This window comes from Haliotis asinina, chromosome 9 (assembly GCF_037392515.1).
Source record: "Haliotis asinina isolate JCU_RB_2024 chromosome 9, JCU_Hal_asi_v2, whole genome shotgun sequence".
Lineage (NCBI taxonomy): Eukaryota > Metazoa > Mollusca > Gastropoda > Lepetellida > Haliotidae > Haliotis > Haliotis asinina.
The window spans coordinates 55,917,634-56,030,668 of record NC_090288.1 but is presented as its reverse complement, the minus strand read 5'-3'; the positions used below and the strand labels follow the sequence as shown (position 1 = coordinate 56,030,668).

At 38.7% G+C, this 113,035-nt stretch overlaps 4 protein-coding genes across 6 annotated transcripts in view; 1 reads left to right on the top strand and 3 right to left on the bottom strand.

Moving 5' to 3' along the window:
- The window catches only part of LOC137296111 (N-acyl-phosphatidylethanolamine-hydrolyzing phospholipase D-like), a 15,084-nt gene extending 2,733 nt beyond the window's left edge, over window positions 1-12,351 (bottom strand). Inside the window, exons 1-5 of the mRNA XM_067827794.1 lie at window positions 12,268-12,351; window positions 4,777-5,011; window positions 2,510-3,007; window positions 663-811; window positions 330-444 (exon numbers count right to left, since the gene is read on the bottom strand). Coding sequence (XP_067683895.1) covers window positions 330-444; window positions 663-811; window positions 2,510-3,007; window positions 4,777-4,989 — 975 coding nt within the window. The 5' untranslated portion in view covers window positions 4,990-5,011; window positions 12,268-12,351. The remainder of the gene's footprint in view (window positions 1-329; window positions 445-662; window positions 812-2,509; window positions 3,008-4,776; window positions 5,012-12,267) is intronic.
- A 7,941-nt stretch (window positions 12,352-20,292) lies between these two features.
- Window positions 20,293-27,476, bottom strand: LOC137296047 (N-acyl-phosphatidylethanolamine-hydrolyzing phospholipase D-like). Its single transcript, XM_067827691.1, has 6 exons — window positions 27,315-27,476; window positions 26,495-26,731; window positions 22,979-23,467; window positions 22,603-22,751; window positions 21,807-21,924; window positions 20,293-21,381 (listed from the first exon to the last, which is right to left on the bottom strand). Exons 2-6 carry the CDS (start codon window positions 26,720-26,722, stop codon window positions 21,277-21,279), a joined length of 1,089 nt encoding a protein of 362 aa, XP_067683792.1. The 5' UTR covers window positions 26,723-26,731; window positions 27,315-27,476; the 3' UTR covers window positions 20,293-21,276.
- Window positions 27,477-28,926: 1,450 nt separating this feature from the next.
- On the top strand, window positions 28,927-38,508 carry LOC137296909 (mitochondrial-processing peptidase subunit beta-like). The gene is made up of 14 exons (XM_067828803.1): window positions 28,927-29,049; window positions 30,125-30,277; window positions 30,442-30,528; window positions 31,287-31,416; window positions 32,278-32,369; window positions 32,705-32,811; window positions 33,145-33,224; window positions 34,287-34,399; window positions 35,434-35,672; window positions 36,406-36,471; window positions 36,710-36,826; window positions 37,398-37,455; window positions 37,697-37,772; window positions 38,158-38,508. The coding sequence occupies exons 1-14, from the start codon at window positions 28,987-28,989 to the stop codon at window positions 38,220-38,222; spliced, it is 1,446 nt and encodes a 481-aa protein (XP_067684904.1). The 5' UTR covers window positions 28,927-28,986; the 3' UTR covers window positions 38,223-38,508.
- Window positions 38,509-40,746: 2,238 nt separating this feature from the next.
- On the bottom strand, window positions 40,747-112,695 carry LOC137295667 (cadherin EGF LAG seven-pass G-type receptor 1-like). Of its 3 annotated transcripts, none has more exons than XM_067827137.1 (36): window positions 108,471-112,695; window positions 76,111-76,475; window positions 75,042-75,216; window positions 74,644-74,769; window positions 74,117-74,354; window positions 64,977-65,181; window positions 64,295-64,407; window positions 63,666-63,916; window positions 63,144-63,218; window positions 62,503-62,672; window positions 62,122-62,268; window positions 61,337-61,450; window positions 60,905-61,064; window positions 59,589-59,854; window positions 58,841-59,027; window positions 58,141-58,242; window positions 57,843-57,937; window positions 57,303-57,506; window positions 55,768-55,951; window positions 55,450-55,590; window positions 55,084-55,183; window positions 54,249-54,425; window positions 53,551-53,680; window positions 52,675-52,884; window positions 51,889-52,042; window positions 50,887-50,953; window positions 50,319-50,385; window positions 49,312-49,394; window positions 48,560-48,728; window positions 48,225-48,320; window positions 47,558-47,819; window positions 46,186-46,359; window positions 45,500-45,574; window positions 45,189-45,290; window positions 43,703-43,835; window positions 40,747-42,222 (listed from the first exon to the last, which is right to left on the bottom strand). In XM_067827137.1, the coding sequence occupies exons 1-36, from the start codon at window positions 112,102-112,104 to the stop codon at window positions 42,198-42,200; spliced, it is 8,976 nt and encodes a 2,991-aa protein (XP_067683238.1). In that variant the 5' UTR covers window positions 112,105-112,695; the 3' UTR covers window positions 40,747-42,197. The 3 variants fall into 3 exon arrangements, with proteins under 3 accessions (XP_067683238.1, XP_067683236.1, XP_067683237.1); XM_067827135.1 differs by having other exon boundaries at window positions 43,656-43,835; window positions 108,471-112,299; XM_067827136.1 differs by lacking the exon at window positions 43,703-43,835 and having other exon boundaries at window positions 42,080-42,222; window positions 108,471-112,299.
- Between the last annotated feature and the right edge of the window lie 340 nt (window positions 112,696-113,035).

Here is a 113,035-nt window from a genome sequence, read left to right as displayed (position 1 = left end):
CCCCATTGTATAGAGTCTACCTTCCTGGTGAATGAGCATATTGTAAACAGTTTACCTTCGTGGTGGATGTGCCCCACTGTATACAGTTTACTGTGCTGGGGAATGTGCCCCACTATATACAATTTACCTTGCAGGTGAATGTGTCCCGGTGTATACAGCTTATCTTGCGGACGAGAGTGAATGTGCGAACTGTAAACAGTTTACCTTGCTGGTGATGGTGAATGTGCCCACTGTATAAAACTTACCTTGTTGGCGAAAGTTAATGAGCCCCATTGTACACAGCTTACCTTGCTAATGAGAGTTAATGTGCCTCTATTTATACCATTTACCTCGTTGGTGAGAGTGAATGTGCCCCAATGTATTCCAACAGACATTCTGGACTGGACATCCTCATGGATTTGAACTGACTCTTCAGGATTCACATGTTGTGGGTGCATAAACCATCTGTAATAGTATCAGCATCAACAGGAAATCAACACGAGAAATGTCCAGAAATGTAATTATTGAGCAGTCCCCCATAATAACACTACATCGTAGGTGTGCCCTACTGTAACACCTTGCCTAAACATCTCAAAGTTTAAAAGTGATATAGGGAAATAGAAAAGGTGAAAAATAGAAATGTTAACTTTTTTTCCAAATGGTGTATTTCTCCTCTCTCTCACCTTGGTTCATAGGCACCAATGGGGATAGCAGCAAGTGAAAATGGTCCATACTTGTGCCCTATCTGTTTGAACACTTCGCAGTACCCTGTGTCTCCCCCAAAGAAGAATCGATGCCTTGGACCTATCACAGACCAGCTCCCCCACAGCGTCTGAAACACAAGATGTCATATGACAGTTAATCTTAAATTGCGATCACACTATAGCAAGTGACGACATCATAAGATTGCCGCAACAAGATAATTAGCGTATATTGTGACCACATATTTGGGTGGCTGGTAATCAGACTTACCTCATTTAAACCTTTAGGTCGAAGATTCACAGCGTTTTGGATATATACTTTCGCTCGTTTGATACCAAATCTTTAACGAGTTTAATGAAAATGGTATTTCACGAAAGCGAGTTTAGTATTCTGTTTATTACTCTCCAACATAAATTGACAGAAACTGCGACAAAATTGCCTGTAGTGTGAGGACACTCAGCTTTTAAGTTAAGCAAGGTCTAGTAAAATCGCGACATCAACATTAGCATTGTGACGTCACAACTTTGAACCATTTTGACGTCATACGTCAAGTGGTATCACACTAGTGTAATCTTGAAGTGAAAATATTACACTGCAGTATCTTCAACGGGCGAGTAATAACAGCTTCTACTACAGTGACAGCAGTGTGCATGCCAATAGAGCTTTTCACATCAAAGCGTCTGTATTATAAGCTATGATGGCAGCATGTGAAGTCAAAGGAATAACATGCACGTGGATGTACAGGCAAACAGTTTGGTGTTGAAGTTGATGTCACCTACATAAATACTACAAGTTATCTGAGAGTGAACACAAACGCCTTTGACGTGTCTTTTTACCCTTACTATATATGTATGATTTCATGACATGTTTATCCAAATTCTTTTCTGGTTGACCCCTACCCAAATTTGGACGACTTGTACTCAAATTTAGGTGACTATTACCCCAGTTTGGATGATTCATATCCACATTTGGGTGACTTTCACAATATCCCAAATCTCAAACAGCTTTTCTGGGTCATTGCATATAATTTCATTAGACAACTGATTCAGTCTACAATCACTTCAAATCATGTGGTAATGGTATAAGTCATGTGACCATTTAGGATATCATTCTATATGGGTTGTCAAACATTTTGTTGTGAGTCTGCAAAAACCTTTGTGTAGAAACCTGTGGGTAGGATTGGTCAAGCTTTTTTAAGAAGTACAGTGTCAGTATAATGAGAAAAATGTATGCCCCAAAATGATCACTCATATTTCATTATGAAACAATTTTGTGAATCAAAATTTGAACTACTTGACATACACATAAAGAAAAAAATCAGTTATGTTGCTATGCAACTGTACCTTTGGATTCGGAGGATATGTGAAAATGAAGACTGGTGATGCATCCACAACAATGAAGACTGGAGATCTGTACCCTAATATGCAAATCCATAGAAAAAATGACTAACTCTTCATTCACAGATTCTCCCGATTCATAGCTGTTTTGGAGCAATCATATTTTTTTGGGTCAACCTATACACAAGGATTATATGTACCCAAGGAGAACATCACATTCACCCACAATATCTCAGTCACAGAATTTCATTTGATCACTGATCCAGTTCAGAATTCAAACAGTAACTTCAACTCATGTATATTTTCAAGGGGCATAAACTTACTGTTTGGGGTATGCACCATCCAGTTGCTTACATACCTGTGGGTACAGCTTGTCTAACATTGTACAACCAAAAGAGTTTGAGTCTAATCAACGTGAATATGGATTTCCCATTTTCCCTTTTTTCTAAGTGTATAGTTTCTATCTCATGATACATAGTCTATAAGCGTACCCTGAAGTCATCTGTTAGTGTTCTTTTGCTCCAGTGTTGACATGGAGTACAGACAAACTTGACAGTTTCGCCATCTGCTGTTGGGTGCTCAACCTCCTGCCACCAATCAAGTTCCTGCACATTCCTACACCCAGTTGTCTCCATCCACTGCTTCAGTCCCATCGGAACATACCAGTGTAGCGAATCTCCAAACTTCTTGTTCAATGCCACAACTGAGTTGTAGTCAAGGTGATCATAATGGTTGTGACTTATCACTACAGCATCAACCTTAGGCAGATCCTCTATCGTGCATGGCGTCTTACGATACCGTTTGTGTCCCAAGAACCACTGAGTTGGTGAGCATCTGTCGCTGAAGACGGGGTCAGTGAGGACTGTCACTCCATCGAACTGAACCAGAACTGTGGCATGTCCAACCCACATTGTGCACACCCCAGTATGAGGCGACTTATCAAATTTACTGAAGTCTGGTTTCATGACTGGTAGTTCATCATCCAGGACCTGCACAACAAAACATGGTCAGAACATCCTAACACCACATGCCACATCCTAACATCCTAACATATCATATAATCTGTACAACTTTCAGTTAGTTGTAAATAAAGTAGCCAAAGACAACTGACTGAGTAATTGGGCAAAAAAGATTGATAATCATCGATGGGAATCATTATTAATGATTATCAATATGAAAATAACGTAACTATAATATTGCAAATGAACAGTTGTGATGAAATAATTTTAAAATTTATTCAGAATTTATTCAGAATTTATTTTTGGTGTAGAGTTTAGTTCATAATTCACCACTTTTCACTGACTTTTTTCATTTATTGAACTATGACAATAATCTTTTCAATGTTACAAATTTGTTTCACAATACATCAGTTCATGTGTAAACAGTATGGAATATTTTGGAAAAGATAGTTCAGTAGAGTTGCTTGAAGCAAGTGGCTATGTTTACACTAGTGAGTCAAATGGGGTGCACGCACGCACGCACGCACGCACGCACGCACGACAGGGCTGCTGAGACTGATGTCTTCAAATCTGTTTGACATTGTCCTCTATGCCACGCAACATGTTACATTTGGGATTACACAGTCTTAGTAAAGTACAGATTGTGGAATCCCAGTGTAACATGTTACATTTGGGATTACACAGTCTTAGTAAAGTACAGATTGTGGAATCCCAGTGTAACATGTTACATTTGGGATTACACAGTCTTAGTAAAGTACAGATTGTGGAATCCCAGTGTAACATGTTACATTTGGGATTACACAGTCTTAGTAAAGTACAGATTGTGGAATCCCAGTGTAACATGTTACATTTACCACTTTCTGAATGGCATTGTGTTTGACACATACTTGTTATGTTGGGTTTTTTATAAAAAATTTAATCTTTGATTTTGACCGCAGTGTTTAAAGTAGTTTTTGCAAGAGTGCATGCAAAATGAAATGAAATTATAAATACGTATTTCAAATCTTTTGTGCGTGAAATTTTCATTACAATCCACAATCATCTCAGAATTTCTTGGTTTTTTTATATGTTGCTGTATTAAGGTATTTTTTAGAATTGAGCACATCAGAATCAATGTGTCAAAAACACAAACCCAAATTGATTGTTGCGCATTTTTATCAATTTTTTTGCAGGAAAAAGGCAGGTTTCTGTGTTAAGTGAAACACTGGACAGTATAACTGGGTGTCAGGTTTCTATCTGATTGAAGATTCAAGATGACCCCTCCCCATCCCCAATCGTTTATCTCTTCTCTCCACGCACAAGTCCCTACTTGTATGAACGTATTCTTGTCACAGTTCAAAGCATCTTACTTTCAATATTTTCCAGTGAATACTGTTGATCACAACAAATTTCAAATCTGACAGGACAGATGGTATTCATATCTGCTTTACTAGTTTCTGGCCACCATTTCCAGTTTCCATTATACATTTGTATATTGTAATTCATCAATGTCAGTTGAAAGCCAAAGCATTTTCCAATTTCACACAATGTAATACAGACTTTAAACATCCAAATATTATTTTACACGATATTTACACATACACAGTATTTGAAAATATTAAATAACCACAAAAATAACAAAAAAGGCCTTCAATATTGAAAACTGTAATATGACCAGCTACATAAACACTTCATATAGAGCAACATATTTAAACAATTTCTTAAAGAATAAACAAGAAATTTGAAGAATTGTAATATTGTTCCACACATGCATTATGACAACATCAGTTAACCAAGAACTGAACATAGGACAAACAAACCTCTTTCTTTGGTACATTGCTCTTATTTTTTTCCAAAAAAGCAAATTTCAACACATTGCGGAAGCGTATATTTTTCCAAGTTGGCCATGGGTTTTCATAGCAACCATTCCTGAAAACTGATCGTGTTAGGCCATCTAAAGTTGTGTCTGCCAGGGCTCCCTCAGATGTAGGCGTGTCCACTCTCTCACTGTTGGAGTTATCTGCTGATGCCATTTTAGATGAGATTTTCAGGAATCTGCAAAGAAGAAAAACCATATGGATCCAAACAATTCATTAGAGTAAACATGACAGAAAATTATGAGTTAATGAAGCTTTTGCTGACTAAGCTTAAGGAAATTTTCTTGTACAAGTTAGAGTGAAATTCAACATTGACTTTGGCAAATCAGCTTTAGTCTTAAAACATGAGTCAGCTAGTTAATGCTGCAACAACTTTTAAATGAGGAAATGGACAAGTTTATGGATAGCAAGCAGTTTCTAGGTAATTGTATGTAGAAATGTTTTAATATGATTCTTTCACAATTATGATGGTGAAATGACGACAACCAAGACATGGTAGGACTGGGTATAAGTACATATTATGTTATGATTAACACTGACAACAGGTAACAGATAACAGGAAGCACACAGGTAACAGCATAATGAAGATATACTGCAAGAATACCAAATAACACCAGATATAGAAACCAGATTTGAAATTTTGCCCAAAATATTTGGTGAGTTAGTCAAAAGATTCAATTGGAAATTTTAACTATAAATTGTATATTTATATACTTATCCTATCTCACATTATGCATCTCTCTTCCTCTCTTGGACACAGTGTGGAAACGTGCTGTCAGCTAAGTTGAATCAAATCTTCTTGGCCTCTGGCCACCCGACCTCTGCCCCCGCAATAGATGTCTGTCAATCATCCTGCATGCACAGCTGATCACGTGACGTCCTCTACTTGTCATTCTCTTCTTGGAGATCCAAGTAATCTGTAATGTGGGGAAGGAAGGGTTGGCATCCATCACGTGAGATAGGATAAGCATATAAATAAACTATTTATAGTTAAAATTTCCAAATTTTTAAACTTATCTTATCTCACGTTATGCATTATCCCACAGTTTGCTGGAGGGCCGCAGATTACCCTCTGACACACTGCACAGGCGAGGATGCATTTTACAAGGAGGCCAAGAGTAGCACCAACTCCCGATATGCTACTCCGTACTTGTGATGGGTTGCTTTGGAAACCCCTTAGCTTACACGGCACAAAGACTCTAGGGAGTGGGCGCTCCCGAGTAAATGTGGTTTTCAGCCGCAACTTTTGCTAAGCAAAAGGACGCAGTTTGGCAAGGAATTAATGTCGCTGCCCCACGATTTATCAGAACCCAGGGATCTGGCACGTCCCTGCTTCGAAACTACCCCAAACAGACACACACTGGACGGCGGTGAAAGGAGGAGTAGCCCGGATGCTCAACTAGTTTAACGTTCAGTACCTATCTCCCTACTTACCAAGGTGAGAAAGGACCTAGGAGCGAACACTTCGAAAACCGTTACGTAATCGGAATTCATCGCGCGCTTCACTGATGTGATTGCTCAGAGAGTAGAGGTCAGTAAGCGGAGTATCAATCATCTCTGCACATGCACAAGACTGCCCACACAGTCTATCCAGCCATGGGTATGACAGTACACCTAGTTCTCTAGGTGAGAACAATCTAGCCCATTTGAATCAAAGTACATAAGATACGGATACATCGATATCGTTTATTATGTACATAGCAAGACCAAGAACGAGGAGATGCTTATCTGCGTGGACGGATCGACGACACCTGCTGCGCAAGGACCAATGGACCGAATTGATGAAGGCCTTCGGCGTCCGTGACTGATACATCCCGTAGGTAATGAGCGGCAAACACAGTATCTGACTTCCAAAAGCAACCTTCCATAATGGCTTGCAGTGAACAGTTCCTATGGAGCACCATGGTGGAAGTGAGTGCATGTGTCTCATGAGGCTTTGCGGACGAAGGTGGTGGCAACTTTGCAAAGGCGAAGGATTGTGGATCTCAACCAGAAAGCCAAGGTTGTACGCGATATATCTGCGGAAAGCGGGATGAAGAGCCTCTTGTGTAGTCTGCGGTGGTCCTTACAGGCGGCTATGTATATCCTCAGTGCCCGAACTGGAGAATAACACTTGACCGTTAATGACCGATGCAAATGCGCGTGCAGATGGAGTGTTAGTGGAGACCAGCGTAGTTGATCGGAGTAAGGATGCACCAGTAGATCTGATCGAACAGGAAGTGCCACTGGATCTGGATTGGCTAGCTCTTGAAGATCTATGGACCAACTCCTTGTCGGCCAAAGGGCGCGACCAAAAGCACTGTCACCTGCCAAGTCGAAGGTAACTTGAGAAGTACACGTGGAAGAAAGGCTGCTGGCGGAAACACGTAAGTGTTGAGTCCATCCCACGGAATTGTGAGGGCATCTAGTCCCCAGGCTAACAGATCCCTAATCAGAGACACAAACACGTCAGGTGATCATTGAATCTGGTGGCGAACAGGTCTATAGTTGGCTACGTCAGAGGGAGGCAAACAGCCCTGAACACCTCTGGATGCAACTTCCATTCTGTTGGGGACGGACGCTTCGGACGTGACAAAGAGTCCGCGATGACATTCTTTATCCCTGGAATGTGATTGGCTCGAACCACTATGCTTAATGAGTCTACCAGGTTGAAAAACTGTTGAGTCTACCTCAGAAGTTGGGTCGAACCCGTCAATCCCATCCGATTGATGTACCAAACGACAGTTGCATTGTCCGACCTTACCATGAGAGGCAAACCTCTTAGTTGTTCTCGCCAATGAGTGATCACCAAAATTAATGCCCTGAGTTCCAAAACATTGATGTGGCACACGTGATCTGCGGAAGACCACTGCCCTGCCACTTGCTGATCGAGAAGGTGAGCTCCAAACCCATGTAGTGACGCATCCACATGCAGGTGGTGAAACGACACCAATGGCTCTAAACGAACTCCGTCGCAAACTTTTGATTCTTGCATCCACCATAGTAGATAAGAATGAAGCTCCCTGGGTAACATGATCAATGCAGACAGGTCGCCCTTCCTGATATGAGGAGCAAGAAACATTTGCAAGGGTCGAAGCTGAAGTTGACCCCTGAGAGTGAGAGCCTGAGCAGACAACAATAACCACAAAAGCTCCTGCCATTGCCGGAGCATCCTGGGCTGAGACAAGGCAAGAGGAAACAGATGTAACAACTTGTAACACCTCTCCCTCTGCACAAAAGGTTTGCTGGCCTGAGTGTCGAATACCGCCCCGATGAAGAAGATGACGATGATGAACAGAGGCATCAGGCGCTTGCTGCCGTATCGCTGCAGCTACTCGAACTATAAACGCATCAAAATCCATGGGCTGCGATGTTACTGTCTCCAGTACCGGTGCCCAGGGGACCATCAAAGTAGGTCTTGATAAAGGCGTTGATGTAAACTGCAGAACGCTATGTAACGAACCAGTTACGCCTGAGTAATCCGTAGAGCAATTTACTGACGGTGCCCTTACAGCTGCAGTCAATACATGTGGAGTAGCCATCAACACAAGGGGCACACTCCTAGCCACCGCACTCCTGACTGTATGTGCACTAAGCGCTGCACTAAAATTAACATGGGAAATAACCACACTGTGATCAAACACCAAATGGAAGTCATCCTGAGTAAGCACCACATCGAACCTATACTGCAGTCGAGACAGCGGCCCAATCAGACTCAATCAGCTGAGCTGCAACCACATCATGGCCTTGAGTGGTAGGCCGAATCGCACTAGAGAGTTCGCGAGTCAATGGATCGGTCGGGTGAATTGTTGAATACTGTAGTATCGTCACAATAGATGCTGGATGTAATGAAGGTTGAGGTTGTGATAAAATCACCATACGAGGTGGCGACAACAATTTGCCCCCATTCTGCGCGGCCTCTGAACTACTAGGACAAAACAATCGTGTCAAATTCTCACTCAGGTATGAGTCTGAGGCCTCATTCAAAAACGTTTCAACTGCTAATTTCAAAGATGACCGTCTAGCAACTAATTTGTGTCGTTCTTGCCTTGGCTTTTAGGAGCAGATTGCCCATCTTCTGTTCGCCGACGATCTCTATCAGACACCTGTCTATTAGTTACCTGCCAATACAGAGAGACTCCTTGTCTGACGTCTAGTTTCTATTACATTGACTGCAATGTTATGTTTCTTAGATACCCTCTCTTTAGATCCATCCATGTTTATTCACAATTCCAACATATATCTTCACAGAGACAACACGCATCTGGTGCGACAAGAAAGAGAATGACAAGTAGAGGACATCATGTGATCGGCTGCGCGTGCAGGATGATTGACAGGCGTCTCTTGCAGGGGCAGAGGTCGGGTGGTCAGAGGTCAAGAAGATTTAATTCAACTTAGCTGACAGCACGTATCCACACTGGGTCGAAGAGAGAAAGAGAGATGCATAATGTGAGACAGGATAAGTTTACAACTTTAAAGCTACAAAATTAAAATAACTTTCCCAAAATGTCATGTACTTCTGTCACATATTTTCATATACAGTTTTTCAATGGAGCATCAAAATAAGTCAGAAAGACACAGAGAGTTAAAAACAGCATTACTACTTTTCATTTGTGTTCTCTTTTTCTCAATTTTATTGAGGTCCGATTCACCAGACAAGTGTTAGATAAATCTGGCTTTGGAGGAACAGAAGAAGAATGATATAGAACAACACAGACATATCAGTCAGACCAATCATTGTAAGATAAGGATGAGCTAGTAAAAGGAACAAAATACTTCACTGAAAGTATACTTCTAACATTACTTCCTTATTACAGACTGACTAGAGGCCATAACGGAGCAAAATGGATTCTGGATAAAAATACAGGTCCCTGACAACCAAGGCTTGGAGCAAGAGGTGATTTCACATTCAGTTATGGCTGATGATATGTTATTGTATCCAAAAGTGTAGATCAATACTCATGATATCAGTCACTGGATTATCTGGTCCAGCTTTGGTTATTTAAAGGAAGAGTTTTCTGGTTAACATGCTGATGAGCATGGTATTCAAAAGCCACTAAATGTTGAAGAAGTATATTCAAATTCAAAGACAATTAACCATGTTGACAAAGGGATCAAGTAATATACAGCGTAAAAGTCCATCAACTCATGGCAAATATTTGCTGATGCAGTTGTTGGCAATATTCACTCACTCACTCACTCACACAGTGTACTAAACATCATTCTGCCATTGCTCTACAATCTGTGATTAGAACTGTAATTATGAACTCCCAAATCAAGATTTCTTAAGTACATGTTAAAGACAAAATATTGATGACCGCATATTTTCCTTATTCTTTGTGATCAGTTTGTATTGAGCTCACTTTGGATATGGTAATATAGTATATTTTCCTGTCATGAAAGCACAAGTACATGGACATTATTGAAAAGGCTTGTAAGCAATATGACACAAATAAAGGGTCCAAGGCCCAGTAACACAAAGTAATCATAGATTTAAGAGTATGGTAACTCCTACTTTAACATAGACATATGATAGTTGTAGTGCTAAATATTTGAAAAGGATTTCGAAGAGAAATGTATAAGAAAAGCAAGATTTAATGGTGTAAACTTCTTTATTGTGAATAACACAATGTTTTGGAGCTTGGAGCTTCATTCATATACCTGATGAAGGAGCAATCATTTCAGGGTGTATGCATGCTCCTTCATTGGCATACCTTATGAAGGAGCAAGAATACACCCTGAAATGTCATGTTATTCACAATATAGAGAAACTGACATCCATAAATCTTGGGTTTTTTTAGATACAGTGTTATTATCACTTTGTGAAAATGCTTTAAATGTATTACAGTAATTTCTACTCATTGTGGTCTAGAAATCCATTCAAAAGATACAGTGTTAGTCCTAAATATCACCAAACATGGCCATGGAGGTATACATGTCCGGGGTGGGATTGGCGCAACTCACAAGTAGGATCCAGCTACAGCTGCTGAGACTTTAACAATGTTCATTATACTCATTCAGACACATCTAGCCGACTCAAGCTTAAACACTGGGTCAGTCAGCCACACCGATAATACACAGCACCACAATATGAATGCCAACATTCAATCCCTGTAATAAACAAAAACAAATGAAAACAATACAATCATACAACAGTCAGAAATGTTTAATACTTTACCCAATAACTGCATGTACACCTGAGAATCCAAAACTTATCATTTTGAAAAAAAGGTCTGAAATTCTTTTTCAGTACTTTTAATGATCCTTTTCACATGTGTCTTAGCACTGATTTATAAATTTCAAAGGTCTGTTAAGATTTTGAAATTAAGAGTTAAGTTCCAGTTTCATGTTAATGCCTGTATATTACAGTATTTTACTGCTAAACTCACCCACTCCCTTTACTGTCTTGAAGTGTTCATCAAACTCGTATATTTATCAAGTTAGTTTATGCTGACTGTGATTACCACTTCAAGAGGTGAAACTGGCTTTCACTTTTATGACAAATGAAGAGGCAAGGGAACTAGTGCTAACATGTACATTCTCAACTGTAAGACCTAAGAAGATCCAAATATAGAATTGTGCGGACTCAGAACTGCAACCAGTATCCAGTATATCAAAAAAAGATAAAATTAGTGCTGTGACAAAAGCTTGAAAAAAGATGGCGAAAGAAATTACAATATGTAAGTAAAGATAATGAGCAAAATAAATGACAGCAAATCAACAAAACAATTAATTGAATTATTCATGTCACATGACTGAAACACATAAAGGCAATCTGAATGAGCTTTTGAGGTAATCAGCTTCTGTTATACAAAGATTGCCAATATGAATGACTCCATATGATTCATATGTTAGACATCGGATTGTTCAAATATACTTAATCAATAAAATCACATGTTTTGTTTTTATTGATTTAAACCAATATGATCGTGAATTCAATGTGAGTGAAATCTGGGTTAGGATTAGTAATCCACAAACAAATATATGTCAGGTATGATAGATATTCTACAATGAGTCAACTTCGAAGAAACTAGCTGATGTTCAGAAAACCATCATAAGTGAACCAGTACGTACATATACGGGAGTTAGAGCCACAGTGGGCAGAGAAGGAAACTTTCACTTTCACTTTCACTTTCACTTACGAATCATTACTACGACATTAGTTTTAGTGGCATTAAAAACGCAAGATGGTCTTTCTTGACACTTCCATAATCTCGGAAAAGTGACCTTTGCCACCACTAGGCAACCCTGAGGCACATGTGACAGCCGGTGGCTGAACAGTGATCGTGATTTGAAGGCACTTCTTACAGATGTTCCAACTCACTGGATTTGAATCCAAACATACAATTATAAAGGTGTGGTGGGATTGTAGAAATTATCCACATTTTTTTCCATTGATCGAGACATAATTATCACCTAGCAAAAGCATTGACAATGATTGTTACTTGACCCTACCTGCGTAGCGACAGCTACAACCGAACAGATAACCCACATTCACGAATCGCTCGGTGCGAAATTATGTAAATAATACTTCCTGGTGTCGAAAAGTTGTATTCGGCTTATATGAACCGAAAATGGATTTTATTACATCGTTTATAACGTGTTTCATAAACAGCGACCAAATACAGAATATGCTTTATGGCTTGAGAAACATTGTGAAAAATAATTGCTACACTTTGTTTATGGAATATTTGTTTCTGAATACTTAAGGTAAATGGGGAGATTCCTTTAAGACACATTGGTTAGTGTTTGGGGATAAAGATATAAATACCTGTTTTGTGGGATTGGCACTCAGGACAAGGGTCACCCCATCATAGGTCCAGTGCTAACGATCAACTGATAAGAGGGAGGGAGCAAGTGTGAGAGTTAAAGACAAAGACAGTGTGGGTGTGAGAGCAAAGAGAAGCTTAAAGGGGCACTAATGCGGAGCAATTTCCGGGGACTGGTGTAAACTTTTGTTATTGTTTTTCTCCCGTGAGTACCCGGATGATATCCCAGAATTCGTGACTGGTTCGTGACCTCTGCTGCGCAGTCCGTAGGCGCAACTGAGAGTTTAATTATAGACAGATCAGCTGAGGTGAAGTCATTTTTTACTTCATTACAAATGTATTATGAAAACAAATGAAACACTTTGAAGGTTAATCATCAGCCAGTGGTAGAAATGGTAAAAAAACTATTAGGACGGAAAAATAACGAAGCCAATGTACGTCTCTATATTTTGCCTCATAACCCTAATTAGTTTATTGTCATATTTGTATGATTCTGAAAATTAATAAAAGAACACACGATCTGCTTATACTCATAGTAAATTTCTAACATAACTTCAACATTTATACATTGTATAGATTGCCAATGTGGATCCTATTTCACACACATACGCGATCTAGTGTCTGTTTTCTGTCATACAGATTCTGCTGAATGCTACAACAAATAAATTAAAACAAAATGCAAATAATGAATGTAAAACAGACTAATTTTATAGCAACAATGTCAGGCTACTGCCTTGTTCAGGAGTGTATCCATCAATATCCACGTAAAAGAAATCGTATTCCATTCATCTGCAGCTAGTAAATAATCCTGCTCTGTGTCGCGTGTCTTACAACTGCCTCATTTGCGAAAAAGTAACACATCGTTTCACGTCTTTCGTTGGTGAAAACCAGATAAATCTCTCATTGGTCTCCCAAGATAGCACACCTGGCAACTAATTGTATGATGTCCACTATTCTAAGTAATTTAGTTAACCAATAATGAGCAATCAATCAATCAACGCAAGGGTGGTTAATTCTTTGAAGGGAGGATGTTGTTTTTGCACTCACACTTTACGACAGGGTGTTGTCATCTACACACTCTGCCTTTTGACAAATCCGCTAGAAGATAAAAGTAATTAATCAATCTGTGTGTTATCGGTTAATCCTTTGATCGATGTTTGCTTTTGTAACTCAGCTGATAAAACCTCGTGCATCACCTACATGCACATATTACATAACATGCAATACATTTGCCATTACAGACCTTAATTTATAATGTTGAGTATTTACTCCAGACAGGAGAAATGCCAAATGGGAACCTTTGTTGAGTAACCGAAGTGGTGTTACTACTAATTATACCTGTTAAAAAATCATTAATTGACCATCCAGGGAATGATGACAAATAACACGTGTATTTACACCATCAAGCGCGAGTTACAGTAAGGAAAATGTAATCTCTGTGTTGCATGCAAGCGCGAGTTACAGCTAGGAAGATGTAATCTCTGTGTCGCATGCAGCCTGAAAACACTTATGGGCCGAAACTGTTTTGAGGATACCAACGGAATTTCGTTACATAAGGAATGCACACTGGCATTTGCTGTGTACTTTGGTAAATAGGTGAAATAAGGGGTTTTTTACGTATGAAAATTTTCAGATTTCTCTACCAAAGGCAAAGTCATCGTTTTTTGTTTACGAATTCAAATAAATCAATTGTGTGTTTTTATTATCATAAATAAGAAACCATTGTAGCTACCATAGCTACCAAAATTTACGTATGATATTTGCTATCACAGCTCAACCAGCACTCAAAGCTACCTAAATATAAAGCTTTCCAATCTTCCGTACTGAAACAAATGGCTTGCTACGTGCCTGTAGACATCATATTTTCATGTAACATGATTAAATATCGAGGTTAAAAACGCAGAAATAGGATCAAATTGGATCAGTAACTATACCATCCAAGCATCCGAAAAGTACTACACTGCTGGAATATTTGGTTACGATCGGACAAGGGATACCATGGATATTTTTAAACAAATGGCATGTGATGGGCATCCGGCCTCCTGACTGTTTAGGTTGAAAAAGTTCTGCTAATATGGACAGGAGCCCAGTTCCTTTGTCCGTCACGGTCGAAGGAGCGGGCGCTGACCAAATTGCGGTTTGGTTTCGTAATTAGACTGTTGGCGAGAAACATTATTTGCTCCGCATCAGTGCCCCTTTAACTGGTAGAGTGCTCCATGTGCTTTGAACATCACACAGAAGTTACTGAAGACAAGATGAACTGAACACACTCTTGTGCTATGTTGTAAGAACCACCCCACTTGGTCACGTAATAATCTAAGGCTATGTTGTAGTCTGATAAGAGGTACCTCTCCCGTACAAGCATATAGTTCACTCCATCAGAGCTCCAGATAAGGAGCACATTTGCATATTTTACTCAATAAAAATCACAGTTACTCAATTAATTACAAATCTGGGAGTCCCAAAAAATACATAAGAATCATTCAAAACCAAACAGGTCTATAATACCTTTAGTCAACTAAACTGGCTTCGTATGATTCGTCATGGCGCCCAAACTCTGCAACATTAGCTAATGGTAGGCGATGCCTAAATATACATATACTATAGATATAGTCGTAGCCACTGTCTGGGGTTTACTCGAATAGTTATATGACTTCCATGTTGAGTATTTAGAAATGGCTGCCAAATGTTTGGCAATATGACGATTACTAAACAAATTTAGTCTATTGAGATGTATTTATATTTATATATTTAGTTAATTACCCAATGAGGATAAGAAACTGTGTGTGAACGTACTCAATTCTTTTAACTAGTGGGAGTATACAAAATGCTAGTTACACCTCGAAAAATGCAATTACTCATAAATAAACAGACATGGGAGTAGATACCCAATTGCTTGAAAATTTATCTGGAGCTCTGCTAAATGTAAAATGTCAATAAAGACACAGAAAGAATTAATTAGGTGTCCCCAGTGGTCTTCTTATCACAAATCTAGTACATGACAAAATGAGTCTTGGCCAACATCTGATAGATATCTGTTATCTATATGTAGTCCCAGGAACCAGTACATGTTTTTCACCTGTGACACCATCGGAACCAGTAATCATGTGTCATCTGCAAGAGAGTCAGGATCTAGTAATCATGTCCATTGTCTGCAACAGTGAAGACCAACATCTGATATATATGTGTTATGTATATGTAGTCCCTGGAACCAGTAATCATGCCTTTCATCTGCAACAGTGCCAGGAACCAGCAGTTGTGTCCATCACCTTCAAGAGTGCCAGAAACCTGTAATCATGTCTGTCACCTGCAAGAGTGCCAGGATCCAGAAATCATGTGTAGGTGAGTGCCAGGAACGAGTAATCATTTCTGACATCTGCAAGAGTGCCAGGAACCAGCAATTATTTGTCATCTGCTAAAGTGCCAGGATCTAGTAATCATGTTTGTCATCTGCAAGAGCTCCAGGAAGCAGTAGTCATGTCTGTCACCTGCTAAAAAGCCAGGATACAGAAACCATGTCTGTTACCTGCAAGAGTACCAGGATCCAGTAATTATGTCTTCATGACTATCTAGTCGTATGTCAGCTACAACTGTGCCAGTATCTGTTAGTCTTGTGTTGGATAGCAATATGATACTCTCCATTTCAAACTCATTGAACAGAGTAATTCTGGTTATTTTGACACTTGTTAATGGACTACTAGAATACTGGTTACCTAATTTGACTATTACAGTCTGAACACTTGATCAAAGTCTCACATGAACTTGATTGTTTACTAGGCGACACATCTGCAGCAGGAATACATTCACTCACTCATTCAACAAAAAGCCCACTTCAAATATTAATAAAACATAGCATATAAATGAATGTTATTGTACCAGATTTTTTATTGAATTCATAAATACACTAAAAGGAATAAAAAAAATATTAATACAACATGAATAAATAAATAAAAAATTAAGTAATACTATCAAACATGTAATGTAAAGATATATACTGGAACCCAAAAGTATAGACATGCTTAACAGATCAAAATAAGGATGAAAGTACTCTGAAACTCTGAAACTATTCCACTCAATAAATATTCCACAGTTATTAAGATTACAGAATCTGAACAATTCATAGATCCCTTAAGCTTTATGGTGTTCAACTCTTATCTGACACCTATATCCAATCTCATATTGTCCATTGGTTTTGATGATCTTTGTAGTAAGCACCACAAAAGAACAAGCAATCATGCGTAACCATATTGCCAGGTGAGTGAGTTTGGTTTTACTCAAGTTTTAGCCACATTCCAGCAATATCACGGCAGGGGACACCAGAAATGACCACATTAGAAGATAACAACTAGGTCACATGACACAAATATAGAAATGTTGAAACATTAATGTGATTGAAATTTAAAGTAACTATTTTCAGTATTTTCGGTATTTTTTCATCCACATAGTGAAATCAATGTTTCACAAACAATAGTCCAGCAATAACCTGGCAGGGGGCAGCACTAATGGACCTCATACATGACCACTTTAGAAGATCATGACTAGATCACATGACACAAATATAAAAATGTTGAAAAAATAATGTGATTGACTGAAACTTAAAGTATTTGTTTCCAGTATTATTTTCATCCACATAGTGAAATCAAAGTTTCACAGACAACTGGATAGTCAAGAACAGGAATAATCATGCATGCACCATACCAGGTGTGTTAAAAACACCAAATTTAAATTTGATTAAAACATATTTTGAAACACAAAAATTATAACAACGTGTACATAAATATTTATTTCAATCATACTCTTTTTCAAAGTGAACGATGGTAGAATCATGATAGCAAGAAAAAGGAGAAATATTGCTTGCAGAAATATATTCCTGTTGAATTCAGAATATTCATAGCAAGCTGAACAAACACACATTTGATCATATTCTCATATTCTGTATTATAAATATAATATTAACACATACACAGGGATTTGACATGACATTCTTGTAACATAAAGAAGATCCAAGATATCTGAGGCTAAGGAACATCTTTGCCCAACAATGATCACCTACAACAAATAATACTGCACATATCAGCAGAACATTTGGCACTGTCAACAAAAATAACTCAAGTGATATTCAGTCATGATATTAATAGAAACACACAATGGTTAAATAAGACTGAAATCTTGCTCATGATTAAATATAAGCTACAATAGTAAAAACCCATGACTATTCCATTTGGGACATGATTGTGAAACAGGTTTGTTTGTTAGCATTTAACACCACATTCACTCAGCAATATTCCAGCTACCTGTATATGCTACCTGAAGTAATCTGGACCAGACAAGCCAGTGATTGATCTAGGTTACTTCGAACCTGTTCTCACCCAAATGAGAAGGATGTAAATACTTAACGTACTTGAGCAAATAAACTATAAAATTTATCCATATGTACATGCTGCTTGTAATGAATTCAATTGACACCCTTTTAAGTATGTATTTAGTTTTTCCATGAGGATATGGTTAGACCTAAGTTTGGATGGGAATGTCAGTTGCATTACTATTACAAATCTGTATTTGGGTTTACAAACTGTTAAGCTAAAATGCCACTGAAATACCTGTAATCACTTCGTTGATAATTTTACACACATTTCATTACATGCTCCAACATGAGTCTAGTCCACTGGAATATTCAGATAATTAACAAGGAGTACATGATTGTAATAAATTGTAACTTCAGCCACCAGGTTTGTCCAATGTCCTTTTATCTACAGTGATAAAACTGTTTTTGATGCAATCAACCACTTATTTGCCTGACCCAGTTCAATCACAGACCACAGTGATCTTACTGGATTATTGTTGATTTGTCAAAGAAACAAGACAGCAATGGTAAATTTATTATACATACAGCACTTGATACAGCTATTGCTTACTACCACTAGTAGCAAAGTCCTCATTATACAGAGCTTCCAACAAGATGCCAGCACTTTCTTGCTTTCCACATTATAAATAGACTCTCAAGTACGAAGAGTGTACATCCCCTGGGGAGTTCAGGTTCGAATTGGAGTATAGCAACGTATGATTGTCATCACAGGCAACTTACTGAACCATTTCTTCTTGATCAGGGACTATTTTCTTCCATTTTTAGATTATGTTTTATTCACTGAAGAGGACCTATATACAATGCATACACATGGTATTTAACAAGACTCTTTGTGTGTTTGCACTGATTACTTGTTTTTCTTAGATGCTTTGGTAAAAGGCGCCAACAGTACTTTAGTAGCTGATAATAAGGTCTTTTTGCATTGAGTCACATATCCTTTGTGTCACTGCACCATTCTAGTCTGCCCCTCATAATCAAACATTTTCGCATTACATCACAGTGAAACAAATGTGTATATCAGTTGCCATCGCATTGCACAGCCTGCTACAGTAAACTATTCCACTGCATCACGTTTGTTGGTTTGCCGTCACTCAACTATCATCACTGGTGGAAACCTTATTTTTTCCGACGGAAAAACATCTCATAGTTTGACTCACAGATTTCTAATGACACGGTAACATTGGCAATGTTTACATTCCCACAATGCAATCACGGAATGTTGCTTAGCTTCATCTGCATGTACTGATTTAAACTTTCATTGGTAGTAGAAATGTAACGTTCATATTGCCCCATACAGTTAACATTAATCACAGAAGTAATTAAAATAATTTGGAGATGATATTTAAACCGAACGTAAACTGTCATCAAACTGTTTATCATCTGTTTGTTTGGTAACATTCGCCTTACCATAGGGTGACAGACCCATCAAAGGAACAGCGCATCAATTAGCCCTGTGTGAGGATTCTAAATTTAGATCACTGATGCAGTCATTTGTTTTCTGTCTTAGATTAATCGAAATTATTCTTAGAAAGCATTAAGACTAGCATCTTAGAAAGATGTAAAGTTTGCTTTACCCCAATGTGTTTTGTGATAAAGTACAGTTTTGCTGTGAACTATTATAATTAATTACATTATAATGTATCAAAAATAATACATACTTCTTACAACTCCTAAACATTTCTCTCTAAAGGACAAGCAAGTAAAGTTCATTTAACATTAAGCAAAACTGTTTCTGACTTGTGATATCCCTGAGCATCATAAGGCATTTCTGTTGTGTACACATGAAAAACACAGGTAAATTGTGCCATATTAACTTTACATATGACAAAACTTACGAAAGTAATGTCCAACTTATTATGTTTCACTTGAATCTCCTACTATATGGTTATTTATATAGGATTGGTTATCTATATTGATCAAAGAGATCAATAAAGGTTCACAAAATATTGATGGATTATAAACATATATCACAAAAGTAACTTTGAGGACAACTGCCAAAAAAAGGTCTGAAAGAAGTGAATATATTTCATGCTTTGCGACATATTTATGCATGGTCACGCCAAACAGGAACTGAATATAATATGGAAGCAGCTAATGAAATATAATAACAGTGCATTGTGTGAGTAAATAAAATCTATATGTATCATGAAAGTTCATGTATGATATTATGAATAACACTATTTTAATATCAATCACTAATTAATTATCATTCCTTTCAACAATATTTCTGATTATCCATCTTATAAGCCAACTATATGAAATAGGCCCCGTTACTTTTCTATAATAACCATGAAGATAGAGAAACATACCTGCAGATCGTAAATGTCACATAACACAAATCATTCCTAATAATTATTGATGGTCAATTTATTCAAGTGATAAAAAAGTACAGAGACTAGGTTCTGCAGCTCACCTGACTTGATATGGAATATCGGCAGACTGAACTATGGAATTACATTTCTACACAACAAACATTCACACATGTACATCTCATTATGTTTCATGCACCACAGGATCTGTAGATCATCAAAATTAAATGTCACTGAGATCATGTCATAATAGGTTATGTGGATCAGGTCACCTCATAGCAGGTCACCTGTGAAGCACATCACAGGACGTAGTGCTTGATAGCACAACACAACAGGTATTGTGTCTGGTAGCACAACACAGAAAGTATTGTGTCCGATAGCATGGAGTCATGCCTTGCTAAAAGCAATTTCCAAGCTCTGAAGTTGAAAGTTGGGGGTGAGCAAGTTAATGGGTTCATTCCCCTTTTGATGGTAAGGGGTCCTCCCCTGTAAAAAATCTTTGGATTTAACCTGGAAATACAGTTTCTGGATATACTTAACCAGATAATACTTAACTCAAATTAACATATTTAAATGGCTATTTAGTACAGTTTTCAAACTTTCTAAATTAGTAAAAACATTTGCATCTTCTAAAAATTCAGAGTCTTCCAGAGACAATTCAGACATTTGTATTTGAAAATATGAGAACCCTCCAAAATCAGTGTGGTTGGTATGTCCGTATAGTGTCCAAAAGCACAACACAACAGGAGGTGTGTGAGGTCACATCACAACAGGTGACATGTGAGGTCACAAAACAAAAGGTGACCAGTGAGGTCACATAACAAAAGGTGATAAGTGAGGTCTCATCACAGCAGGGGACACATGAGGTCTCATTACAGCAATTGGTACACAGCATGTAAAATTAGCATAGGTGTGTACGTATATAAACATGTGGAGAGTGACAATGCCCTCTTTAGGTCAGGCAAACAATATGCTGTACTTGTACTACCAATGAAGAGAAATGGTTTAAGATTCAGAATCTCTAAAATACATATATTTCTCCATGATTTACAGTGACAAAGTCATCTGGCTTCAGTCCTGCCTTTGATACCTCTTCTGTAAGGGTTTCTCGAGGCTCCAAATAGTGCTGGAACAATATCATATGGTCATAATTTACATGGAAAGAATGATAAAATGTTTTCAATCACACTACATCTGTGGTAGCATGTATATCACAAAATAATAAACGAATGAACAGAAAAACAACTAGTTTATAATATCACAACAATCCCAGTTGTCTGGATATAATGACATGAAATGAAACAGATCATATTATTGTAACAAGGGAGCTAAGCGAAATGTTGTATTCAAGTCTTACAAAGCAACATGTATGTTTGTATGTGTAAGGCTTCTTGAATGTGAAGGTCAATCCATCGAGGACATTAACAGTAAGTTTATTAAACAACATTTTCTCTACTTTCAGTTCCAACTTGTTGTCAGGTTATATTTATGCCCTCAAGTTAGTCCATTCTATGATGATAAATACTGACTAGTAAATACGAACAGTTATACCTCATGTGCCATCATCTTGAAGGTGCCCCAGTGGATACCAACTGACTTGACAGCTTTGATATCGCGATGGATCTGCACTGCCTCCTGTGGGCCCACATGCTGGGGAGACAAGAACCAGCTGAAGAGAGAGACAAGAAGCTTCTATTGTTTATCAATGATGAAGTTCGCTGTAAAAATTCCAAGTGATAACCAATCCTTTCTGTTGCATTACTGCTATGAAACAACGATGTCACAGAACTATTATTGTTGTCTACAGTATTTTGGGGTTAAATACTAAATATGAAGTTACAGAAGCTGACACATTTGTTGACACATTTATCCATATGAATTTACCACAGTATGTGTGTTAAACAGTAAGTACAGATAAGCACATTTTTAATGTAGTGCACACTGATGCTTTCTGTGCCTATATGGAGATGAGAACATCTGAGGGAATAAATGATTTAAGGGTATACTGGATACAGGAACAATAAGTTGAATAACACATTAGCAGGGGTTCTGGTGGACTAATTAATACAGCTGTTTACTGGATACAGGAATGATCAGTTATATGCTGACCACATATATGAATGACCACATATATGCTACAAACATGAGGATACTCAGGAAACCTAGCCCTTCCTACGATCCCCAAAGGTGTCATTTCAGTATCAATATGGTCAAGCTGCACCTATCAGTTCTACAGATTGATGAATATAAACTAACAATACTCTCATTTTGTTAAGAGATAAATATCATTGGACTGAAAATTCCACCATATGTTTTCCATAACAAACTGTAGACATATTATCCACACCTTGGTTTAAAACATCCTATTGGTAAAGCAGCAAGAGTAAAGTTTCCATATTTCCAGCCAATCTCCTTGAATGCTTCACAATAGCCAGTGTCTCCACCGAAGAAGAAACTATGCTTTGGACCAATCACAGCCCAGCTTGACCACAGTGCCTGAAGTGGACAAAAACAACTTCATTTGATATGATAATTAACTCACAGACAGCAATGGGAAATGTGACATATCTCAGATGATACACACAATTAACACCAGTTATTTTGTAACACTTCTTCATCCAAACCCTTCCCACCAATACATATGGAATACATGCAACCTTTCAAGAGCACATGGACAAACTGAAGGTGGATGTCGTACAATAGCAGTTTAATCAGTTACAAACCTTATTAGTATCTAGAACTGTCCTCTTGCACCAATGTTGACATGGTGTGCAAACGACTTTCACTTCTGACCTTCCCGTGAAAATATCTTCATCCCACCAGGACAACTCCACAACGTTTTCACATCCTCGATCAGACATCCATTTCCCAATTCCTACAGGAACATACCATCTCAGGTTCTTACCATACTTCCTGTTGAGCGTCTCCACCGAAAACAGGTCCAAGTGGTCGTAGTGGTTATGACTGATCACTACAATATCTATATGAGGCAATTCATCTATAGTACATGGTGGGTCTCGGTAACGTTTAGGTCCCATGAACTGGACTGGTGAGCACCTGTTACTGAATATTGGGTCAGTCAGTATAGTAACACCATCCACTTGGACTAGCGTTGATGCATGCCCAATCCACATGTATCTCACACCAGTTGTAGGCGGAATGCAAAATTCTTCAAAATTGGGCTTGATGATAGGAAGGGTTCTGTCCAGTTCCTGGAAACATAAACTGCAGAAAGTCATTTTCATCATACACTAAATAAATCAGGCTGAGAAGTGACTTTAGTTTTATCCTACCTTTAGCAATATCACAGCAGGGAACACCAGAAATGGGCTTCACACATTGTACACGTCGGGGAATCGCACATGGGTCTTCAGCATGATGAGCAACACATGAAGTTACTGAGAAACTCCACTACCCCACTGTTATCAGTGAAATACAAGTAACCTCTCTCACTAGTTATGACAAGAATTAGAAATACATAATTTTACTGGCATATGCAGCCACATTAGCTCCAAATATCTGTCTCTAACAATATCTTGATAAATCCCTGCTACAGTCAGGGATTCAAAAATCCCATTGCCTGACATCCAGGACAAGTTAGTTTTCATTTCATGCAATCAAATAAAGGTATCTTAAAGGGGCACTGATGCGGAGCAATTTCCGTGGACTGGTGTAAACTTTTGTTATTGTTTTTCTCCCGTGAGTACCCGGATGATATCCCAGAATTCGTGACTGGTTCGTGACCTCTGCTGCGCAGTCCGTAGGCGCAACTGAGAGTTTAATTATAGATAGATCAACTAAGGTAAAGTCATTTTCACTTCATTACAAATGTATTATGAAAACAAATGAAACACTTTGAAGGTTAATCATCTGCCCGTGGTAGAAATGGTAAAAAACTATTAGGACGGAAAAATAACGAAGCCAATGTAGTCTCTATATTTTGTCACATAACCCTAATTAGTTTATTGTCATATTTGTATGATTCTGAAAATAAATAAAAGAACACACGATCTGCTTATACTCATAGTAAATTTCTAACATAACAGCAACATTTATACATTGTATAGAATGCCAATGTGGATCCTATTTAACACACATACGCGATCTAGTGTGTTTTTTCTATCATACAGATTCTGCTGAATGCTACAACAAATAAATTAAAACAAAATGCAAAAAATGAATGTAAAACAGACTAATTTTATAGCAACGATGTCAGGCTACTACCTTGTTCAGGAATGTATCCATCAATATCCACGTAAAAGAAATCGTATTCCATTCATCTGCAGCTGGTAAATAATCCTGCTCTGTGTCGCGTGTCTTACAACTGTCTCATTTGCGAAAAAGTAACACATCGTTTCACCTCTTTCGCTGGTGAAAACCAGATAAACCTCTCATTGGTCTCCCAAGATAGCACACCTGGCAACTAATTGTATGATGTCCACTATTCTAAGTAATTTAGTTAACCAATAATGAGCAATCAATCAATCGACGCAAGGGTGGTTAATTCTTTGAAGGGAGGATGTTGTTTTTGCACTTACACTTTACGACAGGGTGTAGTCATCTACACACACTGCCTTTTGACAAATCCGCTAGAAGATAAAAGTAATTAATCAATCAGTGAGTTATCGGTTAATCCTTTGATCGGTGTTTGTTTTTGTAACTCAGTTGATAAACCCTCTTGCATCACTTACATGCACATATTACATAACATACAATACATTTGCCATTACAGACCTTAATTTATAATGTTGAGTATTTACTCCAGACAGGAGAAATGCCAAATGGGAACCTTTGTTAAGTAACCGAAGTTGTGCTACTACTAATTATACCTGTTATAAATTCATTTATTGACCATCCAGAGAATGATGACAAATAACACGTGTAGGTTTACACCATCAAACGCGAGTTACAGCAAGGAAGATGTAATCTCTGTGTCGCATGCATCCTGAAAACACTATTGGGCCGAAACTGTTTTGAGGATACCAACGGAATTTCGTTACATAAGGAATACACACGGGCATTTGCTGTGTACTTTGGTAAATAGGTGAAATAAGGTTTTTTTACGTAAGAAAATTTTCAGATTTCTCTACCAAAGGCAAAATCATCGTTGTTTGTTTACGAATTCAAAAAAATCAACTGTGTGTTTTTATTGTCATAAATAATAAACCATTGTAGCTACCATAGCTATCAAATTTTTCGTAAGATATTTGCTATTCACAGCTGAACCAACACTCAGAATTACCTAAATATAAAGCTTTGCAATCTTCCGTACTGAAACAAATGGCTACGTGCCTGTAGACATCATATTTTCATGTAAAATGATTAAATATCGAGGTTAAAAACATTCAAAATAGGATCAAATTGGATCAGTAACTATACCATCCAAGCATCCGAAAAGAACTACACTGCTGGGATATTTGGTTACGATCAGACAAGGAATACCATGGATATTTTTAAACAAATGGCATATGATGGGCATCCGGCCTCCCGACTGTTTAGGTGAAGAAATTCTGCTAATATGGACAGGAGCCCAGTTCCTTTGTCCGTCACGGTCGAAGGAGCGGGCGCTGACCAATTTGCGGTTTGGTTTCGTAATTAGACCGTTGGCGAGAAACATTATTCGCTCCGCATCAGTGCCCCTTTAAATGTCCGTGGGCAACTAGATAATTTCCACTTATGGTTTCAAACTGCAAATAAGCTTGGATTTCACTTCATATCTGCTCATAATGTAGCTATTACATTTTGCAATAATAGTAATTTAGAGCTATCGTTTATTTAAATTTATCACTCTTTGATAAATAGTCCAGTAAATATTAACATCAAACATTGTGTCATAAAATCAAGGCAAGTGGAAAATTAGTCAGGACAAGTTACTTTCTTGAAGTCAGTCTTGCCCTGTGGCAAGTTGCTTTTGAAAAAAAAAATGAACCCCTGACAGTATCGTCAACAACTGAATGCTACTGTATGTTAAACAAATAATCCACTAAAGGATCAGTGGAAATGTTTACCACTTGAGTATGTATGGATTGTTTGTTTGTTGTGTACCATTGTAATCAACAATATCTAAGCTATGTGGCAATAGTATGGTACTGGCAAGGCAGTGACCAGAACTACAGGAAAGCTGACATTAGTACAAGTTCTCACCAGATCCTGACACAACTAAGGGACACAGCTCTACCTATGAAATGCTGTGTCTTTAACTGGTCCCAAATTTGATTGTGACACTGTCAGTACTGTACCTCTATCTTTGGCTCCTCCTTGTTTTCACCTCCTCTGATGAACTTAATTGAGTTCCATAGACTGTTGAACCTCCATGTATCCCATGGGTTTCTGTATCGGCCATTCTCAAAGATAGGTTTCGACAGATTCATCAGTCCACTGTCTGACTGAATATGCAAGGAATTAAAGTGAGGCTTATCTGCTTCTGCTGTAGCCATTTCTTCATGTTCTGTCCCTGTAGCATCCATTGTACAAAGCTGTAACAGGAATACTATACATTGCAATACAAATTCATCAATGAACACCATTAGTTTGCCATAACTGACCTATGGTCAATATAAATCAATGACTAATACAGGTAATATTTTCCAGAAATTTCACACATAAATACCTCTTTAAATTGTGATTTGAAATCATATATTCATGAAATTATCTCAGCTATTGAGCACATTCATGTTTCATTATGTACTGACGTACAGAGATGCAAAAGCAATATATATTACTAACAAATAGTACTTGTTCCTGATGAGTTGGACACAAAGCCTCGTGGCTGATGCTGCTTATGATGGTAAACAATGGTAACAACTCATTACTACCAACACTTACCATCCACTGTTAATAATGTTTTCTTAAGTCTCTAATTTATCCATCAGTCATTTAAGAGGATGTACCCAGTGTTATCTCACCATCACCTTATAAAAGTGATGAAACTGTTGCCTCAAACAATTACTCATTGTGTTTCTGTCTTTTGATACAAGCAACAGTTCAGCTTAAAGACCATATTTATGTATTATGTGGTTTCCCCCACATAATCTCATATAAACTGACAAAAGAACCTACCTGCTTAAATACTTGTTTATACTGTAATACCCTGGACAGCACTAAGCATTAGTTTTAGGCTGTGTCATTGTCTAAGTACACTGGGCTGTACAACATTTCACCACTCAGAACACTTCCATTCAAAGCAGCTGATCTCCTCACCATGTCATCTGTAAAGTCAATAATCCTTGGTTAATCAAAAACTGGTAATGGCTCTCCAGGCGGAAAAGGATTCTGTTGGTAATACAACAAATTTGGCATCTGAAAGCCCTGTTTATTAGCAGTGATGTATAAATTAGCAGTCACAAATATATATGATTTTATTTTCGGGAACCACAAGGTCAAGGATGATGACAAATTAAGGTGATGTGCAGCAACACAAAAGTATTCAGATTTGATATTGTCAGTACTATAAAATACACTGTTAAAAACTCCAAGGTCTTGCAGTTAAGCTATCAGAACACAGCTGTGAGTTTGGTGGTAGGTCCTCTTGGTTAATGACTCATTCAACCAATGAGTCTATATTCCGAGAAACAATGAAGTGAGTGAATTTCATGGCGCTTTCAGCAATATTCCCGGCAGTATCATAGCAGGGGACACCAGAAATGGGTTTCACACATTGTACCTATAGAGGGAATCAAACTGGGTATTCAGTTGGACAAGTGAAGGCAGCATGTAACCACACTGATACCCCACCTCTGCTTGACGTAAAGATGCACAAGCATAAGTTCACATGACCTTGAAAGAAATCTGCTTCTATGTGTTCCACTCATTCACTTATGTTTCAATATGCCTGTAAACATCAACAAAAAAAAAACTGAAACATCCACTTTTTTAATTTTTTTATCTTAAATCTTGAGACTGACGGTCTTCTTGCATGCATGGACACCGTGAATTGTTATAATGCCACCACCCTTTAATGTCATAGACTTTCATTTTGACTGTTTGCTAGACTCACTAAAGTTACTTGAAACTGAGGGGAACCTAATGATTCCATAAAACTTCAGTTGCATTACCACAGTGAATGACTGTATCGAAGTTCTGGTTAATTCATAATTAAAATATGTGTTGAGTAGATTACCATTCCTTCAACATTGTTCTCTTCTCTTACATCAAACTTCCAAGGCTATGATTCAGTAATAGTTAATGATCTTGTCAAAATATAACAAAACAGTACGTCATACATATAAAACACCCTATACGTTCTTCTGGTAAGTAAATTCGTCTGCTCGAACTGGCACCTGCCATCCAAGGGCACATAACTCTGATAAAGACGTTGGAATATTTATAAAAGAAGGATCACTGATTAAATATGAAACCGGATATGAGTGTGATTGTTATTCGAATTACAAAATGTGACTACTAGTTCTAAATATTAAAATATCATCATAACTTCCAAAGGGTATAGGTACGAATCTATTAACTGTTGGCTAGAAATGTAGGAAGAAGGAGACTGAAAAAAAAACGTATTATCATAAATTAAGGCATAAGAAAGTTGTTTGGTTAACAGACTGCAAACATGTCAGTAGAACACGAATTGTCTGTCACATATGTTAGGCATATTGTCGATACTATTGTTCTTGTTGTCCATATTGTCCGTTTCCTGCTTGGTTGAAATTTTCGGTTTATTTCTGAGACTACTTTTACCACAACTCCCTTTGCGCATGCCCTTTCGACGTTTTCGCCGGTCAAGATGGCGACTCATCTGTTGAAGGTCACGAATACGCTCACGAAAGTGTTGCCAAAGACATCAAGGGTAAATAATACGCGACATTATAGCCACAATGAAAGTATGGTCACTAGCCAAATATGTTTATCTGTATCTCCAGACAATATACTTAAAACCATTGGTGTGAAATGTTTTGTATGTCCTTTTCACCTCTCGTGGTCATGTATCTAAGAACTTTCAGAAGGCATCAGCTTGCGTCTTTAGATACAGAACTACAACTGTTCTGACATGAACCTGATCTCAGGTGTCGGAATGCCGGAACATCTAAACGTCTATCAGTCCAAGTAATGCATGTAAAGGATCTTGCGTAAGTGTCCAAAGTGGGTTGCCCCAACCATAAGTTAACATGGTTAAGAAACAATTTACAGGAATTGTCGAGTATGTTCGTAATTTTACACATACTCACTCCAACATTGAGAGCGTTGCTGTTGATGTGCACATAACCTTTGCATGGTCATTTCTGTTACTTGTGTTGAAGTCAAGCAAAATAACTTCGAAAGATTATGAACAGAAAAAGACCTGCCTTGCGCTAGGCGAGAGCCGCGATGCGGTCCTGTACAGTCAAGACATGACCCTGCATCGCGGCCAAGAACACCACCTTCATAAATCCTATTCAGATTCTAGCGGCCGATTACCCCTCATATTTTCTTGAGATTTTCTAAATATACTTCCCGTGGGTTTTTGACTGAAAAGTCTATACCGATCTACTCCCAGATAATTTCCCTACACATACACGTAACTGTCATGTTTTTATGATCATATGTTTATATGTTAATGGGCATTTACTTGATTATCTTATATTAATAAAAAGCCATCTGTCAGTGGATCACAGATGATATGTGTATGGGTAAAAGGCATTTACAACCATGTAACTGCAACTTCTGGCTTGACAACATTTCTAGGTAGTCAGATCTGTTGATGTGTAAGCAGTAAACATTGAATACTGTACACAGTTGAATTTATGAGTGAAATACCTGTAGTGTCCCTTGTATATGTCAAGTATGGAATCTCATTCTCCTTGATAGGCAATTCTTAGTTATTTTTGTTCATCCATGTACACATTTGTGAAGAAGTGATTTATTTATATGATTCCTTTTCACAGGTACAATATGCTTTCTTCACCAACAAGCGATGGATGTCAGCAAAGGCAGCAACCTATGAACAGACAATATTGAATGTTCCAGAAACAAGGGTGACAACTCTTGACAATGGCCTCCGAGTGGCAACTGAGGACTCTGGAATTCCAACATGTACCGTAAGTAGTTACTGTTTTTGATTCAATATTGCCTAGAAATGATTTTTAGGGGGAGTAGGCATAGGTACTAATTTCCAGGGTTTAAATTTGGATTCACACAAATGATGGCTCCCTTCCGAAATGGCATGATATAACTGAGTGTTTTGGGGGTTTTTTTGTTGCAGGTTGGATTGTGGATAGATGCTGGAAGCAGGTTTGAAAACCAGAGGAACAATGGTGTTGCTCATTTCCTTGAACACATGGCATTTAAGGTAATACCATTGTGAGATCATTGTGACTTCCACTGTCATACTTTTTGAGCACTATAGGCAATATTTGGGTTGTGTTTTAAAAGTGTACATTATCATTTAGCTTGTGTTCTCATGCATACAATGTGTGAAGCCCATTCCTGGTTGACAGCTAGAGTGATACCAAACAGAATGGGCCTTCAGCAGCGCATGCTTGCCATAAAAGGCGACTAAAAGGATTGGGTGGTCAGGCTCGCTGACTTGGTTGACACATGTCATCAGTTCCCAAATGTGCAGATCGATGCTCATGTTGTTGATCACTGGATTGTCTGGTCCAGACTCGATTGTTTACAGACCGCCGCCATATAGCTGGAATTTTGCTGAGTGCAGCGTAAAACTAAACTCACTCACTAACCAAACAGAATTCTTGTCATTATTAGACATATATGCTCACCACATGGTATGGTAATACACTGAAGCTTGTGGAGGTTGGAGGGCCGACTCACATTTATCATTTTGGAGATGAACAGGCCAAATTTCATGTGAGAGAGTCGTCTAAGGACATCTGTGTCATGATGAGCATGACAAAATCCCAGACTAACTGCCCTTTCTTTATTTCTTCCACTACTTTTCTTTTTCATCAAAATGTTCACTTTTATAGTTTTATACTTTTTGAAACAAGTATTGAAGGTACATTCAACTAACATGAATGTAAGTTTCATTATATGTTGTCAAGTTTAGTGAACAGAAGCAGTCCATCATATGTACGTATGTTGTTTCAGGGAACACAGAAGCGCTCACAGACTGACCTTGAACTGGAAGTGGAGAACATGGGAGCTCATCTGAATGCTTACACTTCTCGTGAACAGACAGTGTATTATGCCAAATGTTTCTCACAAGACATCAACAAGGGTAGGTATTTCCTACAGTTGACAGCTTCATGTGTTATGTTCTACTGGGATGTGGTTGCTGGAGTTACATGTGGGATTCCATATGATTCGTATTGGCAAGTAGTCATCAAAAGTTTATCGGATTGTTCATTGCTTAGTGAAACTTAGGTACACAAGATAGAAAGTATTGGTATCAATATCTATACATGATGGAATAAACTGTACTAACAGTGAGTGGGTGAGTTTAGTTTCACGCCGCACACAGCAATATTGCAGCTATATGGCGGCAGTCTGGAAATAATCAAGTCTGGACCAGACAATCCATTGATCAACAACATAAGTATCTATCTGCGCAATTGGGAACCGATGTCCTGTGTCAACCATGTCAGCAAGCCTGACCACCCTATCCCGTTAGTCACCTCTTACAACAAGCATAGTTATGGCAAGCATGTGTTGCTGAAGGCCTATCCTTCCCCGGGACCTTCACTTGTCTCTACTAACAGCCAAAGAAACGCAAATTATGATGAAATAGAAGTAAGTGCTGGTGTTTGTCTTCTATTTAAAAACTTAGCAAAAAAACAGTTGCATTTCTTTTGCTGTTGAGTTATGCAGATATGCAGAAAAGTGAAATCCATGAAGGTCCAGGTTAGAATATTGACCTTTCAGTGACCCATGAACTTACTGGATCAGGTGGTCACGCTCACTGACTTGGCTGACACATGTCATCACTTTCCAGTCGTGCAGATCGATGTTTATGCTGTTGATCACTGAATTGTCTGGTCAGTGCTCGATTATTTACAGACAGCTGTCATATTTCTGGAATATTGCTGAATGTGGTGTTAAGCGAAACTCACTTGCTTAAGGAACAATTCCTGTATTTCAGCCGTAGACATTTTGTCAGACATCATTCAGAACAGCACTCTCGGAGAGCAGGAGATTGAGAGAGAAAGGGGTGTCATTCTCCGGGAAATGCAGGTGTGTAACCATTGTTATACTTCCTCTGTCATTGCTTGACAGTTCTTCTTTATGGTTATTTTGATCATGGTAACTAAAGCATAAAACAGTGTATTAGAACTCTTCTTCGTATCCATCTGCAGCAAGGGGGCAGTTGCATTAGTCCAGTGGGTAAAGTGATGTGTTGTCCTGCCATAGACCCAGGTTTGATTCATGATATAAGTATAGTGTGTGTTGTCAGTTAGATGTATTCCCTGATGGGACGGAGGTGAAATGTTGCTCAAGGCTGTGTAAAATACACTTCACTCAAGCATCTGTGAAACAGCTCCTAACATGTTTCTGTGTGGTGTCACCAGGAAGTGGAAACCAATCTCCAGGAGGTTGTATTCGACCACCTGCATGCCACAGCTTACCAGGGAACAGCTCTCGGCAGAACCATTCTCGGGCCTACAGAGAACATTCAGTAAGTTTCACGACAGAGATTCTTCATATGACAGGGTACTTGGAAATGTGTAAGTGTTGAGTGGGTTTATGTTAAATGTCAAATGCTGAAGGATTACATGTACAAGTGTTTCAGTTTTCTTTGGTTTTCTTTTTAGTGTTGATGAGAAATGCTATTCAAGGTTCTCAGCTGAAATTCTCTGAGATGTATGTTCCATGGTGATCTTGACAGCATTGATTGATATGTGGCTTTCCAGTTTTCATGTTAATACTGACCTCAATTTGTGACCATGGGTGTTAACAGATGTGTGTTTGGGATTTTGATTTTGTCCATGATGATGAAATTGTGTTTCAGATCCATCAAGCGTGGGGACCTTGTTGAGTACATCAACTCTCACTACAAAGGACCTCGCATTGTGCTGGCAGCTGCAGGAGGTAAGGACTTCTATGTTTGCATGATGGTGTGGGTTGAAACCGGTTTTGGTGTAGCAGTGCATACATTAGTTGGTGTATTTGTACATACAGACTGTAGGTGACAGATATGTGGTGTCCATTGCATTGAGGTGTTGATGTCAGGCACAAGCAGATGTTGATATTTTCTTCATCCAAATGTTGATACATGTGTGAGTGTCAGGTACTACAAGTGTGAGTGTCGGGTATATAGGTTGAAATTGGGTCATAACAGGCTATAATTAACTCTCGTATGGGTCAGTTCAGGATCTACTGTGTTAGTTGATGGTTTTAGAATTAGACATATCAGCTATTGCCTGAACAACCTTTATGGATTTCAGTCACATACGATCCATTCTTACAGTGTCAGCATGGTCATATATCCCCGTGTAATCGGTATTCAAACAGTGTTTATATAAGATTGATAATGAAGCGCACAATGATTAAATACGATTCCTACCTCAGCTGGGACATTCCAGCAGTCAATAAACACAGTTTCTAATGTCAGAAACATCCTCGTTGAAAACCATGGCCAACATTTGCATGCAATGTCAACATCCAATCAATGAAATGACGTCACCAGTTTTTGAAAACTGATTGGTCAGTATGTTAGTACCAAACAATTCATTTTAAATTGAAAAGGAGCCTCAGTGAAATGGGAGATTCAGAAATTCTGGACCTACTTTATTTAGAGCTTGAGCATTATGAAAGAGGCTGTACCGAAATTATTGCAGACAGACTACCTCCCAAACAAGAGAGTCTGTCCTGAAGACGTTTATTTGGAGACAGTGGAAACTATGCAAAACTTACAACTTATGTCCACTGAGGCATTTTGTTGGAGCTGATGAGAGGAAATTTCTGCTGTCAGTTTGACTGCTCAGTGACACCTCACTGCTCGTAATGCAAGAAATCGCGATAAAAATGGCCGTTCAAAAATATGAGTCATTCAAAAAGACAATACATAATTCAGTGTGTCCAATTTTGCCAACTTGTCAGTGTAAATAAAGATGAACACTGGGTATGTTTTAAAGATGTTCAATGTTACAGGTGTAAACCATGATTCACTGGTCAACATTGCTAAACAACATTTCGGCTCCATCGGCACAAACTATGAGGGAGAGATTCCTTTACTGCCCCCATGCAGATTCACCGGCAGTGAGGTAGGCAGCCACTTCCCTTGTATCATGGTGTGTCATGCACCAGAAGTACTGACCTTGTCCAACAATCAGTGCTCATGCTGTTGATCACAGGTCCAGACTATTTACAAACTGTTGCCATATGGCTGGAATACTGCATAGTGCAGTGTAAAACCACACTCACTCACTCACTCCTTCACTCTGTCAGCATTCAATAATTCATGGTTGAGATTTCATCTGTGTAAGAGGTTTCTCATGCTTGAATGTAGTACAGTCTTGCTTTTAAACATCTTTCCTCTAAATGTGGTTTAGCTCCCCAAACTATCTATTCTGAATGGGTATGTGTGCACCATACCCTATGTCACCAGTGAGGTGAGGTTTATACCAGAAATAAGAGATGGGCTATGGTTTGATATGTAAATTAAAACAGCATCATAACCAAAATGTTCATGAGTAGTTACAGATAAGTGAGTGAATATGGTTTTATACCACTTTCAGAGCTGTTTCAGCAATATCACAGCAGGGACACCAGAAATGGGCCCCTCACATTGTACACATGGGGTGAATTTAACCTGTCTTCAGTGTGTTGAGCAAATGCTTTAACCACTTGACTACTACCCCGCTCATCGGTTCCCAATTACTCAGATCGATGGTTATGCTGTTGATCACTGGACTCATTTGCCGAGATGGGATTATTTACGGACCACCACCACATAGCTTGAATATTGCTGAGTGTGGTGTAAAACTTAACTCACTCACTCCATGCTTGTTAAAAGAGGCAACTACGGGGATCAGATGGTCAGGGTTGCTGAGTTACAATGGAAATGCCCAGTCACAATGGGAATTATGTTGATCACTGGATTGTCTGGTCCAGACTGGGTTATTTACAGGCCATCACAAAAGCAGTAATAGTGCTGAGTGCAGTGTTAAAAATACAACCAACCAACAGATGCAAGGAGAATTGACCAGTAGGTTCAGCACACTTTTGTGCAAAGATAAATGTTGAATACATGTTAATTACATATATATTAAACTTTCACATATGTTTGTGGACACAGATTCTTGTTCGAGATGACAGTATGCCCCTGGCCCATGTAGCCTTAGCTGTAGAGGGCTGTGGGTGGTCCAATCCAGACAACATCGCCCTGATGGTGGCCAACACTCTCATCGGCAGCTGGGACAGATCCTTCGGTGGAGGCGCTAACCTCGCGAGCCCCTTGGCTGCCAACAGCGCATCCGCTAACCTGTGTCATAGTTTCCAGTCTTTCAACACTTGCTACACCGACACAGGACTGTGGTGAGTGTGACTGTGATAATGTTCATTACAATCAATAGATATGCACAAGCTTATTGTCATAGCATAGAGTGTAGGCTTAGACCTTCCTTACACCTGTCAGTGAGGAAACCAGTTGGTTAAAGTGATTACTTGTCACACCCAAGACTTGGATTTGATCCCACCGTGGGTACAATGTGTGAAGCCCATTTCTGGTGTGCCCTGTCAAAATATTACTGGAATATTGCTGAAAGCTAATAGAAACTCAACTCACTCACTACTGCATGAAATGTTTAGGTCAAAACTAGATGGACAAGTACCCTGAAAACAGATCTTAATGTCAACAGGTTTCATATAACATGATATATAATATGTCCTACATATTGTAAGTTGTTACAAGATATGGTCAGTTCTTTACCATGTTACATTACATTAGTTCATGTTGTTATGTTCGCACAACTGACATGTAAATTGTTCATGTAAATGCAATAATTATATGACATGATGAAAACCAACCCTTAGAGTGTTAACTAATTAAGGTGGAAATTAGCAGTCCTCCATGTCTACTGATGCAAACAGTGATGAAATAATTCAACAAATGAGGACTGAGGTAAGGGTCTGGCTGTGACATCCAATGATGTAAAATTGCAAGGACACTCAAACCCTATTCTGATGTATCAAACATACTGTTATAACTTTCAGTGTTGTTGTATATCTCTTACTATGAACATGATCAAGAAAATTGCTTGTGTTTCAGGGGTCTGTACTATGTTTGTGAACGTACACAAATTGAGGATATGCTCTTCAACGTTCAGGGAGAATGGTATGTTCTCATTTCACAACCTTGTTGAGTGTCATGCTTTCTCTGCTTATGATGCAAAATAGCTAGGAGATAAATCTACAGCATTTTGTGATATTCTCCTTGATGTATAAGGAATCCCTGGTCTTATAAGTTGCAAACATGATGAAAAAACAAATCTTTACGATAATGTTTAATGGAAATATGACATATGTTTTAGAGTAGAAAGCTAACATGACCCTTATGACTTTGTTCTGTCCAGGATGAGGCTGTGTTCAAATGTGACAGACTCTGAGGTGGACAGGGCAAAGAACCTGCTGAAGACCAACATGCTTCTCCAGTTGGACGGCTCCACACCTATCTGTGAAGATATTGGAAGGTGAGGCTTGCTTTTTGTCTGTGGGGTTATCAAGATGTGAGACCTGCTTGTTGTCTGAAAGGACATCAGAAGGTGAGGCTTGTCTGTGAGGATATTGGGAAGGGAGGTTTACTTGTTGGTTGCGAGGACGACGGGAGGTGAAACTTGTTGTCTGAGGACATCAGGAGGTAAGGCTTTCTAGCTGTCTCAGGGTATTGGTAGGTAGGTCGTTTGTTTTCTGTGAGGATTTTGGTCTTTTTGCATACTAGTTCTGTGATCGGAGATATGGAGGTGCGATGAGAGATATCAATAGGTTAGACTTGCTTATTTTCCATAAGATTGAGACTGTCGGATAAGAGACTTTATTGTTCCTCATGTAACGATGATAGAAACTAGACTAACATTTTATCTGTGAGGATACTATGATCTGGGTGTTGTCTACATGTGCCTGTCTTCTTGTCTGTGAGGAAAGTGGCAGATGAAGCCTCACTTGGTACCTGGCAGGTAACGGAGAGAGAAATTCATGTTACCTTTTTGATATTAACATTACATTCACTAATACACATTCTCATCTTTTGCAATGTTGTTACAGACAAATGCTGTGCTATGACAGGAGGATTCCCCTTCCCGAATTGGAAGCCAGGATAGAGGTGAGTAGTGGATCTTTATACCACTATCGTATCTAATGTTGATGAAACTATACTGGTGCTCTAACTTTCAATCACTGGTATGTGTGACCCTGTCTCCAGTGATACAACTGGAATATTGTTGACTACAGCGTACAGGAACAATCACCAGATTCATGCTTTCAGAATTGATCAAATTGAACGTTAAGTGATTCAGTGCTAGATGGATGTCTTTTATTACCATTTGTATTTGTCTTGCTTCCAGGCTGTGAATGCCAGTGTGGTGCGTGATGTGTGCATGAAGTACATCTACGACAAGTGTCCTGCAGTCGCTGCTGTTGGTACGTTTAGTAATTCAGATCAAAGACCTGGAAAATATCAGCTGTATTAAACAAGCAAACAATGTGTGGTAGTTCTGTATATTTTTCATAATTTGCCATATCAATCATTGATTTGTCTATTCCAAATTGAATATATACAAAACTCCTTGCTGTCACTCAAATGCAGAGGACAGCCTTGAGAGTTTCCTTATGAATAGATGTACTCTCCCAGCATAGTCTTTGAACAGCATTTAGAAGTGATAAACATAAAGACAAGAGTTGTCATCTTCTTTCTTTTGAAGAATATTATTCCTTATCAGAAAGAGAGTGAGTAAGAGATGAATTCTACTGACGTGATGTTTTATATGGCACGTGTATGGTCACTCATTACTGTGTTTTTCCTCAGGACCTATTGAACAACTGCCCGACTACAACCGTATCCGAGCTGCCATGTACTGGCTGAGGTTATAACGCTGTAGCTGTAGGACAATCAAGATGAACTTTATCAGTGGTCTGTTCCCATGGACAAAGAATGGAACTGTGTTGGTGCGAGATGGACATTATGTTTATGTGAATATTAACTTCTTATCATCTGTGAATAGGTGTGCGTGCTTCTGACATCTCGTCAAAAACAAAAGATGTTTATAAAGCTTATCCTGAAAACCAGTGGTTAGAAGTTTCAAATGTGTTCACAGGAATGCATCGAGGGATGATCAACTGAACCTTGGTTTCTTAGGATAATAAAATTCAAGATATATGACTTATCGTCTGTTTTTCTTTCTTTAATCATGATAAACAAAATGATCAAATGTGTTGACAGTATTGGACCAAGTGGTTGGAAGCAATGTCAAAGAACTGATTGATTTATTTCTTTAATTTTTCTTGTAATAGAAGACTAACGGTGCACATTTGTCTTTTCCGTTCACGGTCTCCCCACCAAACTTGGCTCATAGATAGATAGGTCTATTGGTGTACCAGTTCCTTTTGGTAATTTTGGGATTCTGAATAAAATAATTTTTGTGCTTCCTTGCCAACAAGTTTGGCTTTGATGGAATTTGGTGGTAGTGCTTCTGACTTTGCCATATACACACCAAAACATTTGACATGATCAGAACTTGAAGACATTCATGAAGTGTATTTTGCCATTGCGGGGGATATTGATGGCTCTGTCTTCTTGTTTTAACATATTTGTATTCCGTTGTGACACCAGACACCTATGATCATGGGTTCAGATCCAGGTTTGTCACCACTAAATCCCTGGGTCACCAAAGCAGGAAATATCATATGACCTGTGACCTGTGAAGATCCAGGGTAGAAAAGGTCTTCAGCAACCAGTGCTTGCCACAAAAGATGACTAAGCTTCTTGCAAGAGGCAACCTGGCTGACATGTCATTGGTTCCCAATTACGCAGGTCTATGCTCACGTTGATCACAGGATTGTCTGGGCCAGACTCAATTATTTACAGACCGCCGCCATACAGTTGGAATATTGCCAAGTGCAGCGTAAAACTAAACTGACCCAATCACTCCCTGTTATGACCTGTGTGACTTCATTCTTTCTCTCCTCATTAGAAGAATGTTAAGGGCATTGCTGATTTTGTGTAGAGATGCTTCAAGGACTGAGTCTAGAGACAGTGATTTGCATTTTGTTCTCCATGCTTGGTACGGCTGAAAACAAACTGCATGCTTCATCCACTGTCAACAGATGTCAGAATGTTGTTGGACGAATGCTTTGTGAATGTGTGATACAGGTACAGGTTTGATACAGGTTCCTACCATGCCAAAGGGAGGCAACTACACAGAAAATTCTGGTGCCTTTAACAAGAAGGCAAGCAGTGTCGAACAATATAATGGTGTGAGAGTGAGCACCAGTACTTGTAGGTTGCTTTCAGCATTATCAGTGCTTGGGGAGATCAGAAATGGGCCTCACACATACGTGGAGAATTAAACCCAGCTCTTTGGGGTGACGAAGTTTGAACCACTTGGCTACCCCCACCACCCCTCAGTACATGAAACATGTTGGAGATTGACTGACCATACAGTGGGACATTATAATATGATATCATATGCTTCATATGTAGTGTTTGCAATGCATGCATTCTGAAACCGTATCACTAATTGCCTGCTGTGATATGTGCATGTTTGACATAACAGACTGGAGCAGCACATGGATGTTGTTAAATAGATTACCCTTATAACTTGATATTTGCAGGTGAAGTAGTCATACATCTACTTTTTTCGGACAAGTATCCATCTGAACTGTGACTGTATTTACACACACACTGCTGCATGAATCAAAGGTTGCAGTCGTGTAAGTTAATTAAGGCAAATTTACTTGTAGGTGTCACTTGTTTATCTAATTAGGATGTACTCCCAATTTCAACTTAACACTCCAAATAACAGATTATTGTATCAAATCAAAACATAGTGAGAATCTAATCAGGGATTTGTGTCATCATCATGTGACAATTGATAGCCGAGTTGTTACTAAATTGACGAACTCCTCACCTGTTCTCCAGCCAGTCAGTTGAAACTTTCTGATTTCTTCGTTTGTACAGTAAATCTTTTGCACATTTCAAAATGGACACTATGACAAGACTACCATGTGTGAGGACAAATAATAGACAAGCAATCTACTGTTTTCTTTTCTTTCATGTTGGTATGTGATGATATGCCCAAATCGGATGAGTCGATATTCGTGTAAGTAGATATTTTGTCCTGGTCCTGTACATATGGAGACAGCAGTTTGTTGTCTCTGTGTGGACAGTGTCTGGTGTTCTGTATAGAAGGGTGCATTGTTTCAATGAAGAGGCAGGTGTTCATGTCTACACACAGCCAATAGTTCAACCTTGCAGTCCTGTTAAGTGACTCTTTCCTACATACATTGTACATATCATGTACAGCCTGACCTGTTTTAGTTTGTTCTTTATGCTTCCTGTCACATGCACTTATCACTGTTCTTAATGCTGCAGCACAAATTACACATAAACATTTCATGGTATTTATAATTTTTATTGTTGTTGTTGTTGTTAGGAAGCACAAGTACTTCATCATAAAAAAATGAATTTGATAAAAATTTGTACAAAGAGATCAACATGTTGACATCGTGACAAGTATGTATATACAGCAATAAATAAACAACAAGGCCAAGTGGGGCATTGACGCAGCATATAAGTCACAACACAGCGATAGCTCAACTTAAAGACTGGCGTATCACAACAAGGGAGATAACTCTTCTACAACATTCTCACTGAGGCCAAATGTCACTTTCTATATGAACAATACCAGCGGTCTTGGTCCAAGGCACTTCTCTCTGTCAATACTGAGAACCAATCAGGAAGGAGATCACCAAAGATTTCTATCCTATTCTCTGACTCAACTGTTTGTATTATGCAATGATATTACCGTTTGAACACACACAAACTTGCCCATGAACATACCAAGAATATCCAAGGTTCAGTTACTACGAAATGTACACTGTGTTGAAGACATCTATAATATTTCAAATTATGCGGATAGTATTACTGCTTTCACTTAGTTATTCTATTACATTCTGCTGTGCTGATTCAAAGCCTCGATAACTTAAAAATATTGTGAAAAATTATTTTGGAATAATCTAATAAAATGTGAAAATGAGATTCAACTATAAGAACTGATTTGGGCTCATTATTCCGTATGTTCACTGAAATTATACTTAGAATCTGATCCCTTCAAATCTTGTAAGGCAAACATGCCCTGGAGAGACCATCGCCCTAGCTGTGACACAGGTAGGGGGGCAAGACTGCTGGTAGCCCTAGAAGCACTAGCTAACAGTATGTGGGAATCGACAGTACATAATATAGAGGGACTATCATGAATGTACACTGATGACGGATGGCATATGCACAATGTTACAATGGTGGACTGTACAGAATATACACGTAATACTTGTCGAGACAGACAAAACATTTACAAATACCTTCATAATTAGGTACAGAATAATACTTACAAAAAAACTTTACAGAAAATACATGATAAAACAGAAATTAATGTTGCAAATATAGTTTAGTCTCAGAGTGAGCTATCAATGACATAAATATCACTTTGTCCATGGAATACACTTTGTTCACTGATAATGATGTAATTCTAATCTTGACGGAGTACAAAAGAAGTTCATTGTTTGCTTTTCAGGAATATTTATAGACAAATACTGTCTGCAATTTTGTGCAGCCATTACAACAAAATGATAATGGCAGTGCAACTATTTCCATGTTATTCATAAAAGCTGACTAAAAATAATATAACATACAGGCACATATAATCCTTCAAAAATGGTCATTGGAGTTATGGCTGTGAAATGGATGATTATTATGATAGTTCTTCTGCTTCTACACGAACATGGAGAGTAATGGAACATGGATTGGAATGTTACAATTATCTCTGTGAGTTTGTGAAGACAGCTGAGTGCTCAGACAGATGTCTCATTGCTCGATCTGCAAAAACAAACCAAAAACAGAAAATAAACAAAAGTCACCCACAGAACCTCAACAACATGCAGGAAATAGTGTTAGGGGTACAGGCACAAAGAACAATGGTGAGTCCAAACAGGTGATGGCAACTTGAACAGATAAAAATGGATTTTTTTAGATTTCATTGATTTTAAAGGTTTTATATTAACTGATGAAACCAAAGACGATCGCTGATGAAAAAAAAGAACTCCTTATTGGTGTTAGGTACGTTTTCTAAAACCACACATCAGCTGAAAGTAGCTACATACAGAGAAATTCCCACACATTCCCTAAAGTACTGAAGAGAGCTTTAAAACTGTAGAATATGTATGCACTTTTAACAGATATGGCCAATAATTACAAACAAGACATGCATCTAACGATTCTTATCCTTCACATTTTCAATGGAACCAAACATGGTAAATCACACAAACCAATACAGATGTGTGTCCAATTTTATGAAGCCTCCTTTAAAAATGTGGTGGATTTTAATCATTACAATGTAACGTAATGTCTTGTTTGTTGTCATAAAGTGTCCATTTCTGTTCAAAGTGTAGACACATTCTTTAACTTTGATGCTCTATGCTGGTTTCTTTGACCATAATACCGTCATCAACATTTATGCAAAACAATTCTTATAAATGATAGCAGTTGGAACTTTGTAATACAGAATCTTTTGAAAGTATTTTCCTTGTCCTGATATGACTGATGTGTGGCTGGCTACAGGACAAAGAAGGTAGTGGTAGGCATGCAAGGGAGACAACCCTGTCTTCTGATCACACCTGGCAAAAACAATCCAGATAGATTTATGCCGAAAATTAATTACTGAATTTTTGTATTGAGCATTCAGAAATTGAAATGTAAATTCTTTTATATGACTTAAGTTTTGACTACAATCAATGTTTCCAAAAAGAGAGTCTGTATAGTTTTCCAGGGTGTGAAGGAAGACAACTGTTAACCATAACCAATTGGGTGCAGAGACAGGTGAACGCTTAATACCATATCCTTCAGAATACCATCCACCAGCGCAACCATGGTGAATCTTGACGTCGAAAACTGATCCTTCAAATCATACAAATATTTCGTGAAAGTTAATAAAAAAAATTATAAAAAGAATTGAAATCTATAAAAATATCTCAGTTCTTCTGATTAATACTAATAATATTTTCTGAATTTTTGTTTGTTTGTATTTTTCTTTCAATGAAATAAAAGAAACAAGAAATTTTGACTAGTCAAGGTATTGAGAATTTGCTTGCGAGTTTGACGTCTGTCTATATGTGAAACTGGATGGATATGAAGGAGATGGTCATCACTGGGTTATCCATCACAACAAAACGAGCAGTTCAAATGCCACGTCTTTCCACAATGGTCCAACATTTTCAGGTCAGTTCAAGGGACACAAGTTTGCTTGCGACTACCTTAAAATTTGTCCTAGTTTCCTTGAGAGGCGCCAGAGCGCACTTACTCAGTGTCGGAGGAAACGCTGCCATTGTGAGTGAGTACTTGCACCCTCATGCCCTGTGAGGGGCTGCTGGTGCCGGAGATATTATTCGGTAAGCTATCGGTGCGAACAGGGGGCACAATCGTTACAACACGACCTATGAAAACAAAGAAGGCAGTTGGTGCAGATATACAGAATACATGTCTGTTGATGCTTCAATTTGGAATCAGTTTCAAAATATGTACAAGATGTTTTGATTTACAATGAAATCTTTAAAAACCTAACATGCTGGACTCAAAAATCATTAAAATGGGTCCTTGTAAAATTTTGTTTGAATGATCAAAAGTGATGGGAAAGTATTTGACAGACATGATTCTGAAGCATGTGTTCATAAACTAACCAACATCAGTTCCAGAAAAGTCAGATACAATTACTTGGAGTAAAGTTGTGAAAATGCATTTGCATTCATTTTCTGCTGCATGTCACACATTCAGAATGTGGTTTTGCTTGATGTATGAAAGCCACACTTAGAATTATACCAGCAATATGACTGCAGTCAGTAAATTAGTCACGTCTGAAGAAGACTATCCTATGACTCGCATCCATCTACAAATTTTGAAATCAGCCACATCAGTGAGTCTGACAATGGAATTCCAGTGGTTTTCTCTATCAGATGCTCCCAATCACCACATGTTAAAAAGTCCAATGTCAGAAGATTTTATAACCGCAAATGAATTGATTATAACATCATGTAGGCTCACACTAGAACAGACGAACCTGTTATTCCTGGAACTGATTTATGGCTCAACATAATTCATGCAAATGTTAACAAAAATGAAACCAAATCTTCACAAATACAGAGACATTGCAGCTTTGTGGGTCTGTCTGCTTAAACAAGGACACAGAGTGCACAGCAGCTTGTTATTAAGCTGTCAGCATTGCATGTACTGTTATTGCATTTCTTTGGTTTGGAATCAGTTGTATGCCAAGCAGAACCCCACAACAACAAGACGTGACTACACATATATACTTTCACGATGACATGACTGACAGATGTATCTTGTAGAGGGTAAATATGATAGGTGACAATGTCGTAAGTCAACAGCTGGAGCTGATTAGAATAGAAGGTAAGACTGCACTAAATTGGCACATTGGATGGGGGAAATGTTGAAAAATTACTGAATATAGTTTTCTAGAAATAGAGCATGATATAAAACATCTCATGATTACAACATTGTACATATTTATTGTATTTATTAGTATTTGTATTTAATGTAAACTGTTGGTCTTTCTTCTGTCTGACGTCGTCCTCTCTAACAAACCTTGCCTGTACATCATCACATCACCATTGTTAATATATGTTTAATGTACATCTTCAAAAAGATTTCCAGTAACAGTAGGATATCTGAAACACTGAACATCCCTGACATCCCATCATCTTAATGTATATCAACATCACACACAGTAACCATGGTAACAGACTAACAGAGCTGCGAGAACTTGCTCATACCTTGGCGCTCTGATGCCGGTAACGTCACATCCGGCTGGACGTTTGATAATCTTGGACTGTTACCTAACCTTTGACCTGGTTCACCATCTCCCGGCCAAAGACCTGTAGAGTGTAACGCCACAGTGAGTTCAACGCACAAACACCAAGGATGTTAATAGCTAGATACTAAACATCATCTTTTATACTGAAAAATACACTGACATCTAAACACAAATATTGTTGAACATTAAAGTTTTTGTTCATCTGTGCAGTATGTAAGTAGGGATGACAAAGACAGACAATAAGACTAAGCTATTTTCCAAACAACTCACCATCACCATTATTATTTCTCAGTCTATCTAATTCTTTTTCTTTTTTCTTTTTCTCTATTTCTTCTCTAGCTTTTTCTGAAAGACAAAACATCACAAACAAAACTGTTTATAAGTTGCATTTAACATAGTATGCTGAAATTACGGCAGGATAACGATACACAGATGATCTTCTTCAATATTAGGGTGAAATTAACATTAAATTTTATTTCTTTAGTCACTGAACATGGTCAAACATATATCTTTGCTTAGAAACTGTAAATTTACGTCATACGTCAAACATCCAATACAGTTCTTTTTGTATCAAAATTATTCAGAAACATATAACTTGCTTAATTTTTCCTAAAAGTTGACAGATGACAAAACTGACACAATTATGGCCGACTTTCATGTACTGTTACAGTTATTTTTCAATACAGAGTTGTACTGCTGTCAAGTAAGACAGACTTTCTTGACAAGGCAAATGATCTACAAATAGTCACCAAATGGTACATTAAAGAAGTTGTTAGCCATAATTGTGCAAATCTTTGCCATTTGGAAACTTCAAACCAATCATTTTTCACCTTAAGTGGCACACTTGTTCATTTTTTGTTTACTGTCAAGTGAAAATGATACACAAATGTGAGAAACTCTACGAAGGTTTTCTAAACACACATCAAGTTACGCCTGTCCATCTTCTGTCAACTTACCTACTGCTTTACTCTTAGTCGGGGTAGGTTCCCACCTGGGACCAAGGTCAAAGTCATCGTCTTCATCTGATGAATGACTAGAAGCCAGATCAAGACTGTTCCTGTCTATGGAAACCTCACTGTCAGAATCAGAGTCATTGCCAGGCTTATGATTTGTCTCTCCTGTATCAGGATCTGCAAGACAATGGATTAGTGAGCGAGTGAGTTTAGTTTTACACTGCACCCACCAATATTCCAGCTAAATGGAGGTAGTCTGTAAATAACTAAGTCTGGACCGAACAATCCACTGATCAACAGTAGGTGCATTGATCAGCGTAACTGGGAACCAGTTACATGTGTCTCCACCAAGTCAGTGAGCCTGACCACCTGATCCCTTAGATTGTCTCTTACGACAACATGGGTTACCTACAATACCTACACAGGTACAAACAATGAATTAGAATTATAACTAAATGTCATCACTGCATCATCCACATGTCTGAACCAATTCTCCAATTCCATTCCCTTTGTCCAACATAGGTCTGTTAAAACCTATTATAATGAGAATTTACTTTAAAATGAACCTCTATATCTTATCTCTATATTACATACATGTAATGAGTAACAACAAACACTCACTATTATGACTGTTACACCAGGGTGTGGATTTTTTAAGCTCTCTTAGCGCTGAGATAGTCATAGGTGCCATTCATTAACACTGACTTACAGCTATCTTAGTGCTAAGAGAGCTTAGAAAATCTAGGCCCTGATTTGTACTCAGGCATTAACAGAAACTAAGAGAAGGCTTAACAAGGTATTGTCATGGATCCCATTATTTTAGCTTAATTTTCCACAGTTCAAGAAATAAAATCCTATATTTTATTGGCTAAAAATGTAAACTCACAAGAAAATACTTTCTTAGGTTGTTTTTTTTTCACCCATATTCACTTCATAAATTACCAAAAGTAAAATACTTTGAGTATTTACAAGGAACATTAGTTTGAATGGAAATTTTATTTTGTATTATTTTTCCCACCTGCCTTTAGGCTGATCTTTAAAACAAGAAATACGACTGGTCAGGCTTAAGTTAACATAGTAACAGCATGGTGTCTGCTACATCAAAATGCCAACAAGTTCTCTCATTAAATGATGTCACAATATATCCTAACTGAGACAGACATAGTGCTAGATGGAAGATATCTAACCGGATTGAGGATGCTTTGAGGAAGCTTTCAGCAATATTCCAGCAATATCTAAATAGAACACCAGAAATAGGTTTTACACATTGTACCCATTTTGGAATCAATCATGGGTCTGTTGGGCGATAAGAAATTGCTTTTACCACTAGACTACCCCACTTCAAATGCCAACTCAAAATAAATTGTGAACTTACTGGTGCCATCTGGGAGTTTGTCATGGAACCCGGATGGATCAAATCCATAGGGTGGAATGCCAGTGTTGGGTGGGTACAGCGCAGTGGATGGCACATGTCCTGATGTCGAGCTGCTTGTGCTGCGTAGGTAGTCATCGCCCTTGTGGAAAGTGCCGCTACTCTTGCTGGAGCGACTTGTTGTCGATGTTGTGGAGATGCCGATGTTGACACGATGAAGTCCTCCATCGTTTGAGGAATCATGACGATAGGCTAATGCAGATCTCTGCAATATACAGGGTAACAACAACTTATAAGCTGCAGCCAACAAAACGAATGGCAAACAGAAACAGGACTTGTTTGGTTGCCATATTTCCAAGAATAATATTGTTTCATTCTTAGACATTCAAATCACATTTTAAATCAAAGGCAAGTAAGTGTTCTGCCTTCAACATTTATGTCAAAAGAATTTCTTTTATATCATGGCATGTGAAGAAGGATCATGATTCTGGTGAAAACCAGGTACAGTGCTTCAGAAAGGACCAGTGCTCAAGCCTGTGTTTGTCTGACAAGTAAGGGACACAACTCCATGCAATGACCTGTAGTACCTCTGACCATCATGTCATGAGTAACACTGAAAAGTTATAAATCTGGGAACACTAATCCACTCTTAAAGAAGAACCTGACTTACAGATAACATTGTGCTCCTTGTTCCTGCAAGGTTTTCATCAATTTCTAGTTTCTTGCCCTGGATGCGGAACCATGCTCTTTTTATTTGGAATCGAACCTGCAAGAAAGTCACAGATATAAATAGATTTCAGGTACTTTAAGCAACAGTCTGGTGATGTCACATCAGCAAGTCCCCAATGAGGACTTCACACACAGCAATCATGGTGGGATTCTTACTTTGGTCTTTGATGTTACAAGTAATTAGTTTTACCTCTCACAACATGTGTTTAACAAACAATTCTCGAGTTAATCTGAGGGGAAAGTTTTTTTTGTCTGCATCATATAACTGCCTCTCACCTTTGCATTGAGCAGTACATATGCCAGCACTATGAAGACACCTTCGAGACACATGAACACTGAGAATATGTAGGGAAGGGAGGGGATATCGAAGTTGACAGAGATGAGACCAGTCACCCACGTCACGCCTACCAACAGCAGAAGTATGATGGTGCTCAACAGCCCACACCTGCAACAAGAAACAGCATGATCACACCTGTAACCGAAAATGATGATCAACCCTCACACAAGAAAATAGTATGATCACACCTGTAGTGACACAATACCATGATAATGCCTGTAACAAAACAATAGCATGATCACTCTTCTAACTTTACAATACCATGATCACACCTATAACAGAACATGATCACACCTTTAACAGAACATGTCAAGAGACAACTGCATGATCACATTTCTTACAAACACCAGTGACAAAATATGGTGAGCATTTCCCCATACACGTCAATGTAAAACAGCTTTAGCCAAATTATTTTCTTGTCATTTACACCTGGTGCAACCTTAGATAATAACCTTGTTGCACAAAAACAAGATGCACCTGTTGTGCGAAATCAAATCATATAAAACACTGAGAAGTGGAGCTGATGATTTACAACATCATAATCTATAAAATCATTACTCACTCACTCACTCACTCACTCACTCACTACAAGCAGGTTGGAATAAATATGAGGTTACATTGTGCAATTTCAGGCAGCATCAGTTTACGTTGTATATGCATGAATCAATGTCTAATACGACATCAGTGTTACCTGAGGCTGTTGAGGTTTTCAGGTTCCCGTATCTTCTCTCTACAGCTAGCCTTCATGGCCAGGATGAAGGTGAAGATGTTGATCTAAAGGTGAGACACAAAGAAACAAGATAGTAAACTAGGGAAACCCACTACCTGTAAGATCACTTGTGTAAAGGCATCTTCATACATGATGTTAGTCTACCATAGAGACCCTGAAGCAAATACAACCAAAACAGCCCATGTAGGTCTCGAAAATGAAACAAGTCTAGATTTTCATAGCTTCAAAAAATGAAGGTCTCAGGGCTCTTTTTTATCATATTTTTTTGTACATGAGATTTCTTTCTGTAAAATATGTTTATTTCAGGAACTAGCTGTTAGTTGAACAAAGTTGATACATTCAAGACTCACACAATGCATCAACTGTAATATATTTACACATCACAGAGGTGCCTCACAACTGAAAGGTGTATCAGTACATCAAGCCCCTGATGATTGACAACAATTGTGCTATATCATCGTAATTTATAGTTTAGTTTAGTTTTACGCCGCACTCAGCAATATTCCAACTAAATGGCAGCCATAATTTATAAATATCAAAGGTACACTCATAGTATGGACAACAATTGACCATTCAAAACAAGATATAAATGGTCAAAATTATATCTAGATAAGATATATATGACAGAAACTATGTTGCCTACACTGTGTTGTGTTGATTTATGGAGAAGCATGTACAATGTGAATGAAACCCCTTCTCACAATCATCCCTTATGCCATCAGTCCCCAAGTCATGACAGCTCTTATGATCTTGAATTAATGTTAGAGTTACTTCCCTTTGCTTTGAGAGGCAACATAAGGAACATGGTCAACTGACATTGTGCGCAATACTATATCAATATCACTTTTGCTGCTCATTGTAATTATGCAGTTTTGAAGTTGCTTTCAAACTACCACAAAACCATGACTACTGTAACAGTGCAGAGCATTACAGCAGTCAAATATCCTCAACAGTCACTCTCAACATACCAGAACTCCAAGACAAATTGGACCTGCAAAGCTCCATATGAACATGTCAGATACAGACATCCAACAGCTGAAACAAAAAGGAACAAGTTTATAGCAATTTACAAGCAGCACAAGCACCTGCCATCCCGACAAAACTGTGTCAGCACAACCTATATAACAGTTACTCATAACCTATATCTACTACTTACTACATATATACCATTAAAGAAAAGTAAGGTATATTCCATTTGGTGAGCATAACACCAGACAATGCATATGAGTATAGTAATATATATCCCTATAGATGAAACATTTCCAATGAAATAGAATATTTTATCATTTTTCCCCTTGCTTTTGTCTTCATCTGTTTCCTTCTTGGCTTCACCATTTGCATTTTGTCAATGTTGTAAATCCAGTATCCCCTACATAACTACTACTGTTACAGTTAACAGTGACATCTAAAATAAATGGACAGACCTACTTTCCACAAGAAAAGATTCATGTTACAGAAGCTCAATATTTCATACATACATAGCTGATAGTATCGCTGGTGTTTAAAACTGAGAGTGTATTTGTGAGATGTACTTACAAGGCACAATTATCGTATCCTGTTGTATTGAGACCCACAGACAAGCCAACGATTATTCCTGGAATTACTGAAGAAGAACATACTGGTGTTAACTATCAGCACAAAAAAAAACAATACACATTGAGTAGAAAAACATCTTTCAGCTGTACATCTTCACCAACACATTGTAAAGAAAAACGTCTTTCAGCTACATGTCTTCACCAAAAAGAAAACACACTGAAGTAGACACTACTGCTTTAACATTGACTTCACTTTAAAATGGATTCCAGTAATGTGATTTTGTTATTTGTTTGATGTTTACAATGGTAATGGACCGCTATACACTTTCAACTGTAGAAACGCAGGACATAAATAATAAAATCTGGAGAAGGGAAACCAGTAAATGAACCAACCCACTGGGTAAACTGACCTAACAAAGTTTTCCAGTGGACAGATCCATGTACATATCTTCAGAATAGTATAGGTCACAGGAGACCAATTTGAATCTAGAATCCCCATAGGGTCTTCAGCGACAAAATCTGCCTTCACCAGCTATACACATGGAAACAGGTCCCCCAACATGCCATTAAAGGTATTAAAATTCATAGGTGGTGCAGTACTTTAATCCATGTGTATATATACTGAACAGCACAAGAAACCCAAATCTGGCTTTTCGTCAAGATCTTAAATAGAACACATAAACATTAATGCTTACTTTCATGAGATTTCATTCTTTTTAAAACTTTTGTTTCTCTTGTTGTTGAGTATATATACATAACAATTGAGTGTATGATGCACCATATCCTACAGGGCAGTTCAACCATGGTACTGGGTACAAAGACATTCAACCATGTTATCCTAAATATTGATCTTAAGACCTTTATTGAACACAAGGTCTTTTGTGATATCACCTGCCTTCATAAGCTGTATACATGGACAAACATACTGCAACACCTATTTAAGAAGGTTAATCTTTCCATGTTTCATATATGTTGTGTGCTAATGACTAACAGTAAAACGTACCATATCCTACAAGGTAGTAGAACTTCATGGAGCCGTAGTTGATGATGCGAAGTTCGGTGAGCATTCTGTAGATGTGCAGCACATCAACAAACAGCCAGGCAAAGGCGGAGATATAGAAGTAGTGGAGGGTGATGGACACCAACTTGCAGAATAACTGATAAGAGATGGAATAACATTGTGTCATACACCACAGGATATATAACATGTTATACAATATTATGGTCATATAATACCTCATGCAATAAAGCAACATGTATTGAACATGATGTAATGACTCATTCAATCACTACAGAGTAAGGTCAAGGCTCCAGATCATTTCAGTAGTACGTACTTCTTTTCTTGTCAACATAGGTGTACTGAGCACAGTTTGAGTACTGAATGAGAAGTAATGGAGTATCAGTTATCTTGTGTTTCGTTTCATATATGCACTACAACAATGCTACTCTTGTGTTGACAGGTCAATAAACAATTAAACAATACTTTCTCACAGAAATACTTCTGTAAATGATGACCATATACTATTCCTTGGGTGCATATCTGTTACAGTTTCTAAATTATTTCCCATCGTGTTGTGTTTAATATTTTTCTCTACATACGCAGATATGGTCCTTATCTGGAGCCCTGATAAGGTATCTCATATATTCTACAATGGTAATAACAGGATCACACATATTGTCATACGGACAGTCACAGCAGGAGCTGATTTCAATTTGCAAGTCACATATCACCATAAAACCAAATTTGAAAACTGCTTTAAGTTTGTAGGAACTCCCAATAAAAGCACACCTTTTGTTGGACCCGGTCGATGCCAATGATAAAGGCCAGCTGTGTGATGAAGAGCACAAAGATGATGTTGATGTGGATGCTGTTCCAGTTGCACTGCAGTCGTTTAAAAATCATGAAGATGAAGAAGGCAAGTACAAGACACGCCATGGAGAGGACAACAAGGATGTAAGTGATGACCTCCACTTGCACCACTGGTGATGGACATATATCCTGAAACGCAACAGATGAAATAAATGATGCAGCAAAGACTGACAGATGTGAGTGAGTGAGTGAGTGAGTGAGTGAGTGAGATATGACACTTTTATATGTTTATATAATATTCGGCCATATCACAGCAGGGGAACACCAGAAATGGTCTTCATCCATGAGTGAACTGATCCCGGACTTCAGCATTACAAGAGAACACTATTACCACAAAGCTACCCTACTGCCCAGAGTGAGTGAGTGATGGGTCTGCAGCTGCTACATTTGCAATATTCCATCAGTATTAAGTCACCAACTTAGCAAAGGAAGCCTGGCCTAAAGAAAGTTGAGCAAATACTTCCGTTACTAAGCTGCCTCACTGTACTAAGTCTTCAGACATGGGATCACTCAACAGCACAGTGTCACTCATACCTCCATGGCAACAGTCATTTATCAAAGACACGCATAAAGAAAGGTTTCTATAGATCTTACAGAGATCATGCATTTCTCACGAGAGAAAACATTTATATGACTAAAACTGGGCCTCCTTTCAGAAAGCACTAAGGTGATCGTAAATCACAAGGGTAACCTCAGAGCAATGTTAAACAGTGGGAATTAAGGTTAACCATAGTAAAGTTGTTTCATGAAAGGAGCCCCAGATACGCTTTGTTGTGAAGATAGTGAGTGACTGACCTCCGACCCAGCAACGGCCATAAGGAGGGCAAACGTGGACAGATGGTTACAAGAACACACCACATAGCCTTCTCCGTTCTTGGAGTACTGGTCGATGAGCCTACATCCGTCACGTGACCAGGACCCACTGCTGAAATACACATCATGCTTCAAACAGACGGAACACACAAATATACTCAATTCTAAAAGTCATCCATCTTAGCTATTCCAATGCGTTTACAAAGGTTATTGTGACTTTCAGAAATCAACACTTTGTAGGATGTTATGCAAAACATAAAATGTCTCATTTATTAAAGAATACAACTCCATTTCTTATAGGAACAAAAAGATCTGTTACTCTAGTTTATAACACAAAATCTGTACTGTGTATCACAGAAAGATAAATAATTTTCTGAACAGACGTGGAGCATTGTATAATGACTATGGATATTCATATTAGAATTTTTAACTACCATCGACACTGAATTTTGTTCCACGCCATTTCTAGCAATATTCCAGCAATATCACAGCAGGCGACACCAGTAATGGTCACATGTTGTACCCATATCGTGAATTGAATCCGGTTCTTAGGTGTGACAAGCTGAAGCTTTAACGTTTTAGACAACCGCATTGTCCCATAAAGAACACATAATGAGACCACAAGATGATCTTGTTGTGGTTACAAATAACATGGAAACATGCTGTGCACTGTGTGCTACCTCTCTGTATCATGCTTCCAGTAGACACACTGAGGATCTGTTCTGTTGGAGGAGGACAGCTGCTTCAGGGTGATGTTGACAGGGGTGGAGATGGGACCGCTGATGACCTGGCCATCGTCGACAATCACCACCGTCATGACCGGACTGTTGATGACTACAGGGAAGTCACCCATCACCCTGCAGCAGAGAATGAACACGAGTGAGTGAATGAGCAAGTTGGTTTTACACTGCTTTCACCAATATATTCCAGTAATATCATGTTTGGCAGGCAATAGAAATGAAGCTTCACACATTGTACCCATGTAAGGAATTGAACCCAAGTCTTTGGTATGAAGAACTAATGCATTAGGTCTTTGAAGGGCATTTAGAAGTGAAATGCATAAGGATGAAGATTTTATGGATATCAACTTCTTTATATGAGAACACAACGTTTCGGAGTTAATGATTACTCCTTCATCAGGTGCATTAACTAATGCATTAACCCACTAAGCTACCCCACTGCCCAACGAACTCAGACTTAACAGTAAGGTTGGTGCTGATGTCAATGTAGACAGTCAGTTACCACCAGAAATAAAGTTAGTGAAGACAAGAACAATTCCTGACGTTACGATACTAGAGCTGGGACAATCTAAACTGGCCAACGGAAATCAAGGATGGGTATTTTACAATCACAAGAACAACGGGAAGGGAGCCAAAAGTTACATGAAATTTAGTGAAATACAAAACCTAGACCTAGATGTAGAGGACTGCTGACAAGATGTTGATGGATATGACAGGGTTGAGGTCAAAGCAGATATAAAGAAACAAATGAAGGGAGATATTAATAACAACATACCTGACTGATGGTGAGAACTGTTTAGGCAGGATGTTCCCAATGGTGCGATACAGGATATATCCCACATATGCTTTGGGAACAGTGTTGTCTATGTGAGTACCTGAAAACAACAAAGTATAATATTGTTTGAGTATTATCTGCCTATATGTGCAATATGCCTAAATACACCTGTATATATGGCATCACATGGAATAACTGCATGCATAATGCAGCATAACTAAATGCACAATACAGATAACTGAGTGCACAATGCAGGCAACTGAATGCAAAAGGCTTAGTAACTTTATGCATTTTAAGTAGCATCTGAACAGGTTAAGTAGTGTAACTAAATGTTATTACATGGAGACAGTTATTACATGTACTCACTTGCAGTAACAGGCTTGAAGATTGCCATGGGCAGTCTGATGTTGGAATCATCATCAAATGTTCCTTTCTTCTGAATGTGGTCATACTTTGGGACTGACTTCTTTGTTATGTTGTCCTTGGCAATCCAGTCAACACCCAACACTGTAACACAGGAACCACATCCTCAAAGTATATAGCAATTTTCTCAATCATTGTAAACCACAATTCATAATATATATATTATAGTAAATAATATGCCCTTGACTTGAATCTTGAAAAATCTACATGCAGAAATCTGGTGAGCCCATACCTGACAGTGGCATAGCATCCTGTACTTACCCATATTATCCGATATGGCATCAAATGCTGGGGTCTTAGTGGAGGCAAAGTTGGTGGCTAGTGTGATGAGATATTCCTCAAACGTGTTCATCAGTTTGGCCGCTCCATCCCATTTTTTATTAATGGTGTCCCAGTACACTTTCGTCTCCGGCTCAGTCACGTTGCTGACAGCAACCAGCATTTCCTGAAAACATCGAAACACCCAGACTGAGTCTCCATACCAAGTCTCAGTCTCCACACCAAGTCTCAGTCTCCACACCAAGTCTCAGTCTTGACACTTTGTCTCAGCTTCAGCATTCAGTCTCAGTCTCAATACCCAGTCTCATTTGTGACACCCAGTCTCAGTCTAGACACTATTCCAGCTTATACTGACAGTCTCTAAATAATAGACTCTGGACCAAACAGTAGAGTGATCAGCAGCATGAACACCAATCTGCACAACTGGTATACAATATAAGTTGTTCACTGGTCGCGAGGGGGCCATGGGCTCATGTATCCTCGAGGTTTATGTTCCTCAAGCCCGCAGGGCAAGGGGAACATAAACAAACTTCGAGGGTACATGAGCCCATGGCCCCCTCGCGACCAGTGAACAACATATTTATCTTACAAAACACCTGAATTTGAATTTTGAACTGTTTGAAGCACTTCTGTTGAATGCGAGGCGAATCGCCATTTTGCAGACATAAAGTAAACAGACTTAGAGTTATCTACATCAGTAATTTCCGCGCTTCATGCATGATTCAACGTTATTCCAGATAAAAAAAAGTACTACCATGAAGCACCAGAAGAGTTCGGAATTCCCAGCGGTGTACATTGAAAATAAAATAATACATCACCTGTAAGCGGTGTACATTGAAAATAATAGAATAGAGCTTAGCGAATCAGAAAGCGACATTCATGTTCGAGGTAAGATAATGGTAAGTGTCAACCAAGTCAGTGGGCCTAACTATCTGATCCTGTTAGTCCCTTGCAACTCTGGTCTTCATGGGTTCTTAGTCTCAGTATTGACATACAGCAGCAGATCCAGCTTGTCTCCACACTAAGCTAGGCAACAACAAGTGACCTAAATTTGTGGATAACCTTGATTCGTGGATAGTGGTAATTATCATGCTATCTCGTAAATTATGGCCTGCACAAAGTCATGATGCAGTACATTTGATGTACACACAATGCCACACCTAGCTGACAGAAATGTTCCGATTCAATGCATTACACATCAATGAACTAAATCTAACTGTTCAGCACTGAGACAAAGAGTCCAAGATCACTAATGTCACAATACCAAGCGTTGTTTTAACAAAATGTCAAGCAAAAATCATCTGCTTTTCTAGGTGTCAACACTTACTGAAATGAGTTGTCAAACATAGTGATATATTGTAACCAATTATGTGATTCATGAAACAAGTTGACGTCACTTTTGTGGCCATACGAAGGGGTGAGGACTGCAAATGGCTTTGGACAATTCTATATTGTCAGCTTCTGCAGTATTTCGTCACAGTATTTACAATGCATAACATAGAGCGGGATCTGTGTACCTGGATGTAGGTGCCATGCTGTTCATTTGTAAGACTGAGTCCTTTCTGTTTGACCTCGTACTTGAGAATCTTGTAGATCGTCTGATAAGCTGTGGCGATATCACCTCCATACATTGGGTGTGTCGTGTTTGTGGCATTACGGAGACTGTCAATCGAGGTCTTGGCTACGAATGTGTTTATGGATCCTTCATTAAGCTGAGCAACCTGAATCAAAAAAGACTTTTTCAGTCAAAGAACAAAAAGAACTGAATGTCAAAAGTGAAATAGTTTATACTTTAAATGACTATTCTAAAAAGATCATGTGTGTGCCATAATATGAAATGCACAAAAATGTAATTGCTCTGGATAATAAATACATCCTATCATGACCCAGATGATCATACAAGTCTGATTTTAATGATAGCTTTTCTGGCAAGGTAACTAACTTCACACATCTTTAACACTAACATAAGCACTCAGAATGACATTCATTATTGGTGATTTTTAAGTACAAATAACTGTACCATGAAACTGTGGACTTTTCTTTATCTCCATACTCACCGATGCTTTTAGCTTAGTGAAGTTGGCACTCGTACAGTTAAAGAGATCCGGTTCAAGCCAGCTGTCTGTTTCTGAACACTTGCGAAGTGCATCACCTGTAAATGGTAATGAGCAATGATTGATGTCCAAGTCACAGAGTCATGAGTGAGTAGATCTACACATTTGAATCCCATCTCATTCAGGCCAGCAGAGTGCACCTGTTAACCTCAGTTGATGAGCTGATCCCCATTCTGGCCAGAGGATGAACCGTTGAGTTGGCCTCAAATTGAACAATGGTCTGAACGGAGGTTGTACCTACCCATGGCTGTTCCCGGGCAGTCTGTCACCGCTGTTTTGCCAAGAGATTCTGGTTCCCACCAGATTCCAGACGCATGGTTCCTCGGACAATAGTCATACACAACTGCAAAAATACATACAAATTATATATCAGTGAACAACTAAAACCTGTTTTTCAATCTTTCTAACGTTACAATCTATATTCATAGTTATGTGAGTGAGCCTAGTTTTACGATGCTTTTAGCATACCAGGATTAATATACCAGGATTAGTGAGTGAGTGAGTGAGTTTAGTTTTACGCCACACTCAGCAATATTACAGCTATATGGCAGCCGTCTGTAAATAATCAAGTGTGGACCAGACAATCCAGTGATCAACAACATGAGCATCGATCTGCGCAATTGGGAACCGATGACATGTGCCAGCCATGTCAGCAAGTCTGACCACCCGATCCCGTTACTCACCTCTTACGACAAGAATAGTCGCCTTTTATGGCAAGCATGGGTTGCTGAAGGCCTATTCTACCCCGGGACCTTCACGGGCATACCAGGATTATCACAGATGGGACACCAGAAATGGGCTTCACTCTTACAGTTACGACAAGTAGCAGGAAAAACAGCAATAATCTTTTCAGTAAAACTTGTAGCATGACAGAGCACATATTCCAATAATACTATTCTTTACTATATATCCAATAAGGTGCATAAATCTTTCCCTCTTACCATGGCAACCCTCCTCCGCGCGGATCTCAGCAAATATACTGGGACACTGGTCACACCTCCGCCCTACGATGCCAGTCTTGCACATACACTGACCAGTGACAGGGTGGCAAGTGGCACCATTTGAGCCAATCGGGTAGCAGTCACACGGGTAACACACCTCACTTCCTGCCGGCCGGTAGTGGTTTGCCTAGCAGGAATAATGACAGCATTCAATTGAAGTATATCACAATCTGATGTTTATTTCTAATTATTTAATCTCTTATATTTTATGAATTGATTGATAAGATTTTTTCAGTCATAAGATTAATTTAGTTTCACACCTCACTCAGCAATATTCCAGCTATATGGTGGCGGTCTGTGAATAACTGAGTCTGGACCACACAATCCAGTGGTCAACAGCATGAGCATGGATCAGGAAGCGATGACATGCATCAACCAAGTCAGCGAGTCTGATCACCCAATCCCACAAGTTGCTGTCTGTATAAATAGGTACTGTGTGTGAAACTTGCTCTTCATCTTTGTGAGGCTTTCACAGTGCAGGAAGGAATACTTTAGCAAAGTCAGTGAAAATATATTTTTACTAGGGGAGACAAACTGGAAGGTGTGGAAAGTAAATGTGGGTGACAACAAGTTAGCTTCCAAAATCCTAACTATCTCCACAAAAATATTTGTCTGTATCTATGCTTTCCTTCCCTCCTTCCCTTGCCTTTCATCAAGGCAGCGGCATCAATGTCTGCATCTTTCCTACCTTGCAGATGCATTCCCCACTGGTCTTGTTACAGGCGGAGTCAAACCCGCGGTCAACACGGCAGTTGCAGGGTCCACAGACGGGGTAGCCATACCATGACGCAGGACACTCCAGGGGGGCAGTCACTTCGCAGTAGTCTCCACTCTGCCTGGCTCCACACTCACACGAGTAGTGGTTCCGCCGAGTGTTGGGACGTTGACATCTGGAGTAGTTCTGGCAAGGGTTGGCACTGGAACAGATGTCCTTGCAGTCGGGGCCAATGAAACCTGGAACAATACAGTATGGAGATGTTTCAAGGATTGTCAGCAAGATCATGATGATCTGATCAGGAACAGAAAGTCAACTATGTCAAGGGCTCCATTCATAGGTCTACCTTTTGGCATGGGAGTTCCAATTACCCAGCGCCCAAATACTGGAATGAACAACTGGTTACAAAGCGACACTTGTCCTGTTAGGTGATCTTAGTGACATACCTGTGGCAAGCCTATGTTAAAGTATGTGAGTCACACCTAAGTACTATGATAGCTTTGTGCAATGGGCCCTGGTGACGGGCAATGATGATGTTGATCATTTACATAACTATACATACAAAGTATATATATCCAAATGTTAGGGGTTTTCGACGATATAAGACAAAAACTTAATTTTTATCTTCAATATCATTTTAAGTTTTGATTTTGCTAACCTTGAGTGATAAAGGTATTTTCATCTATTTCACAAAAAAGTATGTGTTTCCAACAAAAATAGTGTTGATGACATCGTATCGGCGAAACTGTAGCCGCTTGCCACATCCGGGTATTTTGTATGTGTTTTCGACGATGAGCCATGCCTTTCCCTCCGCACTGCGAGAGAGTGTTTTGATCACGTGGCTTCCTGTTTCATACATAACCTGTCACTAGCAGACGACTGATGTTGTTGAATTTTGCTCACTATTTTTTGTTATACAGGCAATTGATTTTGCATCTGAAGTGTTTTTGACAATCGATGGTAAATGATATCGATGTTTATGTACTTTTTACATAACTTAATTTCTTAATTTCAATTGTCAATAAAACGTCTCACAACAGGAACTGGGCATCCGCACTACCTATGAAACTGTTCGTGCACTCCGATCGCGTACATACTTCCTCAATATAGCGCTAGCAATGCAATCGTCGAAATCACCAGAACATTGAATTCATCTCGCTTTGTATATATATATCACAACGCCCTGATTATATTTATGTCATAATGCCTTGATCAACCTTGATCATAGGATAATCATCATTTATATTGTAACTCCCTGATCATGTATATATATATGATAATGCCCTGACCTGGTGGACAGTCACAGGATATATCCTCCCACTCATCAACACAAGTGCCAATACCACATGGGTTCCCCCGACACTTGTCCACACTGCTGCATCCCGCTTCCACGTTGTTCTCAGTGGGATTGTTCAACACTGTGTTGGCATAGTTACCCATGCGTATATCCTGAAAACAGAGACCCGATGTTACTGACAGGAAGAAATATTACAAATTGCTCCTGTCAGTGCTGGCTTCTTTTGGACACTGCTGCTAAAGTGCTTTAAAAGATTCCCATATGAGATGCTTAATGGTGTGCTTTGTGAAATTCAATCTGATATCAAATTCAACTCATTGCTGTGTACAGCCTTCTCTGCACAGGCCCAATTTATCCTTGTTTGCCAGTAGTTACCAGGGAATACTGGGTACCTGTTCCCTGACCATCACAGGTAAATTCTTACCTTGACACATCCGTGAAAGCCATTTTTGATAGCTTCGTTGCCTTCCCGTGTAGCTCCCACATACACCATGCTGACGACACTGCTCTTGATGGTACTTGCTCGCTCCACAACCATCTGTCAAATCAAGATGCAACTCAACTAAAATACTGTTGCAGTAAATTTGTTTAAGATTCTTTTCAATATGTTTCCTTGAAATATTGGCTCAAGTGTTCGCTTTTCTTTAAAAACGTAATCAATACATCAGGAATAAGGAATGAGTGAGTGAGTGAATTTAGTTTTACTTCGCACTTAGCAATATTACAGCTATATGGCGACGGTCTGTAAATAATCGAGTCCGGACCAGACAATCCAGTGATCAACAACATGAGCATCGATCTGCGCAATGGGGAACCGATGACATGTGTCAACCAAGTCAGCTAGTCTGACCACCCGATCCCGTTAGTCGCCTCTTACGACAAGCATAGTCACCTTTTATGGCAAGCATGGGTTGCTGAAGGCCTATTCTACCCCGGGACCTTCACGGGTCAGGAATAAGGAATATTTGAATGAAGTTATCTATTGCAATTATCCTCAATCACAAAATGAGAAAATCAAGTAAAGTTAGGAGATTTGTATTAACACTGGAAATTAGAGGCATATGATTTCTGCTTGAAAATATTCAAGTTTAGGCCAGGCAAACCTGTGATTGATATGGAAACAAGAATCCCCACAATCAGTCTTTTACGTCAGTGAATCAATCAGACAACCTGATCAGGTGGCAGGGTATCAATTTCAACTATACTTACACTGAGTTGTCCGTAGTCAAGTGTGAGTTCTTGACGTCCTTGGAACCAGCGTGACTCAAAGTAGTGCCACTTCCCATCATTTACTTTACGGAAATCAAACAGGATTTTGGTAGACTTGTAGTTATATGTGATGAAACCATTCTCAATCTGGAAGGAGAAAAAACAAGGTTTTGCTTGTTTGCAACAGATCAAACAAAACTATGTGAAGTAGGTTTATAGCGAGCCAAAAATATCGTGCTTCAGAAGGACCAGAAGGAAGTTTAAGTATGCCAATCTCTGAATGGTAATCAGCATGGAAGAAATATAGGAACTGGTCACTACAAAGCACGACAAATAATATAGAATTCCACAAACTCCTACAAAGAAAAAAGTATTTCCTACCATGATTGTGACCTGACCAACGCTGAGATTTATCTGCATGAGGGCACCATTCTCAGCTCGGGTGCGGAAGGCCAGACCGTTATACCACGGGAAACTGACTCTGTTGTTGATGCCGAAGTTGGAGTAGGATAGGTAGCCATTGCCCTTCAACTTCCTTGGAGACTCAATCACTGCAGGGAGAGAGGTTACCAAAAAATGCATAGATGGAAAGAAGAAGAGGAGAACTACAAGAATCTGAAAGTGATTTACCAGTCTAGAAGTGATTTGGGTTGAGTGAGTTGAGTTTAATGCTGCTTTTTAGCAATATTCCAGAAATATCAAGGAGGGGGACACAAGAAATGGGCTTCACACATTGTACCCATGTGGGGAATCGAAAGTTTGTCTTAAGCATGATGAGCAAACACTTTAACCACTAGGCTACTCTGCTGCCCTGGCTTTAGAATAAACATTGACAACTCTAAAGAATTCAAACATAGGAGGTAAGTGTTTGTATGAAGTTGGAATCGAGAAAATGTCTGGGTTGTGGTTGTTGTGGTTGTTATGGTTGTAGATGGTTTAGACGGTTGTGGTTGGCAGTTGTTTTCACAGCAGTGGGTACTGTTGATGTGGACGTGGTGTTTGTGGGAGGTGGTTGTGCTTACCTTGGCTACAGTCCTTGCCGCCGGCCTTGTCTCGACATTCACAGGTGAAAGTCGTCCATCCCTCCTTACATTTTCCTGGAAAGAATATAATTCTTGATTCAGTTATTCAGTAATATATGTGTACGGTTCACAATTGAACTAAAAGCTACCTTTTGTCATTTGTCACATCTGACAATTATTACAAACTGAAAACCTGAGAGCAAGTCAGCTGAAACATTCACTCAAACATTCCATATCTTTCATCCATGCTTTACAGGAAATTTCAGAGACTGTTGTCTGAAAAATAAATATTGTCACCAAACATTCCTTCAATATCACGGATGGCATCACAAGAAACTGCATCCATATGGGGAACCAAACATGAATCTACAGCATGATGCACAAACTCTAACTACTGAGCTACCCAAATACAAGGGTATGACAGACAGACAATGACACTTACAACATCCTTAACCATACTGCTTGTATAAACATAAAATGTTGCATTGCAATTACAACAAAGGGAAGATAGCTGAAACTGACCTCCATATCGGCATGGCTTCTCAGAACACATGGGTTTCTTGGCAGAACACCCTGCCTCACTACCCTTTCCTACATAGGAGACAGATGAGTTGAGGTTCAGAATGTCATGGTCAATGTAGAAGTCCTTAATGCAGCCGACGAAGTCCTTATTGACGACTTGGAAGGTGGTAGGAAGGGATGGCAGCCCCCCAATCTGGAGGGGGCCGGTCAGATCCAGAAGCCGATGACAAATCTTTGTGGGATTCTCACATCTAGGAAATGAAGGATGTTATTGCAATATCATACAACTGGTAATAAATGAGTACATGTGTTATTCCACATACAATATAAACCTACTTGACAACTGTACAAGAAACTCAAACAAAACATCACACTCACTAAAATAAAGAAGTTGTTATCCATAAAGTTTGCCTATACTGAGCCTCCCAGTTGGCACTAAAAGAATTTATTCAATGTCCAGTTAATAACAAGATTCTTAGACATTGCTAACAGTATTTCCATTATGGAAAAAAGGTTACATGATAGATGCAAAGCTCAAAAACAGCAGCTTGGACTTGGAGTTTTTGAGACCAAAGTGGGATACAGATCTAATATGAAGTCGATATGTTTCTTAAAAGACTGACACTTACATCTTATCAAGCACTGTTGCATTGCGATCTGCACATGAGTAGTTCCCCAGCTGGTCATGGTACAGAACAGAGACAAGTGTGTCGCAGTCTGCCCCAACAGTCACTGTTGCTTCCTGGAAGGGGAAAACACAGTATCATTAGTCAGACAGACAGAGAAAGTGGGTGGGTGGGTGGGTGAGTATGGTGTAACACCGCTTTTAGCAATACTCCAGTAATATCATAGCAGGGGACACCAGAAATGGGGAATCAAACCCGGACCTTTGGTGTGATGAGTCAACAGTTTAACCACAAGGCTACCCCACTGCCCACATTATTAGTCAGGGACACATCAGCAGGTAGACACCACTTGCATGTAAATATAATAATCTGAGACTTTGTCTTTCATGTGTCAAGCCAAGGTTATGATCCCTTGATAAATCAGTTTCAAATTTAACTGGACTAGTTCATGAATAATGCTCTACATGTACTTAATATTACTGTACTTTATAAACTGCACACACATAAAAAAAGTCCAACGAGAAATATTAAAAGTATTATTTCTATTTCCATCCTGACACTTAGATTTCAACAACGCAATATGCAATAAAAAAATCGTATTATTTAAAATATTATTTGAACGTTCTTCAAATAAACTACCTATTATTAAAGTACATATGACAGGGTGGACAGAAAAATTACTTACTCGATTTAGGAAGTTGACCTTGACCTTCACCCATTCTCCAGTGTTGACTCCGCCCCTAACATATGGATTTACAGTGGTGATGTCAGCACCCAGGGAGAATGAGAACTGAATCTGCCCATCAATAATTTCCAGGGCTATAAAATCGTGGAGTTCATTAAATCGGCCATTGTAGAAGAGCAAGCCATTTTTCTCCTGCGTGGCGAATCTGCAAGAAAATAATGAGGTGGTTACAATCAGACAGTTGACATTTTATCTCGATGCCTGCTCTTGCATCTTGCTACACAAGTCATAGCTCAAACTGATTGAATGAAACCTCAGTACTGCCCATTTCAACCGATTCAATCTGACATGAAGCATGATAATTTCATTGTAAATAATCTTGACTGACTATAATATTTCAGCTTATGAATTCAGTGAATCATTGGTACAGTGCTGAAAACATTTGAAGATTGAATTTATTATGAATTATTTTGAATTATTATTTCACATTATCTCATAAAATACAATCAATACTGTGAATACTTGGAAGTATTATTACAGTTGTATTTCTGCAAATAACATGAAACAAATATTGACTTTTAATTATCACAAAAGGAGGGACTCCCTCACAAGTAATATCAATAAAACCGTTGACCAATAATTCAATTCTGAGTCTTTACAAGTACTTCCACTGGCAACATTAACTCCTCAGTCCTGCCACTGCAGCTAGACAGCACATGCAGTGTTTGACTTGGGTCATGCCGATTGTGGGATTCGGCAATGGCCGAGCACTCTTCCGACACACATTAATGACTCACAGTGTGGCCTGTTTCTAATATTGATTGCTGTTCTATGGCACTTTGGCCATGCATGTGAAAATCAATTAATAAGAAGCACTAATTTAAGGCTACAGTGAGTGCATTTGTGAACAATGTGAATCAACAGAGAGTCTGTGAGTGGTCAAATAACGCGAATCGGATGCCTGTTGAACTGCCGGCTGTGATTGAAGACACAATCTCTTTGGAACCCCATAAATGACAAAAATGAATTGGCAATTGCTGTCTTTCAAGCTATCTTGTCAGAAAAATTGAGATAATTTACTGACAACACTTTCAGACTGAGTATTCATTGAATCAGGAACGTTCTAGTTGTAGAAGGGATTTATCTACCCCTGCCAAATATACAAGTCAGCAGCAAACATCCTTTAAATTTCAAATTTCAACAAATAAAAGCAATTACAACAATAAAAACAGTAAAAAGAACCATAGAGTAGGGAAACGAAAAAAAAAACATCTCAAAAATGAAATTTGTTTACGTAAGTATCTTAGGAAGACTCTTTCTTCTGGTCTTTCGCATGTAATATTGCCGTTACATCACTACCAAATGAAGCAATATCAGTTGTATCAAACCAAAGAGTGATATTATGAGCATATCACACAAACATGACACAAGTAAACCACTTCCCTGAACCTGGTCACCTATGGAGTTTAGTCAACACTTACAAAGTATAAGTTACTTGGAACCAATCAAATCCCCAAAAGCCCCAAATTGAACTACATGAGACCTCGTTTGGCAGGTGAGAACAGCTTACACTCAAGCCAGGTGTACAATATTTACCCTATGACACAATCTTCTAATAGATGAATTTTAATAAGACCACTGGCATGTTATCCTGAAAGCTTCTGTTATCCCACAGCGAAAATCCACCATAGGAATGTAACTTTGATTTCAGTGGTAGACACATGCCCACGCATTTGAAGTAAAGTTTAGAAGGATTAAGTTAAAGTAGGTCAGATTGGCTGATAACATTCGTTCTTTCATCCCAGCTCAAGTGAACATAATGCGATTATACAATGGCCATAACTGCAGTGTGATATGAAATGCTTACACATGTGTTACATTGTTAATCACAAAGATAGTCATTGTCTAGGTCCTGCTCACAGTGCTGTAGTTGGAGGACAATAGTGGCTCGGCACTTGGCTACAATGTAACGCTCTAATGAAGAAGGATACATAAGGCAGGACCAATTGAGATGCATTTTATAAGGACTGAAAGAGATTTACGTTAAAAAAACAAAAACATTATTCACTTTAAAACTAGCTCTGCAGCTCATCTGAGTTGTGAAGAAATAATGATGGAAATGTTGAAAGTCAAAGGAGTTAAGGAAGTTGCACACAAATCCATGTTTGGATCTATTTATACTCTGTACTTATTTCAGCTGAATATACAACATTTTGAACAATCCATGAAGGTTCAGGTTAGAACTGGTCTTCAGCAACCCATAACTGTATCAGAGCCAAATAACAGGTAGTCAGGCTCTCTGACTTGGTTGACAAATGTAGTTGTACCCAATCAAAGCCAATGATGTTGATGATCACTGAATTGTCTACTCCAGATTTGATTCTTTACAGACCACCACCATATAGCTGGAATACTGCTGCAGTGCGATATGAAACAAATAATGTAATATATAATAATAATATGAGCGAGTTTGGTTTTAGCAATTTCCAGCAATATCGCAGCAAGGGCACACCAGAAATGGACTTCACACATTGTACCCATGTAAGGAATCAAACCCTGGTCCCCGGCATGACAAGCAAACACCTTAACCACTAGATTACCCCACCGTTCCTAAAGTAATATGAAAGAATTAGGGAGTTCTTTGATTTCTTTTGAGTAGTATCTGCCACCATCAATACAGGGCTGAAGGTGTTCAAATGCTGGCTCGTGTTCATGTTTTGTTTTCACAAACACTTTTATGCAACTCCTATTCATTTGAAAAAAAAACAACAACTTGCAAACTGATTCATAAAATGAATTCTTACTGTTTTCGTTCAATTCCTGATTGACCACATACAACCAGGTTTCATCCACAAAAGATACACCAGAAATATAAATCTTTTCGCACCATGGGGAACAGTTACATAATATTCAGGACCAAGAACATAGTCTACTCTATAAGCACTCTTGGGTCCACTTGTCCAAAGTAGTTACAGAACAACTACTGCCTAAATTCTGACACTTCGACAGATTTATGACAGTTGATGCTAGCTTTGTGCCATACAAATGGACCTGGTCAGGCATAGACTCTTGCTTAGTCTCTGAATACATGCAATTTTTACAGAGATGCATAATTCGAACTGAAAAGGCCAAAAAATTTAAACATAATGCTTTCTTGGAAGTGAGTGACTGAGTTTAGTTTTATGGCGCTTTTAGCAATATTCCAGCAATATCATGGAGGTGTGTACCAGAAATGGGTATTACACATCGTATCCATGGGGGGAACAGAACCCAGATCTTCGGCGTAGCGAGCAAATGCTTCAACTGCTAGATTACCCCGCCAGCCAATTCAGGGTAGTAATCAATGTGCTAGTCTATGTTTGTTGGGTTACAAATTTTGACAATATTCCAGTTATTTCACACAACCAAAGTGCAGGTTTTAGGATTACTACTGCACACATTGTTCTTGCAGAATTTTGAATCCTTATCTGGGTGAATCTGGAACCATGATCACAGGTTCCAGGCACACTTAAGGGACATAACTCTCCATGCGTGTCTCCCAATCAGCAGGATGACCTGTGTTTGCACTGTCTGGCCAGCACATTGATTAACAGCAACAGTGTGCTGGCAGTGAGGGGAACAGACTTCAGAAGTCATCTTTCTGAGCAAGAAGGTTTTGTATACCACTAGATAAGGAACCTGTTCACATACCAAGTATCAGACAGATGTAGGTTTGCTGTATTATAGAAATCAATAAATGTGTATCAACATAAAATAACTGACTGGAATATTACGCAGCCCCCTGACAGAGGGAAGCACCACCACAAATCACTTTTTTCGCGCCAGGCACACGACATAGCAGACAAATACAACCATAAGCCAGAGTATTGATTTTTCTGATGGCCAATGCGCCCTTGCTTCAATGTAGAGAAGTCAAGTCTCTCGAGAGTTAATCATGACTCTCACGAACACTACAGAAAGAAATTCTTCTCATCCAAAAGACTGAACTACTTAACAAATATGCTGTATGTTTAATACTGAGGGCAAATTAACTCCCTTTGTTTTCAACAGTAAATTTTGTCTTGCTTGTATATAGGACTTCAATGTCAAGACATTGTCAACAAACTAATATTTTCTAAACCTGTGTTTGAATAGATAGAAATTATTAGTAACTGAATATCTTCAAGTGTGCAGAAGATAAAACAATAAAATATCATGAAATACCACAAAAACTCATTACTAGTCTTGTGTCTTGACTTACTAGAACTGCGCTCGGGAACTCGTGACAAGGTGAGTCATACACCTAATTCAGCTATATACCAGCATGATCACGGTCACCAGGCTTAACACTGCACCCAGTCAGTGCAAGTACAACAATACATATGACAAATGGCTGACTCGTGGCAATTAGCAGTCTTTTATCAATACATATAAAGTAAAGGACTTTGTTAAGTTTAGGCTGATTTCAATAATATTCAGTAATATCAAGGCGGGGACAGCAGGGATGGGTTTCATGTGAGGAATCAAACCCAGGTCTTTAGTATGAAGAACAAATGCTTTAACCACTATGCTATCCCACTGCCTCTTTAAAAAAGGAGAAATGACACAAAAACAGAAACAGTCATTTACTTGCCTGTCCGACCACCCAGGACAGGTTATTTTCAACACGTTTGCAGACTGCCAGAATCTTAAATTCACCCGCACATCATCAGTTTAAAATTTAGACGTATCTGAAGATATTTTGAGGACAGGTAAGTTTTGGTCAGGGTGGTCAAGTTTACATCTATCTAGGTCTGTGGTCTGATTGAAATATTTGGGAGTTTCATACCCTGGTAATACCCCTCAATAACTCCAACAGAGGCATTATCTTATTAAACTTTGTGTTACTATTCTTAGCCTAAATTTGACAAGTGTTTAAAAACTGTATTCAGACTAAGGCTGGGAGAACAGATTTGGTGGGAAAATATATGAAGCATCTAAAGAGAGCTCATACAGTCAATGACCTCATTCCGAGCAGCAATGAACTATTACAGGTAGACCTGTGACAGATATGACAGCAATGTGTCATTCTAGGAGTGGAAATAATCAATACTATCTGTCAGCAGTATCCGTCATGGAATAATGGGGCAATTCAGAAATGATCCCAGTTGACAAACTTATGAATAAACAACAATAGAATGTTTCACTTCACTTCAACTTTTGAATAATTGTTTACTTTCAAATAGAAAAAATATTTCATTAAATATACTCATTAAAACAAATAACGGAACACATGAAAGTACAACTGTTACTTGATTTATTTCCAAAGTTTCACTCACAGTGCAAGACATAAGTTGTGAAGAAACATGGAGAATAAAGGAATACTTGTACTTTAACATGTTACCTTATTTGTTGCCATGAGTATATATTACTATCACAAGTGAGTACCTATGAAACAATTTTCTAATCTGCTTGAAGTCTAATCAATTATTTAATACCAAGAAATTTAGTTAACATACTTTTTTAAAAAAAAACACTCAATCTAAACAAGGAATCACTGAACTAAACATGTCAAAAATAATTTACAAATCAAACAGAACTCGATAATACCTTCCAAAATGCACTTTCGAAAATTGCATTCAATGAAGCTATTGTAATTCCACACAAACACTATCGACTTGAAAAGCCACTTTATAAGCAACTACTGCCAGTGTCCAGGAAAGTAGCATCAGTGCTGGCTGCCATGAAGACACTGTACAATGTGAGGGAGACATGCTATCTGTGATCTCTGAGCCGCATTATGGACATTTGATCACTCAGATGCTCCATCATCATGTTGGAGCTAATGGAGCCAGTGGCTGGGACATCTAGGCTGGCCGCAGGAACAGCAGCAGCATCAGCAGCGGTGGCTTCTTGATGCTACTGACACAGCCCCGTCTACATGACACACTGTACTGAAACACTTGTCTGGTGAACCAAGAGCTGCACTAGTAAAAAGTGATTCTTACTTCTTCACACATTTCAAAAGACTATAATTTTCAAAATTGTTACTGGTTCTTCCATCAAACTGAAAAATATTCTACTTGATAAATCCAAAATCTAAAATGAGTAACTCATTTTCTTTCACAAGATTTATACAAATGGCAATGAGTGGCACAATAAAAGACAGTGATCGTAATTAGCTTCCTCTCTGTGAGGCATCATGGAAGCCAAACTATTGAAGTAATAGAGTCCATGAGTGAGTGAGTGAGTGATTTTTACGCCGCACTCAGCAATATTACAGCTATATGGCGGCGGTCTGTAAATAATCGAGTCTGGACCAGACAATCCAGTGATCAACAAAATGAGCATCGATCTGCACAATTGGGAACCGATGACATGTGTCAACCAAGTCAGCGAGTCTGACCACCCATTCCCGTTAGTCGCCTCTTATGACAAGCTGAGTCGCTTTTAATGGCAAGCATGGATTGCTGAAAGCCTGTTCTACCCCGGGACCTTCACGGGTCAATAGAGTCCATGCATTAATGAGGTGTTGATGCTCGGCAGCCATTAATCTAACCAACACCACCTGATTCTTCAAGCAGAGGCAATTAGTGCTTCGTTAATTTGAGGTCTGGTCATGTGAGAGGTCAATCAAAGACTATAATTAGCAAGCACCTTCATTGAGATTCCATGACTCAAGATGCAGGTGGTGGTGTCATCTATCCTTCAGATAATAGCATCCTCACAACTCTTTGTTTCTCATCATTTCCTGACATATCACACTGTTTTACTTGACACTGTATTATTTCCTGTCTTGGAATATTACAGTAACCCGACCTCTGGGATCACCATTGGCTAATACTAAGGCAAATTACTCAAGTTAACAAGAAAACCAATTAATACTAGAATTAATGTCATCCTATTTTAAAAAAAACATTAATCAGGAAAATTAGAAAATATGGACCCAAGAACAAGGAACAATTCCAAAGCAATCTTCAACTTGAGTTATTTTCTTATCAAATTATTTCATCTCTAGGGTCTTCAAGATATTCAATCATTTTGATCAAGGATAGAGAGAACATAATTTCATGCTTTCCTCCTAAAGAACTAATTTTGTACAAAATAAGGATATTGTTTGATTACTTTGCTGATTTTAGCATGACATCATGCAAAAGAGTCAACATAAAGCCACAGCTGTGAATGTTCTGGTTGTCTACGACAATAGACACAAATCACGGGATAATCGAAGATAGTTCAAAATGGCTAGACTCTACTGTCTGCAATTACTCTACCATCCTGTCACTGAACTGACCCAAGCCTCCATCTTGTATTCATGGAAATGACAACGTTAGTGTTAAAACTACTTTTAAATATTTAACAAGATCCCAGACATCAGTGACAGAGATGCATTGTCTTGTCTGAGCACATGTCATGTAGATGGGTAATTATTCCACGATACAGGATGACAAATTAGTCCCTTATAGTCCATCAGTAACATGGTTGCACTACTGTGTATCATTTGGAAAATATCATTAAGTCCTGAAGATAATGGATCTGTCTGTGTCAAAACGGGTAAATGTTGGCCCCTACTAACAACTACCACCCAGGAACAGTGCCATTTATTGTCACAATAACAGGGTTTTAAACCAACTCCAGAACATTTCTGTCAGACCACATGGCTGTTAGATGTAAAACTTGCCAGCCCTGACCAAAACTTACCTGCCCACAAATACTTAAGGTTTAACAAGTGACATAATTCATCATTAAATTGCAATTAATCAGTTATTTTTACAAGTGAATTAATAATGAATTATTATCCTGGAATATGATGAATATCTTCATATACATGTCCAAAATTTAAACCACCCTTCGGCCAGTGAATCTGAGAGTCCGTGCTGAAAACAAGCTGTCTTGGGCAGTTGGGCAGGCAGGTATTTCAAATCCTGGAATTACTACCATGCAAGAACAGCAACGTGTATTATTATGACGACATGATGATTAAGGAGCAGATAATTAACAAGCATGTTTTTTGTCCAAAGTGCAGATTTTGAGATTTTTTATGTGCAAACTGAGAAAATACAAGGCAAGTCCTTGTACATCAATGTAGAGTTTAGAAAATTACCCACACAATACATCCTTGTTGGTGTATAATCAATGTATTGTGTTATTTGGTACATTACTTTCAGTAATTACAAAGCAATTAAGAGTAATCATATACAGCATTTAATACTGTGTAATTATTGAAATACTGAATGCATATCTGCATGCGAACAATTAATAACAAATTGGGTTTTTGGTGATTTGTTTACACAAACACAGAGTTGCTCTGAAACCTTGTTAAACCAAAGAACTCCCTTTGGCCTCGGACTGTAATAAAATGCCTTACAAATGACATCAAGCACATTGTTATTCTAAACGACTAGAAAATCAACAGCCGTGTCAATAGTTCAAAGAATTTATTGAAAACAAGCAGAACACTTCTACAACCGTAATCAAATAAACAATCCCTGTGTCATGAAATTCAAGACTTTGATATTCATATTAAAGTCGTTTGTCATTTGAACCATTCCTTGTTCAGCTGTGCAAGGCCAATCTCAAAACCCCATGATGAGGCCTGGAATTAGGGACAGAAATGAATGTGCAAAAATATCCTTGCTAGAAAAATCATGAGGGTTGTGTTGATAAATGAAAATGGAAATGGTACCTGTGACCAGATATATTAACTGTCAATTTATTTCAGCGTCAAGACTTCCACAATCTGGTCTTCATGGAACTCTCTACCACAAGAAGACGCTTTGCGTGGAAAAGACATGTTCTGTGCTGTTACAGTGATTTGCATTGAGTAGGCACTGTTTTTTTCATACAGATAAAGGTTTGGTGTGTTTTTTTCAGAAGAAAAGATAAAACTCCAAAGAGAATACATACACAATATGGTGTCAGTGCCATCAAATGCCTTGTTCTGTTCATGTGTATGTCTCTAAATTAGTAAACTAGTATGATTTCTTCGGCGTGACAAGGCAATGTTTTAACCACTAGTCTACCCTACCACCCACAGATTAAGAAGGAAGCACATATTCCAAAAGGAATCAATACACCAGACTTTAAAATTTCTCTTTCTAGTTTTAGTTTATTGCATGTCAAGGTAAATTATCTGATGGGATTAAGCCTCCTGAATGTGGGAATGACAAATTTGCACTTACTCCAGGGTGATGGTGAAGTGGTTCCTCCGCTTCAGGGATGGGAAGGACAGAAAGGACCCCTTGCTGAAACTCCGCTTCGTGAGACGGCAAAACTTGTCATAGTCATCGGTGGAGGGGCATCCGTCACACCTGAATCCCCCTTTAATAAGGGGCACACATAGGGATGGAGGGTGACACAGGTGAGAGGGACACATGCCGGACTCAAACTTCGCTGTCTGGTTCACTTCACAATTGGTCCCTGGGGTAGATAAAGTATGGATGATCATGACATTCTTACATTACTATACCATATACCATTGCATTATCCAGATTTCCCAAGTTTATGACGAAAGTAAGAATCCCTTTCCTTTTTAACAGATTGCTACGGTGTACGTGTCTACCTGCAACCCACTCCAATATACCTGTCTCACTGTAAACAATTCTTGTAAACAAGCATACCTATAAACGACGCTGGTATTCATGCATCCACCTGTAAATGATTCAGGTGTATGCATCTACTAATTAACTACTCAGGTGTATCTATGTACCTGTAAACAACTCAGTGCACACACAGGTGTACCCTCCTTCCCTTGGAAGGCATTTCCCCCCATTCAGGCAAGGCTTGGAGTAACACAGATCCACCTCCACATCACACCAGTTTGACGACTTTTGACCTAAAACATAGAATCACCAATATCATCATTTCACAAAGGCAACATGCAGGTGACTATCATTCTTGACTGACAACTACAAACTAAATTAAAAAACAACAACATGAAATCAGTCTTGAGAATTCAAAACAAAGACAAAAAGTCATATAAGATGATATAACAGTAAATGTGTTCAAACAGTCAAAAGAAAGAAATGATTATAGCACAAAGCCACTATCTGTAATTAAGTGAAACCCCACAAGCATTGAACCCAGTCCAAGTCCAGCGCCTCGTACCTGTAAAGCCGACAGGACATACACATCTGTAGCCACTCTCAGGATGGATGGATCGGAACAGCATGGTGTCGGACTTGATGAAGTCTGCGGCCAAGTCAAACACCAGTTTCGTCTGACAGACTTCGAAGTTGTAGCACATTTCTCTCATGCAGAGGTTGTCGTCAAACGGAAGCACCTACAAAAACAAAATTTGCTGGCGTTGTTTCACTTGTTATACGGCTAATGACATGATCAATGAAACCAGCAGGTTTGCTGACACTGCAGTTTTATATCTGAAGTTTCCATACCCAATTACCGGAACAGCTTAAGCAACATATTTTGTTTTCACATACTTATTTTTCTAATAATGATTGAATATCACTGAGCTCGACACCACCAACATGTCAGTGACACCAGTCAAGTGATGGAAGCTGTGATACCTCTCCAAAAAGTGACTGAGCATGTGGAAAATTGTTTAAAATCTCCATTCCATCACAGGCAGCAGTGATTTCTTGCCAAGAAGTGACTGAACAATCGGTGAGTTGTTTATAATGTCAGTGTCATTACAAGTGCTGGCAAAGATTCAGCAAACCAAAGCAAGCCAAACAGGCTTCAAGAAAGTTGGTAAATGATTGAGTATGTACTCGTAAGTTAATCATTAACATGTCTTGATAGTTTCTGAAGGGAATTTTTCACTTTGTTGGATTATATCAATTTTAAACCCAAAACATTTCACACTAAATGTTGTTCCAGGTGACTTCTAACATGCACCTGCTTAAGTTGTTCCCAAAGTGTGACATGTACAATTCAAAAGTGAGTCAAGAAGTTGAGGAACAATTCAACACTGCTCCAGATTCTGCCCTTGAACCCAGAATTAGGATCTGGGAGATAATCAGTGTCCTCAAATGTCCAAAATTCAAGAGGTTTGGGTTAATTGAGGTCTGCTATTAAAGATGATTATTCATAATCTCCCTTAATCACTGACTATGTGAGTCAGTTGGGTTTAACTCAATATTTCTGAACACTAGAAATGAGATTTAACACAACCAGGACCACTGCCTGTTTAATGTTGTATGGCCACATGTCTTACCTGCAGAGTAGATAAGTTGGCCAGCATAGACCGCTGCAGATAGATATTCTCCTGGATGAATTCCGGGGGATAGAACACATCCTTGCTTCCACCCCGTACATTCACCTCATCCTTCTTTACTGACACAGTGACATTCAACACCTGTCCAGGAACATCAATGTCATTCTCTACGTTGATGACGTAGATCTTTGTATCCTCAACATGCAAGATGGAGGCAAGGGCATCCACGAAAAACATGAAGAGCGGAGAAAGGAAGGCCTGCTCTGTCATTCGGTCCAGTCTGATTGTGACACTGTTCAGGAGCATGTCCTCGGTGACGAGGCGCACAAACAGCTTGCAGCCAGCCTTTACTTCATTTAGTCCATCTGAAAACAACAAGAGTCAATGTTATCAGTAATTCATTAAGTAGTGAGTGAGTATGGTTTTAAGCCACTTCTAGCAATATTCCAGCAATATCATGGCGAGGATACCAGAAATGGGCTTTATACATTCTTCCCAGGAAGGGAATCAAACACTGGTCTTCCTCATGACAAGTGAACACTTTAACCACCAGGCAACCTCCACGCCAAAATTAACTTACGACTAACACCTGTATCCTTACACAAAATGAGTGAGGGGGTGTTATTTTACCCTGCTCTGTGTCCTATAAATCCATTCCTGCTGCTTACTGAACAGAAGAGACACATTCTGTGGAATTATCAGCTGATCAAATGACAGGCAGTAAAACAGTGTTGGTGTTTAAAGTTTCACATTGTGAGATTAACATAAACACGGCCAGACAAGGCAGGAGAGTTGCAGTCACCGTTCTACGATAACTCTGAAGAACAGGACCATAAGAGTATTTCAGTAGTACAAACAGGTTCTTGTGGTGTTACAATACAATGATCACAATACATGCAATTTTCTCACTTGGCTTGCATTCCGCCAAAACACAAAAAAAAGATCATTAACATAACCTACAAATTATTAAATTAGTATCAACTTAAATATCAAAGAAAGAACTAACACATGGAGCACTTTACTTAAGACTACTGCAAACCCTAACCCCAACCTTAAACCTCCTTTTCATCATGGGCAGAAAACACCTTTAGTGGTATTGGCGTAAGTAAATCTATACTACATTCCCTTTCTTAACACGTCAGTATGACCCATTTTACCTCATTTCCGCAATATCATATATACCACATTTGATCATGCACCACATTGGGCAACAAACGAAGGTCTCATCATTAATGAGCAAACACTAAGCCCTTTGACACAACCTCATGGCTAAAATCAGGCTGGAAACAACAAATGCATCAGTTTTTGGAGTTCGCACATTCGTTGTTTTCTCTGGACATGTTCTGTCTGGAAGGATTGTCAGAGAGCTAATAAAAGACGTCAACAGAAATATTCCAGGTTTGCAGTGCTGAAGAACTATGTTGCATCACAATCATATTGTATTCCCATGAAAACTGGACAATATTGTCAGAATTAACCTTGTTTTATGGGCTGTGACGGGAACTGGACATAAACAGGAGAGAGTTATGCCATAAGAGACTTATGACAAAGAGGTTTAGATTACTTCTTTCCACACACATTCTGCTATCGATTATATTCAAACTTAGTAAGGGCAGTCATAGGATACTGACGAAACAAGCCAAAGAAATCCTGCCAACAATAAATAAATCATCAATATCTCATACTGAAGCCAAACTGGGTGAGTGAGTAGGGTTTTACACTGCTTTTAGCAATATTCCATCAATGTCCCAGCGGGGAAAACCAGAAATAGGCCTCAAACACTGTACCCATGTGGGGAATCAAACCTGGGCCTTCGGTGTGATGAGCTATTACTTTATCAACTAGGCTACCTCACCGTCAATATGAAAAGGAACCTGAGCCATGAACACAGCTTCTTTATGTGGCTATGTCTCAGTAAGGACATATTTGTTTGCACAAAATGTCAACAGTGCTGCCATAAGCTTGGCAGTGTGTTGCAGGAGAGCTGGATCAGACAAGCTGGTATAGATATCAGGTAGAGCTTCCAGCTGTCACTCCGGGCTCAGTGTGATGATCATGGTTTTTCCCATGTTCACTATTATATATAACACAGCTGAGAGATTCAGCATCAGGTGATAAGATCACTTACACTGCAATATATTCACAACTCACTCAGTACATGATCGTATAGTCTCACAGTCCCATCACATTTTCCCCACAGCCCAGACCTCCCTGCATTGATAAAGCACTAAAAAGGAAAGTCTAGATTTCCCCAGGTTCTGAATCTCTGTTCTACCCTGGGCACCTTTTCAATTTAAATCGGCTTATATGTTACAATCAAATTAGATATTCTGAAACTAATAATTATTTTAATGATCATGTTATATAACATGTTAGCTCTCTTGATTATGGATCTGCAAACTTCATCAGCAAGTGAAGTATGACTGACTGACTGACTGACGGATTGCCTGCCTGAGTCAGCATGATCTTATGTTGCTTTTAGCAATATCACAGAGGGGGACAAAAGAAATGAGCTTCACACATTGTACCTTTGTGGGAAATCAAACCCAGGTCTTTGATGTTACACTAGGCTAGTCTGCATAACTGATTTTAATAGCGAGAGGAGGCGGTACCCTCCTCTATCATGACACAGAAGGATGATCTAATTTGATTGATCAAATGTACTAAATTAAAACAGTTGATGGCCAGGATTGATATTATGGTAAATACAGCACAAGGTATACAAGGGATTGCCATATATTTCTGGTCTTTCCCCTTTTATTTCATCTGTATATCATAATAACACCTTTTAAGAGTGCTTACTTTTTTTGGACAATCGTTTCAATTTTCTACCCGCCGAAACACAGAAAAAGACAGATTTGTATTTTTGTAAACAACCAACTTAACTACATCTGGTTTGGGCAAAAGATATGCTTGAAAAACCTGCAAATATGTATTTAGCAGTGCCCCAGCATTATATGTTTGACAGACAAATGAGACTATCACATGAATGATGTTTGTCTTGCCAAACAAACAGTCTCCTGTTGCGGACTGATTCTCTAAAATGTAAAGTAGTATGTGACATTGTCTATTGCTACATTAATGTTGATCTGTGTGATTTATGGTGTACCTCCATATAATATCCACACAATTGATCACATTTAACAGTACATAAGATAACAATCAAATGCCAAATAACTTAAAAGCAACCTTCTTAACAAAATATATTTTCAAGTGGTTTCAGCAATACCACAGCAACATCATGTGACGAGGGTGTGGGATGTCGCTGTGTGGGTGCTGGTTGCGCTGAAGAGACCAGGATACATGTGGTGTAACTAGGGAAAGCGTTAAATATTCCCTTATAAAACATGAGACAATAGTGAATGAGTTCAGTTTTCCTCCGCATTTAACAATATTAAAACAATATCACGGTGTGGCATACCAGAAATGGGCCCTCAAGACAATAAGATAAGACATTTATTGCTCAATATTCCATGATGAAACTGGCAAAGTTCAACAAACATCAAAATAAACGCAAAGTCACTATATGATATACCTTTCTCCCAATGATGACTCAATAACACAATGAAACATTTTCAAAGTCCTACCAAAGTCTCTTGTCTAAACAATTACTCTATTTTCAACCAATATAACCGTCATCTTCACCAGAAAATTGTGAAATAAGAGGCAAATATCAGAGGATCTTCAATTTAGCTGGGTAGCTGTTATCAATGTCAATAAACTGATAGTATCTAGATGGACGCTACCTCATAACTCATCGCCTGAGTAAACACTCATCCACAACACCAGTGTTTCTGCATTGCGACTGAGGTATTTCTCGGTAATAAAACCCACAGCAACTGTTTCAATGCTTGCCATGCTTTTTTTCCTTTCATATCTCTGGTTATTCTTCAGGTAACAAAATACCTGAAGCATTAAAAAATACTGAAACTTGATTCAGATCATGACAAGCTTCTTTCTTCAATTGGAACACAGTCAAATGTTGATTAATGTTATGATGACCTTTTGAATGCATTCCTATTCTAGTAGATAGGAAGCCACAGTGGCTGAGCAGGTTAGGATAGTGATTAAGTGCCTGACTGAAGGTGTGGGTTTGAATCGTTTGTGGGATGGGACTCAACCCATCAAAACAACTAGAATCTGTACTTCCCAGAGAACGGGTAATCCTCTAAAAAAACAGATGTTAGATATATTCTACTCAACTACTGATTGGAATTTTCTGAATGTTGCACGTGAACGTGTTTCATTTGCTCCTTGGTGACTGTATTTCAGGTTGCCAAAAAACCAAAGCATGTTCAAAAATTTTTATCATAAAATTCAAGTTTATAAAAGTAAGCACACAATTCAAGTACACCTGTTTTGGTTCCCAAGTATTTTTAACATACCAGTGTGAAAGAGTCATGTATCTCACCAAAATTTGAACAGTATAAACTTCAAAGTTGACTTTAAAGTCACAAAAGTTTATTACTATTCATATTTAGATTGTCACTAAAATTCAAAATATAAAAATAGCTTTAATTTGTTATTTCAAGGTGATGACCAGTGAGTGGAGATTTTACAAGATTAATTTGTACATCTGACACATAAATATTTTTGGACTTAAGACTTTAAAACAGGATGAAGAACAGTTATATCTTTTTCTTCTGAAGCCGTGCACAAAGAACCACTGAGTTACTGCACCACAAGCTCTTCAAGACAGGACACAATCAACAACCTTGTCACTCTTCCTCAAAGTTGACACTGGATATGTAGACTATTTTACCAGTATTTACAACATACACGCTCTGTGCCTCTGAATTATCACAGGCAGTCACGCACTGACAACAGCCCGGACCCAGATACTCTTTTCAGACACTCTTCAGAATGCCCACAACAGCCCATGAAGCAAGGCCTAGGGCTGGGTTTATATCTGCCATTGTCCTACGAGTGATGGAACAAGCTTGATATAATAGCATGATTACCCACATATGCAGACCAATGGGTATGGTAGAGGGGTGGTTACGTTCTTTTATTCCACCTGTGTAGGGAGTTGAATGGTATTTATCCAACAGTGATTTACTGCTCCACCCTTACCCTCCCCTTAAACTCCACCTTTTCTGTCTCGGAATAATTCACTTAGCATCTGACCTATATACATTCCTTTACACATCAAGTGACCATAATGTTATACAGAAAGTCGTTTTGAGTTTGAAGCCGGATTAAGGGTCTTCGTTGTCAGATTAAGGGTCTCTTTTTGCTCTCAGCATTAATTATTTCCACATGGTCAGTTTTCTTACAAATCATCTTCCATCATTTTGTTTTTGTCTAGAGGGTGCACACTGTGCTTTGGAGAAAAATATTCACTTAAAATATGGTCCTAAATTTGACTGGGTGGGTGAGTGAATGAGACCAAGTGGGTAAAGTGGGACAGTGAGTGAGTGAAAGAGTGAGTGGGTGTGTGTGTGAATAAATGAGTGAGTGAGTGAGTGAGTGAGTGAGTGAGTGAGTGAGTGAGTGAGTGAGTGAGTGAGTGAGTGAGTGAGTGAGTGAGTGAGTGTGTGTGTGTGTGTGTGTGTGTGTGTGTCTTCTGCTGGTTTTGATAAGGTTCACCAATGACAAGAGGAACTTGCCACATTTGTGGAGCTTGTTGTTGAGCAGGATAGTCATAGACATAGTTATGGAAGTGAAAACGTTCTTGATGTTGACCAGCTTGGTGAAACCCACAAGCATGGTGGGGACAAACCAAAAGCATAATCAGGCTATTTCGGAGGTTAAAACCCAAGAATGTGGAACACTTGAGGAATGCTTTACAGTGGTCCCTGTGTTTGACCGTGACACCTGTGCCCCTTGACAGTTATCTATACTGCAAATCAAAACCAGTTTCTCCACATGACAAGCACATGCCTTATCCACATGGCTACCTCATGCTTCTTCTTGAATGAAGGATACTTGCTTCTAGTCCTTTGGGGGCAGCCAATACAATAGACAGCTGTCAGACTGACTTCACATGTCAAGAATTTTGCCGACACTTGATAAGAATTATTAAAAATATTTATTTCAGGCAAAACCAACTTGACCATACAAACAGAAAATAAGTCCTGTGACCCCTGACCCTCTGTTTAGACATTATACCCCGTGTGAGACACAACCTTCTCATTTCTTTTGACCCTTTCACAGCAAATCAGTCAAAGCAACCACACAAACAAAATCTCATATTTCATGTCTCACTATTTACAAGATATTCAAAAATATTTCCAAAACAGACATAAATCCCTGGGTATTTCTGAGAGGGTATTCCCACCCACTTGTTTAATGAGTTTGTAACGAGGAGCTGACACTTAGCACAAGTTGCCGCCAGCGAGCTGGCGTACCTATCACTTCAAGTGTTTTCCATTACTCTTTAGCTGTTGGATAATAATCGCTTTTGTTTAGCCTCTGTCCAGCCTATTCACAGGTTAATACACCTCGCCTGACAGGTCACTAAACAAAGCACAGTGAAATCTGATCTTGCTAATACAAATAATAGAGACTGGTGGTCCTTAGAACAGACATTTTGTTCCATGTCTAAAATTAGTTGGAATTCAAACTTCTCAAGCAACAAATACAACTTCGTGAAAGGAAACTGCAGTGTTATTTGACCAATTACATGGATAAGGTTTATGAAAGAAGTTTAAAATGAATTTTCTGGGCCCTCCAACCTATGTCCTGAAGCAGTTGTATAACATAGTTGTACTATTTGTAAAGGTTCCTGGTTATCTATTGTTAAGCCCTGCACAGTGAAGACATGGTGAAATGCTCACTTGCCCAGATCATTTCAATTCAAAACATACCGTTAAAAACAGTAGAGGATATTGGATTTACAACATTGATAAGATGCATGTGTTGAAGCCAAGGAGGAAACAGATGATGAAGAGAAATTAATGGAAAATGTGACAATATATTTCATTCCTCAGGAATGTTTTATGTATATGGGTGTATATTACATATCTCATATGCAATGGCACTGGCTTGTAGCATGCTCACAAAATGGGATATACCTACCTGTTATATACCTGTTATACCTGTGACTGGTATGTTAGACCACTTAACCTACAAAAGATATCTTATGCTTACATTCAATACATCCTAAGCTAACACTTTACTTTGTGTTGCTACTGAAAGGTACGTTTTCACATTTACGTGAGACAGTTTAGCTTTACTCTGCTTTTAGCAATCTTCCAGCAATAACATGGCTACAGACACCAGAGATGGGCTTCACAAATTGTACCCATCTGGGGAATTAAACCCGGTTCTTTGGCATGACAAGCAAACACTTTAACCACAAGGCTACCCCAAAGCCACTACTCTCACAAAGATCCTTAACCTTGGAAAGTTAAAAGTTCACACTGAATAAACCTTTATCAACAAAATTATATAATAAACAAAATGTGTGATATGTTTATGTCCTCTGAATAGATGTTTAAAACTAACACAGGGGTAACGCTATTCAGTGCGTTTTTCTCGAAACAGGAAACACTTTTTTACCTAATAACAAACAACTGACTCCCATCTGTTCTCTTTCCACAAAGAAACATGTTGTCTCAACCGCTAATTGTTTAATAAGCTAAATGTTACTTCTTGTATGATGCTACAAATACTCTTTTTCCCCCCGGGCATACATCCCCGATACCTGGTGTTCATCATTGTGCAGATGGCACGACACTCAGGGCAACCCGCCACACACTGACTGAATTATTCGATTACTACAATCTACTTAAGTAATCAATTACTGGCTTAAGAAACATGTTAGCATCTTTCTTATGGGCACCAGAGGCAGCCTACATTGCTTAACAGGATGGCGCTTTCCTGTCGATTTATCAAGAAGTGGCAGATATCATTCATCATCTCAGTATGATAACAACTTGTGTAATGGTTACTGAATACTGTCATTTCCAGAATTGTACCAATATCTCACATACTGCTCAACACTTCATAAGGATATTTCTATGCATAGTGAAAAAAAGAGACATTTCTCAATCAAAAGCTGAGTAGTGCATTTATACAGGTTCTCTTCAGTGTGAGCAAGGTCTAAAACGGACAAATTTGTTATAAGCCATCTCATGAATAAGGTTAAAAATCACACAAAGACTTTACGTTTAGTTATAGTCTAAAATTACTTTTGATACAATACACCTCAATTTCCAACCTTGGCATTTTACGTTCCTGAATAGAACCATTAACATAAACAGGTGTGACTAATGTCACTGCATTCATACAACCCAGCTTTGGCCTCTGAACAACACTTGGTCCTATTGTGTGCTATAGTTGAGTAAATCTAAAAATTAACGAAAAAAATGATGTGTTTCTATTCATTTCAATTTTTTCACAAAATCATTCCTACAAACATCTTTTCTGTTTGTAATAGTCATAAGATTTCTGTCCATTATTGACAGTTGGCAACATTAGCTGTCTAATATGCAGGTACTTTCAGTAATCATTACTTCATACAGCTATTAAAGCGACATTATGAATGTCTGTCGAACTGTAACATGGCATTCCATCAGCACAGCATTGCATCATGGGACGAAACTTGCATCCAAGGAGGGGCTTTCTTTGCGACACTTTCAAATGTTTTCTTATCCACCTGTCCTTCATACATGACTTGACTGCTAGCAGTTTCCTGGTTGTCAGGCCTATTGCTAGAACACCATAGCTACATATGTCTGTTAAACACCACTGGGGCAATCAGTAGCCATTCAAATACAACAGGGACACCTGTTAGCCAATCAGTGTGAAGTACTGCAGAAAGCTGTTATCACCTGGGGGGTGATGAAGGCTATTATCACCCACTGTCAACAAACATGCTATCAGATGGAGATACAGCTCAAGTACAACATTCCACATACATCTCCAACATCCCCACATCTTCATCTACAAACACCGCCTGGGGAGGCAGCTCTTAGTCAACCCTGAGACACTTTCCCTACACAAACTTCCTGCTGCCTTGCCCTTCAGCCTTCCAAGGACCTCTCCCTTCAGACTTAAAGGGGCCCTTCTAACCCAGTACACTGCTTGTGTGACTGCTGAATATCATTACTGTTATAAAAATAATAATTGACACTTACAGAACCTTCGATGTTTATTTTGACAAAAAAAATTCCCTTGTCATTACACATCAAGTTTTCATCGACCCTTCAACTAGGATGCCCACATTCACCATTTTCTCAGGACTTGCATCTCATCATCACTGTATGGCATATATCAGACGCATGTGATATTACATATATTTGGATGGCTGAGTGCAGTTTTATGAAGTTTTTAGCAATACTCATCAAACTTATGGCAAAACCTTAAAGGTCACATGCAACCAAAAAATCAAACATAATTAAAACACATATATCACTTATTCATGACATATAATATACACTGCTCCTTTTAAAAAAACAGATAAACACAATTATAAGCGTACAATCGCGATTCAAAAGTGCAATATTTTGTACCTAGGCTTACTTCCCCCGAAATGAAGCCCTCGGGAGACCGAACCCAGTCATAGCGGGTGGATATGCACTCAAGTGAAACGACGGCTTCCGATTGGCTGTTTCATTTGCTGATATGCTAGGTTTCATTGTGTGTACAGAAAGATGATCTGTTTGATGGGCCTTTATAGAAGTATAGCCACTCACCAGAAAGTAAAATTCTTTATGGATAACAACTTCTTTTAGAGTACTTGATCCGTCGTTTCAGTATGGATTCATATACTGTTGTCAAACAAAATCATATACACTAAAAGAACTTGAGTTGTTATCCATGAAGAATGTATATAGAGATGTTAGGTTTGGAAAATACATATTCTCTGAATTTGCGCTCTATCCAATAAAAAAATCATGTCAGTAGAGATAGTAAACTACTGCGCGGCTGGAATCTGTCATTCGTCCAGGTACAAGGCAGGACTTGAAACTGACAAGAGTTTGCACCAGTTTCCGTCAGATCCAGTCATCCGAAAAAAATGGATGTAGTTTGTTTGCAACCCACAGACATAAAAACATGTCATGTGTATCACACGTGCCTAATTACATAATGTGGCAGACACGGGACTCAGGTGCACGAGTCATAAATCAGCTTATTTTCTTTATGTCGTATAGTCTGATAGGTGTTAAGTTCAAATCGCACGTGGTCAATGACTGAAGCTGTGTAGTGCATGTTGTCTTTAGCAGACAGGCAGGCAGACATATAGGTGTGAATAAACCAGACACTGAGCTTTCTCTGTGACAGAGACTGCTCACCACAATCAACATGTTTTTTTTTACGTAACGAGCAGATTATTTACTTGTTTGTGTACACAACCAAGATTAGACTACTGCTCACGACCTCAGTATGCATACTGTTTCAAGCTCCGCGAATCTATTCACTGCGCATGTGTTATGGACGCAGCGCAGCACATCTGTTGAAACCAGTTTTCCCCCCAGCGCTGGGGGGAATTTAGTGAAACGTTTGAACTCCGATTTCGCGGGCTTTTTTTTCATCGCGTTTTTTTCAACTTTATAGATTGAATTGGCATTTTTTATTATTCGTTTCGGTAATTGCATACCAAAAGGTACCAGAATCTGCAAAGTTGTGTTTTACGTTGCATGTGACCTTTAAACAAACAGCACACATTATACCAGCTTGGGAATTGAACCCCTTCCCTTCAGAAAGGTGAGCAGTCACTTTAACTACTAAGATATCCCATACCACCACAATACTGAAACTGAGTACACAGCACTGAAGATGATCCATATTTTTCACTGTCCAAAATACCCAACTTTTGACAAATGAACTAAAAAATAGGTTGTTGAGTATAATTGAAGATAAAAATTAAATTCATGAAAAGTGATAATTGTCATGATGAGATGGAGATCACGCCACCTTGTCCTGAACAGCTCCTCCAGCTGGCAGTAACTGCCCTCGAAACATGCAAATCCATATCATAAACCAATTACAACAACTTGGTTACAATTCATTTTTAACATTTGAAACATTATTCAAATTTTAATTTTTAGAAGACAAAAGAACATGCATTTTTGCCCATGAATAACTAATAATTCTGTCAACCTGGTTCAACCTCAGAATAATCTGGTTCCAATTATTAATTATTTCAAGCCATCATGGTGAATTATTAAACAGTCATGGACATTCAAAGACATGCTCAACACGTTACAGTGATAAATTGAGGTTCTTTCCTGTCAATTTCTATTTCAACTGCAACAATTCTTTGTGAAGTAAATTTGTTGTTAATTTCTGAAACAGGGTGTGCACGAACAATTAATTCTTTCCAGAAGAAACGCGCTGCAATGGCTAGCTGTTTGGTAGTTGGTTAATGTCTCACTCTCCATCACGCAACAGCTACATGACTGCACTAATCAATATAAGAGAGTGAACCTGACAATCCAGTGATTGATATCGTGAAAAACATATATACAATAGACAACTAGCAGGTTCATTGATATGAGTATTTTCTTTTCATCGAAGTCAAGATACCTGACATCACAGAGACGGACCAGTGAGTGTATTGGACTGATAGGATGGCACGATTTATCTTATCATCATCACATTTATTCCACCAATATGTCTCTGTTTAACAAATAAACACTATAAGATCTGATTCTATTGCAAACTGACCAAACATGCTTGCAATCAAATGAGTGGACTAAACCATCCATACTGAAACAGTGATTTGTATTAACACATGCCCGTTTACACATATGATCTCCAAACAACAAGCACAGTATCAACACAAACACAGCCGAAACTGTTGTGTTACACTGTTCACAATAATCAAGTCAGATCCTGTAATGGACGCTGGTCAAGCATGGCTGCCAAGGTATGGTCCCATTGACACAAGACAGTAGCACAAGTGTGGGGAGAAAACAGCCCATGGCTACTCTCAGAGGACAATGGCCCACTGATGGTCAGATATTGGCCTCTCTTTATCTGGGCAGACAGACAGAGCATCTCAGGAAATCTCCAGAGATTGAGAAAACATCAATCAATCATTGGATCTGCAGGCAACATTGTTGTACAACCTTGGGAACACAGAATGATAACATCCAGGTCCAAAAGTAATTGGTCCCTGTTCTAGAAACCAGTCTCTCACGACTGTCTATGTCAAAAATAATGGGTGTAACATTTGTCCTGAGACTGTTTGTCAAATGGCATCCAGAGCTATTAATTTATAACAGTGGTACACAAATTTAGATAGATTGATATATTAATACCAGAAGTTTCATTTATCTATTGAAAAAAAATAGCATAAACGAAACTCACACCTTAATTCTTGTAACATACACCAAATCATTTGTTTGCTAAGGCCTTACTTTTCTTCTAATGTTTGCAGAGGAAGGTTTCTGGAACACATTTCTGAATGCATGTCAGTTCTAGGTCAGTGTATGTATCAGTCAGTCCCAGTCTAAAACAGTTTTAATATCCAGTTTTTATTTGACACATGTCAACCTTGCCCTAAATCTAAGCAAGCAAGCACCTGTTGACCTAAGTCATGACTATACAAAGCCTGTCAGGGCAGATATCAAAACCATCATTGGTGATTAGCAATTCTCTCCTACAGTGTGAAATTCAGTTGTACATTCATATTAGAGAATCCCAAGCATCAGAGAAGTCATTCCAAATTGACCATATGACATGTATCAACCATTAGCATATTTGAAAATTAATAACTTAACACATCAAACTATCCATAAAAGATAATTGACACAACCCAAAGGCATGAATGCCATAGAGACGCTGTACGTTTTGAAAGGACCAAAACACAGAGCATACACTATAGCCTTGTATACAACCCTGCAGAGTAATGCTTGTACTGTCCTACAGTGTATAACGCTGTGTTATATCTTCTCTCGATAGCAACAATGTAGCTTGTGACTCCACAAAGACTGATTTAGATAACATTAACCATAGCTGCCTGTATAACCCACAGATTTAACCCTTCATACTTTATAATATGCAACAGACTGGGAGACCATTTGACAATATCTGACCTCAAGCCATGAAATACAAGGATTAAACTTTATAAATTGCAAATCAGAAGAGCTAAGTAGACATAAAAGGAGATTTATTTACCATCAAGTGTTGATGTATAGGCATTGTAACATTAGATGCATGCCAAACTCACAAATTTGTACTTTTCACCTCTGATCACTGCTTATAATACTTCAACTTAACATGATACAGCACAAAGTGTTCACATATAACAGGTGCACTGTTTATTGTGAACAGTTAACAAAGGTAACTGTTAACAATAGTCATCTTGTAAGTATATTTTAAGCCATCACCAACAGTCTATAGAGAAATATCAACACAACTGAAGGAGTATTTCTTTCCAATCAATATTCTTAAAACTACTAAATCATATTTTTTCAGCCTAGAAAATCTCTTATCAACAAATTTATATTTGTCAAACTTAACAAGCTATGGTATGGATTTACAACATCTTTAATATTTCTTTAATATTTGACTACTAAAGGGAGCAACAATTTTAACAATTGTAATTGTTGCACAAAATCTAAACAAAGTCATAGTTACTTCAACCGTCCTTTTATTCCGTCCTCAACTATGGTAAACTTAAAGTGTTCATAGAACTGCAGTTGATATGCAGAGATAGTTGTCTGAAAATACATCTAGCCTATTTCAGATCATTTTCAGCCCTTTAGTCTTCTTATTCAGAGCAGCAGCTTTATGCAGTAGGGGGCCTAACAAGACTGACTGTTCCACTTGGTGTTGACAGAAAGTGTGCATGTCTCCAGATCACATTCACATAGTAGAGGAAAACAAATAAAGCCAAAACACTGTCAACACAAAGTAAATATTGGCCTTCTGTCAGCCAAATTCCTTGTGTAGAACTTCAGAGGGGAGCCATGCAAAGTTTGCCGTAGAATCACGACTCCTGTCTGTATGTTTTTCATGTGTTAGCTCTTCACTACCAACAGAATCATGTCTTTTTGTACATCAGAATGTTAAAAGTGTAAGGAGGACTTGTATGCTCTTATCAGGAAATGTACTTTTTTTTCCCAACTTCATAATAAATTTCCAAGTATCTAAACAATAAATCACAAGTTTTGTTTTTCAACAAGATAGAAACACTGAAAACTCTAAATATGCAGTTTTGTTGAAAAAATCACAGTAACAGTAGCTTGAACAGCATATCCAACAACTCAACTGTTTGCTCCTGTTTAAATTATATTTACAGCGGTTTCATCTTACTTAGGTAAGTTCGGCTTGCACACCAAAATGTGAATTCTTCCCATACCAAAAACCATCCTATAACGCATCCTCAAAATAATACTGAAAAATGGTTCGCAAACGATAACATACTTATGAATACCTAGCAATAGAAAATCTTCTGAGAACTACTCCAATCACAAAGACGCCATTGAAACCTTTCACAAATCCTTGAGCACTGACCCTTACAGATAAATGGCATTGAGCAATGTCATTGGTTCTACCTGAAACTACAAATACAATACCATGCGACAGATGAGTACAGCACTTTGTTCACAAGATATGAAATAACAATTGCCAGACATAAAGACATAAATAATGTAAAACTGAGCATTGAACATGAAATGCAGTCTTCCTCAATGAGACTAGTCTGTATCTGCATAAGAAACACCAGCTGACTCTGATTGAGCTTCACAGGAAGTCCATACCTGGAAACTGTCTATTTTGTTGGTACTGTTAGGCATGAATATTTAAACACAGACAGGTGAGCAGAGAAAACTAATTCGGCTTAAGATCAAAACTTGTTAATATTACACGAAAAATTCATCACAGGGTTGTGCCGTTTCCTTTTGACACAAAGAGGTCATTTCAGGGCTGTGAAGTATTTCCGCGTCAGGTCATTTCAGGGTTGTGAAGTATTTCCACGTCAGGCAATGCCACGATGATGCAGTATTTCCTTGTTCATAAGGATTCAACAATACCAGTAATTCATACAAAGCATACTGTCACACAATACTACACACAATCAAAGAACTCAATTCACTCCTTTATGTCCTCAGCTTTAATTACAACAAAGCATACTGTCACACAATACTACACACAATCAAAGAACTCAATTCACTCCTTTATGTCCTCAGCTTTAATTACAACAAAGCATACAACTTCTGGGACGACAACTTCTCAGATACAGATTCTTACGGTTACCAAACGAAACTGGTAACAACCTAGTGATGAGAGGTCTACACACATAGTGCACTATGGAAAGCTGCAGATTTTTATGAAGAAACAACAGCTACCTCATAATAAGTTGCAGCTTATTTTATAAGGCCAGAGAGAGCAAGAATAATGAATAACTCAAGTCATGAAGCCAGCATTCAAAAGTGATTAACATTTCCAGAAGGCCGATAAAACAATTAGTTGTAACTATTTCAGAACAAATTACCCCAGCAGGAAAATACAGATAACTCTGGATGTAGCGACTGATGACTGCAGGAAACATTTGTTTGTGTACTAGAACAGCACAATACCTTTCAGTAGCCTGTAGCTACATCGAAGGCCTGGTGTCAATCTCCACTCTGTTGTAAAGTTCATCAATGCTGCTGATGGTGACATTTTGTTTGGGTGTATTTAAGATAATTAGGGCACAATGAACTATGATATAATATATTTCAAGTCAATACAGTGGGTTAAAAAGGACTCAAATCAAATTGCAGCGCTGTCGAACAGGCAGTCCAGTCGAACAGCTACTGTGAGTAACCTACAGATACTGGCCCTAGATTTTCAAAGCTCTCTTAGTGCTAAGATAGAAGTTAATGTTAATAAATGGCACTTATGAAAATCTTAGAGCTAAGAGCTTAGAAAATCTAGGCCCTGGGCTATTGATAGTATCCCATACTGACAGGAACCTGCACCAAACATAGCCCACAGGATGCTAAAGAGAGCAACCTGGTCCCAACATTGAGCCATTGTTTCACTACAGATGCCAGGTGTGACAGACAGTTGTGCATTAACTATCAATCTTACACACACAGCAGTGTTGCCTGTTAGGTGGACTTCATTATTCAACATGACACTCACAACATGCATCCCATTCCAGGGAGCTGTCATTATCTGAGTCTTCATGACATGGTTCTATGCTGACCTTTCACAAGCAACAATGTCATTGCTGGTAGAGCACTGTCAGTTACCTATGTGGGTAATAGTATCCTGAGGACTGTCTACAGCTGTCGAAAATTAATTGGTTTAACAAAGACCAACTCTTTGAGTGAGTGAGTGAGTGAGTGAGTGAGTGAGAGTGAGAGAAAGAAAGAGAGAGAGAAAGAAAGAAAGTGAGTCAGTCAGTCAGTCAGTCAGCGAGCTATGCCGCTTTTACAATACTACAGCAATATCACGGCTGGGGACACCAGAATAGGCTTCCATGCATTGAACCCATGTGGGGAATCAAACTCAGTCTCAAAAAGCTACCCTACTGTTCCATATTCTTTGACAAAGGGATACTTCTAAAGATAGATCATTGATATGAATGGCAAATTTCTCTTTGACAGATATTAAGTGAATACTGGTCAAAAATCACAGACACTTTTCTATGAGCTATTAATAAGTATATACTACACAACCACTGAGATGGATCCAGGGCAATTTCAGGATGTCATGTAACAAGAAGACAGGAAGTTGTCTACTGGAATTCTGCTGTTGCGTTTTCCAATTTTTATGAAGTTTAAGATGCACCCACTCTTCATCAACATGGGAGACTGTTTCAAAAACATAACACAGAGGCTCCCCTATGCTCTGGTTCCTCACAAAGAATATCCCTATCAGAAGCTGAATCAGATGGTCAAATTCCCATAGCATCATCATATGCGTTGTATGTTTTGTTGGTTACCCGGAGACTACCATTCGAAGACCATGGACCTCAGTGTGTATTACTGACAGTTTGACTGCCACGGTAAAACCTTTGTGTCCCCATATTATTTCATTGTACAACTTAATGAATACTGGCAAATTCAGGTTAAAAATCTATCAATTATACTCATAAAGTTTTTACTTTTTCAAATTCAGCAGTATATTAACATTTCCACTGTATACATGACTGCACAAAAAATTAATTATTGTCTCTTCACTTGTTGGTGCTATGAGCAGCTGCATCATCTGCAGTGACAACGCCTGCTCCATCTACTCTGTTGTTGATGTGTATATACAGACAGGCAGACGTTCCCTGACACAGGCTAGGTTACAGCGACCGAATTCATGACCAACAGTCGGTCTCTGGAAACCCCATCTTACCCACCTCCATCTGGCGCCTCATTCACATTCCGTCTTCTACGTTTTCATTAACTGGTGCAAATGCCTGTATCCTTGCATCAACTGACACCACTTCCATGAACCAAAGCATTCCAAATATTGAAATAGATTTAAGCATGGTGTTTGCAAGCATGTTTATGGTTACATCAGTAGGATCAATGGTAAACATAGCAGCGACCTGTAGTAACTAAAAGGACAACATAGACATTAAGTCTCTGAAACTATCTGCCTCATACTTCAGGCTTATTTCTGATGGGCCAATATTGGTGAGTTTCATTTACAATTTTCTGTTCATCTCACGTCAATATGTTATGAAGGCATACTTTCAAAGGAATGTCCCTAGGCCCAAAGGGTGGCATGACTGTTGTGTGGGGTATTACTCACTGATAAACGAAGTCAAATGAAAAGGATTTGATGGTCTTTATCTTCTTTTAAGACGTATGTCAGTTGAAGGTAGACTCCCCTCAAACTGTAGGTTATCATTCATTGATAAACTTTAGTCAAGTGATTTTTTATGTTCTTCAACTTCTTTTGAGTAGTGTTTCATTTCTAGTTTTTAATCCCCTCAAAAACATAACACAACGTCTATTTAACTGAAACATTGTGTAGATACAAAAGAGAGGTTCTGATAGCATCAACCTGTAATAACATCTAAAGTCAACTATATCAACCTACATATACGTCCCAGTCACCAGATCCCCTTGCCTTTAGCTCTGTGGTATAAATGTGTCTTATCACCCACAGCGAATGTCATAACGTTTTTTATACATCTGCAGATATAAATATTTACCAAGGTATGATAGGATAACATATACAAGCCTGAGTCAGACCTAATGTCTGCACTTTCATTGGACTATCAAGTTTAAGCTATATCTACACACACAAGGGAATCATGTCTGTCAACTCTGCCGGTGGTGTGACTAGACTTGGAACAGGTCTGGCAATCATCTCAAAGCACTATCTTTAGTATCTACACACACAGGGGAACCATGTCTATCAACACTGTTCGGTGGAAGAGATAGGCTTGGAAGGGATGGGACTCAATCAGAAAAGTACTAGAATTTGTACTTTACTGAGAAAGTGAAATCCCAAATATGACATATGTTGCATTTGACCACTTTGTAAAATGGCATCGTGTAATCATAGCTTTTGGCTGTGGGAGCCGTGCCAATTCACATTTATCAGAGGGGTACACAAAGTACGCAGTCTAGACTACCAGTTGTCCGACTTTCATTTTTCTAGAAGTCGCGGTGGCTGAGCGGGTTAGGCGGCTGACTTTGTGTGCTGGCGATTAAGTGCCTGACTCTGAGGGTAAGGGTTCGAATCCCGGATGGGACTAAATCAAAAAAGTACTAGAATTTGTACTTTACTGAGAAAGTGAAATCCCAAATATGACATATGTTGCATTTGACCACTTTCTAAAATGGCACCGTGTAATCACAGGCTTGGAATAGGTCTCACTATCATGTAAACAGGAATATATACAGACACAATGGGAAACAATACATTAGCACCTCGCCTTTGAAGTAAAAATACTTTACAATAAAAAGGCTTTCCAAGAAACATTCATAAAACATAATAATCAGGAGTCTTTCTCTCATTTTCAGAAACAGTGTGAATCTAGACTTACATGAGGTCACAGGATCTGAATAACAGACCAGGGGAACAGGTCTGTCAACAGTGTCTAACATCTTACCAACCTATAGAACAGAAATCTTGCAGAAAAAAACTTGAAAATACAATGAGACACATATTAACCTGTATGTGTTACTGATCCTCTGTGCCTGCTTTTACAATTATATTTCTGTACATACTGCTTCAAACTGCTGGGGTTGCCTATTAACATCTGCACATCATGCCAAAGGTCCGGGTTCGATTTCCCACAGGGTTACAATATGTGAAGTCTGGTCCTGGTGATACCAAACATCATCCTGCTAGGATACTGGTAGAAGTAAAACTCAACTCTCTCACATACTAAAGACATCACAAAATACCAATCATTTCCTCATAAAAAATCCTGTCTCCCAGAACACTAAAAATAGATATCAACATTTCCATACTGAAATTAAATCTTCAGTGTTTCAATTTCAAACAATTGGTTAATGTATCTCTATTTTAACATAGATGCCCAAGTCTACCACTAGGTGGCGCTGTACTCATGATATTTCTTGTGTAGACATGTATCTGATAACCACACAACCAACGTGCTTCACGGAATTCTTTACTGGACACGGTCTCCAGGGAGAGAAGCAAAGCTACGAAAAATCAATTTGTGATAATCTTGCCTGCTCACATTCATTCCAGTATTTCAGAACAGAGCGCCATGTTATCACCGTTTTATGACTTTAAATGACCAAGATTTCTTACCAAGAAGACGTCTCTTCATCAGATGAAAGGCACTTAATGATAGACATTGATCAATTACGGATTCCACAGAAAATAATACCCACATTGTAAAATACATGAAAGCCAACATATGCAACTTTCCTTTCTTATTATCATGAAAATTTCATTTCCACTGACTTCAAATGATTCACGTAAATAGAATCCCCACAAACTGCAACCTCTTGTCGCTGCCCCGACTTCATCTACAAAGTGGAGAGAATGATAGTGGCCCCATTACAAGATAAGATGGGTTCCTAGTCATTTGTATCGACTGATTCCCTTGCAGTCCATGGCAGCTGAATTTCACATCCAGGAACAAAATGTTTGACAAAGTTAATGGATTCTACAAGTATACAGCTCAAAAGAGCATAGGACCGTTAATTTCTTCCATGTTTCCATGGATTATCTATTATTGAAGCAGTTGGTGCCGTAACTTGTTGTAACGGATTTGTGATTCTGATTGGTCAGCGAAATAGCAGGACTATGTTTATGTCTTTAATCAGCTATTTTCCTCAAAATCCTTTGACATATTCAACATGAACCTCGATGTATGACATATGGAAACATCAAAGAAATATCTCTACAACATAACATAGTAATGCATACTACAATCAAAGCTCTGCAAAGCTCAAGATTAAATGTTTTTATTCATTGAATTACTTGATTTGTGAAGTCTGCACTACTAAAATAGCGGCAGGATAGAGTTGCGCTTAAATAGTTTATTCGTCTCAATGCGTGATGCCTTTTCTGGTGTTGCATATGACATAGCTGGTGTGAAACTATACCAACTAACCAAAATACCAACTTAATTACTTTACCAACACACACTCTTCCATAGCTTTTGACTTGTATTTGCTAATCTTATATTTAAACAGCCAAAAATCAATACCTTCGATTAAAGGTGACTTAATACACTGATATAATCCGGTTTTGATATTCATACACCAAGTAGTCTGCGGCCATAATTAGACTCCCGAAGGCAACCAGAGCCACCCACTTCCTCTTGTATGCACTACACTGTAAAATCAGGCAACTATCACGTAATACGCTGCTACTCAACTCAACTCTCTCAAAAGGCATTCAGACACATTCTACACTGCAATCAATAACTCCACGACAGAATCTACAAAAAATGTCTTTATTATGATTAAACCCAACCTTCTCAAGGCAACCTGAAGCTTTACCTCCGTCAGTAAAACGTATGTGAAATGTATGTCCCAGGAATAAATAAACAAAACACCTGAATAACTAAACAGACAAACTAGTTTTTTAAACTCACATTAAAAGAAACCCCTAAAGCCATGACCCACATTTGAGATAACATCACTGCTGGGATTGCAATACCCTAGGGGTTGGCAAAGTAAGACTTCAAGCCCTGGAGGTTCGCCAAGAAGGGTACAGCATGTCCTACCAAGATGAGTGCTGCCTGACATGTATGTTGTCTCTTACATGTTATTGATAGTGGTTGGGAGAAATTATAATCAATCAACCGTCCATAGAAGACTAAAATTCATCAATGTCCACTTACTTCAATAAATTCATCAATCTTTACTGTTACATGTTCTCAAATTGATGAATGTTTTGTCATCTTGCATAATGATTAATGTACACTTGAAGTTTCCATCGGACAAATAAACCTTGAAAGAAACTAACACCCTCTTTCAACTAGACATCTGTCACATTTTCTTTACCTTGAAATAAATTACAAATACCATTCACAGATACATCACAGGACCCTGCTATTCAATAACAATTTCACAGCTGTGCGAGATCACTTCCAAAAAGGGGAGTTAATATTTCATAAATGGAACCAGATCTCCCAGGTCAAGATGACCCAGCACAATTGTCCTTTGATGGGGTATCTCCTACACTGTGACATCATCGTTCAGATGTGCCTTCAAAGAGCCCTACAAACACACAATTGATTACTGCATAAAGAATCTCATTGCTGAAACTTTATCACTAGGCCTATTCGTTAGACTTGGTCAAAGGTTGTACTACATTCTATGGGATAACTGTATCCTGAAAATTATAATTCAAACTGATAATTACTGATTTTAGAGACCTGAGACTTGTGCAAGTCTACATATTCATTAGACCATCTCATCCTTGCCTCAGTTGTGACACAGTATAAATTACATGCAAATTAATGCAGATGTCATCAGCGTTACCATTTGTGTGTCCACCAGTACATGCGTCTGAGGCACTACTGTCCCATCACCATATAATACTGAAACTGAATCATCCTCACACAAAACATTTCATTAATCCTCCATATCTGAACAATAAATCTGTTTTAACATTTTTTTCAAGGTGAATTGGTGAAAACAACTTATTACTCCTTGTGTGATCCTTATGTGTCTGTGTTACATAGTCTAGTTTATAAATGCAATGTGACTGAAAACTTTCTCTGCTGATAATAAAACATGCTTTTTTAACTGTTACAAGTGAATGTCAAACCTAAAAAAGTATTAGCTAAAATGTAATTTTTGATTTGAGTGTACTTATTACATGAGAAATCAACAGTATATGCTATTCAAAAATTGACAAGGAACTGACTTTGTATCCCCTTACAAAAACTACTGGACAAATCGTTACTGAATCATGTTTGTATGAAACAATGGAAGACATAACACATAACTGTCAGATACTATTTGTATGATCACTTCCAAACAAGCTAAACACATCTTATCAAAAGTAGAGTGATATATTATACTGGGCAGTCTGCTATGGCAGACCAAGGAGGTCCCATAATTGCCTTCATCTGAACCCAAACTAATCAGGCATAAACTTTAACCAATCAGGCCACTCTCTGTCTGCATAAACAACCCCTTAAACCAATCAGGATCACTCTGTCGCCATTAAATAGTCCTTAAAGGTCACATGCAATGTAAAATACAACTTTGCAGATTCTGGTACCTTTAGGTATGCACTTACCGAAACAAATAATAAAAAATGCCAATTCAACCTATAAAGTTGATAAAAACGCGATGAAATAAAAGCCCGCGAAATCGGAGTTCAAACGTTTCACTAAATTCCCCCCAGCGCTGGGGGGAAAACTGGTTTCAACAGATGTGCTGCGCTGCGTCCATAACGCATGCGCAGTGAATAGGTTCACGGAGCTTGAAACAGTATGCATGCCCAGCATCTGAGGTCGTGAGCAGTAGTCTAATCTCGGTTGTGTACACAAACAAGTAAATAATCTACTCGTTACGTAAAAAAAACTTGTTGATTGTGGTAAGCAGTCTCTGTCACAGAGAAAGCTCATTGTCTAGTTTATTCACACCTATATGTCTGCCTGCCTGTCTGCTAATGACAACATGCAGTACACAGCTTCAATCATTGACCACGTGCAATTTGAGCTTAACACCTATCAGACTATACGACATAAAGAAAATGAGTTCATTTATGACTCGTGCACCCGAGCCCCGTCTCTGCCACATTATGTAACTAGGCACGTGTGATACACATGACATGATTTCATGTCTGTGAGTTGCAAACAAACTGCATTCACTTTTTTCGGATGACTGGATCTGACGGAAACTGGTGCAAACTCTTGTCAGTTTCAAGTCCTCCTTTGTACTTGGACGAATGACAGATTCCAGCCACGCAGTAGTTTACCATCTTTACTGACATGATTTTTTATTGGATCGAGCGGAAATTCAGAGAACATGTATTTTCAAAATCCAGCATCTCTATATACATTCTTCATGGATAACAACTTCTTTTAGTGTGTATGATTTTGTTTGACAACAGTATATGAATCCATACTGAAACGACACATCAAGTACACAAAAAGAAGTTGTTATCCATAAAGAATCTTACTTTCATGTGACTCGCCATACTTCTAAAATGCCCATCAAACAGATCACCTTTCTGTACACACAATGAACCCTCAGCATGTCAGCAAATGAAACAGCCAATCAGAGGCCGTCGTTACACTTGAGTGCACATCCACAAGCTATGACTGGGTTCGGTCTCCCGTGGGCTTCGTTTCGGGGGAAGTAAGCCCAAGTACAAAATATTGCACTTTTGAATCGCGATTGTACGCTTATAATTTTGTTTATTTGTTTTTTTAAAAGAAGCGGTGTATATTATACGTCATGAATAAGTGATAAATGTGTTTTAATTATGTTTGATTTTTTGGTTGCATGTGACCTTTAAACCAATCACTGTCTCCATTAACTAATCCTTTACCAACAAACCTGTGCTGCATTTACATGTTTAATCCATCAGATTTACATCAACTGATAGAGAATTCTATGCCTACATCAATACATCAAATACATTTGCACCTACATCCACAAACCATAAAACAATCAGATCAATTTGTACAATCAACTTTAAACCAATCAGACCAATTTGCACCTGCCTCAAGAGCAAACCACATCAGTTTGCACCTTCAAGGACACAATCAGGTGGCATTCCATTAACCAAGCAAATACATTCACACCTTCAACTACCAAACTATAACCAATCACATCAGTGTGCATTGCCATGTGTATTACTGACAGTAGGGTATATAGCAGTTATTCAACCATGATGAGCTGCTGCTCACTTCACGATGGGAATAATTGGTATTTATTACTTCTAGTGTCAACCTCGTCCAGTCCAGTCAAGTGTAATTGCTTGTTAATTAACTGACAAAGACTGACATTTATCATGCTCACATTCATTTAACAAGATCATCTATTATTCATCTTGATCATGAGAACTGATTATTCTCACAAATTAGCAGGCAAAATATTAAGACTGAGACTGCATTTATATCCAGAAATTATCAAACTGCCTGGTTCACCATACTGTAGAACTAGTACAACTTCAGAAGTCATGGGATTGTCCAGGTGAGAACTGCAGTTTGTTAAACTAATAGCAATCATGACACAATTTACCTATTCACAAAAGTGACACAGTTCAAATGTTCATAATATCTGAATATCTATTTTCCAAGAACTTATCACAGGTCAGGCAAACATTCTTTAAGTAACATTTTAGAAATTGGTATGAGGAAGAAGACAAATTTGCGGTGACAACTTCTTCTTTTTAGTGGATGTAATGCTTTATGTTATTTACTAACATCATTATCAAGCAAGCAAAAACCCTCAGTGCAGATTACTCAAACTGTTGGGGCTGGATGGGCACTGAATGACTTCACAAACCTTTAATTACACAGGAGTCACAACAATATTCTGAGGCTGCCATTTCAAATTTAATCTAATTAAAATGTCAACTCATTAATTATTGACAAGTACAGCAATACAAACAAAACATTTAGGTGCTGAAATTTTACACCCAATTTGAGTTAAACATCCGAGGAGGCAGTGTGTCAACAGTCCAGTGTGGAGACTGACACGTCTAGTTCATAAATCACGGCTCAAGACGGCCAGGGGATCAACACCAACAAGGCATTAGGTAAGACCACTAATACAGAACACTGGAAAGGTGTTCCGCTAATAAACGATCGTGACCATGGGTTCTCACTGTCCTTTTCACCATGGTTGAACAAATACAAACAGAAACCAACCAACCCCATTCACAATGGAGTCATGACCTTCCTATTCTGAAGATAGATGACATCCCCTGCCAACTAAACTTCCTTTGTGCACATGTACCCCAGAACCATGGACAAGGCTGATTCAGGGCAAACTGTCAGGTGTCTTCTGTACAGAGTTCCAAACACTGCTACATATACAAATCAGGCAGGTTGGCCAATGACTGCCCAATGCATTGAGAAACCACAGTGGTCAGCTTCCTTTGTCCAAGGCCACTATATCTTCCTTTGATGTCTCGTGTCAGACTAGGTCTAATCCTGACTGAATAACGACCATGGATTTGCTGGTTCCTTTGATAAGACAAGTCAAACTACAATGATGCTAGCTGTCCAGGAACAAAACTGGACATGGTACACACACAAACAAGGTGGTATCATGATACTCAAACTCATAAAATGTTTATGAATCCATGCTCACAACAATAATGAAATCTCATCGATTCTTCTTGAAAGGCAGCAATATACCGTGGATTTCTGAATAGCTCATTTTCTATCTGAATTAAGGATTCAGCCAATAGAACATGCATATGAAGTTGCTTGCAGCAAATAAACCATCCAACTGTGAACAGGGGGATTTCTCAGAAATACCCTGACTATAAGGAGGCTCTGTGCACACATTTCCCAATTTTAATACTAACAAAGGTGAGAAAATGACAAAACTAGCTTTCCTTGAAAACTGCTATTCATTTCTTCACTTTGAACATGCTTCAAAATTCAGTACTTTTTGGACAAAAGCAACACTAGATATCACTCAAGACAATCTGCCCTTCAACCCAAGCATGGGTGAAATGGCCAGGGAATGACACCCACATGTATTTGATGTATCTGCTCTAAACCCAACCAGTTTCACAGGCAACATTCATGTCTCATGTGCCATGGAAAAGCAATCAGTCAGCTGGCAACAGAAACTGTTGTGGAAATCCTTCAAGATGACCCAGTGGCAACCTCTGGCATATCACCAGAGCCATGGGGGGTATGATCCACCTCAAAATGGGGAACACCTGTTGCACTTAAGTTTCTAAACATTTAAATCTGGCCTGACATTTTGAGTAACAATTTGTTACAAAGTGAAATGTATTAAAACCTGTTAACAGACAAACTGGGAATTTATTCCAAACAAATATTTTTGAGAAACTGCTTACGCTGAAGTGATAGGCATTGGAATCTGAAGGACTGTTACCAAACTTCATTCAAGGTGTAAATTTCAGTTGTTGCTTTGTCTAGTGTAAAAGTTTCATGTTCGAGATGATATGAGACACCTGAAAGAAATCTACTCAGCGTTAACACAGATCTCAAACTTTGTAAGGTATTGAATATTTGGATAATAACCATATCATCTGATCGATCTACAATTGATGGTAATATATATCAGGCAAATGGCACTAAACATGCAAGCTTCTCTGCTTTACTGACATGTAACAGGTACACTGCTGTCTCAATACAACCCACTACAGTCCCACATACCGGTCTATATATCTACTAATCTAGCCATATCACTGTGTAATATCTACCAGTCCAAGACTACAGCTTTTATAACCAGATATACATCACACTCACAGTATACAGTATTCATATTTTGCAGTTTTGTTATATTTATTCCCATGTAATATGTACATGTACTTACAGCAATCCCTGTGACATCCTTCATTACTAATACACAATGTAGTAATACATCTATCGTATTTACTGTTCAATAACATTAAAATGAACTCCTACCCATACCGAAGGAACCTTCAGTCATGTCCCATTGCAGACAGTCAGTCTTGTTTACCATTGTGTCATAACTAATATCGCACTACATACTGCACTGTGTCATGGTTATAAGTAATATAACACAGAACTACCTAAAAGTAAAGCTCAAATATTAGAATCTCTGTCATTGGGCAATTGATGGTTGCTATTCACAACTCAATCACTGGCTGGCTGGAGATCATCTCTGAGGTTGTGAATGTGAGCAAGCAAAACATAGCTTGCAGGGGGCTACGCTGATGCATGGGCGTTATTCACCAGCGTTATTCACCAGTGTTATTCACCAGCATCATAACAGGGATACCCTGGGGAGGAGTACTTGCTGCGTATTACTTTAGTCTGAACAAAGACCACATCGCCATCATCCACAGAGTAACAGGGAAGTGCAGGGAAATACAGATGATTATTTGTTTGCTGTCAGTTTTAATTCCAGTTTCTTCTGCGCAGTCATTTATCTTGAGAATAAAACACCTACAACAGGCCTTAAACAAGCACTTCAACCACCAGAGTTCAACTTCTGACTCAAAACTGCAGATCAATATTGACTATTTACACACAAGCTGTGAATAAGTACGAATCTATATAACTTTTGATTCTCTAAAAAGACAGGTAAAATGGCCACACCACAGACACCATGCAGAGCAGGGACTATTCTTTATCAAGCAGCACAAGGAGTTGTGGAATACAGTTTTATAAACCAACAAATCTACTGAATAAGTTACAATAACCTACAAGAAAAACAAAAACTCAGATTCGATATGCTAATACAGGAAGTATACACTGACCCAAACACTCCCCAGATGAAACAGACTTCATATAATTGTACCGCACCTGGAGACATCCCTTTGGGAGAAGACAGATGCTTGTCAGGCAAACACATTGTTACACATCACTCAACAAAATGTAGTACACTAAGTAATAAGTACAATTGGGAATGAATCCTATGCATTGATATCACAGACAGTATTATACAGAATACAACTATAGAAACCATGGGATAATAATGACAAAGTATGACTGAACCTTCCAGTACAGAAAGTGTATGAGAATGGGTGTCTTGTCATTATCCAACTTCCAACTCAGTGTCCATGATATTCACACCATTAATGACACTGTAACAAGCTTTAGCTCCTGAAACACTGAATTACAATTCTTGTGTCACCTCAAGTTATGATTATGTTTCTTCTTATTTGGCTGTCACTAAAAACTTATTAAAGTAGGTGGCTTGAAAAATTTGTGACATGGATTCGGAAATAGAATATCAACTCTAAACCATTGAAATAGTACCTGGTATTTCTATATAGAACTGAAAGATAATAACTGAAAGTTTTATAATTCAACTTCATTATTTCCAGATGACCAGTTGAACAAAACTATACTGATCACACCAACATTTAACACTAAAATTGGTGAATCACCTGTTGTGATGGAGTTTAATGTTTCACACCTTACCTTGCGGATTTCATTGGATTAATCTTACAATCCAAGTTTCTCACACAATGGTCACAATCCCTCTTGATGTGTAGTTGGGTCCCTAGCTGCTTCACATCATAAAACAACACCTGACACCCAATCCACCTGTCCCTACCCTGACCCCCTGATCCCTGAGAAGCTACCCTTAATACCACCCCATAATCACCCACCAGTCACTTGCAAGTGGAACTCACTCAGTGGTTAGTAACACTAGTAGCAGTATACCATGTTGAGGCTATTGGTTACATCCTATATCAACAACTGATAAATCACCATGATGAGCCAATCAAAAAGCACTCTAGCTATAAGACTTAAAGCAGCCTCTTTGTGAATCTGGAAACTGGAAATTAATGATGAGCTGATAACATAAACCAAATATTTCCACACTTGTGTTTTGATTCTAAGCAGTTTGCAAATCAACATAATTTCTCCCCAAAACTTACATCATTAACACTCTCAGTAAATAAACTTTATTACCGAGTATGACAGTGTTGACCCTTTCTTCTACAAAATTAGTATCAGCTGTACAAAGTGAGGTTGAGTTAGTATGCATTTTTTGACGTTGCGTATGTTTTTTATAAGAATATTCCAGGAATATCATTATATGGAAACAATGACATGGATCCAGTTTGAAGAATCAAACCCAAGCCTTGACAATCAAACACTATTGGCACTTGGCTACTCCATCACCCCTTGAAGTGCTGTTATGACACTTCTACAATATGTAAAAGTTACCATGAACTGTTACTCAGTTGCTGAATTAAAGAGTCGCTGAATGAATTGTGCAAGTCTGGTCATGGTGACCTAACAGTCTTTCAGGCAATGGAAAGAAAGCCGGGGCTAAAATCATTGATTATTCTGCTTAATTGATGGAACTTTCATTAAAGAAAGAATCGTTTGATCATTATTTCAACAAATGCACCATAAGGTATTACTGGCCATCTCAGGAAATATTTTGAATCACCAAATTATGAGCCTGAATGATTTTAAAAAAACATGGGAAGAAAATAATTTATAATACTTTCTGTTGAATACCCAAAGTTGGATGAAAATATCCCCTCCAATTTCACCTTTATTTAAGCAATGTAAAGCTATTTTTTTCAGTACTTCCTATCAGTAGTCATGAGGAAAAACAGTCCAGCCTTTATCACTGTAACATAAAGTATATTTGGATTGCAAGTCTGCAGATCATCACTATTTTGAATATCTAGAGTCAAGTCCAGTTTGAATTTTGGCTTCAACACATTATTCAAGCATCTGCCTCATCTCAAATCTTTCAGTCCCTGACTGATTCAAATAGCTGGAAACAACCAGTGCAGAACTATCTGAATAAGCTTTAGCACACGCCAGGTAAACCCATCACAATGTCGACACATATTCTGTCTATGGACACCTACATCCAATGGCTGGAGGTAACCTGCCTGTATCCAGTTACCAAATAAACTGTTTTGAAATCTGGAGGAATAAACTCCTGTCAGATGGTATTCCTGGTCTAACCTTCTCTCATCACATTATCAGGTATTATCAGAGGCTTGCAGTGAACCCTATACACCTGGTGCCTGGTTGAAGAGCAAGGCACCCCTCTAGCTCCAAAGAAACTTTGGTTTTGTGAATATGAACATGGAGAAAGATCATGAAAAGGAGAGCCTAAAAACGTTCACTCTATACAATAATGAACACTTACACTGAAATTTCCTGATTGTAAAGGGAAGGAACATAAAATACTGGAGGACCTGGAACATTTCAGTCCCTTAAGTTGAAGGGAATATAAATAACTACAACAACCAGGCTTAAAGGGGCACTGATGCGGAGCAATTTCCGTGGACTGGTGTAAACTTTTGTTATTGTTTTTCTCCCGTGAGTACCCGGATGATATCCCAGAATTCGTGACTGGTTCGTGACCTCTGCTGCGCAGTCCGTAAGCGCAATTGATAGTTTAATTATAGACAGATCAACTTAGGTGAAGTCATTTTTACTTCATTACAAATGTATTATGAAAACAAATGAAACACTTTGAAGGTTAATCATCTGCCAGTGGTAGAAATGGTAAAAAACAATTAGGACGGAAAAATAACGAAGCCAATGTACGTCTCTATATTTTGTCTCATAACCCTAATTAGTTTATTGTCATATTTATATGATTCTGAAAATTAATAAAAGAACACGCGATCTGCTTATACTTATAGTACATTTCTAACATAACAGCAACATTTATACATCGTATAGATTGTCAATGTGGATCCTATTTCACACACATGCACGATCTAGTGTGTGTTTTCTGTCATACAGATTCTGCTGAATGCTACAACAAATAGATTAAAACAAAATGCAAATAATGAATGTAAAATAGACTAATTTTATAGCAACAATGTCAGGCTACTACCTTGTTCAGGAATGTATCCATCAATATCCACGTAAAAGAAATTGTATTCCACTCATCTGCAGCTGGTAAATAATCCTGCTCTGTGTCGCGTGTCTTACAACTGTCTAATTTGCGAAAAAGTAACACATCGTTTGACGTCTTTCGTTGGTGAAAACCAGATAAACCTCTCATTGGTCTCCCAAGATAGCACACCTGGCAACTAACTGTATGATGTCCGCTATTCTAAGTAATTTAGTTAACCAATAATGAGCAATCAATCAATCAACGCAAGGGTGGTTAATTCTTTGAAGGGAGGATGTTGTTTTTGCACTCACACTTTACGACAGGGTGTAGTCATCTACACACACTGCCTTTTGACAAATCTGCCAGAAGATAAAAGTAATTAATCAATCAGTGTGTTATCGGTTAATCCTTTGATCGATGTTTGTTTTTGTAACTCAGCTGATAAACCCTCTTGCATCACTTACATGCACATATTACATAACATACAATATATTTGCCATTACAGACCTTAATTTATAATGTTGAGTATTTACTCCAGACAGGAGAAATGCCAAATGGGAACCTTTGTTGAGTAGCCGAAGTGGTGTTACTACTAATTATACCTGTTATGAATTCATTAATTGACCATCCAGAGAATGATGACAAATAACACGTGTAGGTTTACACCATCAAACGCGAGTTACAGCAAGGAAGATGTAATCTCTGTGTCGCATGCAGCCTGAAAACACTTATGGGCCGAAAGTGTTTTGAGGATACCAACGGAATTTCGTTACATAAGGAATACATACAGGCATTTGCTGTGTACTTGGGTAAATAGGTGAAATAAGGGGGTTTTTTTACGTTTGAAAATTTTCAGATTTCTCTACCGAAGGCAAAGTAATCGTTTATTGTTTACGAATACAAATAAATCAACTGTGTGTTTTTATTATCATAAATAGTAAACCATTGTAGCTACCATAGCTACCAAATTTTTACGTATGATATTTGCTATCACAACTGAACCAACACTCAAAATTACTTAAATATAAAGCTTTGCAATCTTCCGGAGGAAAACAAATGGCTTGCTACGTGCCTGTAGACATCATATTTTCATGTAACATGATTAAATATCGAGGTTAAAAACACAGAAATAGGATCAAATTGAGTAACTATACCATCCAAGCATCCGAAACAAACTACACTGCTGGGATATTTTGTTACGATCAGACAAGGAATACCATGGATATTTTTAAATAATGGCATATGATGGGCATCCGGCCTCCTGACTCTTTTGGGTGAAGAAATTCTGCTAATATGGACAGGAGCCCAGTTCCTTTGTCCTTCACGGTCGAAGGAGCGGGCGCTGACCAATTTGCAGTTTGATTTCGTAATTAGACTGTTGGCGAGAAACATCATTGGCTGCACATCAGTGCCCTTTTAAACATCAATCCAAGGCTTGCATGGATTTTGCTTGTGGCTGTTTCACAACATAAAATTTAAACCAAATAGATGAGATTTGGGTTAATTCTCTGATACAGAGCAATTGCTCCAAGCAAGTTTATTTTAAGGAAACAAAAATCTGCCTACCTGAAACGCTAACTTCAAATGATCCAAGACGAGGTACATCAGAATTAAGTCTGGCATCAAGAGTTATCTCTCCTGTTGATTCATTAAGGTGGAGCAGACGAGCTTCATTTCCTGAGACGAATCTGTACACAAGACGTGGACGGTCAATCTCGTCCGGATCATACGCAGGTACACGTCCAATAGATCCAGAAGGAAAGCTGTGAGGATAGTTGTTGAAAATAATCATAAAATCCTTGAGAGTTGGGGGGTTATCATTAACATCTTGCACTTTGATCAGAACTGTCGTAACGGCAAACAGAAGCCCTGAGGAAGCACGCAGTTTCACTTCATATTCCTTCTTGTTCGATTCATAATCGAAATCAATAAGGGAGATAATTTTTGCTGCAGGTCCCTTCATATCGTCAAGTTTGAAGAACTCAACATCTGCTCCCCCAGCAAAGGAATATTCTACCAAAGCATTTTCCCCTTCATCTGGATCAGTTGCAGTGATGACACACACTGCTGTATTGACAGGAGTATTTTCGGGAACAGGTGCTTCGATAACACGACTTGCAAAACGAGGCTCATTGTCATTCACGTCTTCAACCTTAATCTTTATCTTAACCGATGTAGATAATGGTTCATTGCCTTTATCAATTGCATACGCAACAAGTTCATAATTGGCAACACGTTCCCGGTCAAGGTCTTTCTCGACTCGTATTATCCCCCGAGCACTGTCAATCTTAAAGTCCCCATCACCATTGTTTCCTCCATCAAATGTATACTCGATCTGCTTGTTTTGGCCTTGATCTCGATCCTCAGCTTGTATACGGATAACACTGGTGCCTGGCAGTTCATCTTCCCTAATGGAGCCTACATATTCCTGTTGTAGGAACTCTGGCTTATTATCGTTGATGTCATTTACAGTTATGTCCATGTCTGTTGTATCACTCAGGGGTGGGGTGCCGTTGTCAGTCGCGGTCACACTCAACATGTACGTTGGTATCATTTCTCGATCGAGCAGTGCTCTGGTTGTTATCACCCCTGATTTGGGATCAATTGCAAATGTAGATGCCGGTTCAATGGAATAAAAGATTAGAGAATTTTTACCTATATCACTATCCAGAGCTTGAACTTTAAATACCGAAGTCCCAACCGGAACATTCTCATCAACACGTTTCACATATGGTGTCCCCTGAAATGCTGGTCTGTTTCTGTTAGTATCAGTAATATTGATATAAACTTTGACAGAGTCAGTTTTCCCACCTGAGTCTCTAGCACTTACAGTCAGCACGTACCTGTTTTGGGTGCGAGCATCCAAGCGCCCTTGAACTGTGATGATCCCCTCTCCCATGTTTGGACTTATCTGGAACACATTCCCCGTATTTCCCCCAGTAATATCATACGAGACCCGCGCGTTATCTCCCGAATCAGGATCAATGGCTGTTACGGTTGTTACACGGGTGCCTATCCTGGCCTTTTCTGACACTGCTGCCTCATATGCTCTCTTTGTGAATGCAGGAGAATTGTCATTGATGTCACGTACCTGAATCGTGACCTCAGCTGAAGCCATCTTCGGAGGCTCCCCATGATCTGTTGCAAGGACACGAAACTCGTAAGAAGATGCTACTTCCCTGTCAATACTGGCACTGGTTTTGATCCATCCAGTTTTGTCATCAATTGCCAGTGGCATATTTGCAGGGGCACCAATAATACTGTAAGTCAGTCTTGCGTTTTCTCCTGAGTCCGAATCATGAGCTTGCACCTGCTGGATGGTTGTTCCTGCTGGTTCGTTCTCAAACACAGACTCCTGGTACGTTTCGGGGAAGAATTTAGGCGCATTATCATTGACATCCAAAACCTCCACCAACACAGTGGCTTGACTTTTCTGTGATGGTACTCCATTGTCTTCTGCTCGGATGTTCAGCTTGTACTCCTTGTACAATTCGTAATCAAGGGTGTCTATCACACTCAACGATCCTGTCAGACTATCGATATGGAACTTGTTGTCAACATTGCCTGTCATGCTGTATCTAATATCAGAATTTGGCCCTAGATCTATGTCAGAGGCACTGATGTTCAGAATTACTGGCCGAGATGTAATGTCGATATTTTCTGGGACTTGAACTCGGTACGTTGTCCTGTCAAACTGGGGCTTGTTGTCATTTTCATCTATCAGCTGTATATCAACAGTCGTTGTGGCACTTTTCCGTTTGGTTGTCTCCCCTTGATCTACAGCTCTCACAAGGAAATGGTAACGGTCTTTCGTCTCTCTGTCAAGAACAGCTCTGGTTGATATGATTCCTGTAAGGGGGTCAATCATGAATGGCAGCAACTGTCCATCGGTGTTGATGATTTTGTACCTCACATCAGCATTGTCGCCAAAATCCTTGTCAGTAGCCTGGACCGTGAGGACTGTGTATCCCTCATGCTGGTCCTCCGAGATGTTACGAGTGTAATGATTGGATTCGAACTCAGGTGGGTTATCATTGACATCATCAACTAGGATTACCAGTACACTTGTAGCTGTTAATGGATCCCTGCCATCATCCGTTGCCACCAGCATGAAATAATGTGCAGCAATTTGTTCTCGATCTAATGTCTGTGTCGTGTTGATGGTTCCAGTAATCGGGTGGATAGAGAACATGTTTTGACTGAGAACATTCCGATTGGGCACCATGCTGTAGGTGATTGTCCCTGCTCTTTCTGTGTCTGGATCAGTTGCTGTGATTGTTGCCACAACGATCCCTGGCCTCTGCTCCTCTTTGACATGTTCAACATACTGTATTTTAGAAAAGACAGGAGGATTATTTTCAATGGCTCTTCGCATGCGACGTTTCTTGACACTGTTGAAATTGGGAGCATAATGTCCACTAAAAGAATGAAGTATAAGACGGTATGGCACTGACAATGATGATTTCTCACAGTAAAACAAAACATTGAAATCTGCAATGATCTCACCTCCTTTCAAGCACCTGCTGATAATAGTTGTTATTTCTAATGTTTGAATGTCCACCTTGAAGTCCAATGAATCTGGCATGTCCACCACTATAATACACTGTCTTAATGATAATGGGATATAGCTGGCTAACGAGGCTACATGATGACCCCTTGGAATGCACTGGTTTGTTGTCCGATTGCTGTAGACAACAACGTAATGGGGTTCTTTCAACCGCTGAGGTTTGAGCGTCTGAGATGGGGGCACTCCACACTTGTCGCCGTGAACGAACAGAGAGAGCGGAGTGACTGAGTAATTTGAAATGAGATTGGAGTATCTAGTCCTTGAAATAACACGAAAGTTCAATGGATTTTCAATAACATGATAGCACTGCACATTTTGTTTCAAATACACAACACCGGTGGTGGAGTCCAGTTGTAGATAAGGTAATGCATGACGGCTGACTTGTCTATCCAGGGTGTAAGACCACCCTGGCCCGTGACTCCCGTTATACACCACGGTACCCCCGGGATCACTAGACGACATGTGTACATCGAATGTCAAAGCTGAAGATATGTGAAATATAAATACAACGCATACTAACATTTTGGTTCTGGGTCTTGAGACCCTTGACAGCCAGAAATCACACACACAGCGTCGTCTTGCCCGACCCAGCACTCTCTCTGTCTCCATGTCGCCGGATCGACTAGCAGACATCGCGACCCACTTGAACACACAGGTAATTCCTCGATCCCTACTTACAGTATACTGTAAGCACCAATTTCCTCTACATCGTCCACAGAGAGCCTTCCGATGTTCTACACCACCGTCGTCTGGTCCTGCTATGCCTGCTCTCCTCGCAACACGACCATCGTCTACACGGCAAGCACTTCCCAGCCACCTCTCGTTGCTTCAAAATGGCTGCACGCAGTTTCAATAGGTAACTGGCCGTTCTGTTTGCCGCCCGTCAATCGAGTCGCTGAATGAGAAAATGTGAAATAAACACCCGTTTCAATACCTGATGAGTATTCCTCGATATTACACCAATATCTAGATATTTACGTCGGTTATATCCAATCTGTGCGTCACTGGCTGAGTTTGAATTACTATGACACGCTCAAGAAAGGGGGCACTATAGAACTGCGTGAACGCTTTGTCACGTGACCAAACAAAAGGTGTTCAATACAATCGGAATTTATTTAGCCGGCCATGGATAGGTAACTCGTACCAGTGCAAGAGACTGCGGGACTTGGACATCCCCAAAAATAATAACTCCGTGCGTGATTGGTTGACACCGCAATTAATGACAGCGCAGCTCGGGGTGGAGTTTTGCTACCCCTGTACCCCGTACTGAGAATATCCTTGGGACATTTCTCTCGGAAATAGGTCGCCCTGTGACTAACGAATTACGTAACTTTTATTCAACCATCTATTGTACGTAAAAGCACCAATGAAAATAAAAACTTGGTTTGGTCCCACTGAAGCTTGTAAAATCAGATCTCAAAAACCCCAAATGAGGACTATTTTCATCCGGTAAACGTCAGCTCAATCTGCTGGGGTCCAGTTTGTTTGCTAACCTGTGCATAGTCAAATCGCTATGCAAACAGCTGTACCCGTACGCCGAGACTGACCATCTCTGCTTTGCCGT

What these genes read in the sequence shown, in the direction of transcription:
- LOC137295667 (XM_067827137.1), bottom strand. Translation starts at nt 112,104, where the DNA reads ATGTCTGCTAGTCGATCCGGCGACATGGAGACAGAGAGAGTGCTGGGT. An exon ending in CCAACTTATCTACTCTGCAG is followed by an intron (nt 75,217 to 76,110) that starts GTAAGACATGTG and finishes TTGTTTTTGTAG; the next exon opens with GTGCTTCCGTTTGACGACAA. An exon ending in CAATTTGTCTTGGAGTTCTG is followed by an intron (nt 49,395 to 50,318) that starts GTATGTTGAGAG and finishes TCTCACCTTTAG; the next exon opens with ATCAACATCTTCACCTTCAT.
- LOC137296909 (XM_067828803.1), top strand. Translation starts at nt 28,987, where the DNA reads ATGGCGACTCATCTGTTGAAGGTCACGAATACGCTCACGAAAGTGTTG. An exon ending in TCATTCTCCGGGAAATGCAG is followed by an intron (nt 32,370 to 32,704) that starts GTGTGTAACCAT and finishes TGGTGTCACCAG; the next exon opens with GAAGTGGAAACCAATCTCCA. An exon ending in TGTGCTGGCAGCTGCAGGAG is followed by an intron (nt 33,225 to 34,286) that starts GTAAGGACTTCT and finishes TCAATGTTACAG; the next exon opens with GTGTAAACCATGATTCACTG.
- LOC137296047 (XM_067827691.1), bottom strand. Translation starts at nt 26,722, where the DNA reads ATGGATGCTACAGGGACAGAACATGAAGAAATGGCTACAGCAGAAGCA. An exon ending in AGGAGGAGCCAAAGATAGAG is followed by an intron (nt 23,468 to 26,494) that starts GTACAGTACTGA and finishes TTATGTTTCCAG; the next exon opens with GAACTGGACAGAACCCTTCC. An exon ending in ATAGGATGTTTTAAACCAAG is followed by an intron (nt 21,925 to 22,602) that starts GTGTGGATAATA and finishes CTCTCTCTTCAG; the next exon opens with CTGGTTCTTGTCTCCCCAGC.